This window comes from Biomphalaria glabrata, chromosome 8 (genome assembly GCF_947242115.1).
Source record: "Biomphalaria glabrata chromosome 8, xgBioGlab47.1, whole genome shotgun sequence".
Taxonomy (NCBI): domain Eukaryota; kingdom Metazoa; phylum Mollusca; class Gastropoda; family Planorbidae; genus Biomphalaria; species Biomphalaria glabrata.
This window is the reverse complement of record NC_074718.1, coordinates 36,844,571-36,957,747: the sequence shown is the minus strand read 5'-3', so window position 1 is coordinate 36,957,747 and position 113,177 is coordinate 36,844,571. Positions and strand designations below refer to the sequence as shown.

The 113,177-nt window shown below is 36.7% G+C and overlaps 1 protein-coding gene across 5 annotated transcripts; it reads right to left on the bottom strand.

The window, feature by feature from the left end:
- Positions 1-4,645: 4,645 nt before the first annotated feature.
- Positions 4,646-110,683, bottom strand: LOC106052271 (myotubularin-related protein 6-like). 5 transcript variants are annotated; one of them, XM_056037747.1, is made up of 15 exons: positions 103,480-103,671; positions 83,908-84,494; positions 55,097-55,210; positions 37,460-37,622; positions 36,617-36,771; positions 34,861-34,989; positions 33,932-34,066; positions 27,206-27,338; positions 25,525-25,634; positions 19,239-19,361; positions 18,150-18,403; positions 13,135-13,269; positions 12,878-13,004; positions 10,496-10,966; positions 4,646-9,222 (listed from the first exon to the last, which is right to left on the bottom strand). In XM_056037747.1, the coding sequence occupies exons 2-15, from the start codon at positions 84,142-84,144 to the stop codon at positions 9,067-9,069; spliced, it is 2,442 nt and encodes an 813-aa protein (XP_055893722.1). In that variant the 5' UTR covers positions 84,145-84,494; positions 103,480-103,671; the 3' UTR covers positions 4,646-9,066. The 5 variants fall into 5 exon arrangements, with proteins under 5 accessions (XP_055893722.1, XP_055893723.1, XP_055893726.1 ...); XM_056037748.1 differs by having other exon boundaries at positions 83,908-84,460; XM_056037751.1 differs by lacking the exons at positions 83,908-84,494; positions 103,480-103,671 and adding an exon at positions 110,464-110,683.
- Positions 110,684-113,177: the final 2,494 nt, after the last annotated feature.

Below are 113,177 nucleotides of genomic sequence, written 5' to 3'. Positions count from 1 at the left end.
GTCGAAATTTGAACCCAAATCCCCAGATTCAGAATCCAAGCGTTAACCACTCATGACCTTGTGAGATGGGCGGTTAAATAATGGAGGCTGAAGAGTTGTATTTGTAAATAGAAGTCCATATGCCTGACAAAATGGTGAGGAGTAAAACTGAATCATAAACAATATGTTCGTTGATGGAGGATCTTCATGTACATGTATATGTTAATTATAAGTTAATTATTGGTAATAAATTATTTCGTTTTGTATTGAACAAGGAAAATTAATTATTTATGACTGATATGAGGTATAAGTTGAATTAGTCCCCTTTATACTTTGTTGCTTAAAAGTTTGAAACTAACAATAAATATCTATGAAACCTTCTGTTTTCATAAGCACTTCGCTGGCACTGTGGTAGTGTATTGGTTTGAGGAGGCTTAAATTAAGCCTTCAAAATTCAATTCAAGCTGTACATTTTTTAAAATATAAAGTACACATACAAATTGTCATGGTAACCTTAACCAGGTATCCCCTCCTTTCTCCAAACTAAGGTGACCACCTTAACTCCTGCTATGCCGATGGTAGATGACACTTAATTTCATCTTTTTAAGACGCTGATACTCTGTAAACTCTACATCACGTACGCATGAATCTCTTAGTCAAGTTTCCGTTCTTGCAAGGTAGTGATCTTCACGCTAGTCCACATTGCATTCACTGCAGAAAATACTCATTCGGCGTAAGTTTATGGTTGACACAACACAAAAACAATTTTTTCAGTTACTCCGTAAGGCACAAAATTCTTCGGAAATGGAAAATTTTAGTTGGTTGTTTTTTGGGGAATTCCAATCCCAAATTTTGTCTGAAGAAGCGAACTTTGCAGTTAATCTCGTCAAATAGGCCTAACCCTTTGCATAGGACCAAGTTTTGACCCAAACAATTAGGCCTACAGACTTTTTTTTTTTAACCTTGTCAAATTAGCCTTTCTCTCGATCAGATACTCTGCACAGTATGAGTATATCTATACGATTGCCGCTTCATCGTTTTTCTTACCAACTCGGTGTCTTTCAAAGTAAAAATTTTGAAGTTGCTTGCTTATTTCATTAGGGTGGAAATGTGTCGTGCTTCGTTCAGTGCATTTCTGCATCAATTTGTCGATTGCATGAGATTGCGAGAGATTCTGTCTATCAACAAGCAGAACTATTGATAGAATATTGTAGCAACGTTGTGTAAAAATACAGAGACAATATAACATAGGGGTTTTCAATGAAGCTTTTGACCATAGTGCAGCACTTCTTTTGAGACAAGAAATAGGATTTCAAACAAGGAAATAACTACACCTCAGGTATCAGAGATCAGGTATTGAAGATAAGCATCCGGTCTTTCAAAAGTAAGAAAATACTGCTATATTAAACATTGTACATCGTCAAATTCTCAGAATTCGTTGAAAAATTCCCATGCCGACTGTATGCATGTTCACACACAGCCTAGTGTTTGTTCCTTAATTTTAAGTAAACAATCTGCAGTATTTTTTATGGCGTTATATTCTACATGGGCAGCTTTAAGATGAAGAAATGCCTAATGACGGAATCAGGGGATAAAGGAAGAGTGCAATATTTCCTGGGTAGTCAGACCACCAGGTCACTAGCGGATCCAGAACTTTGGAGTGGGGGGGGGGCGATTTTTTTCCAAACCCTAACCCTAACGCCCAGTAAACCCTAACCCTACGCATAAACGTGCACACACACACACACGCACACACATATATATATATATATATATATATATATATATATATATATATATATATATATATATATATATATATATATATATAAATATGAGAATAAAAAAAGCAGCATTTCTCAACCTTCGGCGAAAAACAAAACAACTGGGGCAGCGCTATAAGGTTCTCTGGTGAAGTTCGGGGCGAAGCCCCGACGCCATAAGCGTTTTCTTGCTTTTTTCACTGCAGAAACGCATTCTCCTGACAAGTATAGCTCATTATTCATCAATGGAGTTCGGGGCGAAGCCCCGACGCCAAAAGCGTTTTCTTGCTTTTTTCACTGCAGAAACGCATTCTCCTGACAAGTACAGCTCATTCTTCACAATGTGGTTCGGGGCGAAGCCCCGACGCCAAAAGCGTTTTCTTGCTTTTTTCACTGCAGAAACGCATTCTCCTGACAAGTACAGCTCATTATTCATCAATGGAGTACGGGGCGAAGCCCTGACGCCAAAAGCGTTTTCTTGCATTCTTCTCTGCAGAAACGCATTCTCCTGACATCTACAACTCATTACCCATAAATGAAGTTCGGGGCGAAGCCCCGACGCCAAAAGCGTTTTCTTGCATTCTTCACTGCAGAAACGCATTCTCCTGACCTGAAGCTCATTATTCATACTATTAAAAAACGACCTTTCGAATAATGTTGTACTTGAAAAATATTCTAATTTGAATTTATAGGCCCATAATACATTGCAAATAAAACCGATTTGTTCCTTGAAAAGATAGGATACCCCACGTATTTAGATTTTTGCTTTGAGGATCGCCGCCGAAAAAAAACTTATTCGATAAATATTATTCAAGAAAACTCTAGTATAAATTGTGAGTTATAGTCCCAAATTTATTTAGCTAAAAAAAATCAGATTGAAAAGGTTGGGAAAAGGTGACTATGAAAACGTTATTTGAGTTTAGAACTCATCTCAATCATGACTCTTATACTGAAAAATTTCGTTTGAATTCTAACTTTTCCAATGCAAAGTCTTTCTTAAAATACTTATGATAACTTCATGTGAAATTACAAAAACTCTGTCTGGAAATGGGAATGGCGGTAGAGTGAAAACGATTAATCCTCGCTCCTTTACTAATTTCTGCTAAAGATTGCATTTGGCATTAAAGAATAGGTATGGGGCGACTCGATATAAGAATTTTATTTATAGTATATATAAATTATACTAGTGACAGATTTTTTAAATTTTGTAATTTCTTAACTATAATACAAAAAGAAAAAGTATTGATTTGTCCGATGGGGGAAATGCGATTGCATGTATCGCCCCTCCCACCTGGTACAACCCTTTTTCATTTAAATTTACTAATGATACAATTTGAGATTAGAGTGTGGTACGACATATTTACAATGGGTCACATATCAATACGTAGTTTATATTATATAGATATTCAACTAATTTTACTCACAAACTATGATTCTCCACAAAAATAGGACCGCCCCCCCCCAGCACTCAGAGGGCTAGAGTGGGGAGGGCAGTACATGCAATCGCCCCCCCCCCTCACCCCACCGAATCGGCCAAAATACCAGAAAGGGAGAAACATAATATAAAATTTATATATTAATTCAACTAATTTTGTTCACAAACTATGATTTCTCCATAAAAACGGACCGCCCCCCCCCACTCAAATGGTTTAATTAGGTGGGAAGGGCAGAAGAGGTATTCGTCCCCCCCCCCCCCACCAATCGGCAAACAGGGAACGACATAATATAAAGATCGGTTAAAATATCAATAACAAGTTACAAGGATATAGATATTTAATTGATTTGTTAGCAGGCTGTGATTTCTACCAATAAATTGGACCGCCCCCCCCCACTCGAAAGTGTAGGGGGGGCGGGATTGATACCATCGCCCCCTCCCGACCCCACCAAATCGGCCAACATACTAGAGGGGGGGGGCGAAATAATCTAAAAATAGGTTGAAATATAAATAATTAGTATATATTTTTAACATAAGTAATAAATTCGTATACAAATTGTGTGAATCCTATACTAAAGTTCGTCCGCCCCCCCGGGGGGGGGGGGGGTCGCCCCTACCGCCCCCCCCTGGATCCGCCAGTGCACCAGGTAGACGTGACAATTAAATGACGCCAAAAAAAAAAAAAAAAAGCTGTCGTTATATAAACTTCATCTAGACAGGGCCTACTTAGTAACAAAAATGTTGGAGAAAGACTTCAAAAGTACTATTTTGCTTCAAAAAAAAAAAAATCTATAAAATAGTTATTTACAAAGGTGACTGCATCATCCATTGATGAAGATCTGTCCCCTGAGCGCAATATTTAGGTTATAAAAGGCACTACAAATTAAGGCTAGGTGAGGCCTACTATTTGGATTAGTTTGAGAGCATCATTGGGAGAAGTGTATACAACTAAAATAATAATAAAAGTAGAGAAATTAACATTGAAGGAAAAAAAAACTTCATTGTTAGATCGGAAGCTTGTTCTGCTTTTGCTACATGTTGATCAGCCTCGAAAGCATACACAGAATTCGTAGGACTAGACATGTTTCAAGAGTTTCTCCTTAGGTCCAGGGATGTCGTCAGTCAAGCGAGACTACTATTTATTGCTCCATCAACAGTCTTCAACTACACAAAAACAAAAATGGCATATTTCTTGAGAAAATAGGCGTAGCTTCCTGAATTCTGTTAATATTTGCTTGAGTACCTTTGATACCACATCTAAACAAGATTTTATATTTTCTGTAACAAGATGTTATATTTTCCTTAATTACTTAAGCTGATTCGATGTATCAATCTGGGTAAAATTAATAAAAGCAAATAGAATTACCAATAATTATTATTGTGATTTCACTTGGCTGTGAAACTTTGTGACATCAATAATTCTGACATTTAACTTATATAATCAAAAATAAAACAAACATCAGCAACAAAATGTTTCTATTAAGTTTTAATTGTCACCATATAAAAAATGTTATCCACCAGATGGAATAGTCTATGTATGCATATGTTTCTAATATAGAACATCTAGATCTATGGAACACCCTAAAGAAAAACCTAAAAACACATTCTAAAAGTTTTGCTTTTTTTTTTGTTTTGTTTAGGTTTCAGTTAATCATGATAATCTCTTGATAATGCAAACATAAAAAATTAATAACAAGTACCGGTATGACAAAACCCCTTTCTCCCACCTAAAAGCAACAACAAACACACACACACTAATTTCCTATAAATAAAAAAAATAAAAAATCCCCAAATTATCAGCCAAAATGGTTTCTTTTTCATAAACGTTTTTAAAACAAGCATAACAAACCTACTGATAAGTAGGGCTAGTTTAATCAAATAGTATTTACTTGTTTGGTCGAACAATGTGTTTTAATGTCAACTGTTTAAATAGTACTTGAAACATTCAATGTTAAATAAACAGTTTGAAAAGCTGCTGTATCAGCTTACAAGCATAGCTTAGAGAATAATACTTGCTGCTAATACAAACAACAGCCAAATTAAAAAAAAATACACTGCTGAAAAGACACAGTCAACATTCCAAAGAGTAAATTTTGACAATAATACTTTCAGAACATTGAGCATAAGTGAGAAGAATATATTTCTCAGAAAACAGAACAAGCTAGACTCCACAACAATAATATAATTGGTTATTCCAAACAATGTGCAGCCACCTTGAATATTTGCTGTAGTAAGTAAAGGACTACTACCGATTATTATTATTATCATTAGGCAGTTAACTGGCCCGAAGGAGACAATCTTTCAATACTATATACAATTAAGTTGTTCTTGGAATTTAGACTTGTTTTGTGACAATAACTTGAAGTCTTAAAATGGTTAATCAAAGATATATTTTTAAGTATTGAATTAAAAAAAAAAGAACTTTCATGATTTAAGCACTTTTTAGATACAGAACAATCCTTAATAACAAAAAATATTGAAAGTTCTAAGCTAAGTGAATTAAAAAAAAAAGGTTCGATTTAGACCATGCACACTTTAACATGTGGCCTGTGCTAAAAAAAAACAACCTCAATGCTGTGCTGAAATCAATAACATAAAAAAAAATGGAATTATTTTATTACTAAGAATATGTTGAGGAAAAAAAAAAAAAAAGAGCAAAAATTGGGAAGCAAACAAATGAAGACAGAATGTAATTAAATAGGTTAATGAGATGAACTACACACTAGTCTGGAAGATGAAATGGCCAACAATAGTTATAAACTGAATGAGAATGACATCAAACCTCATCTAAATTTTTACACATTTTAAACAAAGTGAGAAAAAAAAAGTTATTGGTCATTCCAAATCTCTTTTAAGTTAATAATGTAGTACAATAAATTGTCAGATGTTTGTCCCAAATGTCTTGTTTAATATATACAATTTGCTGGATTCCTTGAAAAATGTCAGATGCTTCGCATCAGAGGAAAAACAAACAAAAAATGCCAATAAGAATTTATATGTGCCCCAACTAAAGGGAGAAAATTAATATTGTAATACAAATTTTTGAAATGGTAATTATGCAAGACTCAAAACCTTTTCCAATCATGAAATCCATCTCAGTCATTGATCTTTCATTGTCCAATTAAGGGTATGTCTTTGATTTAAAAAATTAAGGATGAGTGCAGTGTTTCAAAAGACTATTGCAAATCCAATTGTGACCTGCATATTTTGTCAAACCTTATGAAGACAAAGCCATTGTCCCAGGAAGGTGGGAGGTTATCTAAGATTTTTTTCTTCACCCAATTATTTCAACTACAAAATGGAAAAGATAAACAAAAACAAATGAAAACATAATTAGCAACTGAAAAAAGTTTTTCAATAAATAAAAACAAAATAACAGGTAAATCACAAAATGATGAACATAAAATCTCCATCAGCAGATTTAATCAAATACATACAAATACAATGATAAACTGTGGTGTTTCTGTTGTACACTATTTTTCACAAGTCATAAACAAAAATGAAATTCTAGAATTCCCATCAGTCTCTATTTCCCTAATGCTTGTCCAGAGATTTCAATACATTTTTGGGCAATCTACTTGATGCCTCTTGTCAATGAAACAAAATGTGAACCTAAGTTAAATGCACATGTCCTCACAGAGAAGTTGAAAAGAAAAATAGCTCTTTTTTTTATATTTTTTATATATTTCTTACAATCCTTTCTATTTATTAACAAATTAATAAAGAAAACAATAGCAGGAAATTTTTAACATTTATTTTTTTTTTTAAATTATAAATTTTATAGCTATTAGTAATTTTAATAAAAAATATCTTTAAAGCGAAATCTTTTTGTTCAATTTTTTTTTTTAACAGAAACACCTAGATTTTTGAAACATATAAATTTTTACTTGACAAGGTCCGTGTTGTACGACATCTGCTAAGGATAATTATTTTATCGTTTGCCTTAATTGGCATGTAAATAAAAAGACAAACTTAATTGTTATAAGCCTTGTAATAAAACAAAGGTGGACAGAGTATATTGAAACAAAGACAATTGTTATCTAAACCTCCAACCAAAGTAATGTAGAATAGAACCAGGGTTGTAAATTGAATCCTGCTCAATCCTTTATTTTCTTTAGTAGTACTAGAGTACTAGTGTTGTCAGGGGCAGAAAGTGATAATTTTTATACCTATGATAATTTCTATCACATGGCTCATCACCAAATTTTTAAAAATATTTACTAGCTTTTTTTTTCTTCTACCCTTCTTTCTGCTGCTGAGCTGCAAGCTTTTACAAAAACTAGCTTTTTTGTTTCTACTCGTATTTTCATTTCAAAATAGTTTTTTTTTCTCACCCCACTAAAAAGTTCTGCATACATTTACTTAGTAACTTTATAAGAGAAAGAAAAAGTAAATCACAATTACAGATGAATTTGCAAACAAATTTAATTACAACGTAACTTACTGAAAGACTCATAATGTTGCCTTCTATCTCTTTACAAGTCTCAACATTCCAAGACAACTCCAGCCAAAACATATTTCCTAACTTAATTTTGTTAAATCTTTTTTTTTTTTAAAAGTAACTAGTAATTTTGTTAAAATTAAAAAAAAAAAAAAAAGTAACTAGTAAAAGACCAATCATCTACTGACATTTTTATACACATTCATAATTAGTTCTTCATCAACATTGCCATAAGTAGTCCGCTGACCAAAACATTTTTTAAATATTCGGTTCAAAATTAATACATAGACTTAAATTGAAATATGTAATCATAGACTTAAATTGAAATATGTAATGTTCTGAATTCACATGATTATTCATGCATATTAAGCAGGTGATACTATTTGAATTTTAATAAATTAAAAATAGTTCACAAACACATCCAAAAAATATTTTAAAAAATGTAAACTATTAGTTCAAGGTATTTACGGACTTTGATATGATACACAAATATATGAAGAGATATTCATAATTGTATCATATTTGTAAGAGATGCCATGGCTGAGTGGTAAAATAAAGTCAGCTTTCGAATTTTATAGTGAAAGACTTTTTAGGATGTTTATATATCCTCTCAACTTCAACGGGTCCCTGACATTTGTCTGAATGAGTGAAGATGATTAATCTTTGTGTTGGTCATAAAAGAAACTTCTTAACCATAGCGAGAAGAGAGATTTATGGTATCTGTCCAATCGGCAGCTAGTTTTACATTTATATTATAGAATAAGCCACATCATCTGGTAATTAAAAACTTTTTTTTTTCTGTTGATTTCCTTGCAATAATTAAGTTTAAATGCACACACCACAAACCAAACAACAAATATGTCTTTACAAAACTACTAGCATAAAACTAATAATATAGTATAAACAAAATGAACCACATTTGGTTTGGAGACCATTCAAAAATTGACATTGCTTTTGTTAATAGGCAGCCCTCACCCTTGAAAGAATGACATTGGTCTTAGATTATACATGGCTCAATGGAATGAGATGTTGATATGGCATGCAAGCCTAAAATAAGCTATTCATGTTTAAACATTCAATTAGTAAACAAAAACTTACAGCTGGATCATTGACTATTACAAAAAACATTTCCCTTAGAACTCATTCCCAGCCAATATTTACATGAATGATGTACATACATTATACAAATTGACTCTAGACAACTGTTAGCTCCATTCAGTTAAGTAATTCTATATACACCCTTAAAAAAACCAAGTGAAACAAAATTTGAAAAAAAAAAAAAAAACTTATTATGAATGGAAACGTGTGACCAAACTGAAAACATTCTTTAGAGCTAGTTCAAGCCAACATTTTCACTGGTTGGACTAGCTACTCTTGCTAGTAATCCAAACTTTTCTTTATACAGCAACATAGCAAACAAAGTCTATTTTTTTCTGCAGGTCCGTTGGTCAACTTACTGGGAACTCAGTACTAGGTGACCTCCTGACCTCTTTATAGCAGGGCTTGCAGACGGGGACAGGGCGACGGTGGTAGTGGCCAGGGAGAGGGATGTTGCGAGTTATACATCTTGTACAGAAGACATGACCACACTTCCAGCAATGAAACTGATTGGATGAAAAGAGAAATGAAATATTCATTAATTACAACGATCTCGCAAATCTAAAACTGAAACCTGATAATATTGTGAATTTCTTATTCTAATATGTTTATGCTATCAAACTAATGGACAATGGTAGCTATGTAGGAATTCGAGAAGTTGCAAGTCAATGTTTGAATCTAATTTAGGAGTTTCCTCCTGAAAGTACCTAAACTTGAATGAGTGGAAGAACATGGGGAGATGTAAGGATAAATAATTATGGCAGTGGTTAAATATATTAACTCGTTCAGTGTGGATTGAGAGTGGTTGTTCTTTGTTATGGTTGTAAATTGGATGCAAGACCAACGAGTTTTTGTTTCTAAAAGACACCATTCATTGTGTTAGAGGTTCCTCTTTTTTAGTTTATTTCATGGGACCCAAAATAATGTAAATACTACAATTTCTTAGTTCTCATCTTTTATGAAATTTGAAGTGATCAAATGTGTTTAGTTTTGTGATTTTTCAGAATTTATGGGCTAAATGTATAACTAAAACATTAAATCTTTCAGAATATCCATTTTTAATGAATTTTAAAAATATTTCCTTCTTCTGCACTCATTGCTGTTTAAAGTTAATAAAAAAAAATATTTTCTTCATAATATATTTTATTCATTAAACTTTTGGAGCCAATTCATTTTCCTTTAAAATAAAATTAAATAGGTTAGATTATTTAACAAAAAAAAGTTATGTTAGTTTTAGTAACTCTACCCCCCTTGCACATTTCTGTCCTTGAAAACTCTATTTTCCCATCAAAATAATACGCACTGAAAGAGTTAACATCCTTGTCACAGTCTTTCATATACTAGTACCAGTATTCAAGAGAAACATTATTTTACCAGTCTTACTGGTATCTAGACCTTAAAGCCCTAAAGGTAATATAAGATATAGTCTTAAATGTTGAAGTCTTTCATTTTCTCAATATAATTATCATATATAATTGTCAATATAATTGTCCACTTTTCTCTATTATATACAACAAAAAAAATCATTGATAAAAAAAAGATAGTTGACAATCCTGTTAATTTCTAAGGTAAAATTGATGACAGCATTGCAAACAAATATTTTAGGTTTCCAATCCATAACTACATCACATGACAGCTACAGCAGCTTTGCATAGCTGTCTCCAGAGGACAATAAAATAACTAAAAACAAAGTGAACCAATCTGTGATAGAGAAAGCTTAGGAAAAAATGGAATGCTTTAACAGTGTAAGACACAAACACCATTGTAGAGTTATCTTACCTTCTTTACATCATAATCAAAAGGGGTTGCGCAGGAGCAGTTCTGTACATTACGGAATGATTTCCAGCCAATGGCGACTGTCTTGAGCTCAGCCAGAAGCTGATCAACAGAGAGCTGCTCCGAGCTCGGCGAGCGAACTAGACTGGAAGCCTCTAGGCCATTGCTAATGCCAACTTCATCAATACCAGACCTTGACATCTGAGAGCTTGACTCATCAAAACCAGACTCTGTATCACTTTTTAAGTAGTTGACAGCGGCATTGTCCAACTGACGCCCATTAATGGTCAGGTCAGAGTCTGAACTATTTTTGTGGAAATTATTGTCCAGCATGGGTGCCTTAGTGTTGACAGGTCCATCTCCAATGTGGTTACTGAGAAAGCCATCTATAGAATCCATGGATAAATAACCCTGTAGTTTCCGTTGGATAATCTCATCTGACTTGCCCAACAGTTTGCAGATTTGTGTAACTCTCTGAAATAAAAAATCAACAAACTTGAACAACCTTTTCACAAAACAGGTAATTAGCTTAATATAAGCAGGGCTTGCAGCTTATCTATGTAATGAAGTGATCTCTCTATTTAAAACACAAATACTTAGAACATAAAAAAATAATTGAATGGTTTCAACCTGCCATGAATAAAACTTAAAAATAAAACTCTTCCAAAGTGCATGTTAAAATTGTAGAATAATGGTTTATTATTGTTGAAAAGTAAAGTAACCCTTTCAGATCTTACAATCTATAGGGCAGATTAGGTAAAGGTCTTCTGTTTCTGTGGCCCACGGTAAACAAGGTTGTAATGTGGCCAGCACAATAACCAACAGCTTTTACTTTTCCCCAACTAATCATGTGTGAGCGTGCGACCCCAGGTCTATTTATCTATTTTTATCTGTATTTCGATCTATTTACTTTATATAGGCCAGGCTAGAATAATTTAATTTAGTGTCTTTTCTTCTTGCATAGGTCAGTGCTGTGTGTTTGTAGTTTCCGCTATTTATAACTTCTGCTAGTTTTAGTCTTTTTCTGTTATTTGTGTTTTACTCGTAGAGGAAAAGTAGTTTTAAAAATAATTAACTAGCCTTAGAGTTGTTGGCACTGTTTCCATTTCTTTGTCCCTGATTAGTTCTACGTATTTTTGTCTTTAGCGCTTAGGTTAGGTTAGTAGTTATTTTCTAATTTCAGTCTAAGTGCAAGTCTAGAAGCTGTATAGGGTCCCTGTACGAGTTTAGAACATAAATATCTTTCTTCTTCCTTTTTGTATTTTTGTAAGATTTAAATTTTTAAGATTCTCTTTTTTATGCTGTTTAATTTGGTATATAATGTTGTGTAGTCCGTGTCGTTAGTAATTTTCTAGATTTTATTATAGCGTACGGCTAGGTACAAATTAGGGAAATCAGTAGTCCAGTTTAGTTTTAGGTAATTAGCGTGACGTCATGCTCTCCGATATGTTCGCGCTGACCAGTTATAGCTAGCTCCGGAACCACGTTGAGCTCTCTTTTGTCTTGACCAGTGGTCAGTGCTGACAGTAGTGCCGGTGTAGAGCTAATTGTGTGTAGTGTAATTTCAGCTGGGACCGCCTGCTATCCTTACTGCAGTACTGCTGTTGTTAGTCTACTGCCTGTAGGCTGTTGTTAGTCTACTGCCTGTAGGCTGTTGTTAGTCTACTGCCTGTAGGCTGTTGTTAGTCTACTGCCATTAGTCTGCCATTAGTCTGCCATCGCCTCCCTGTACCTTTTTTTGTTATATTTTATTAATTCTAAGCTTAGGTCTAGGGTAGTAATAGTTAGATAGTTGGTTTGGTTAGTCTGTTAGTGTTTGTAGATTTAGAGGGTTTTAGTTAGTTGCTGAGTTCAGTTGTAGTGTTAGTGTAGCTCTATATGTTATATTTTATTATTGATTTATTTGTGTATGTAAATAAAGTTTCTTTTTGTTTTATTTATCCTAAAGTAAAAGTTTCGTTATTGCTTTCTTTTAGTTAGCTAGATTAGTTTAAGTTTAGTTTAATTGTGCTGTCTGGTTGCTTAGGCGACTCTAGCCCCTTGGTCGCAGACCGAGGTGCACAGATTGGGCCCACCCAGTAGAGCTACCACCTGCCTACTGTTATGAATAAAATTTAATGTTGAGCAGCAGAAGAGAATAGGCCACCACAGCTTGCGCCTCCCTGACCTGCTCACACATGTACGGGGTATTCATTAGAGATGGGTGGACTCAAAGGCTGAATATTCCTAAATTAAAAATACCAGGATTTGAACCCATGCCCCCTCATTTCAGAAGCCAAGCACTTTACCAATCAGCCACCAACCTCTATTATGGATAACATGAAACAATTAATTAGACCACCATCAGTAAAAAAACAAAAACAACCTGTGATTAACATATAATACCTTTTCTAAAAGCAACACATGATCCTCCAGAGATGAGCTGTGATCTTTGGCAGCACTTACTATATCCATGACATGCTCTCTAGGGTGCAGTCCACTGTCAAATCTATTGTACATTCCTTTCCAATACCTGAACAATTATTCAGAAGATTTACTAGAGAAAAACTGTGTGCTCATGAAAAGGACCACTGTAATCAATTTCTAACCTAAGTAATATATTGACTTGAATGAAGACCTAGTCATTTTTAGATAATACCTACTTGAGACATTGTGGAGACGAGGCTGGTATAATGACTGGTCGACGAATCTCGTAGGTTTTTTTATACATTGGATTCAAATATTCACTGGTGTGATGACTTAGGTAGGCCCACAGAGAGTAGGTTCTCTCAGATAATCTGTTTATTAACAAGGTTTTAAAGTAATACTAAATACACAATGTCATGTAGGCATCAAAACAATTAACTAAGGGGACACACTGGAGGAATTATGTTCATGTTTTAAGTAAAAGGACAGGGGGAAGCTTTCTTGCACCCAACATAACAAGCAATGTATGGTCTTAATACCCAACTCCACATTTTATTAGGTACATTTTAAATGCGTTTAGAGCAGAGAGAAAAATAAGAAGTTGCAAGTCAAAGGGGGGGGGGACTTGCTGTACAAATGTATATCAAGAAAGGATATTGCATCTCAAACAATCAGTGGCATTTTATGTGTCTAGAGATAATCTTTCCCCTTTACAACTTCCTGTGTGACTAAGGAGGCCAATCCTTGATACACAGCTGCGGCCACAGGTTGGGCATCTATAATCACCAGGGGCTGTTGTACTTTCACCCTTCATTCTACTACTTTGTGTATGCCATTTGCAATCCAGGACCCTTCTCAAACAATAAAACAGTAAAAAATAAGGTTTGTGACCAAAACATTAAAATGTGTCACACTTAGTTATAACTATTTGTCAAGAGAATTCATAGAGCTGTGCATTGTTATTGTTTATACATACCACCCACGGCTGACTGAATGTTTTTGACAGATATTATAGACGCCATTCATGACAAAAAATTATAACACTCAGATTCTAAATGTGTCCTGAATGGAGACCTGTATATTGACAACACACAGCCAAACTATACCCAAAATGTCTCCTTCTCAACTAGTCAAGAGTCATATTCTTTTCTAATGGTACAGTAACATCAAACAGACATTTAAATTCTATTTCCACTGAGAGAATCTAAACATATACAAACCAATCTTAGACCCCATTACAAACCTACACTTAAAGCAACAAAGTCAACATGGTCTAAGGATGCTGTAAAATGATTGAAAATACAAACTGGAATAAATTTATTGAGAACTGTCCAGACATCATGCATGACTTTTAACTAATTTCTGCTATTCTGTAAAGAGCTAACAAAGACAATACAAAGTTTATGAAACAATCAACACGGATAATAAAAAAAAAATCAAACAACTCCATGGATCAGTCAAGATTGTTAAATTTGCTGATGATACTGTCATAGTTAGCCTAATTTCAGGGGATGAAACTCAATATCAAAGTTTGATAAAAAAGACTTTATAAACTGGTGCACTTGCTAAAGAACTTCTAATATACTTCAAAAAGAAAAAAAAAACTTCATGAGGTTGAGATAAATAATTTGCCAACACTTTAACTCAACTCATACAAGGTGTTATAATAAATGCAAACTTTCTGGGAAGAACATCTTAAAACTCTAGCAAAGAAAGTAAGACAAAGGCTCTATAAATATTATACAGTTTTTTAAATGTATGGATTACATAAAGCAAAAGTTTACAATGTGATAACAAGATCTGCTTAAATGTGCAATGACTCGGAAAGAAAATGTCATCAAAATGTTATGTCAGCTTGGACATAAAAAGCTCTTCATTTTTTCCTTACTCTTTCTCTCCTGATTAACGATATTATCATTGATTTGACCTCAATAAATTAAATTAATGTTTGGTTTTATAAACTTTAATTGGTGTTAGATTAAAAGAGCATGCATTCTTCAATAATTCTATATTAAAAGTAAAGTTTTCTGATTACAAACAAAAATGTTATTGAAGTTTAATCATAACATGGTAGAATGTACAAAATGTGAAAAAATAACAATTCTGTCAGATAAAGAAAAATAATTGCAGAGATAAAGAGCTTATTCTGTGTGACTTTATCAGCACTGCTTCTGGACTATGAGACTATGTTTAATGCATTTCTCTATACAGTTATTTCCCCTGTGGCAGAACTTGTTTTTGAGTGAAACACAATTACCAGGTATGTACACTTATTTTTTTCAAATGAATATACACCAGATGTTGTTTGGAAGATAAATTAACTAATTGGTAGCTGTACTGATCACAAAATAGTTGGCTGGTCATGTGGTATGAGCACCTAACCTGATGACTTAAAAGCTGCCATCCTCAGATTTGGGCTACAACTTAAAAAAATACTTAAAAGTTTGAGAAACTCTACATCATTTGTCCTACTACATAGTGTGAAACATTGCTTACCTACTGTGAAGAAACAAGTCCTTTTATGTTTACAGTGCCTTTTAATTGTGGAACATTTTAACAAAACATATATACACGGCAGACATTATATACAGATACCCAACTTCACTAGCTGACTTCCTCTCTTCTTGTTTACACACTCGTCACTTCCCCCAAGTCCCCTAACTCTTGATACCCAACACTTGACCGTGTGTCATGGTTGACCACACAGTAACCATGTCACAACATCTACCAATCCTTTAGAACAAAATTGACTTATATAGTTGAAAAGAAAATAAATTGCTATAAAAGGAAAAAAAATCACTGCATTTTTGTGCATATAACCTGCCTCCTCATGTGGCTGGTGAGACCTATGTGAACCAAGAATGTTCGGCTGCACACTGGGCAGGTTCTTCTTCTTCTAGCCAGCTTTATTGCTGCTGAGCTCTTTTGCAGCAGACTGTGCCAAGGAAAAATAGTGTGTTGTTTTCTTCAGTTGTTCAGTTGTTGGTTATGTTGGGCTGTAGTGGAAGTAGGGTCTGCCTAAGGTGGATTAGGAAGAGGCATTCAAAGAGGATATGGTTTAAGGTTTCATAAGGGTGGGCGCAGTGTCTACAAAGGGGAAGTTGTGTGGAATTTATTTTGTTCAGATGGTAATTTAACCGAGGTGGGTGTGCTGTTCTTAGTTGGAAAATTGTAGATTGTTCTTTGCCGGGGAGGAAGTTAATACTGTCCAGTTTTTTAGGCGTAGTCATTTCTTTGTACAAGGCTCTGCCTGTGTTTCCTGATGCCCATTGATTGAGCCACTCCTCTTTGTGATTTTTGACTAACATTGACCTAAGGGTGAGGTAGTTAACAGATCTATTTGGTTGTTCCATAGATGATCCTGCCTTTGATAGCTTATCTGCCTTTTCATTTCCCATGATGCCAATGTGTCCAGGGATCAACTATAGTGTGATATTGATATTTTATTTTGATATCATTTGATGGATTATCACAATTAGTGTTGTCAACTCTCTTGGGCTGTTTGAGGTGTTGCTGTTAAATGCTTAGAGAGTGGATTGGGAGTCTGTAAAGACAATAATATCTGATGGTGATTGCACTCCTTCATATAATTTGTTTTTCACTGTCTGTAATGCTATGGGCAGTTATTCCAGCTGGAGCTAGTGAACTTGGCCTTGCTTTTCTTCTCTGGCGCTTTTCTCTTTTCCTCAGCAACCTGTGCGCTAAATGATGCTCTGTCATGTACATCTGTCTCCCAAGTGGCTGAGTCTATGCTGAATGCCTTCAGAGAAGCTTTAAGGGTGTCCCTGAAGCGAGCGCTTTCTTTCACTTAATTGGCAATACAGGAGTCCTTTAGGGATGCAACGGTCTTCCACCAGACGTTTTCTGCCCATCTCAGCTGGGACTGCATCAGGATTGTGTGGATGCTTTGCAGACACGCTCTTCGAAGGACTTCAGTATCTGGTATTTTTTTTTGCCCTTCGACATTCAGTATTCTTCTTAGACATATCATGTGGAAGTGGCTCAGTTTCTTTGCATGTTTTCTGTCCACGTTTCTGAGGCATATAGCAATGTAGAGAGGATAGATCCCTAGCTTTGTATTTGTGGTGATACCTTGTCTGTTCCAGACATTTTTAGACAGTCTGCCATAGGATGCACTGGCCTTGGCGATACGCAGGTCGATTTCATTATTGATCTTTCCGTTTCTGGAGAGTGTGCTGCCAAGATATGTGAATCTGTCCACTGCAATTATATCATGTCCATTGTTCAGGCTCTTCCACGGTGTCGAATACAATCAATGCAATAAACAGGAGGTAACCTTCAAAGTAAATCAGTAACACCGGCGAAAGGCCGAAACAATCAAGATATGTAGTCGACACTGATGTTGGTCAACAAATATGTTTAATGATCAAGAAGGGAATTGTCCGATGTCAACTATGTCCGTAAACTACTTCTTATTCTTGATGTGATAGGAAAAAGTGTCTTGTCTCTATCAAATCCTAGAGATTGTTTTTTAATATATACCACATCATTCTGTCACTAAGTAAAACGTTTCCCTTTATTCCCAAAACAAACTAACTACATCCTAATCATGTCATAACACCATTTATCTTGATCCTTGGATCTGAGTAGACTTTCCCTGGAGCATGCAAATATAAGAATTCAGTCTTTTTTCTGTTAATGGTAAGGCCAAAGTCTGAGCATCCTCTTGAGAAGTCACTAACGATGCTCTGCAGATCAGTTTCAGAGCAGGTATTTAGGGCACATTTGTCAGCAAATAGCAAGTCCCTGATTACTGCTGAATTTGTTTTTCATTTTGCTTCGAGCTGCCTCGGGTTGAATAGGCCACCATCAAATCTATATGTTATATTTGTCCCGTTGTTTTCTCTATTTGTGAATGCATCTGTCAGCATAGCGGAGAACATGATACTGAACAGTGTAGGTGCTAGGACACAGATTTCCAATGTACATTTCACAACCACACAGCGAACTATAGAAGGTATAAAAGACCCAACGGTATGTTCATTGTTTCCATTATGCTATGTTTATCAGTAAAAATTTTTTTTAATATTTCGAACAGATGCCACTCAAGTGTAAAAACTAGTATAACCCGCAGGTTATATATGCGTGAAAATACGGCACCAGGTACTGATGTAAAAAAAAGCAACATACAAAGCATAACAATATGAATGTAATGCCAGCACTAACCTATATGAATGTAATGCCAGCACTAACCAAAGCATAACAATATGAATGTAATGCCAGCACTAACCTAAGGTCTAGCCTATCCTTTTCACAGTTGCCAATAAATGTACCAAACTGGCAGGAGTAAGCGTGGTCATGAATTTTGAGCAAAAACCTTTCATTAAACTGGAATGCACATGGGAACTGCTGCATCATCTGCCAGACGGTCTCCAGAAACTGAGTGAAGACAGGACTGACTTCTCGTGCATCCACACTCTCCAACAGTCCACACCGATCTGTAAATTTGTGTCCAAAGCCCAGCCATTCTTTCTCAATCAATGCCTATTTTAACAAAGGAAGAAAAACAAACTGGCTTTAACTGCTAGAGTCCTCAATGTATGCTGGGAATGTTTTACGGTTAGAGTAATAGAGATGCCTTAAACTAAAGAAAAAAACAAAAACAAATGAGAAGACGCAGCTAATAGAGAGAAGTCAAAGTGAATTGAGAGGGATACAACAAAAAAAAGGTGATGGGGTATATTCACTCGCTAAAAAATATATGACAATTGAACATAATTTTTGAAAAATTCTCAACACCAGTTTTGACTTGCGATACAGACAAATTGAAATAAATGCTGATGTCAACTGCTGCAGTTTTCCTCTAATGCAGGAAGCACAGGTAATGGAAGCTGTGTTACTGCACAAAAATCAATAGCTTTTCCTGTCAAGACTCCATTAGAGGAGCAACCCCAGGATACATCTGCATCATGCGAACACGTGTGTGTGTGTGTGTGCAGAGTTGATTAACTTTTCCTTATTTAGCCTACACACAAAACTCTTGTTACAGATAATTACAGAGATAATTAAGTGTATTATTTTTTTATAATATAATAAAAATTTTCTTTTAAAAATAAATATTTCCAGGGAAAAAAAGAAAGGCGAGTCAACTTAAAAATGAAAGCTAATACTAAAAGAGAAAATGTCTGTACAATAGTTCAACAGAATTCTATACTATTGTGGAACTAGAACTTAACCAGCTGATGCCAAAGCTATTTAGACCGATGTTAACTAAATACCACTAAATTTCAAGCCTCCAGGACCAAATTAAAAGTGAGCCAAAAATAAAAAGATTTTATTGCTAATCAGTTACAGTGAAAGCAAAAAACTAGCCATTTACCTGAAATCCATGTATAGTTCTGTAATATGGGTCTAACATAAGACCTGCTAAAGAACAAGTCTGGGCAGTGCGGTCCCATCCATCAGAGCAATGGACTAACACACTAATACCTTCTGATATTGCCTGTAATGAAAATGTAAAAATTAAAAAGAAACCTAAAATTTAAATGTATCTATAATAATATCAAATAACAAAACAAAATAATTATTTTCCTAATTTAAATTGTTTTGGCAGAGAACATTTTAAAGTAAAAATTACTTCTATCAATATTATACATTTACCAAATCATCAAAAGAGGTTGAGCAAAGTATGAGTTAAAAAAGCTTGAATGCATCAAACAATAAAGGTGCATTTGCGATATAAAAACAAAGGCGCCAGCTATATATAATGAATAGAACAACTTCTGATAAAAATAGCACTAGAATAAGGGGCACACACAATGCTGCAAGCCTGCGAGGCATACACACATTTATATGGCCTAAAGAAAGCCTCATAGTCCTTCCTATTTGCTTGTTTTATTTTTTACATGTTTGTGATGTTTCTTTTAATTTAAAGATTATTAAATGTATCCCAAACTCCCTGCAAGACAGTAGGGGAGGTCAGCATGCAGGCTTCAAACCAGGGACCATTGGGATCATAGAATGACAGTCCAGAGCATATACCACACAGCTAGCTGGTCCTATATATATATTAATGATGTTATAGAAAAGAAAAAAAATGGCTGTCAAATGAGTTGAGTTCAAAGTTCAGTTCAGATGTGGTTTCAACTTAAATGATTACTTCTATGCAGTTTTACTAATACAATTAATGCACTAAAAAAAAATAATTATTGCTTGAATTTCACATTGTATTCTGCAAAATAAAGTTTGTATCATTCTATTATTGAGTTCTTGCCTGTATCCTAGTGAGAAACAATAAGTTGCTTATTGCAAAATCCCATTGATTGTGATATCTAGCATGCTTATAATATGATGAAAAAAAGGGGGCAATATTTTTATATTAAATGCATATCTATATATAATATATTTTTGCTTATATATATTAAATGCACATCTATATATAATATATTTTCGCACATACATATGCGTATTATTTGCAAAAATGACAAAATAAGTAAAAACAAAATTGTACAACCCGCACCCTAATACACCCCGTATGTGCAAAGCGTGACTTGATGTAAACTACCGGTACATAATTTAGTTGCTCACCAGACATCTGTCACTCAAGACACAATTGTGCTCCAGTTGTTGTTCCAACAAGTGGTAATAATAATAATAAGGCTTGTATTTGAGTCTGAAGATTAATGAGGAATGCAGTATTTCTCGTGGCTACACAGTCCAAGCTGTGACCTACATATTTCGTCACATCTAGCACATATTGGTATGTTGTTTCATATTTGTAGTATTTTGTATAAAGATCCATCACTATGTCCATAATTTCTGTTGTGTTTTGTAAAATACATTATTTAAACCCTGCAACTTTGTATACCATGCACAGCTGTAAATCTTATCTTATCTTATATAATACAGACGTTACTTCAAAAAAGGAGATGATTACGTCATACGCGTCATGCATTTAGTCATGCATATTAACCAATGACTTAAACTCTGCCAAGTCACTGGTTTTCCTGGCTAGCTCAGGCAACCCATTCCATGCTCTAATAGCACTAGGGAAGAAGGAGTATTTGTACAAATTTGTCCTAGCATATGGGACGAGGAATGTGCCTTTATCTTAATGTCTTTCAGAGTATTTTATGAAATTTTGTTTTTGTATTTGAAGATTATGGTTCAGTGTTTTATGTATAATTGCTACTTTACTTTTGAGTCTTCTGTCCTGAAGGCTTTCTAAATTTAGTGATTTTACTAAAGGTGTTACTCTAGTCAAATGTGAATATTCGTTTGTTATGAATCTCACTGCTCTATTTTGTGTCTGTTCCAGTTTCTTAATGTTTTCTTGAGTTGAGGGGTCTAAACAAGGTTAAATAACATTTTAGTTTTAAGTTCTTATTTGATTTATAGAAATTTCTTTTAATAATGCTTTGTTTGATTTTTTTATAGTTTCATCAATGTGTGGTTTCCATGACAGTTTTTCATTTATTATAACACCTAGGTATTTTGCGTTTTTAGTCTGTGTTACTGGTTTGCCATGAATAAGATTGGTGGAATTAATTTGTTTTAGTTTTTTTATTACTCCTTAACAACTGACATTTTTCTGGGTGGAAAGACATGCTCCAATTTGATTCCCATTTCTGTAATTCATCTAATGCAGTGGTTCCCAAACTTTTTTGTCTCTTAGACCCTTTGCCATACTTTCCAGTTTTCGGTAGACCCCCTGAATTTTTTTGAAAATTCATTAATTTCAAATGTGTTTTTCTTGCAGATTCTAGGGTTAAGGTTAGGGTTAGGGGTTAGGTTAGTTACTTTCTAGGCCATATGGCATGATATGGGATATAGATCTATATACATTGAGGATTATTCAAATTAAAATGAAGCAAAAAAAAAGGTTAATATGCATTACATGAATTGACAAATTAAAAAAAACACCCATTGGTGGAAACGTTTGATACTAAAATTTCCATATTGAGCTTCAATTTAGGATTAACATTATATCTTCTCGATCAAATAATGTTTGACTAAGTTAAATTTGGAAAATAAAAAAATTCCTACAGTACAATGCATGCTACATTCATTTAATCCTCACAAGAAACACTGAGATTATGACTTTGTTTAGACAAAATTTAGGTTATCACTTTGTAGCTACAAATTAACCTCATGAAATTTATGAAACAAGTCTGTTAAATAGACATGTCCGATTCCCGCTTTTTTTTTTTGTTTGTTTTGTTTTAAAATTGGAACATTAGCAGCCAAGGACTCAAAATATTGTCACTTTGTTTAAGTCACACATAAGCATTTCGGCAACTATCATACTTCAGTGTGACGGAGCCATTGATCAAAAAGTTCTTTGTAGATTTCTTGATTCATAACATAACGAAAAATATGATAGTAATAACACTATATTATCGGGCAAGGTTAACTAGTCCAGCTTTTTTAAAATTTTAGAAGTAAGTCATTTGCAAGCAATTAGATAAGAACCTTCCAGTGTCCCAGTGTCCTTACTCAATTACTATTACATCTTGGAACTGTAGTGTTACTTAGAGGAATTTTGTTCATGACATCAGATATAGGAATGTGTAAAACAGGTTGTAAAACCTCTTCAATGGCTGGCAAACTATATTTTTGCCTATAGTGTGCAATTTTCTAGAGTTTGATAAAGTAAAGTGCTGTAAAATGTTCACAAACCTCTTCTCTTTTGTGATGTTTAATCAAAAAAAAAATTTCTACAGTGGCTCTTTTCTGAACTTAAATTGTTAAAACGTATTTTAAATCTCAATATATTTTATCATGCTGGCGTTGTCTCAAATGATGTTCCAGATATAATTGTATCATTCCGACATAACTTTAAACTTTATTGCATAAAAAGCACAAATGCATTTGCTTATTTCACAAGGACGAAATGAAGCCAAATTTCTATTAACCAACACTGGACCCTCTACAGTCCTTTTTAGACTCGGCCATGTACAATATTACTTTCATATAGACAAAATTAAGCAAATTAAAAGTAAATTTTAAAAATAAAATAGTTTAGACATGCTTAAATGATCTAATGGACCTCATTCACCAATCGTAAACAAACAACATTTAGTCACGTGATTTTATTGATAAAACAATGGAAAAAACTGTCACGTGACAACCATCATGAATTAAACATGAGATCGTAAATTATATAGACAATATAGAGTGCCACGTGGCTAAATGTTTGTTTACGATTGGTGAATGAGGTCCATTCTCTGTAAAATATCTGTGTCTTGTGTTGTTTTCATTGTTCTATATATTATGCATCATCTGCAAATAATCTGACTTTTGTTCCTGAACTAATGCAATTCGGTAAATCATTTATGTGAATTAAAAATAGTAGTGGACCTAAGACTGTTCCTTGAGGTACACCTGAGTTTACTGTTATCAGTGTTGATTTAGAGCCATTTATTATTACAGTTTGTTCTCTCCCTATCAGAAAATCTTTAATCCACTGATGCAATGGACCATTAATGACCATAGGTTTTTGTTGTTATCTTTAGATATTACATTGTTTATGTATTCACTCTGCAGCTGTCTGCTTACTTTTTGGGTTAGGTATTTAATTTTTATATTCTTTTTGTAAACTCTTTCTGCCTTAGTTTCTTTAAATTTTCTATATAGGTTTTCCTTCTGTTTACAAAGCTTCTTTAGTCTATTATTAAACCAGCATTTATTTATTTTGTTTGATGTGTATTTAGTTGGTATATGATTTTCTATAATGCTTTTAAGATGGTTTATAATGAAATTCCAGAGGTCTTCGACTGGTTGGTTAATGTCTTTTTCTAATAAGAATGTTTGTTGAAAGATAATGCAGCTTGGTGTAGTTGTGTTAGGTTACATTTATTCCAGAGTAAGATTTTTCTTTTGGGTTTTGTATTGGCTACTGCTTTTATCTGACTGTGTATTCTTATGATCTCATGGTCTGATAGACCAGGGATAATATCATAATCAACTACTAATCCAGGTCTGTTGGTTAAGAAGAGATCTAATGTGTTGTTTAATCTAGTTGGCTTTTTAATGATTTGATCTAAACTTTGGTTGTGTAAAGTTTCTATGAAAAGCTCATTTATGTCCTTAAAGTTTTGGTGTTTATCTATGGTTAGTGTTTTCCAATTTATATCAGGTAGGTTGAAATCACCTATAATCCAAAAAACTGCATTTTTATTTGTGTCTTTAAGTGTAGTAGACTGATTACATAGTTCTTGAATGTATTCTAAACTAGAATTTGGTGGTCTGTAAATACTGCCTATTATTAGGGATGTTGAAGTGGTATTAATTTTACAAAATGTTGATTCTATATTTTTGGTGTTGGGTAAGGTAATTTCTTCTGCAATAAGAGTGTTTTTTTATTGCTAAAAGAACTCCTCCATGATTATCAGCCCTATCTTTTCTAAAAATTTCATAATTACTATTGAAAATTTCTGCTTTATAAATTTCAGGATGTAGCCAAGTTTTTGTTCCTGCAATTATGTCTGGTTTCTCACATTCTAATAAAATTTCTAAGTCTGCTGTTTTGTTCCTAATGCTTTGAAAATTTAATACTAAGGTTTTTAGGTATTTTGGTATTACTTCTTTAGTAGGTTTGTTTAGTGAGGCTGTTGTATTAATTTTAGTAGAGTTAGGTTTCACAGGAGTGGATCTGGCTAGTGGTTGGTGAGTTTGGTTTGGGATGGTGTTTAGAATGTTGTATGGGTTAGAAGTGTCCGCATCCAAGGAATCAAACAGCCCTGATGTAAACTGAGGTAACCCACACGGTACACAGTGCCATGATGCATCTTTGTCGCCTAAGGCAGAATACACAGGTGTATTCATATGGTGACATGATGCATGATACCATTCATCGCAGGTGTCACATTGAATGGCTTTCTGTTTCATGGTGCATAATTGTTTTGCAGATGTTGCATCTATCTTTAGATCTAGGCCCTGGATTTGATTCTACATCTCCTGCTATTAATATTAACAGTGTTAGGTATTTATTTCTGCTGTGTCTAATTGAAACCTTCCAATTGTGATGGGTAATCTTCTTTAATGTTATGGATGTGTATGTTAGATTATTTTTGAAGTTGCATTGATCTAAAGTGTGATGATTGATTATGACTGTTGTTTCCTTTTTAAGTTTAGTGTTGACTGAGGTAGATCTAGTTCTGTGTTCAGTTAGTGTGTATTTAGTAATTATTAGGATAAATAGCCAGAGCAATTTCATGATGACTGTTGTTGATTTTAGTTTTTAAAGGTCTAGTCTAAATCTAGTTTAAGGTTTACAATGCCTAAGTTAAGTCTAAAGTGAAAGCTAATTTACAATGACAATCAAATCAAATCAAATGGTTTATTCTAAATAGCTTGTAAAACCCACTGGTTATATGTGCGAAAATACATTAGATTTATTTTTTTTCCAAATTAAGTTCCAGGTTCTTAGTTAACCAAATGAGCTTAATATGGCAGGTCATAAAACTACTGAAGCTCAGTAAAGTCAAATACATTCTTTTTAAGAAAAGTGTCCTTGTAATTTAAAAAAAAATTATATGAAAAATTGTTTTTTTAATAAAATTTTATAAATTACAGACACTCCTTCAAAAAAAAAAAAAAAAAAAAAAGGAGATTTTTACATTCAATGTGTTTCTATGAGATTTTGATAACAACTAAATGTTAACCTTGGCAATGAAAGCTGAAGTTTCTATGATGGCAGCTATATGCTTTAGCCATCCACAAGCCTCGAGTCTTGACAGGAAGTCATTCATAGATGGTTTCTTCAGCTCTGACACTGTGGAGACAAGGTGGATTCAAAATAAAACTAACTATTTAGGCTGTGAACTAGACAAGTATAAAGAGCCTACATAACATAAAGAGCCTACATAACATAATGATTTTGGCCTATTTACATTTGAAGAGGCTGCAATGCTAAAAAAAATCCCAATTATATTTATTATGATTGCATTAGACAAAACTACAACATTGACTTAATTATATATTAAATAAACCCTTTGTTAAAATGATCTATTGCTTGTATCAATACAAGAAAAATGATTCATTCTAAACATACAAAGAAAAGTTTAAAGTAAACAAAATTTCCTATAAGCTACAGAAAAATATAAAATTCAATTAACAACAATAAAAAAACAGCTTCTATTAATATTGACCTAAGTTGAAATTGGATGCATACATTTTTGTTTTTTTATAGACAAAAAAAAACAAACTTTTTCAAATAGAATTAAAATGAAATAAAAGTAAGATATGGAGAAATAAATCTAAGATCAAAACAAGAGAGAGAGAGTGAGGAAGAGAGAGAGAGAGTGAGGGAGAGTGAGGGAGAGAGTAAATCTGAGAGTAGAGACAAGCAAATGTATGAGAGCCAGATTTCATTTGCTGTCACAAAACAAAATAAACAAAGTTTTAATTTTGTACAATTAGCCACACAAGAACTTTTTAAAATTCTTGGCACACAACATTTCTATCTTTTTTTTAAGGCCTTGCAAAGCAACACTAAATAAGACTCAGACCTGATTCAGATTTTTCATTGGGAATGAGAAATCAATATAATTATATATATTTTACATTGCATAATTATAACTATTGGCTAAAAAAAAATCACAAAAAAAAAAAAAGAAAGATTTTCAATTATTTTTGTTTAAAGGGAAACTCCAATGGTTTTGACAATTTTGATATAATATGTGTTTTGATTTACAGAAAATGAATATATTATTCTTTTTATTTTATGTTCAATAATAACTTAGTAATTGATGCTTTTCAAATTTGTCTGCGAATCCAAAATGGTAAGATTTTCACTGGGTTTCTATGTGAGATCACACAAACCTATTAATTTAATCTACTGACTTACTGTATAACGGAAAACCCTACTGTAAAGTTTACAATCTTGTAAAAGAAATAGATGCAATTAGATCTTGTAAGCAAAGAAAAAAATATGCTTTAAGAGTGGATCTATATGCTTGACTAACCATGGCAGTGTTTATTTTCTCGCCTGACCACTCAACACACAACAAACATTATCACTTGGATGTCTTGAATTGTCATGTAGCCTAGGATAGCCTTACACTGACCAATTATTTAAATAGAAATGTAACATGTTTACTATTACAGCTTTTTACGCAGAATTTAAATTTGTCAATAACTCAATTTGAAAAACCATCAGAGTTTCCCTTTAAGGATAAGCTTCTCTTGCTAATGTTAACTTATCTATTTATTCATGGTTACATCTATTTACATACTGAACTTGTATGAATACCCAGAGTAACATAATTTCCAAACACTATAAACTACATACGCTACTTTCTACACTAAATGAAACAATCACTATCTAAATTATCACAAACTTACATTCTGTTAGTTTCTGAAGGCTTGCCCTCATGACGTGAATATTTTCTATCCCTAAAAACTGGAACTTCATGTTACTGTAGAAATTTTCATTTTCATAACCTTTGCCCTGAGCTTTGTTAACCATGGCATTAATCTGAGAAAATAAAAAAGAAGGGAAGAATTAAAAAAAAAAATTAGACTAGTTTGCAATATTCCAATAACAGAAGTATGTCAGCGATTAAAGCTGGAGTAGTTACCTCCCTGGAAACGACACAAAGGCAAGAGGGGAATTTTTTAAATAATTGTTTGTGGTAAAGGTACAATAAATGTTTGAAATCAATTTGAAATGGTGCAGATTTAAAATATGATGCAGGCGTGGCATTACAAAAATTTTTTTTTACTAAAAAACAATGTCCTGAAAGATTATTAACAAAATTTTGATATATTCTTATCTTATAATCTTATATATTATCTTATAAGTCACAGACATTACTTCAAAAGAGAAGATAATTACATCCCACACGTCCTTATGTCATTCTAGTCATGCATGTTAATCAGCGACTTAAACTTAACCAAGTCCTGGCTGATTCAGGCAACCCATTCCATGCTCTAATAGCACTAGGAAGGAAGGAGCATTTATTCCCCTTATTTAAATATGAAAAAAAAATTGGTTGATTTTTTTTTATTGATTTATGTCTTGTCTGGTATATATATATAATTCTCTTCATGTCTCAAGAGTTTGGACGAGAAGTAAAGGAAAAATCACTCTTTTATTTCTGCAAGTCGGACGGACTAGAGTTACCCTACGAAAAAAAAAAGGGGCGAGAACAAGTAGTATTCACCCGTCACAAAATAGCAGGGGGACGGACTTAACTGTTGTGACCAAGATGTCATGGAAAGATCACTCTTTTTTATTTCTACCTCACGTAGTTTTAGAGGCAAAAAAAAGAGAAGGGGGGGGGGGGGGAACAAGTAATCTACTTTGTATTCACCGGTCACTAAATAGCAGGGCTGGACTCAACCGTTGTGGGGCCCTATGCGAAACGGATTTCGAGGGGCCAAGTTTGGGTAGGGATACGGATAATAAGTGAAATTTAAGAATTTGTATTAGAAAATAAATTCGTCTTTGCATTTTACTTTACGAGTCTTGCGTGTAGCAAAGTCATGCAGTATATCATAAAAATTCTGTTTCCTACATAGATCACGCCCAATAGCAAGAATTACCAAATGTTTCAATCTATCTTCGAGAATTGCTGACCTCAAGTAATTGGGTCGACTAGTAATGAATAATTGTGCAAAGTTTCAACTTGATCCGAAAATGGGAAATGGGAGAAAAAACATGTTCAAACTTTTTACTAGACTGAGAGTGAGTTGATATAAGATTTGTAAATACTACAATAAAAAACAAAACATAAGACAAAAAAAGTAAATGAATGAATGATAAGACAATATGAACAAATATTTTTTTTTATTTAATTTATCTGTAATACAAAAAAAAGAGGTTTATATTATATATCTACTGGAAATCATTACTCCTAAAAAGTAATGTCCTTAATGCTTGATTTCATATAAAGAGTCACACCTATATACTAGCATACACCTTATCTAACCCGTATTCAGCTTTAACTCAGGACTTTCATAATCCACAGATCTCATTTAAATAGCGGAGTGACAGGTCACAGGGAAGGAGTGCTAAGGCTATGTAGCTCTTGTCTAAAGGATGCATCACGTTGAAGGAAAGAAGAAGTGGGGAGACATAGATGCAGGATTTATCCGCCATCCAGAGATGTAGGCAAGAACGCCATGTCCTGACACGAGCGGAGCCAAACAGATCAATTCTTCAGGCACGCCTTGTTTTTTTTTTTAAGATGTAGGGGTTTAACGTTGAGTGGACTGGGCGCAGGGGTGAACCCGGAGGGAAGGGAGTCGCTTGATGAGGAGGACACGTGAGCTACAGAGAGCAATCTTCAGGTTGGTAAGTGGAACGGTGTTAAAAGAAAAACAAAACTAGTCGAAAACACTTCTGCTCAGATAATGGCGCGTGACACGGTGTGACCAGATGCTTAGTTTTTGATGTTTTTTCCCCTCCTATTGACTTTTTGGTTCGAAACATTTATTTTGTCCACACTTTCATTATCGAGATATAAATCATACAAATAATAATAAAACCTACTTGAATATGTTGATTTTTAACTGCTAAAAAATGATTTATTATTTTATTTATAAAAGTGTCTCAAACATTTACTTGTAACCAGCTAGACTGCGGGGAGCGCTGTGACTACCAGCGGGATTACGCCGCGAAGGAGCCCGGTGCGTCAAGAGTTTTCAGCATTTCTGCGCCTTCAAATGTATTCTCCTGGCGTCCACACACTGCACTATTTTGTTTATAAGTTTGTAATTAGGCTTAGCGTCGTCAGATCATCCCCGTGTTCAGCAAAATGTCTCGCATGTCACTCGAGAGAAATTGAACCTATTGGTAGACACAAGAATCGCATTGGAGAAGACGTATTCAAATGTCTTCTTGAAAAAAACGTTTTGAATTGATCCTGTGGCGGACAAGTCTCACAAAAAACAGCAGGCCTATAAAATGTCCTACTCAGAAGATGAAACTTTCAAATTGAAGTGTTTAAACAATGTTAGTAACATTTATTTTTGCTTGATTAATCAAATTTGAAATAGTAACTACAATGCAAATACAACAGACTTGTATACCCATACAAATGACCACCTTCAATCGCCCCCGCTATCTTTGTCAAAGCGTCGCGTTTTCCCTAATGGGGTGCGTTCCAGAGTTTTAGAGTTACATGATTTAAAAAAAATGTATATAGTTTTAGGGCTTGTCAAACTGATCCAATTCTTCAGTAGAGTCGAAAGCGGCCTCACACATACACGTCACTTTCGCAGATAGTCGGTGTATTGATCACATCACTTTGAAGTATACGTAACTTCCTGTGTGCCTCCCAGTCTGTTGTTACAAGTACATTAGCGCAGATCGCGTGAGTGCCTTTGACCTTCTGTTTCCTTGTATGTCACAGAGTGAACTAAGGGAAGCAATGAGACGAGGGAAGAAGAGCGAGAAATGAATGTTGACATTCGTGTATCCGGGACTACCTGATTGACCTCCCTTCCACACCGCCAGCTTCTCAAACAGATTGACTTTATTCAGTTGACTTTGTTTAGTAGTAAGCATACCATTTAAAGAAAGAAGCCAATTGAACAATAATCTAGACAAGGAAATACAAACAAGAAGCGCACACTTGGTGTCATGTATATATATAACAGCACCAGGGACCAGAAGAGAGAAAGTAGTGAATTAAAATAAGGGCATGCGCCGACCGAGGCTCGAACCTGTGACTCTGGATTCGACACCACCGCCTAGCGATAACGCACCAAGCGAAACTAACCTCTAGACCATCGGAATGTCCTAATAAACATTCTTCGGATCCAAAGTCATTTCGCCCGTATGCAAATTACCACCCCAGTGGTCAAAGGTCACAATATATGTATGTATTAGGTGTAATGAAGAAGGAGATTTGATATGTAGATCAACAGCCACGAAGCAATAATGTTACAGTTAGAGCTTAATTCTTTTGTTAGTTAGTCGGCAGCACTCAAGTTCAATTGAGCGACCTTGATATTCTTTGGCTGATTGTGAAGATCGCATATAGTCCAAAGGCAGCAATGAATGCTATTATTTAGCAAAGCCTGTCCTGGTACTATCTGCTTTTCACATTTCTTAAATGACTTTTTCGTACAAGTTCGAGAAAGCATTAAAACAATACATTTATCCATCGACACTTCGACATTTGCGGCTTCACTCTAACGCAGGTTTCATCAGAAAAAGTAATTCGCGGATCTTAATTTTTTTTTCGCGGATTTTCTTAAGAAGTCAGGTCTTCATTCATCGTCATGTGCAGATATTCATCATCATCAATGAGCAGGCAACAATGTACACAGGCAACATGTACACAAGCTGGAGCTGTACAATGATGGGTACCCGTTACAAAGGTAAATTTTATAACTTTAGGTTTATACATTCTTATAAGTAAATACTTATATAAATATATAAATAAATAAAAATAAAAATTTGTTCAGACAGACGTGACTATTACAGGCAAACTTGTTACTGCTTAAAACAACCAGGTGAGCAATTTTTAAACTGGATCTTTATTTGATTTAAATAGTTAAATCAATTATATTTTTAAAATATCATTGTTTAATATGGCAGGTCAAAGCGTTGGTTACGCTCACATTTTATGTAGAGAAATAAAGCCACTTTCTGACGCGTAACAAAAGATAAACTTCATATATCCCATTGATTAGATACTAGATCCACGGGTTTCAGGTCAATTTCATTTCTTTTTGCATCTTTTTGTCGATGTGGCCCGCGACAGAGTGTCAGAAATCAAAATGGCCCGTAGTCCTAATTAGGTTGGGCATTAAAGGTCTAGAATCTAGATGTTTCGCCGGTCAGAACTACTTTCTATGATCACAAAGCGGTCTCCTTACTGCTTTAGATGTGTATGTGTTTGCCTATCGTCACACTGCGGCTTGATTTCTGTGGGTCTGAACTTGTTCTTTAAACCATACCTAGTCTTTCGTCAGTCAATCCCTGAGTGTGTGTGAGTGTGCGTGTAGGATGTGTATCTGAGCATCTGTTAACTCGTGTGAATGACTGGTTGTTTACTTGTTCCATTGTCTTGTGTCGCTCTCCTAACTGGAGGTAATCTTCCGACTTGACAGACTCGAAATAACTGATTGCTGAAATTTTGCAATCTGGAGATCTAGCGGGGGGGGGGGGGGATGCGAGAGGAAATGAGGCTGTCAGAATCTTTGTACGCATTTGAAGCTTAGATAAACATAAGGACTCACATCACACACACACAATATCACATTGTGTGGACATTGATGGAGACAGAATTGACCAGGGTATGTTCTGTACTGGAAAGTTATTTCAATAAAACCCTCAAAGCTACAACATGAGCATCAAGACTCCATGAATCCACGTGGTGTCAGCCGTTGTCACGCCGTGACAAGTTCTTAGACTATCACACCTTCAATAACTAAGGACAACTTTACACTTTTAATAACTAATAAGAACTAATTGATGAGACGTTGCTAAGCTGATTTCAAGTTGAATTCCTCCCATTAGAGACCCTAATAGCTGAATCGCAGGCCTAATGTTTGTGCCTCGAAATAAAACAGAATTTGACTTTATTTTTACGTGTCAGAAGTGATAAAATCTATAGGTCACAGCTGGGTCCATCTCGTCACGTGAAGTACTCCACTTTTCGGGGACTTAAAACAAATGTTTAATTATTATGTGTGATCATTTTGAAAAGACTCAATGTTTAAAAACGATCAATGAACTGTAATGTATAGTGGTCCATCGTTTATCGTTCCAGAACCACCCTTGAAAACCGAGAAATTGTCTCAATTTCTCGATGCGTAACCAACGCTTTGACTTACCATATTATACAATGTTATATAAAAAAGAATTGATTTAACTATTTATAATCGATAACTTCAAATAAAGAACCAGCTTAAAAATTGCTTTCCTGGTTGTTTTAAGGAATAACAAATGAGCTTGTGATAGTCACGTCTGTCTGAACAAATGTGCTTGTGATAGTCACGTCTGTCTGAACAAATGTGCTTGTGATAGTCACGTCTATCTGAACAAATGTGCTTGTGATAGTCACGTCTGTCTGAACAAATGTGCTTGTGATAGTCACGTCTGTCTGAACAAATGTGTTGTGATAGTCACGTCTGTCTGAACAAATGTGTTGTGATAGTAACGTCTGTCTGAACAAATGTGCTTGTGATAGCCACGTCTGTCTGAACAAATGTGTTGTGATAGCCACGTCTGTCTGAACAAATGTGCTTGTGTTAGCCACGTCTGTCTGAACAAATGTGCTTGTGATAGCCACGTCTGTCTGAACAAATGTGCTTGTGATAGCCACGTCTGTCTGAACAAATGTATAAAAACAAAGAGTCATTTTAATTTTCCTTCATTTTCAAAGTGAACACCCAGCGATTACCTTGAACAATAAGTGACATTTGAAGGACTGCTTGTAACTGTCAACAAGTGTTAAGTGCACGTGGTGGGGGTGGGGGTGGACAAGTTGGAACTATCGATATGGAAGTGTTTCACGTCATCTTGTTTGGTGGGCGAGGAAATTTTATACTGGAGAGATTTCAATCATTATGTGCCACTGGTCTAAGCTCAGACATAGTGTACTTTCAAAGAACACGAGGCACTATTCAGACAGACACAGACAGAGAGAAAGACAGACAGACAAAGAGAAAGATAGACAGAGAGATAAAGAGAGAGAGTGAGAGAGAAAGAAAAAGATAAAGAGCAAAATACAGATAGATTGAGCGACAGAGAGAGAAACAGGGAGGGCAAGTAAAAGAGACTAACACAAAAGGAAAATAATAAGAGAATTACAAAATGAGAAAGAGAGAGAGAGATACATATAGAGAAACAGTGAGAACAGAATAGATCAGAGAGAAACTATGAGAAAGAGAGAGAGATACAGAGAGAAACAGGGGGAACAGAATAGATCAGAGAGAAACAATGAGAAAGAGAGAGAGAGAAAGAGAGAGAGAGAGAGAAAGAGATACAGAGAGAAACAGGGGAACAGAATTGAATAGCTCAGAGAGAAACAATGAGGGAGAGAGAGTGTGAAAGAGAGTGAGAGAGAGAAAGAGAAAAAGAGATTGAAGACAAAAAATGTCTGCACGTACCTTTGGCCTAGTGTCCACTACGTACATATACTCAGACTTGGGGTTAGCCTTCAGTATGGCCTGCAACATCTGTTCATCCTCAACACATCTGGCAGAGAAGCCAGACAATGGCTGACTACATCTTGTCAGGGCAGCCTGCAACACAGACGACATACAGTTTGTAATGTTAAGACCTAATATACTGGAGTAACTAAACCTAGTCACTGAGGACACGTCAGGGAGAAAAACAAGAAAATAAAAAAAAATTCTTAAAAAACAAAAAAACAAAGCTTATATTAAGTGTAGTTGTAAATTAGTTTGGATCAGTCATGTAATTAAATTTGTAATAGATCTAGGCTAACAATAGTAAATCTGTGCGATTAGAAATATTTTTACCGATTGTTTTTGTTTAGCTCCATTTCATGCTTTTAGTCTGAGCCTTCTCACTACGCTATGATTCTATCACTGGACCAGTTGGGAAAGGGGTGGGGAGAGAAAGAAGGGAGTATCTGGGTGAAGGTTACCATGATCGCTGTTTTAAATGCTTTTATAATACTTTTTTTTTTTAAAAGCTGAACAACCTGGATTCAAACTCCAGGGCTCTAGCCTGCTCTATTCAACACATGAACTACTGTACTAGAGAGGTGCTTATGAAAATTGAAAGCAAAGTAAAAAGGGGACTAATTCAACTTATACCACCACACCAGTCCAGTAGAATTTCTTTCCATTGTTCGATACCAAACAAAATAATTAATTACCAATAGTCAATTAACGTTTTTTTTTTTAAATTGATACTTGTTTTGTCAGTTAATAAAAGTAAGTGTGCACAATTTCATCTTGATCCGAGATTGGGTGTGGGAGAAATAACGTTTACAAACATTTTACCAGACAGATTGAGTTGATATGTTGTTTTTTTAAAACAATAATTAAGCAAATAAAAAAAAGCTGACCTGATTTTCCGAATGGAGGTAAGACAACACGGGTAGCCTGCCCCTGCTTCTGAACTTTGAACTTCCAACAAGGACATGCGTGGTGGCTGCAGTCGGCACGTACAGAAGACTTGGATAGGTATCACACAACTAGAGGCGATTACAAGGAAAACAAAAAGTCCAACTAGAAACAAATAGATCAAAATCATCGATAGAGATGTATAGAATGATTGACAGAGATTGGTTTCATTTGGAGAAACACGAATGGATCTCATTCACCAATCGTAAACAAACAACATTTAGCCACGTGATAATATTGATAAAACAATGGAAAAAAAAACGTATCACGTGACAGCCTTTATGGATTATATAATTTGTATTGAAGAGATAGAGAATCACGTGCCAAATGTTGTTTGTTTTACGATTGGTGAATGAGGTCCATTTATAGGTATATAAAAACTATGATCTTCAATTTTGAAAATACATTGTTGCACTCAATCTAAATCTAATTTTGTTGATAGCTCTTCTGATCAATGGCTTCAAATTATGAGATAGTTTTTAAAGGATATTTGTTTTCATCAAAACGTCCAAACAATTATTGTGCTTATAATATAGATAAGCTATGGTTATTTTTATACTGCTGGTAATTGCTGTGTAATGCAACACTCTCTCAGCCAAAACATTGTGCTTGACAAAATCCACAAGTTGGTCCAGTCTCTATATAAAGGTCTATGATTAAAACTTATACTAAGTTCTATAATAAAGTATTTCTGGTTTATCGAGTGTTCAGGCCATAATAAACAATATAAAGGCATTAAAGCCTGGTTACAAATCTCTATAGACCTATGCCACTTTTTCTCTCCGATTAGCAATCTCTTTTATTCATATTCTTTTATCTAAACATTCTCATAAGCATTCCCTTTAAAAAAAGGGCAAGATATAGTACTGGTCCCCGAGCCAATTCCTACAAGTCTATTACCTTACCCTTCTAAAACTAAGTGGAAAATAAGTTGATTGATTTTCTTCCCTCCCATACTTCCGGGGGGCGGCCATCTGAATTATGTCAAAGCAAATGAAGATTTACCACCTGAAGACTTGGACTGGAACAATCAATTTGTTCATATTTAATTAAAAAGTCAGCCTCAATGAACTCTTTCCCTGCAATTATTTCGCCCCAGAAATCACAAGACAAAGCAAGCCCTCAGGGAGATCTCTTTGAGACTGTTGTTGAAACAATTCTATTTGGAGATGAATGTGAATGTTTTATCCATCATATAGAAGAAGGAGAAACACAGAGTTTCATTTACAATTTTATTTTCGTTTACATGAAAATCTATTACGTGCTCAAAAAGAAACTAAAAAAACCCGCACCTCTAAGAGAAAAGGCGTGAAATGTAATTGTTTTTAATGATCATCATCATTAATCTTCATTTTGGATGCTGACAATCACCAAGGGATTGGACTTGTTAATAAAGGCTTTAGGCTGAGAGATATAAGGGCAAACACATTGTACAGTTTAGTTTCTAGAATGGTGTTTATTACTGCGCCATCTTGGCTAAGGCTAACCCACTTAAAACAGTGGGCATTTCTAGTCTAAGCAAAGGGACATAACCAATCTACTCTCTCTTCCCCCCCTCTCCCCCTCTCTCTGTCTGTCTGTCTGTCTGTCTCTCTCTCTCTCTCTCTCTCTCTCTCTCTCTCTCTATATATATATATATATATATATATATATATATATATATATATATATATATATACATATGTCACTAGGGCTCACCTCGTATTTTTCATTCAAACTCGTGATCATCCAGTTGCCATTCGGGGCGCCCATTCTGAGAAACTCGGATTGCAAATCGAAAGCGTCCCAGCCATAGGAGCGCTCAATGTTCTCATTAGAGATGAACTCAAAGGCATACAGTTTGTTGATTTCAGCTGAGGGAACAAATGAAAACAAAAAATGTGCATACATTCTCTACTTCGCTATTCACTCTGGGTTTTTGTTGCGTATAGATTTGTTTTGATTAAAACCATAGAAAACGCCTGTGGCCAGTTGGATGGATTAAACATTGAACATCAACATTGTGCCATGAAAATAATTTCAAAACAATAATGGTATTTGACAGAATTTGCTAATCTTGCTTACCCAGCGCGTATAAATGAAAAGCCAGTCTATCATTAATTTACGTCCCAACCCCATATAGTAACAATGATTTATTTAGAAGATACATTTTCATTTCTAAGCTAAGAAAAAGAGAGTGCCACAATCCAAATCTATGGAATAATTGTAAAAGCTATATTTAAAACAAGGGGCGAGGTGGCTGAACGGTTAAGTGCTTGGTTTCCGAACCTGTGGTCCTGGGTTTGAATCTCTGCAAAGACTATGAATTTTGAATTTCGGATTTTTAGGGCTCCTCTGCTGTCCACCCAGCACAACGACCAACCGCCTTTACTTTTACCAACTAAAGCCAGGTACCCATTTTAGCACAAGGACACCCTGCTCGTTAATAGTTGGCAAAAAAAAAAACCCAACAACAACAGATGACCTTAACATCATCCGGCCAATAGATTGCAAGGTTTGAAAGGGGAACATTACTTTTACACAATCAACTATAGGACTCACCTGGCCTAGAAAACTGCAGGAGAGACTGATAAATATCTTGACAGTCTCTGTCTCTGGGGATTATAAAGGTAATACACATGAAGTTCTTGCAGCGGATCTGTAGTGGAGACCCCTCGGCTGTCATTGGGAACTTCTCGATCTGGCCAATGTGCATGTGTAGGACCTAGACAAAAGAGTGGAGAGAAAAAAGAAAACTCTAGTAAGGCCTACTGGGCTCGTTTCAACATTAAGACGACATGGGTTATGTGAGGGGTTATTTAATGGGTTATTATGTTAAAGCAATGGTTGATAGAGTTATAAAATATATTGATTGTTTTAGTGAATTGAATGTAGAATATTTTCAGGGTTGAATTTAGCATAGATGTTTGAATTGATTATAAAAAAGATATATAATGATTCATTTCGACGGCTAATTTAGTCTTTAACTTGCTGTTTTCTTTGATTCTTAGCTAGGTATCTTGTAGTGTCTTTAACTTGCTGTCTTCTTTGATTCTTAGCTAGGTATCTTGTAGTGTCTTTAACTTGCTGTCTTCTTTGATTCTTAGCTAGGTATCTTGTAGTGTCTTTAACTTGCTGTCTTCTTTGATTCTTAGCTAGGTATCTTGTAGTGTCTTTAATTTGCTGTCTTCTTTGATTCTTAGCTAGGTATCTTGTAGTGTCTTTAACTTGCTGTCTTCTTTGATTCTTAGCTAGGTATCTTGTAGTGTCTTTAACTTGCTGTCTTCTTTGATTCTTAGCTAGGTATCTTGTAGTGTCTTTAACTTATTGTCTTCTATTTTTAGCTAGGTATCTTGTAGTGTCTTTAACTAGAGTCTATGTATTTCCTATAGACATCACATTCTCACATTCTCTTGCACTAGTTTCATCTCCAGCTTTGCGTCTTGTTTTTTTGTTTTTTGTTTTGTTTAAACATTTGTATGAATCTCTTGAAATATTTCGGTATCCTAAATTCTAGTGAAACTAATTTGTTCAAAGCCTACCAAAATAATATGAAAGTCATTCAGTCTAAATTGTGAAGATTCACACTGTTCAATGAATTTCTCAATTAGCAGCCAACCCCCCCCCCCCAAAAAAAAAAAAAAACCAACAACAAACAAACAAACAACGACAACTAAAGAGTTATACAACTTTCAGATTGCTCAAAAAAATAAAATAACAAAAGCACAAAAAAAAACCCCTAAGAGTTTTGAAAAAAGACAGCAAAAACTATGGGGGTCCACAAAAATAAGCTAGGACTTTTAACTGATCAACGCCTCTGCCTCAGCCTGCCATGTGTTTCTGTTCCATATACGATTGTTCCCTGACCTGTAAAAAGCTACCAATGGTTGAACTCAAAGCCTAGGATGTACACTAATAAATGTCAAGTGACTAAGGGGATGAGAGTAGCAACGAGACTTGGCGTTCTAAAGAATATTCAACATTTTAGCTCCTCAAAGAGTTACATTCGTTTAGTAAAATAATAAAAATAAATAATTCAACCACTAAAAGAAGTAATTTTAGGGGGAAAAAAGGGGGTGGAGAAAGGTGAATGTTTCTGAACACAAACACGCACACACATTCATCTGGGAGTTTCAACTTGACCTTTCATACATCTCTCCAACTACCAGCCTTAACATCTGAGCCTCGAGTTTCGTGACACGAATAATCAGTTCTCTACGACTTGACCAGGAACACTAACCAATCAGGAGACTAAAGAAAGACGCCTCTGGGAACATTGATACTAATGGAATTTCTTTGAAGACCTCTTCCTTCTCCTACTGGCTCAACACACATCCTGGCCAACCAGCAAGTGATACTGATGGGAGGTTTTAATGTTGGTTTTACAGCCCAACAGACAAGGCAGAACGAACAGTAACAGCACGACAGTCGCCTCATTTTACTGCGCCATACATCTTCAGCTCGCGCTCGGGGGCCGCTTTCAGTTCCAGAGACAAACTGCTAGTTTTGTCAGGGAGAAGAAGAGAATGTTAATAACGCGATAGAAATGAAAGTAAATTAAAAAATTGATTCGATTCTATCAGTGGTGACCAACCTTTTTTTTTTCCAACATGGGGGCCATATATATTTCAAAAACTTGTCATGGGCATTATCGAAAAATAAATCGTCAAGCTCAAAGGTAATGAGCGGCAATTGAGCCCATGAGGCTTCATTGTGCACTGTAGGCATTAGGCGTCACAAGGGTTTGAAAAGTACTAAAGGGCCGGATAGGACCTCACTCCGTCGTTTAGGCATCCCTGGATTATGTAGTTTTATAAGAGCCCCCCCCCCCCCACCCCTCCCTTCAACCCAGCCTCGTCTTAAAACATTAAACCAAACTGTTGCATCCATAGACACTTCAGTGATGTCATAGACACTTCAGTGATGTCATAGACACTTCAGGGATGTCATAGACACTTCAGCGATGAGCTGACAACATTGAAAGGATTGAGACATACGTAAATTCAAACACATTATATAATGTCTAGACTAATAAATGAATAAACACAATATATATTGTCTAAACCATTTAAAGAATAAACACAATACATACTGTGTACACATGTCTAGAATACTCAAAGAATAAAGTTGATAACTATGATAGCTAGACCTACTTCAAGCTCCCTACATTATATACAAATCATGAAGTTAAAAACGAATAGAAATGGAGTATATGTTTTTGAGACAAATTAGGAATAAACAGGACATATAACATAATAGCAGCCCTAAGGTACCAAGGTTATCAAGAAGGGGAAGAATCTATAACGAAACATAGCGCCCAGAGGAGGACTCGAACCGGTCCTATTGATTAGCAGTGAACAGGCACCGGTCTACTTACACAAGTGGTCGCAAACTGCGGCTTTTTGGCTCCTTACGGATTATAATATTATTAACTTTCCTTGTAAGAGAAAAGAAACTTTTATTTTAACTACATGCCTACGAAAAAGAGAAACAGTTTTAGAAAGAAACATTAACATGGATAAAAAAACAACAACAAAAAAACAAACGTGTATATTATTATCTCCGACAGACAGCTGTGTCCCGAAATACTTTCAATACGTTGTTTTTTTTTTAAATTTATTTTCTTCCAAGTATTCGGTCGGTCGGGGGAAAGACGGTGCGAGAGGTGTATTCCATTCTTGTCTGAGTTATTAGATCCACTAAAGGCCTTATAAGGGAACTTCTGGGATTAGTTCCACTCAAACGCATGGAGTAGATACAGCAAATGTAACTGAGCGATTCGAAAAACATGAAATTAGAAAAATCATCTCGATTTCGACAGACAAGTATGATGTGTGTAAGAAATGGACTTCCCGCCATATTTCGAAAGATACTTATTATTGAATTGTGTTCGCTATGAATCCAAATATTTTATCTGATGTTGGATGTTCTTAGCTAAACTAGATACAAATACATTACAAAGAAAAAGAAACACATTTTCTTTCCATGATAGAATTAAAGTCTTTCGAAAACAAAAAAAGTGCCTTCTTCTACAAAGATTTTCCTTATCAATTGAAATATTGTGAAGAAACTGACATGATCTCAGACCAACACTGTCTAGTATGTCCAAAGACTTTATAAACAGTAAAGCGATGTTAGTGACCGGTTCGTCTCTGTTAAAACAACAACTCTGAATGCCTCAGTAACAGAAAATTATTGTCGCCCTTAAATACAGATACTGGCAGCTTTGATATATGCAGTTGCTGGATTTGAAACAAGAAAGAAAGAAATGTGGATCTCAAAATATGGGAGTCTCTGAAAATGTATGTGAATTAAGTTTACAACATCACTGGCAGATATGTTGATTTTTATCCCCTGGAATAGTATTCTTGAGTCACATGATTAATTGAACCAACTAGCGCTTGTTACCTTATTTGGGTCTACAGATTGATGCAATCAGTTTCAAGCATGAACTACTCTAGAATAAAATAAAAAAAAAGACAATCGGCTAATCCATCAGAACTTAAATGAAAACCAACACAATACAAACTTGACTTCCACTTACTTTCCAAGGAAATGCAAGGCGGTTGTTCATTTCATTGGAGCATTAGTACTTTTTTTTTTAAAGGATACCTTTATTATTTTTTGTACAAAAATGTGACCTTTTTATTTTCTAAAATATGATACAAAGTTTTATTTCATGTAGCATTAGTTGAACAAAGACATATTTAGCAAATGTCCTCTTAGGAGTTTACTTTTCATTCAAACTGCAACCAAGGTAAGTTTTAAATAATGTGGCTCTTTGAATAACCTTCAATTATGTAAATTTAAGAATTCGGCTCTTTTGGATGACCAGTTTGCCAACGACTGACCATTCTTCACCTTCTTCTCTCAATACCCTTGGCACCTTAGTTCTGCTAATATTATGTGTAATACATAAAACATATATAGCAGACACTTTACAAACTATACCCAAGACAAGATCTAGCTGGATCAAGAATACAAAAAGATAACACTGTGACCTTATATTTTTCTTTTATGATGATTACTTTTATTTTTAGTATCGCTCTGAATCTATACAACTAGATGTACTGTGCTCTGGCTAAAGCTCTTACACTTGGGATCCTGGAATGAGACCAATTCTCCGAGTCTTGGCCCAAAGTGTCAGTGATCGCTTACAGCCTGAGAGATATATCGACGCTTCTGAGCCCACCCCCTAAATTATACTCCTCAGCTTGACCAAATATTGAGTTGTCTATGTGGGCTTAGCGGCCAACTAATGCCCAAAATACAAGGGGACGCGACTCAAGGAGCTTAAATCTCATCAAGGCCTAATGCGAGTGATCAGGGGCAAAGCATTGAAGAGGGATTTGTGCCAGCAACAAATGACATGTTACAAAGGGCCTGCTAAACAGCTTCTCCCAGTTCTAGCAGTTGCGCGCGTCGGAGCACGTGACGTTTCGAAGTGAAGTTGATTGTGACAGATCTAGAGAAATATTTAGGCGAACTATTTGGCACTGGTAGAGTAATACAATTCAGTTTTCTTAAGAAAAGCCAGAGGTCCTTGCATATGACAACAAACATTAATTCAAAGCTTATATGCTGTTAAGTTCAAATGTACAAAAATCGCCTAGCAGAGGAGCAGTGTTTGTTCTCCCTGTGTAACATAAACTGATTGTCGTATCTCGTGAATGTCAAAGCATTACATCGTCTGCTACATTTGTGTTGCATTTCTCATTTTTATTTGGACACGCCTATCGCCCAGCAGACGTGAAGTACGTAAAAGTCAAGTTCAAGTATGTGTACACATTTCATGGCTGTCATCTGCGCACAAGCTAAAACAAATGAACTGAATATACTGGCGAATGAGAAGAATATGGAGGGGGGACACATAGTTAAATGTCGGATTGAAACACCGTGATAGAATGTCGTATTGAAACACCGTGATAGAATGTCGTATTGAAACACCGTGATAGAATGTCGGATTGAAACGCCGTGATAGAATGTCGGATTGAAACACCGTGATAGAATGTCGTATTGAAACACCGTGATAGAATGTCGTATTGAAACACCGTGATAGAATGTCGTATTGAAACACCGTGATAGAATGTCGTATTGAAACACCGTGATAGAATGTCGGATTGAAACGCCGTGATAGAATGTCATATTGAAACACCGTGATAGAATGTCGTATTGAAACACCGTGATAGAATGTCATATTGAAACACCGTGATAGAATGTCGTATTGAAACGCCGTGATAGAATGTCGGATTAAAACACCGTGATAGAATGTCGGATTAAAACACCGTGATAGAATGTCGTATTGAAACGCCGTGATAGAATGTCATATTGAAACACCGTGATAGAATGTCGTATTGAAACACCGTGATAGAATGTCGTATTAAAACACCGTGATAGAATGTCGTATTGAAACACCGTGATAGAATGTCGTATTGAAACACCGTGATAGAATGTCGTATTGAAACACCGTGATAGAATGTCGTATTGAAACACCGTGATAGAATGTCATATTGAAACACCGTGATAGAATGTCGTATTGAAACACCGTGATAGAATGTCGTATTAAAACACCGTGATAGAATGTCGTATTGAAACACCGTGATAGAATGTCGTATTGAAACACCGTGAAAGAGTAATGGCTTGAGATACATCGCTAAACAATGTAAGACTGATGTGTCAATGTAAGACTGGTGTGTCAATGTAAGACTGATGTGATGGAACATAATGAAGAAAGGGTAAGATGGAATAGGTCTAGAGGAAAAGAACCAAAAGTCAAATGCAAAAAGCGTATATTTATCATCTCATTAACTCAACACATCACAGAATAGTTTACAAAGAAAGGGATGTGACCTAGATGTAAAAGCAATTTCCGGAAACCAAAGTTAATCAAATGACAATGAAAATGCCTTGTCTGTTCAAAAAACAACAAAAAGCCAAACCCTCCAAACTGTTGACCAACAGAAAACTTAAAAAGAAACAGACTTAACCTGCCCAGTGTTGTGACACAGTGAGCGCAGTCATCAATCAATAGTGTACAATTTTTATTACGTGGTTGTCTTTCTTTATGAGCCAAGAACCAAACTATATAGGAAAAAACAAAACAACATGGCAATATTTTTTTTGACAATATTCCCAAAAAAATCTGGCAAGACCGCCACTATAATCGATCTTAACTTTAGCCCTAGTATCTTAAACTATGACAACCCTCCGAACACTTCCCTGCTCGTGTAGCCCAACAGAAGAGATAAAAATAAATATTTCCATCTCTCTCTCTCTCTCTGTCCATATTTCATTCCACACACTTCTGAGAACCTTTTCATAGCTGGAGGCCAGGTTTTGTTTCCTCTCTTCTAGAAGTTGAATGTTCGTATGCCAAGAAGGAACGATACAAGAGGAAAAAAAATTACAGGAAAGAGGAGGGGATGAAATGAAGAGTATAGGATCTATATTTAGATCAGATTACAACCTATGGCGTAATATATTTTTAAGGGGATGTAAAGGATCAAGAAACAAGTTTAAAATTTGTGCTGCCTCCCAAAGATTCTTTTTTGTTCTTGGAGAAATCCCATAGCATTCAGATCACTTGGAGACAGACATTATGTTCTAAGGCGCTGTTGTTTTTTGCGTTACAACGTGCTAAACACGGGGATCATATAAATTACCAACGAACGAATGTCACGGGCCATATCAACAAGAAGAATGTTGGGTTCAATGGAAGTGAACTTTGCGGCTTCATTGTGCCTTGTGAGCAGACATTTTGAGGACAGGATAGGATCCTAACCCTAACCCAGCAGTTAGAACATCACAGCTTTAGGGGACAGTCGAAGGCATTTCGTGCAACTGCGACAAAGAATGGAGAAAAAAAATACAATATTCATTTTTTTTAAAAGTCTGAAGCATTGGTTACAAAATAAAAATGTGAAAAGATTGCAAACATCTCGCTTCTTTAGTTTCAATGATGCAGACATTAAACGGAACCAGGTTTTTACTCTCTTCACAAACCTCAGCTGAGCAACAAGAGACTAAAACAGACATTCAATGGATCCAGGTTTTTACTCTCTTCACAAACCTCAGCTGAGCAACAAGAGACTAAAACAGACATTCAATGGATCCAGGTTTTTACTTTCACAAACCTCAGCTGAGCAACAAGAGACTAAAACAGACATTCAATGGATCCAGGTTTTTACTTTCACAAACCTCAGCTGAGCAACAAGAGACTAAAACAGACATTCAATGGATCCAGGTTTTTACTTTCACAAACCTCAGCTGAGCAACAAGAGACTAAAACAGACATTCAATGGATCCAGGTTTTTACTTTCACAAACCTCAGCTGAGCAACAAGAGACTAAAACAGACATTCAATGGATCCAGGTTTTTACTTTCACAAACCTCAGCTGAGCAACAAGAGACTAAAACAGACATTCAATGGATCCAGTTTTTTACTCTCTTCACAAACCTCAACTGAGCAACAAGAGACTAAAACAGACATTCAATGGATCCAGGTTTTTACTTTCACAAACCTCAGCTGAGCAACAAGAGACTAAAACAGACATTCAATGGATCCAGGTTTTTACTTTCACAAACCTCAGCTGAGCAACAAGAGACTAAAACAGACATGAAGAAATGAGCTGTAGCTCTCAATATTTGGCAAAGCTTTGTCTTTGTCTTCTTTGTCCAGAAAACAAATGTTTAGAAAGAAATAGATATGAATCGACATCTTTGCAAACATGTATTCAAATGGCAACCACATTGACCTAGATCTACAAGGATCTGACCATGATGTAAATACACCTGTGTTGAAGAGGGACACGCGACTGGATCCAGAAATATCCGAACAAAGCGGAGATGAAAAGTACACGTCATACAGGGGACTTGATTTGAATGTCTCGGATAAACGGACGTCATTACTCCAACTTCTCCAGACACTCGACAAAGTGAACACAATGGCAATCCAGCAAGAATAATTGGATAAGTGCTTTGTTTTTATAGCCACACTCTCGCGCTTACACACACACACTCAAATACTTTATGAAAAAATATATAAACTTTTTTTTAGCAAGTTCACATTTTACTTCCGTATTTCTAAGTATGAAATAAGATTTTTTATATAGATAGGTCATCAGGAATTCCTATTCATTTATAAATGAATATAAAGACGAATAATTAAATATTATTACAGGTACATAGTTTAGTACATACTTAATTTTGCAGTTGTTGAGAGCGACGCTGGATCATCAAGAGAATTGAAAATTATTTAATATTGAGGAATCTTCAGATTAAAAAGGTCAATGCGGTTGGTCATTGTGCTGGTCACATCATGACACCCTCGTTAATGTCTGCCATAGAAACAGTTCGGCTTTACATCGTCAGCCCTAGAGATCAGAAGGTGTGATAGGAAGTTGTTTTCTTTTTGCATAGACTATGTTTACATCTAGAGTCTTGATTCTATAGAGTTGATCAGTTTGAAGCATAGACTATGTTTACATCTAGAGTCTTGATTCTATAGAGTTGATCAGTTTGGAGCATAGACTATGTTTACATCTAGAGTCTTGATTCTATAGAGTTGATCAGTTTGGAGCATAGACTATGTTTACATCTAGAGTCTTGATTCTATAGAGTTGATCAGTTTGGAGCATAGACTATGTTTACATCTAGAGTCTTGATTCTATAGAGTTGATCAGTTTGAAGCAAAGACTATGTTTACATCTAGAGTCTTGATTCTATAGAGTTGATCAGTCAACGATTTACTGTACTCTCAGGGAAAATGCCAACTTGTAAAACACGAGAGACGAGGACTTCCACTCCAAAACAAAAAAAGTTTGCAATTTGTATTGCGTCATCATGAATCTCAATGATTTTAACTGTATACTTCAAAGCTGCGCAGCAACACTCACAAAAACAACCAAGGGGTAGAGAGATTGATACAACGGGATAGAGAGATTGATACAACGGGATTGTGACAAGTCAAAAACTCGCTGTCAGAGTCACTCTAAATTATCACAGCATTAATTATTATTTTTCATTATTTATTTATTTTATTTTAATTATTTGTCCATCCTACCCCTAAATCATTCACCCGCCACACCTTTTCTCCTCCAGGCTAGACTTAGTTGACCACATTGGAGATAGCGAAGGCGCGTCCTTTCATTTATCTGCCCTTGATCGGGGAAAGGTAAACACCCAATCTCTTTTGTCTTGCCCGCCGGAAGTCTGAAGGACGGTCGCGGTTGACACCGCCTTGGTTTGAATGCAAGCTAATCCTCCCCCCCCCTTTCTCCCACGTCTCTCTTTGATCTAAGAGATTACACGGGTCAACATACCGCGTGATACACCAAGGTGCGTCGCTTGTCGGACTTCACCCACGTGTAAGCTAATTCTTAGCCTAGGACGTTTCCTGTGTCCGCCCACATTTCCCAGGCATATATAAGTAGATTAATTAAAGTCAGACCCTCTCTTTCTCATTCGAGCTGAGCTATCGAGTCTGGACTATATCACTTATTCTTTCTCCTAGAGGAATACCTGGTGGTAAGCCGAACTTAATCACAAGTTCCATCTTAATTACTCTGTGCATATTTCAATTGGATTTTTATCATGTGTATTTTGCTTAGTTCATTTATATTTAATTAGTGCATTGTGTATTTCTCACTGGCGTAAGTAGAAAACATAAACTTGTGCTATGTATTTATTTATGTATTGCATTAATCTATTAATGCTACGTTGCTCAATTGATCGTTGATGCAACCATGTATATATTTGTACATCTTATTTTATTTCTTTTATCTCGGTTGACAGCCTTGATAATCTTACTAGCGCACTGATACTGCGTCTAGAAAAGAGATATGAATTATCTTCCCTGTAATGGATTATCTCCCCTTTACTCATTTTACTCTTATAAGAGTTACCCCGCTTGAACGGACACACTCTACATTCAAGCACGCTCCATTGTTCTCGACCCACGGTCATATGCAAACAAAGCGTCTCGGTCACTGACCACCGCCCAACTCACCCCCCCCCCCCTTTTCTTTCTCTATCCACCTGTGGTGTTTATTTGAGATTATTATTTCCCCTGCTATGTACATTTTTATATTATTACTTTCCCTTTTATGTACATTTTTATATTGCTACTATCAGCCATCTATTATTCCAAACCCCATTTGTCATCTTCTCCCAATTATGCTCTAAAGCAATTTTACCAATCTGACGAATGCACCTCAGTCGAGGGCATCGATAAGATGCTTGAGAGACATGTCCTAACTTGTCTTTGTTTATCCGCAGCCTCCCTCAGGTGTCTGCCTATTTATCGGATCACTTACCTGCCTATTTGCCTACTGGCCTATCTATGTGCTTAGTGCTAATCAGCGCTGCACTTGCCTAGTTGCTATCAAGAATCACCTATTGCCTAGTTACTGGATCAACGATCCATTTACCTGCAGTTGTGCTTAGTGCTATTCAGCGCTGCATTTGCCTACTGAGATCTACCCAACTCTACTACTTGGCGCTATCGGCATTGCCCGCCTATTCGACAGCCCACCTGTCAAGCTATTAGGCGCGACGTCCCTATAGAGTCAGATCTGTGCGAGACGTCATAGCTACGCCAACCCTCTGCAACTCACTGGACATATCCTGTTACTCACACTGCCCACGGCAGATCAGCTCTGCCCGCAGTAACCTTGTGCCCACGGTATCCGGCCACCCGCCATACTGTGCCCACTACAGATACTAGAACTTGGGACTGAGACTCCACAAGAACTATATCGCCGGCGTCCCTCTATCCGCTAGAGCGCCACCTCCAGCTGCAGAACCTCAAGCCAGGACCCAGCCAGCTGCGACATCAACAGGACAACCAGCTAAGTCAGAGGACAAAGTGACATACTCTCTTATTATGTGCAAGAGTGATGATTAAACATAGAATATACTAGAGATAGATGCCAACCCTCCCCCTTTTTATTATTATATGTATATTTATGTAAATAAATATCCTTTATTTTAACTTTTATATCTATCTTTCATTGCTTTGTCTCGTTGCGTGTCTGCTCCCGATTCATATGCTGATAAGTGGGGGTGTGATTGCTTTCAAAAATAATCATCCCCTAGACATAAAACGTGCCAAACACACGTCACATTTCCCCACCTGTCACATTTTGGCGAGCCCGTCCGTGGATTTAACCCATTAGCACAGCAGGCACGAACAGGCAGCAATAACTAAATTTCCTATCAATATTTTTTCTAAAAATATTTATAAGTATCATCACTTCGCATTATCAAGAGTGTCACTTCTGTCATATTTTATTTATCACTATTATTGCATTTCATGTATAATATTTTCTTGCAGGAACTTTGTGATTAACTTAGGCAGACACCGCATTCCTTCTGCACTTTTTCCTGTAACTCATGAGCAATTGCTCTCCAGTGGCCCTTTCCTCTATTCCATTTCATACTTTTTCTAATCCGTCCTCTATTATCATGGACTCAAAAGAATTAGATTCTGAAGTTGAGGAGATTATGATACTCCTTGGATTTAAAGACCCCGAGGTGGAAGACCTCGTACGCTGGTGGATTGACAAGGAAAGAAAATCCGAGCAAGAAATGGAAGAATTGGACAAAGTCCATGAACAGGAAACACCAGAAATCAGACAGAGCTATAGCCCGCAGAGTTTGGAGCTGAACACCACACTGGCAAGACAAGACCAGGAAACAGAGGAGAGTAAAACTACGACTCATATCCCAACCGGGCACACTGCCCAAACGGACACAGTAGTTACTACTAAGGATGAAACATTCATGACTGATATCCCTCCTCTCGACGATTCCACATTGTCTACCCAGCCCAACCCTCCTGCTCAGTCCAATAGTCCTGCAAACTGCGTTGCCCCAAACAAGCCCACTTCTCCTAGCAAACTTGCTCCTCCTCGCCCACCCACTCCTTCTGCTAAACCTCAGCACCACAAAGCACCAATCCAACAGCCAGCCGCGCACAAAGACTGCAACTACCCAGCACGTAAGCCTTGTCATAACCAGAACAACCAAGCCCACCGTGACTGCAACAACAGCACGCGTGGCAACAAAACTAACCGTGCCTACGGTGACTGCAACGACAGCATGCGTAGCCACAAACCCAACCGCCAAAAGCAGCAGGCCTCACAGCGCATTTCAGTAATGACCGCGGTCCCCAAACCCTCTGAGTCTAATCAGCAAACACGGACTGATAGAACAGCGGGCGACCCATGCGTCATATCAACACTGACTGTGGCCCCTGAACACACTGCCCTTGGCCCTACGAAAACGGAAGTCCTACCGGCACTTCCTCACCCTGTCTCTTCTTCCCCCGGGATAGAGACCATTCTGGTTAACGGGCGGTACGTCCGGTCCTTATTTGACACAGGCTGTGCGGTAAGTTCAGTTATCTGCAAAGCACTGGTTGATCCGGCTGATCTCACAGATAGAACCGTGACGATTCAGTCCCTTGACCGTGAGATTCCTCCAAAGGTTCTTCCTATCGCTAGGGTACACGTAGAGTGCAGGTACGTACATGGCACCATTGACGCCGCCGTCATGGACACGCCAGTGTATGATTTCATTCTAGGCTCCAAATATGTCCCTCTTGGAGTAGTCAATAAACCTTACTTCTCTCTGCCCGTCGGTAGATCGACGAAGCAGAAACGTGGCAGCAACCAGCAGGTTGGAAACCCTGGTCGCCACACTAACACACCTAGTCCCGACTCATCAGCGAAGCTCAAACCGCTTTGCCCTGGCATTGACTCTGCTAGGAAGTCACGAGTTAAGTCGTTTACCCGCGCTCGTGAGGGTCTACTTGACCCATGCTACTCAGCCAAAATCATGCAACATTCCTCTGACATTGACAGTGTCAGAATGCCCCGAGATAAGATGAACCCTTGCTCTCGTGGACTCACTCCTCTTCATGGCTCCTCAGCCACCATTCCGAATCAACCTCCCCCTGGCAGTGATAGTGTCAGAAAGTCACGAGGTAAGCCGAACCCTCGCGCTCGTGAAGACTCTTCTCACCCTGGCTCCTCAGCCACCATTCAATATCAACCTTCCCCTGGCATTGACCGTGTCAGGAAGCCACGATGTAAGCCAAGTTATCGCAATCGTGGGGACGTTCTCAGGCAGAACTCCACATTCTTTATCAGGCCACTCTTCCCTAACATTGATCGTGTCAGACGAAACCGAGGTAAGCTGACCACTTACTCTCATGAAGAAGCGCCTCACAGCGGCTTCGGAGGTAAGCCCCAACGAGCACACGTGCCTTGGGCACCCCGCCTAAGCCCTAACTACGCTCCCCAATCCGCCCCAGGAAGGAATTATTACTCACCCAGTCGCCCAATCTACTCCCCCAAGCAACCCCAAATGTTTCACCCAGGTGACTACATACTCAGGGACGGGAAGTAGACCACGGACAGACTTGGACAGACTACCCTCCTGGCATGGCAATCCTTTATTTTTCCAGATTTTTTTTTCTAATGCTGTGATAACAACTGATCTTAAAGTTAGAGTGACATCAGTCTGCTCGCACTTTATGGATCTTTCTGCGATAGATCCATCTTGGTGGCGGCGTATGTGACAAGTCAAAAACTCGCTGTCAGAGTCACTCTAAATTATCACAGCATTAATTATTATTTTTCATTATTTATTTATTTTATTTTAATTATTTGTCCATCCTACCCCTAAATCATTCACTCGCCACACCTTTTCTCCTCCAGGCTAGACTTAGTTGACCACATTGGAGATAGCGAAGGCGCGTCCTTTCATTTATCTGCCCTTGATCGGGGAAAGGTAAACACCCAATCTCTTTTGTCTTGCCCGCCGGAAGTCTGAAGGACGGTCGCGGTTGACACCGCCTTGGTTTGAATGCAAGCTAATCCTCCCCCCCCCTTTCTCCCACGTCTCTCTTTGATCTAAGAGATTACACGGGTCAACATACCGCGTGATACACCAAGGTGCGTCGCTTGTCGGACTTCACCCACGTGTAAGCTAATTCTTAGCCTAGGACGTTTCCTGTGTCCGCCCACATTTCCCAGGCATATATAAGTAGATTAATTAAAGTCAGACCCTCTCTTTCTCATTCGAGCTGAGCTATCGAGTCTGGACTATATCACTTATTCTTTCTCCTAGAGGAATACCTGGTGGTAAGCCGAACTTAATCACAAGTTCCATCTTAATTACTCTGTGCATATTTCAATTGGATTTTTATCATGTGTATTTTGCTTAGTTCATTTATATTTAATTAGTGCATTGTGTATTTCTCACTGGCGTAAGTAGAAAACATAAACTTGTGCTATGTATTTATTTATGTATTGCATTAATCTATTAATGCTACGTTGCTCAATTGATCGTTGATGCAACCATGTATATATTTGTACATCTTATTTTATTTCTTTTATCTCGGTTGACAGCCTTGATAATCTTACTAGCGCACTGATACTGCGTCTAGAAAAGAGATATGAATTATCTTCCCTGTAATGGATTATCTCCCCTTTACTCATTTTACTCTTATAAGAGTTACCCCGCTTGAACGGACACACTCTACATTCAAGCACGCTCCATTGTTCTCGACCCACGGTCATATGCAAACAAAGCGTCTCGGTCACTGACCACCGCCCAACTCACCCCCCCCCTTTTCTTTCTCTATCCACCTGTGGTGTTTATTTGAGATTATTATTTCCCCTGCTATGTACATTTTTATATTATTACTTTCCCTTTTATGTACATTTTTATATTGCTACTATCAGCCATCTATTATTCCAAACCCCATTTGTCATCTTCTCCCAATTATGCTCTAAAGCAATTTTACCAATCTGACGAATGCACCTCAGTCGAGGGCATCGATAAGATGCTTGAGAGACATGTCCTAACTTGTCTTTGTTTATCCGCAGCCTCCCTCAGGTGTCTGCCTATTTATCGGATCACTTACCTGCCTATTTGCCTACTGGCCTATCTATGTGCTTAGTGCTAATCAGCGCTGCACTTGCCTAGTTGCTATCAAGAATCACCTATTGCCTAGTTACTGGATCAACGATCCATTTACCTGCAGTTGTGCTTAGTGCTATTCAGCGCTGCATTTGCCTACTGAGATCTACCCAACTCTACTACTTGGCGCTATCGGCATTGCCCGCCTATTCGACAGCCCACCTGTCAAGCTATTAGGCGCGACGTCCCTATAGAGTCAGATCTGTGCGAGACGTCATAGCTACGCCAACCCTCTGCAACTCACTGGACATATCCTGTTACTCACACTGCCCACGGCAGATCAGCTCTGCCCGCAGTAACCTTGTGCCCACGGTATCCGGCCACCCGCCATACTGTGCCCACTACAGATACTAGAACTTGGGACTGAGACTCCACAAGAACTATATCGCCGGCGTCCCTCTATCCGCTAGAGCGCCACCTCCAGCTGCAGAACCTCAAGCCAGGACCCAGCCAGCTGCGACATCAACAGGACAACCAGCTAAGTCAGAGGACAAAGTGACATACTCTCTTATTATGTGCAAGAGTGATGATTAAACATAGAATATACTAGAGATAGATGCCAACCCTCCCCCTTTTTATTATTATATGTATATTTATGTAAATAAATATCCTTTATTTTAACTTTTATATCTATCTTTCATTGCTTTGTCTCGTTGCGTGTCTGCTCCCGATTCATATGCTGATAAGTGGGGGTGTGATTGCTTTCAAAAATAATCATCCCCTAGACATAAAACGTGCCAAACACACGTCACATTTCCCCACCTGTCACAGGGATAGAGAGATTGATACAACGGGATAGAGAGATTGATACAACGGGATAGAGAGATTGATACAACGGGATAGAGAGATTGATACAACAGGATAGAGAGATTGATACAACGGGATAGAGAGATTGATACAACGGGATAGAGAGATTGATACAACGGGATAGAGAGATTGATACAACGGGATAGAGAGATTGATACAACGGGATAGAGAGATTGATACAACGGGATAGAGAGATTGATACAACGGGATAGAGAGATTGATACAACGGGATAGAGAGATTGATACAACGGGATAGAGAGATTGATACAACGGGATAGAGAGATTGATACAACGGGATAGAGAGATTGATACAACGGGATAGAGAGATTGATACAACGGGATAGAGAGATTGATACAACGGGATAGAGAGATTGATACAACGGGATAGAGAGATTGATACAACGGGATAGAGAGATTGATACAACGGGATAGAGAGATTGATACAACGGGATAGAGAGATTGATACAACGGGATAGAGAGATTGATACAACGGGATAGAGAGATTGATACAACGCACACCAATGGCGTAGCTAGGGATTTGGGCGCCCGGTGGGCTTGAAAGTAAGTGGGAAAGAAAGAAAGAGAGAGAGAGAAAGAGAGAGAGAGAGAAAGAGAAAGAAAGAAAGTGGGAAACAAAAAAGAGAGAGAGATAAAGTGGGAAAAAGAGAGAGAGAGAGAGAAAGAGAAATAAAGAGAGAAAGAGAGAGAGAAAGAAAGAAAGTGGGAAACAAAAGAGAGAGAGAGACAGAAAGTGGGGAAAAAAGAGAGAGAGAGAGAGAGAAAGAGACAGAGAGAGAAAGAGAGAGTGTAAGAAAGAGAAAGGGAGAATGTACTTAGCAACATGGAACTAAAATCTCCAGAGGAGTGGTCCCGTCTTACTCCAGCCTGAACTCCAGTGCATTGGTCTCCTCTTACTCATCAAAGTCACGCGCCTAGCGGGAGATTAATGTCCTGGTGCCGTCCAATGAGGTCGATGATATTACACGCCGACTACAGCGCAGGCCGCTTTCAGCCCTTTTATGAAGATTTTATGCCAGCCATGTAGGAAGGGAACACGTCCCACAAGAGCACAAACTCGCTCCGAGAACAATGTTCTTGTCTTGAGAGTTCCATCCCAATATTACATTGCACTGTGACGACACACGACTCCTTAAAGCAAGCATCCCAAACGTAAACCAACGTAATATATACAGCACTTTGCGATTGAGGCAGTTAAGGCCCTTAGGACATTAACTATACTTCACTTTTTACTGATATTATACCTAATTTTTTATGTTTGTTTTCATTGAGAATTTTCTCATTACATTATCATATCATTGAAATCCCTAAAAATTAATGTGGCAAGGCAGCGTCATACACAACTAGATCTAGAGAAACGTTGCGCTGACGCTTGTCATCACTCACCCATGTCTCCTTCTTGCCCTCAGCGCCCACAAAGATCAGGTGTGTCTGGGTCAGGTAGAGCGTGCCTTGAGGCTTGCGACCACTGAATCTGTCAATTAGCTTGACATTGTCAACCTGAAATGATAAACATACATGTTCGTGTGAATATAACATGACAAGAATACAACTTCTTAACATGCTACCTTGATAAGCACAGTTAGGGTTAAAATTATTATTATAACTTGACCAAGTATAGACTCAATATTAAAACAATCAAAATAAGCCAAAAGTTCCCTGAGCGAAGCCTTAATGCCAAAGGAGTTTGTAAAGTAGAACTCGTCCATTTTGAGCTTTATTATAACGCTACAAGAAAAAAAAAACCCAGTAAAGTGAGACAGCCAAGCACTGTATGACCTTCAGTCAGCACTGTATGACCTTCAGTCAGCACTGTTAATAAAGAAAACAATTTTCTCTCAAAGTCCCGCAAGCCAACTCCAAAATGTCGAAGAAAAACCCAGACGCTAAAAACTGTTTCTTATCACACCATCATTTTTACGCTCGAGGCTATGAGTGGCCTTCTCGCTTTTAGTAGATAGAGAAAAAAAAGTGCTCTGACGAGTGGCCTCAAAGAATCATTAGCAGCAATGTCCCGATTGATCTAATTCCACTCTAACGGACTTACAAGCTTGAGCCTTCAGACATTATTTTCAAATGAATCGATGTTTATCACTACTCTACATGTTGTTCTTTTCTTCTACACCAAACAGACTTCATTAAACCTCTACACCAAGCAGACTTCATTAAACCTCTACACCAAACAGACTTCATTAAACCTCTACACTCTACACCAAATAGATAGAGCATTCATTAAGACTAAGTTCGACTGAGTAGACAGAACTTCATAACATTATCTCATGCTTTGAAATGTGTGACAGAATGATTTTATTCAGAGATGCTCTACACTTTTGGATGTTTTTTTTTCGAAATATTTCTATTGGTAAACATAAAAAGTCTCTTAAAACATTGACATTCAATAACCATCAAGTCGTGCGGCCATGGAACAGAATCTCCAGAAATTTCCAAGGTATTCCTACACGATAAAGCATCAGGAAAAAAAGAAGACATTCCTACAAAATATAGCCCCGGGAAGAAGAAAGACATTCCTACAAGATACAGCACCAGGGAAAAGGAAGACATTCCTACAAGATACAGCACCAGGAAGAAAAAAGACATTCCTACAAGATACAGCACCAGGGAAAAGGAAGACATTCCTACAAGATACAGCAACAGGAAGAAAAAAGACATTTCTACAAGATACAGCACCAGGGAAAAGGAAGACATTCCTACAAGATACAGCACCAGGAAAAAGGAAGACATTCCTACAAGATACAGCACCAAGAAGAAGAAAGACATTTCTACAAGATACAGCACCAGGGAAAAGGAAGACATTCCTACAAGACACAGCACCAGGAAGAAGAAAGATTTTCAGGCAAATGTTAGGAAGGTAACGTCAACATTTTTTTGTTTGTTTCACATTTCAATTTTGTTAATTTCTTCACTAAGAGCGTAAGTTGCTGAACCAGAGGTGCCAAGTTTGAATTGACGTTTGGCAGAATGGGATTAAAAACAAAAACACCTTAAGAGACTGTAGACATCGAAGCTTTAATGGTGCCAAGTATTAGACTCAATAAAGTTGCTGCCTTTGTTTTGTATATGTAATCATGTTCTTCAAAACAGTAACAGCACTAAATAGGAAATATTTTCGTCAAGTTCAAAACATTCAATAGCCTCAAGATCAGTGGCATTAGGTTTCCATTCATTGAAACAGACGTAAAGAGACAAGTGTCAAAAGTTGACTCAATTATTGCGTTTGGATTTGTCGTAAAGACGTTAGCTAGCAACAACTCACAGAAACAAAATAAAATTAACGACATCGAAGGAACAAGAGAGACAGATCAATATTTTGAAGAATCAAAACATTTAAGACACTAGATGAGTTCTATAGACTCGGTTGCAGCAACAATAACAACCACGCACGCGCAGAGACACACACTAAGGGTTGATGTGCTTTTACACATCTTTACCCATTGAAAAAAGGCAATACACACACACAATCTACTTAATTTGAACAAAAAAGAATTGAGTTTAAGATAAAAACGAAAATCGCTGTCATTTCTTCGACATCCCTTCTCTTCGAAGTTCGAAACTATTAATATATTTGAGATGCATTTTCCAGATTATCGAATCCCCCCAAAATTTTGTCATTGATAGGGGTGGCTTGAGGCCAGTGTCTCGACCAGACCTCTTGATCAGGTTTTCAGGCTTGAGGCCAGTGTCTCGACCAGACCTCTTGATCAGGTTTTCAGGCTTGGGGCCAGTGTCTCGCCCAGACCTCTTGATCAGGTTTTCAGGCTTGGGGCCAGTGTCTCGCCCAGACCTCTTGATCAGGTTTTCAGGCTTGGGGCCAGTGTCTCGCCCAGACCTCTTGATCAGGTTTTCAGGCTTGGGGCCAGTGTCTCGCCCAGACCTCTTGATCAGGTTTTCAGGCTTGGGGCCAGTGTCTCGCCCAGACCTCTTGATCAGGTTTTCAGGCTTGGGGCCAGTGTCTCGCCCAGACCTCTTGATCAGGTTTTCAGGCTTGGGGCCAGTGTCTCGCCCAGACCTCTTGATCAGGTTTTCAGGCTTGGGGCCAGTGTCTCGCCCAGACCTCTTGATCAGGTTTTCAGGCTTGGGGCCAGTGTCTCGCCCAGACCTCTTGATCAGGTTTTCAGGCTTGGGGCCAGTGTCTCGCCCAGACCTCTTGATCAGGTTTTCAGGCTTGGGGCCAGTGTCTCGCCCAGACCTCTTGATGAAGCATTGAAAGACGTAATCACCATTCTCTGATATTTCTCCTCAAAGGCATGTGTCGCTGTTTCGGATTCTCATTTCCCAGAACACCTGCTGTATTCTTCTACTTTGTCCTATCCGGAGGCGAACAATCCTGTTAGTCATGGCATGATAACAGATAGTTGGCATACTTTTTTTCCTGACGTATTCCACGAAATTGAACCATCTGTTTTTGTTTCCATGTTATTTGTTCATGCTTCAGAATAAAGTAAAAACGTTTCTTACTGCTTGACCCTTTCTTCCATTTTAGGGCAATACGTATCTGGTTTCGTTTCTCTGATTTATGTGTGGGCTGGCATGTGCGGGCTGGCATGTGTGGGCTGGCACATGTGTGGGCTGGCATGTGTGGGCTGGCATGTACTGAAGATCCGCTACTGTGCAGTCACTGTTCAGGTTTGAGATTACGGCTTTGAATAATTTGAAATATGCTTTCTGAGGAACCACCAATGTGTTAAAGAGAGCATTCCCTATTTCACACGGCTAGCTCTGATTGTTGTCAGGTTTCTTTATTGAGCTACCAACTTCATTTCAGCACGCCTCCAGCTGACGGATGGGAAAAGAATCCTTCTTCTCTCTCATCTCTTTTAGCTACCAGCGTTAGCTGTGATGTACAAATATTTCAGCCACGCAGTTTACAGGAGCGAAGAGGGGAACTTAGGATATTCAACAACAGTTGACTCTTCATAGTTCGACGGTTAATGAGACCTGGAGGCTGTCGGATTACCAAAGACTAACTGTACTTCAAAGGAATTTAACCGTTAATGTCAAGAAAATTCTAGATTTACTTATGATGTAATAAGATATTCTGTTGGACTTTTAAAACTATAACAAATAGAGAACAAAAGTTATTGATCTAAAATAAACAAAACATGATTTCAGCTTCCACATACTGTTCTAAATAATCATTTAAAGCTACCTACATTCTAAAATAGACCTACAGCAGTAAACATTAATTATATGAATGTAAGATCGTGCATTAAACATCTGTAATAGTCCCATGTATTGTTGTACACAAACAATCTGCCATGACCGTTTCCTGAATGCCTTTCGACATTAAAACATGCCTTTCAGTTCATGCATACATCGTAGCCGCGTTGGATTATTGATTGTGTCGGATTGAAAAGTGTCAGGTCATCAAGAGTCAACTGTAAAACTAATTCCAAGAAAATGATTGTGAAAAAGTAGAGAGAATAGAACGCTTTAAATATGAGGCCAGGGTAAAAAACAAAACAAAACAAAAAAACCTTTGAACTCAGAAGAGCGATTCATGTAGGAGAGATAACTCCGAAACAAAACAACTTATGCCTTATGCCTAAGAAAATTTGTCTTACAATTTGTACATTACACCAAAGAAAACATTCTAACCATTAAAAAAATGTACATTCACACCAGACTCAATCATAATTTACATGTGAAAACTTTATATCAGATTGTTTCTATTTAATGGTTTGATTGCCAGGGAAACAAAAGAGTGTTAGTGTTTATCTTTGCTTTCGGTGTCTTGTATCTCTTTTATGATGGTAAAATCACAAAATCCTGACACAACGGGTGATTTTTTATTTCTAGAATTTTTTTAGCTTTTTTAATGGATGTTTGTCTCAAACAGCTGCACAAATGGGGTTTATTTAAAATTAGTTTTAAAAAATCTCTCCTTCAAAATAAAACTCCCAAATACCAAAAACAAAAAATAAAAAGTGATTGGCCTATAGATGATGCCTTTTGTATTTTTTAAAAAACAAATCAGCACAAGGCATCTTTTTTTTTTTAGATCTAAAAATAGAATGAAAACCAACTGAACCAAAGTTTAATTCCAGTAAGCAAAGAAGATTTCGGTTAAGGAAAAACCCAATCAATAATCCTCCAAGAATACTAAGTGGCTTAGTTAACCCACAATGATAATATCTTGAATAATGCCTGCAGAGAAAATTTTCGGATCAAGCTAGCCACTTTCACTCTGACGTACCAGCCTCGTCAATAAAGCAGCCATGTCACTGGACTACAGGTTTGAACGTCTTGAAATAACTTGCAAGTATAACTACAAGAATCTTGAAATAATTTCTAAGTGTAACTACAAGAATCTTGAAATAACGTATAAGTATAACTACAAGAATCTTGAAATAACTTCTAAGTATAACTACAAGAATCTTGAAATAATTTCTAAGTGTAACTACAAGAATCTTGAAATAACTTATAAGTATAACTACAAGAATCTTGAAATAACTTCAGAGTATAACTACAAGAATCTTGAAATAACTTCTAAGTATAACTACAAGAATCTTGAAATAACTTCTAAGTATAACTACAAGAATCTTGAAATAACTTCTAAGTATAATTACAAGAATCTTGAAATAACTTCTAAGTATAACTACAAGAATCTTGAAATAACTTCAGAGTATAACTACAAGAATCTTGAAATAACTTCAGAGTATAACTACAAGAATCTTGAAATAACTTCTAAGTATAACTACAAGAATCTTGAAATAACTTCAGAGTATAACTACAAGAATCTTGAAATAACTTCAGAGTATAACTACAAGAATATTGAAATAACTTCTAAGTATAACTACAAGAATCTTGAAATAACTTGGTATAACTACAAGAATCTTGAAATAACTTCTAAGTATAACTACAAGAATCTTGAAATAACTTCTAAGTATAACTACAAGAATCTTGAAATAACTTCAGAGTATAACTACAAGAATCTTGAAATAACTTCTAAGTATAACTACAAGAATCTTGAAATAACTTCAGAGTATAACTACAAGAATCTTGAAATAACTTCAGAGTATAACTACAAGAATCTTGAAATAACTTCTAAGTATAACTACAAGAATCTTGAAATAACTTCTGAGTATAACTACAAGAATCTTGAAATAACTTCTAAGTATAACTACAAGAATCTTGAAATAACTTTAGAGTATAACTACAAGAATCTTGAAATAACTTCTAAGTATAACTACAAGAATTTTGAAATAACTTCAGAGTATAACTACAAGAATATTGAAATAACTTCTAAGTATAACTACAAGAATCTTGAAATAACTTGGTATAACTACAAGAATCTTGAAATAACTTCAGAGTATAACTACAAGGATCTTCTTATCTTATATAATCTTATATAATACAGACGTTACTTCAAAAAAGAAGATGATTACGTCCTACGCGTCATGCATTTAGTCATGCATATTAACCAATGACTTAAATTCTGCCAAGTCACTGGTTTTCCTGGCTAGCTCAGGCAACCCATTCCATGCTCTAATAGCACTAGGGAAGAAGGAGTATTTGTACAAATTTGTCCTAGCATATGGGACGAGGAATGTGCCTTTATCTTTGTGTCTTTCAGAGTATTTTATTAAATTTTGTTTTTGTATTTGAAGATTATGGTTCAGTGTTTTATGTATTATTGCTACTTTACTTTTGAGCCTTCTGTCCTGAAGGCTTTCTAAATTTAGTGATTTTACTAAAGGTGTTACTCTAGTCAAATGTGAATATTCGTTTGTTATGAATCGCACTGCTCTATTTTGTGTCTGTTCTAGTTTCTTAATGTTTTCTTGAGTTGAGGGGTCCCAAACAGAGGATGCATATTCTATTATTGGCCTAACCAAGGTTAAATAACATTTTAGTTTTATGTTCTTATTTGATTTATAGAAATTTCTTTTAATAAATCCTAATGCTTTGTTTGATTTTTTTGTAGTTTCATCAATATGTGGATTCCATGACAGTTTTTCATTTATTATAACACCTAGGTATTTTGCGTTTTTAGTCTGTGTTACTGGTTTGCCATGAATAAGATAAGTGGAATTAATTTGTTTTAGTTTTTTTGTTACTCTTAACAACTGACATTTTTCTGGGTGGAAAGACATGCTCCAATTTGATTCCCATTTCTGTAATTCATCTAATTCTCTTTGTAAAATATCTGTGTCTTGTGTTGTTTTTATTGTTCTATATATTATGCAATCGTCTGCAAATAATCTGACTTTTGTTCCTGAAGTAATGCAATTTGGTAAATCATTTATGTAAATTAAAAATAGTAGTGGACCCAAGACTGTTCCTTGAGGTACACCTGAGTTTACTGTTATCGGTGTTGATTTAGAGCCATTTATTATTACAGTTTGTTCTCTCCCTATCAGAAAGTCTTTAATCCACTGATGCAGTGGACCATTAATGCCGAAATATTTTAATTTTTTAAGCAAACTATCTTGAAATAATTTCCAAGTGTAACTACAAAAATCTTGAAATAACTTAAAAGCTTTTTTTTTGGAACATATCGGAAGAAATACTGCAAGTAACTTTTTGATGTGTAGATGACTTTAAGGTTAGAAATATAAGTATTTTAAAGTAAGAAATGTGAAAAAAAAACAAGAAATTGAAATGCCGTTGATATGAAAAAAACAAAAAGGTTTGGGAATCAAGTTCTTTATTTTGGTCGTTGTTTGCTGAGCGCCTCAATGCAGCAGGGAGACATTCAATAAGAAGCAAGGCTAGAGGGACAGTGTTGGCACGCCCAGATCATAATTTGTTTTTCACAAGAATAAATTTTCAAACATTACCACTTAGAAAGATTTTTTAAAAAATTAGAATGCTTTCAGATATAATTATTATAATTAGTTTATTTCCAGGAACAAATAATGACCCAATACGTCCCAGCCTGGTTTTATGTACATTATTATTATATAGGCCAACGAGCCGACACAAGCGCGCATCGAGCTCTTGAAGTCTAATTAGCATTTCATACAAAAGGCTTTAAAAGTCTGAGTAGGTGAATAGAAGAGTTTCACAATCCAAGTTCAATTGTCAATCACTAAAGAAAGAAACTTGATGTTTAGAACACTGATTCATCTTTGGGTTTTATTTTTCTGTTTTGCAGTCTTACGTTTTTTCGCCTGTCACAGATAGAGAGAGAGAAAGAGAGAGAGAGAGAGAGAGAGAGAAAGAGAGAGAGAGAGAGAGAGAGAGAGAGAAAGAAAGAGAGAGAGAGAGAAAGTAAGAGAAAGCTAAAGACAGAGAAATAGACAGAAGGAGAGAGACATGGAGATAGAGACTAATAGAGAGAGAGAGAGACAACGAGATACAGGGAGAGAGACAAACACTATTTCGCCAACAATTGATCAGCAGAAGCAGTTTGTGGCTAGACAACAAATCAGTAAGCTATCACAAGGCCTAAAAGGTCATTCCTTTGAGAAGCCTTGTTTTGCAGACATTCCACAACTAAAACACAAGCTCCATCAGCCTCACGATCCAATTCAATGCTGGCCGCTACATCTCCAGATCTGTCGTGACCACGGACCGGATATTACAATGGACAAAGATAACGATTACGCTGGCCAGTAAATACTTTAGAGCCATAATGCCGGCCCCGGCGTTCCTGGGTGGCCGATAAAGGATGGGTGGTGGAGAGAACCACCGAGAGTCTGAATGTGACCAGGCTTACGTTGCACGCTATTTAACCATGCCAGAGGCAGAGGTTCTCAGCAAGAGATAAACAGAAGTCATATTTCTACCTACAGTTATCTTGGACATGAAGCAGTTTAATATATATTTAGAAACTTTGAGCTCAACAGGAATGAGACTTTTTACAAAGCCTATATTAACTCACTACACCTGTCTGTCCGTCTGGTACGAATTTTGTAATGGTTTCTATTTTTCTCCCACTTCTTGGATCAAGTTGACATTTTAAACCCCCTCCCAAAAAATAAAAAAATTAGTAAATCAATTAGTGGTAACTTATAAATTTTGTTTTAAATAGAAAAAGGGAGATAAATCTTAGTGATTTTTTTCAGTTCTTTCCCTTAGATAAGCTTAATTTAATTTTTTTTTTCTTAATTTGAATTTTTCCCCCCTCATGATTCTTGAAAGCAGAGAGATGATAGAATAAAATAGAAAATTAAGTTAGAAATAATGAAAAGTCTAGAAGGACGCCACTGGTTAGTTGACAGCAAAAACGTAACAGAGAGATACTGAAGTGTAGTTCAAGGAATTAGCCACTTCACTGTACAAGATGTAGAAGATAGAAGGCCAGTTGAAAGTGCACGAAGCAATGTCGACGACAATGGGAAGCATACAACAACACTCAAAGAAATAAACTACCAAGATAACCCCAGAACTTAAGGGAAAAAAACATTTATGAAATCAACCGTTCTTGAGACTCTAAAGTTAAAATGTCTGACAAGAAGAAAAAAAAAGATCGGGAGAGAAGTTTACAAAAATGTAAAAACGAAATGGTTAACCTTTTGTATGTGTTTGTGTTAACATGACCTATACTATCCACTAATCGTAGAGCTGCGTTAAATAATAATAAGTCTATCCGAAAAAAAAATTTAATCTGATAAAATAAATAAATTTTAAATTTATTTTTTTTCGGAAAAAAACAGACGCTATTTTGGTCAGTCTGGTATCTTTATTGAAGCCTTTCAATGTTGAAACAATGCAATGAAGAAACAAATCTAATCTAGATGTAGAGATCAAAATTTCAAAGTGCAAACACAAGCGCCATCTTGCTCATCAAATAATATTGAACATTCCCGCAAGACAATCGAACAGCCCTTGGAGGGACGCCATCTACTCCAGGCAGCCAGGGCGCTTACAGCTCCTGCTCATCAGACCTGACGTTACATTCAGTAAATAACTTGAGACTGGTTTCGTATCTCCATCGGGGAAGAAGTCTACCCCCCCTTTTCTTTGTACTAAACACTAACAAAAGATAGAGAAGTCTTTTACTGTTGACATGCCCGCTTCTCATAAACCAAAAGACAAGCAACTATCTCAGCCAAACGATAACCATGGGTGTCGGTCAACCAGATCTGAGGGACCAACACTTACAGTGGACTTGCACATTTAAACAATTTAAAAAAGCACTGGCAGTATAATTAGAGCATATGAACAATTAGTACAACAGCCAAATAACTACGTCTACACATCCCAAAAACAAACAAAAAAAACTGTATTGATGATTTCACGAGCCTAGTAAAATACTTAGTCAAGTGAAAAAAACAACAACACTGATATAACTTAGGATAGCTACCCTTTCAGACCATTAATTTTATAAGATGTATAAGGCAGACGATAGAAAGGTCTTTCGTTTCTGTAGCCCACGGTTAACGAGGCATTCCTTTGGACGGGGAAGACATTAAGAACTAATTTATTCAATTATACAAAATATATGGACCGACTTCTAGTAGGGCCGGCCTTAGATAATTGGAGGCCCTAGGCGAAGTAAATTTGGTGGCCCCCAAATGAAATAGAAAAAAAAAATTACACTTAAAAAAACAACAACCTAGTGTACTCCAATTGTAACAATGAGAAGTTGCACTATTTCTTCTCTAACAAAAAAAATGTTTTTGAGACCTGTGCGACGCCCCCACCAATCGGAAGCTATACGCGGCTGCCTAGTTTGCCTATGCCTGAGACCGGCCCTGCTTCTAGACCTTATTTTTGTGTCAACCTTCCATTGACTAGAAAGTAACAAGAAGAACGTAAATTCAGTTTCGTTTTTTTTTTGTAGTGAGGTGGGGGTGGGTAGGATGATGTGTTTAGGGACACAAGGAATGTTGTTTTCACCCTGGCTCTAGAAACAGTTTCAGGTCTACAATGGCTAGAGACGAAAGAGAAATCAATTCTAACTTCTTAACTACAGACGCGCGAAATGAGATTTGACAATCTGGTGAGCCATGGCAGAAATGACTGAAAAAATCTCGTGAAGCATGTCAGGAGTTCTCTCAGATTGTTTTTTTCGCCAGAGACAATAGAACAGGTCAGGAGTTCTCAGACTGTTTCCCGCCACACACAATAGAACAGGTCAGGAGTTCTCAGACTGTTTCCCGCCACACACAATAAAATAGCTGACGAGCTCGCCCACGTTTAAAAAAAAAAAGAATCTTAAAAAACAAAAGAAACGTGGGAATTTCACGTCAGCTCACAAGTTTTATTAAAAATAAATCAAGACAATTTAGTCTTAGTTTACAAACGCTTTCATCCCAACAATAGCTTTAATTGATATCTTTTTTTTTTTTATCAATGAGAATTCAACGCTTGAAACGAAGCAAGATGAATGAAATCTTGTCTTGTCAACAGTTATACAACCTAACCATGTAAACATCTTGTACACCACAACCTTAGACTTTATTAGTGGATTGTTAAATAAGAAAAATAAAAGAAAAATCAATCCTAAAAAAAAAAACAACTTATCTAAGGGGAAGAACTCCGCACTTACATATATAACTCTCAAGAATGTAGAAGTTATTTCTCTCAAAATGTACCTTTTTTCCCCTTATTCGATAATAAACAACCACAAAAAAAATAGTTAATAGGCTAACTTTTTAATCATTTAAAGTTTTGTTTATCTAAACTTTTTTTTTAATTTTCAACTTGATCCGAGAATGGTTGTGGGAGAAAAAACGTGCACAATTATTTAATGGGACAAACCCCAAACCTATCAAAATGTTCATGTTCATGTCTTTTGAGATCCTCCTCTTCTCCCTCCCTCACTAATGTGAACATAAAAGGAAAGAAAGCACAAGTTGAGATATAGAAGAGAGGAAGGCCATGAACGTTGCACTAAATCTCCACACTGAAGACACAAGACAAGCAGGATGCACACTCCAGCTGCTGGATGCACACTCCAGCTGCTGGATACACACTCCAGCTGCTGGAAACACACTCCAGCTGCTGGATACACACTCCAGCTGCTGCATACACACTCCAGCTGCTGGATACACACTCCAGCTGCTGCATACACACTCCAGCTGCTGCATACACACTCCAGCTGATGCATACACACTCCAGCTGCTGCATACACACTCCAGCTTAGCTATAAAAATTTGGCTTCAAAATTATAACAGCACACGCCTATGATGGTGGGACTCCACAGCCACGACCTCATCTCATCTTTGCACGTGGTCCTGTGTGGGGCATAGGCGACCAACCAGCTTCCTCCAGGCGTCTCGGTTCTGGGCGAGTCTCTCCAACTGTCCCAATGTCTTGCCCATCAGCTTCCTAATCGCGGTTTAGCAAATCGAACGATATTCTTTTTTTTTTCAAAGCACAATCCTTATATTGTCTCTCAAGATTGAGACGCCAACCATGTAAGATGCTATTGCAGATCTTCAAATGTGAACTATTGAGTCGTATTAGAGATGAATTAAACTAATGCAAACAAACATCAATGTAATGAAGTAGCAGGGCTAGACAAACACTTTAATTCATTGCACTAAAAATGTCGGTTAATAGTCGCTATGGTAACGGCGCTAACTAAATAGTTCAAACCATTTTAGTACGATTAAAAAAAAACATTATTTCTAATGGATATCACATCGCAGATGCTGTCAAATAAACGTCTGGGATAATGTGCTATGAGTTATAAAATATTTGATGACTGCCTTAAGTCTAAGTGTTTAGGAATATATACGGTATTTTGTTTATGAATATATACGGTATTTTGAGTTGAGTTTAAAACTAATGGAAGACTTGGGCAGTTCGCTAGGAGACAATTGATAAACCGTTGCCAAGATCATGAAAAAAACAAAAACAACAAAAAAACTAAGCGATTTGCTTTGACCAAGTAAATTTTGTAAAGACCAGAAGAAGTTATTTCTATTTCTTTTCTAATCTCTAAAAGTTATTTGTCATTCTCAAAGAAATTTCTTTAAAAGCAATAGCATGATCGATCGCATTTTTTGTTGTTGTTAGTCTGTTAATCTTTGCATTCTTTATAAGTTCGTTGGACTTAGAAAATGACATTTCAAAGTTTAAGGGAGTTATCTTTTTTCTTTTTGAAATGATACGCTCAACAATTTCTCTTAGCTATTCTAAAGATTATCAATGAAACAAAGTCTGTCCAGTCGTTATAGTCGCAACCCCTGGGCTGCTTAGACCAATAGCTGTTGAATAGCTCTTTGCCTGGTCAAAGTTCTGACGTAACATTGGTCTCGGCCCGTTCCTGTTGGGACTAGAAACACATCCTCCCAGTTGAATGTTTGTTGGGACTAGAAACACATCCTCCCAGTTGAATGTTTGTTGGGACTAGAAACACACCCTCCCAGTTGAATGTTTGTTGGGACTAGAAACACACCCTCCCAGTTGAATGTTTGTTGGGACTAGAAACACACCCTCCCAGTTGAATGTTTGTTGGGACTAGAAACAGATCCTCCTAGTTGAATGTTTGTTAGGACTAGAAACACACCCTCCCAGTTGAATGTTTGTTGGGACTAGAAACAGATCCTCCTAGTTGAATGTTTTTTGGGACCAGAAACACACCCTCCCTGTTGAATGTTTGTGTATTGCGAAGTTGGACACAAAATGTCCACACGTTTTAGGGCCATTATTACATTTGCCAACAGTTGTTGGCTAGTTTACGTCCAGAGCTGACGTCATGTGTGCTAGTGTGTGTGTTTGAGAGAGAGAGAGAGAGAAAGAGAGAGAGAGAGAGAGGGAGGGAATGTGTGTGTGTTTGTGGTTGCGTGTGTGCCGGGGTGTGCTCATGTGTGTAAGGCAGTAAGAAGACAGAAATCGATTGAAACCAAAATGAAGCCAGAGAATATTGAACTCAATCAAACATGTTTCCAGAAAGCCCGAAGGAGTGACGGGGAAATGAAAAAGAAAGCGAAGAAATAGCGTGAAATGTTTCACCAGCAACTCAAATTTTCTGGATAAGTTTCTCAAAAAAACTAGGTCGAGATTGACGCAAAAAAAATATATTCTCCCCCAGTCCCCCTTTTGTGTGTGAATGATGTGAACACGGTGTGAAACATTTGTCACTGAGAGAGAGAGACTATGTAAGACAAATCTGGTCTCTCGTAGGATCTGAGTTCGTACAAATAGGATCAATCCATTGTTTACAATGCAAGTTCTAAGTCACCATCAACAAACTCTTTTAGTTGTACGTGTCGTATTGTAATTTATTAATATTTAATTCCTCGATCTTAACCCAACACTCTTTGAAACATTTTATTTCTAGTCCCCAGGGAACTTTCTGAAGTTTTTTTTTTTACAATTTGCCTTAGAATTTCTACACAAAAGAGCGGATATTCTAAGGGGGAATAATTGGTTTCTATTTATAACTAAATTTGGTAAACTATACATAGAGAAAATCTTATATCGGGGTCTAAAAAAATCTTTTCAGTTTATAAGTTTGAAGTTAAATCTACTAATGCGAATTTATTATTGCCTAATATATAGTGTTCGTTCAATCTTTTCATGAGTTCTATTTATAGATGACTTTTATTCGTAGAGAGTGTTTGGATTATTTCGTCACTTTAACAACAATCTTTGACATACATTTAATATTGTGCTATTGCCTGGAACTTTGGATGACATAACAGCCTATGTATCACTCAATTCCAGTGTAAAAGATAAAATCAAATGTGCAAGTACCTCTGCTGAGGGGTTAGGTTATTATACAGCATTACAAGTACGGGGAGTGTTAACGAGCTCTATAACTTGTGATTGTTCTAAAAGCACCCCCCCCACACACACACACTCTGTACATCAGACGTTTGATCAACGTACACACACACACACAAGTGTACATACTTAGTGCTACATCTTGACCACTTGTCTTCAGCTCGCGCTGAGTGCACACCCACGCACGTCACCACACTCCAAACGACACGACACAATAAATAATGCTTCCCGTGCACTTCCAGAGCGGCCCTTAATTAAGACGGGAGGGTCGCAGGAGTGCCAGCAGAAATCGATGAGCTACCCACATGTACCACATCAAATCGGTAGAATAATGACTTGGCATTGTGAGAAATGGCCGCAACATTAGACTTACAAAACAGCCAAGACTTGTTGGATTAAGTAAAGTGATTACTCTTTGTTCATTAATTTATCGTTATTGTTGGCATTAGCTGGAATTGGTTGAACTATGGTTTAGATAAGAGGACGTAGCCCTATAACCTCACCAGCTCTAGATATATCTTGGCACTAGCAATATCCTATCACTATCATGTCATTGGATCTGTCATATCACTAACTTTATCTTATCGCTAGTTCTATCATCACTAGATCTCAATTCGATTGTACGTTTTCAGAGCGGAAATAGTATTTACTAAAATCCTATTCAAACCGCAAAGTGTAAATTTATCTCTTAGTTACAAAGCTCTAATGATAAACACAGACATTGAGGGTAGGGTCAAATCGTAAACCTGTGTGGCTCAATAGCACAAGGGAGTTGCACATTTAAAACTTTTCAGTTAGAACTTATTTTAACATTGTACTTTGAGATCACTTGCAGGGAAGAATAATGTTGTGTCAGCGGAATCATTCCCTAAAGTCTACACCACAATCATTACATTAAAAATTGTCAGCTCCTGAAACTATTAACCACACTCTGTACCCTCAGGAGATACAAATCAGCGATTCCCAAGTGACGAAAACACAAAATGTCCAGAAGGAGAAATAATTAGAAAGCAGTGAGTCATACGTTTAGATGGGGAGAGAAATACTAATGGAATTAGTAAACTAATTGTTTTCCAAAAACGTCATGTTCCCCAAAAGATATAAGATTTTGTGTTCCCATAAAGTCATCATCTAAGTACGATCTTGTGTTTCCATAGACACTAGTGTTTCCATAACGTTATTATGAAGATCTTGAATTCCCCCAAAGTTATTATAAAAAATCTTGTATTTCCCTGGAGGCACAGTGGTACGGTAAAGCGCTTGCCTTTCGAATCGAGGTTCCGGGTTCGAATTCTGCGATTTTTAAATTTCGGAATCTTTTGGGCGCCTCTGAGTCCACCCAGCTCTAATGGTATTTGACATTAGTTTGGGAAAGTAAAAGCGGTTGGTCTTGTGCTGGCCCCATCACCTGCCCTATACATTGCAAGGTCTGAAAGGGGAACTTTACTTATATTGCCATACAGTTATTGTCAAACATCCTGTGTTCTCATTAAGTCATCATCATCCATTTAGTATTCCAATGATCTCATCAAATGTACTGCATTCCCAAACATATCCATGGCTACACCATTAACCATCTTGTCATAAGTTCTTGTGTATTCTCCTTAAGTCAGCATGAACCATCTCGTGTCCCCTTGAAGTCATAATAAACCAATTTGTATTACTGCAGAGCCACAGCGCCCCATCTGGTATTCCCACGAAGTCATTATCTCCCAGTACCTTTCCTGGAACACAGCTGACACCTGTCTAAAATTGACACCTCAGCTGTGAGGGCATTGCCCAGTCATCGCTGGACTAACGTGTTTGAGGAGGGGGGGGGGGTAAATACTTTTAAGAAGTGTCGATTATTCGAGTTTTCTTTGGTTCATAAATAAGAACAGGTAGGTATAACAAAATATGAACAAACAATAAATACTATTTTTATTTGATAGAATTACATTTAGCTGAAAACTAAAAATGTCCAGGCATCAGGTCGCATTAGATTATCGGTAGCACCAGCTATATATAGTGTTGCACTACAGTATGTGAGTACGATCAACTTCTGCTATCATCCTCCGACTACTGGTGAACGCATATTACAAGAAAAACTAAACGAAATAATCAATTCAGTTTGTTTTTAAACAGTTTTCATTCTACGCCTCACACTGGTGGCTCTAAATTAGACCGAGGACGTGTCTCTCTAAATGCTTGACGTCCTGTACAATTGAAAGAAACGATCTTCGATTCATTCTAACTTCAAGTGCTAAGAAAACCTTAACCTTAAAAAATCAATATTTTCATGAAAATGAGAATTCTGGCCACCGAGTTGCTAAACTTATAAACTTCAGATGCTAAATCATGTGCACCCGATTCTCCAGTAATAGAAAACTTGATCTGATCGCTACACAATTAGAATGCAATCATTTCGGACGCTAGGGACTATCGATCGTTCGGTTGAGTTCAAATGTTGGCGAGACATCAACATACAAAAAAAAAAAAAAAAAGAATTAAACCTAAACACACAGACAATAAACTATGTGATACTATCAAATTATTATGTTATCATTGTCCTAACAAAAACATATCTAGGTTTTAAAACAAGTCATAGGAGTTCAGAGAATGTTGTGAAAGAATTTCTTGAAAAAAAAACAAACGACAATTTAGAAATTGCAAACTGCAATTGTGACTCAACTTTCTATTCTTCTGGTTAAAAGGGAGAGCATTGTTAACTTTAACTCTGATCGTTGGACACTTTGAATGAATGAATGTATAGAAACGCACACATCTTGGTAGTTCTAAGAAACCAGTTTCCGTGACAGCCACTTCTTGTGCAGTGACATATTTTATAGCAAGACGTGTTGGTCTAATGGCATTTCAAATTCACATGTACTAGTTGCCTCCCTTCTCTCAAAAATTCGACATATAAAAAATATTGGATACTACAAGATCATACTATATATTTCAAGCGCGCGACTTTTACATAGAAATTACGAAACAAGAATTGAAATAGATCTTTTCTTTTAAAGCTAAACAAATTATTTATAATGGAGTGAAAATAATTTTAAGAAATAAAGAAAGAAATAAAAATGAAGCGAAAATAATAAAATATACATTTGAATTGACAAACTCTATCAATTTATAAAAATATTTTTAAAAAGATGAAAATTTGTATCCAACGCAAAGTAGATAGGATTGTTGCGGTAAATTACAATAAAAAGAAAGAAACTAGTTTTCTTTTCAAACAGATAATAATAATAATCAAAATTGTATAATTGAAATATACCGGAAGTTGTCTGCATAAAAAGTAAACCAGTGTTCACGTCTGCTTGGCCAAACCAAATTAGGAATCCATTTTGATTTTCTCTTTTCATGTGACTCAAATAACATTTACCATGCCAGATTGTTTTGAACGAAAATAGCCCGTAATGTAGAAATACCCACACGTAATCAGAGAGATGGAATTATGGGATAGGCATAACATGAATAGCCAAAAAAAAGTTTAAAATTCCCGGGCATTGAATAGATATTGCAATTTCAATGGAGATAGAAGATAAATAAGAAGACAAATAATATGATTATAACCTTGTATATTATATAACAAGATACTTATGCTAGAAATGAAATATTTCTATTAGTATTTCTATTATGTAAAGAACTTATAATGAACTTGTTTCATAAAATTAGTCGGCATGATTACACTTTTATGCAAGATGATTAAAAGTTACGGTCTCATTTGGTGTCTTGTCTTTGTGTAAAGGGAAATCACTCGTCTACGTGGACAATGTTTTACTTAGAGAACCAACAGGGGCCATTTCTTTGTGGGTCGGGGACGATGAATGTAATGTTGATTCTGTCCTAAATCTCATTATTTTCTTAATGTACATGAAGAGTAGATTCTTTCCTGTGACCAATAGTGTTTCCCAAAGTGGGGTACGCGTATCTCCGGGGGTACGGAAGAGTTTGAAGGGGGTACGCTGATTTTTTAAAAAAATTCCTTGAAGTTTGTAAGTTACAATAAAATATCATAAGTTTTAAATCCTTTTTAGGTTTTTACAAACTCAAAATACGGTGCTGTTTGTACATTTTAAGACTAATTTCTACAAAGATCAGGAAATGGATAGGGATGTTACAGCTTCCGTCGACACGCCCACAATGTAAAAAACTATGTTTCCATTTTTTTAGAATGTCTTTGATGTGTCTTAGAAGCATGCGAAAAATTAACTCACTAATTGAATACCTAATTGTAATAGAGTAATTATTATTTTGTGTGTATGTAGAACTACACAAAAAAATAAAGATTGTTTTTAAAATAAATAATTTTTTTTGGAGAGGGGAGGGGGGCGAGGGGTACACAGTGTTACGAAAATTCTAGAAAGGGTAGGTATAGATCAAAAGTTTGGGAAACACTGGGATAAATGATGCTTCCGGTATCAATGACTTGAAACGCACCGTGTTTTTTTATATTTTTTTTGTGACTTCCAATTTTCTTTTTGGTTTTATTTTGAAAACTGGAACCAATGTAGCAAGCAAACGTGGCAGATTAGAAAATAAAACCAAAATTTAACCATTTTTTGTGTGTGTGTAGATCTTTCAAACTGTTCACTCCTGGTCTATGTGTGTAGATCTTTCAAACTGTTCACTCCTGGTCTATGTTGTACCATCAGACAAAGTGCACGTAAGGAGAGCAATGGGTTGGATTACAAAGCAAGATAAAGAATGAATCGATTCCCGACAGAAAATAATGGGGAAAGAATTGATTCCAGAATAAAAAGTGTCCATCATCAATCGTGATGATTCCTGGAGGTTTTGGGTTTCTTGCACGGGACTAAAACATTGATAACAAGGCAAAACCGAAGCATACACCAGTCGAATGTGTCTTTCTGTAATGGTATAGATTCGCTACTAAGTCCGATTCAAAGTTAAGTTAGGGTTTGAGGCAGACGATTGATAGAGGCCCTAATTGTGATATTTGAAAAGTCCCGACTTTTTTGTTTCCTTCAGGAAAAGTAACTCTGAAGTGAATCTTCATTTGGAAATGACTTTCTTAGTCAGACGAAGCAAGTACCATTCATGTATAACACTGCTTCCCTCAACTAATCTTGAGTTCAAATAGAAATAATGAAGTGCTTTGGAGGAGCAATAGTTTGTTGAACATAGAACGTACAAATAAGTAATTATATAAATAAGGGTTATTATATTTTTTAAAAAGTAATTATATAAATATGTACTTATATACGTACGTAATTATATAAATATGTACTTCTATAAATAAGTAAATAAGTAATCATATAATATATAAATACGTAATTATATAAATATATATAAATATACATATGTAATGATATAGATACATATAAATATATAAATATGTTATTTTAAAACGTAATTATATAAATATATAATTATATAAATAAGTAATTATTTAAATAAGTAATTATTTAATAATCTAAATATATAAAGTGCTCTACGTTCAAATCTGTATTTTATTGACCTCATATTTGTTTCTCTAGTTTTATATTTATGACTTTTGTAAAAAAAATCTAGCTACTGTAAATGTGATGTGACCGACACACCGCCTTTACTGGCCCTACTGAATGTCTGGTTAGCCCTGGAACGTCTTAATGGCAAAGAGAAAAAAAACACAAAACTGGTCGCTCAAGTCTCAGGCCCAACTAGACAAGAACTACGTCCTATTGAATGTAAAGATCAACGTTAGCACCTGGGAAGTCCGCGCACTACAGACACGAAGAAAGATCAATAGAGTTTCTATGGAAAACTTCGGACACTGCTAGCACTGATCGTAGACTGGCGATGATAATAAAGTGGACAGAAAAACAAATTTATCTAGCTGCACGCATCGCTGGTCAGCCAGTGATGACAGATTACTCACACACACACACACAGATGCCCTTGCGCTAGGTGTGAGTCGCCATTGTTGCAAGACAGAACGTGTGGGAGGAATCAATAGATCACGGAGTCCAAGCTTGAGTGCTCACCTGGCACGGCTCGTTCAATGAGATCCTATAATAGAACACATTACTAGCGCCAGACGGCAGTGTCCCCACGGGGTGGCCTTCAATGGTGGAGCAAAGGGGGCTTTAAAAAAGTGAAGTAAAAATAAAGTTCCCCTTTCAGGCCTGGCGATCTCTGGGTAAAGATGGTGTAAAAGTACTCTGTTTTCGTGGCCAACGGTTAACGAAGGTGTCAAGTGGCCAGCACAACAACGCTTATTACTGTCGTTTATCTGAATATTGCAGGATTTAGTTCCCTTTCTGATATATAAAACAAAATTAATTAACTAGTACTGATTGATAAACTTATTGGTAAATTTTAGATTGTTTAGTGTATTGCCATTGACTTTGAATAATTACGCAAAATTTCAACTTGATTCGAGAATAGGAAGTGGGTTGAAAAAACGTATCAAAACGTAATAAGGGGATTAAATCCACATATACTCAACATCTCGTATTAAGTAGCATTTATTCCCTTGATTTCGATATCAAACAAAATAATTAATCACCAAAAATTAATTAACTAATTGGTTAATTTTATTTTTACAGATTCATGTCTTGTCAGGTACAACGAATAAGTGTGCACATTTTCAGCTTGATCCGAGAATGGGAAATGGGAGAAAAAAACAACATGTTCAAACCAGACAGAGACAGTTGATATAAGCTTTGTAAAATAAAGAAGGAAGGAAATAGACTACAGCATCTTTGAAAGTTTTACATACCATATTAGTGAACTGAATTCAGGGGCGTCTTCCCAGGCTACAGGGCCTACTAGGGACATTTCAAATCAACTACGTTCTAATCTTCACCTCATGCTAGGGCGTCGCTAATGATTCCAGCACGCTAATTACACAACCGTTAAGTTTGTTCCCATCGTCAGCAGAGACAATGATCGGATCAATTCCCATTACAAGTGTTTGTTAATGAGACATGCAACACAATAGGGAGCAGAGAGAAATCGAAGTCTAAGAATTTTAAGTTCATAGATTCCCAGGTAGCGTTCTTCACCACACGGTCAACACCGAGCACAGACGCTGTACGATGTCATTACAATTTAATGAAGCACATCAATACAAGAAATCCGCTCCCAAACTAGCACACAACTCAAACATTCTTTTTTCTTTCCCACTAAACTAGTTTAGTAAGTAGACAGGAATTACAGGAGACTTTAAAAAAAATATGTTCCACCCTTAGCACAGTAGGAAAACAAGGTGTTGTGGACGGCCGTTGACTTGTAGCACCAAACTGCTGGTAGACAACTAAACCGCTGTAAGCGTAGTTAATTTAACTTGTAAAACTTGAACTAACTTGAACAACTTCGATGTCAATAAAAACTAAATAGAAATTTTATTACAATAGAAACAAATTCAACTTGAGATCAAATGCAATAAATATGAAAGACTTTAGTAATAATATATATTTTTTTATTTTGAGCAAAATCAAACTCACTACAAAAACACGTCTTTTCACTCTGGCATTCTGGAGTCGTCTCTCGTACCTAAGACCGCTGACGACAATGCCACTTATCTTGCATCATTCACGGCCAATCGCTAGCTTCTCACCGTCACCATAGAAACACACACACACACACACGCTCGATAACACAATGTAAGCTGAAAGTATATTCCTATCATACGAAGAGCATCAGATAATGTAAGTATTAGCCCTTAATACTACGTAACGGGGTCATCTCTATTTTTGGCACATAAATTCTAAAACTTCAACAGACGATTTGACGATTTAACGCAACAAATGAGTAGAGCACACAATGAATGGAGTTCTTCATTTCGAGCCATCGGAACTAGTTACAATCCCTCCTGACGCAGCCCTTCCCAGTCTAATAAAATGTTTCCAACTAAACAGATCAGTTAACGACCAGGCTTGCTTGAAGCTTAATGTGTATTTAGACTGCAAACAATAAAAAAAAGTGTTGTTTTTGTTTTGTTTTGTTTATAACATAAGAGAGAGAAAAAAAAATGGACATCAAAAGGCATAGAAACTGTTGAACCTTTGTAACGCATTTCCGTTGTGAGGTATCCCCAATTATTCGATCCTATGCGCATAGTATTACTATATTTGTTTCACTCTACTAACAGCTCAACAATTTGGCAGGAAACAAAAAAAAATGTATGAACTTGTTTAGAAAATGTAAAAGGTAGATATTTAGAACCACAAGGTTACATAGACAATAAAACTCATGCTTATCCTCGGAAGTGGTCCGCTTCAATATATTTAGAACCACAAGGTTACATAGACAGTAAAACTCATGCTTATCCTCGGAAGTGGTCCGCTTCAATATATTTAGAACCACAAGGTTACATAGACAGTAAAACTCATGCTTATCCTCGGAAGTGGTCCGCTTCAATATATTTAGAACCACAAGGTTACATAGACAGTAAAACTCATGCTTATCCTCCAAAGTGGTCCGCTTCAATATATTTAGAACGACAAGGTTACATAGACAATAAAACTCATGCTTATCCTCGGAAGTGGTCCGCTTCAATATATTTAGAACCACAAGGTTACATAGACAGTAAAACTCATGCTTATCCTCCAAAGTGGTCCGCTTCAATATATTTAGAACCACAAGGTTACATAGACAATAAAACTCATGCTTATCCTCGGAAGTGGTCCGCTTCAATATATTTAGAACCACAAGGTTACATAGACAATAAAACTCATGCTTATCCTCGAAAGTGGTCCGCTTCAATATATTTAGAACCACAAGGTTACATAGACAGTAAAACTCATGCTTATCCTCCAAAGTGGTCCGCTTCAATATATTTAGAACCACAAGGTTACATAGACAATAAAACTCATGCTTATCCTCGGAAGTGGTCCGCTTCAATATATTTAGAACCACAAGGTTACATAGACAGTAAAACTCATGCTTATCCTCGGAAGTGGTCCGCTTCAATATATTTAGAACGACAAGGTTACATAGACAATAAAACTCATGCTTATCCTCGGAAGTGGTCCGCTTCAATATATTTAGAACCACAAGGTTACATAGACAGTAAAACTCATGCTTATCCTCCAAAGTGGTCCGCTTCAATATATTTAGAACGACAAGGTTACATAGACAGTAAAACTCATGCTTATCCTCGGAAGTGGTCCGCTTCAATATATTTAGAACCACAAGGTTACATAGACAGTAAAACTCATGCTTATCCTCCAAAGTGGTCCGCTTCAATATATTTAGAACCACAAGGTTACATAGACAGTAAAACTCATGCTTATCCTCGGAAGTGGTCCGCTTCAATATATTTAGAACCACAAGGTTACATAGACAGTAAAACTCATGCTTATCCTTCAAAGTGGTCCGCTTCAATATATTTAGAACCACAAGGTTACATAGACAATAAAACTCATGCTTATCCTCGGAAGTGGTCCGCTTCAATATATTTAGAACCACAAGGTTACATAGACAATAAAACTCATGCTTATCCTCGAAAGTGGTCCGCTTCAATATATTTAGAACCACAAGGTTACATAGACAGTAAAACTCATGCTTATCCTCCAAAGTGGTCCGCTTCAATATATTTAGAACCACAAGGTTACATAGACAATAAAACTCATGCTTATCCTCGGAAGTGGTCCGCTTCAATATATTTAGAACCACAAGGTTACATAGACAGTAAAACTCATGCTTATCCTCCAAAGTGGTCCGCTTCAATATATTTAGAACGACAAGGTTACATAGACAGTAAAACTCATGCTTATCCTCCAAAGTGGTCCGCTTCAATATATTTAGAACCACAAGGTTACATAGACAGTAAAACTCATGCTTATCCTCCAAAGTGGTCCGCTTCAATATATTTAGAACCACAAGGTTACATAGACAGTAAAACTCATGCTTATCCTCCAAAGTGGTCCGCTTCAATATATTTAGAACGACAAGGTTACATAGACAGTAAAACTCATGCTTATCCTCCAAAGTGGTCCGCTTCAATATATTTAGAACGACAAGGTTACATAGACAGTAAAACTCATGCTTATCCTCCAAAGTGGTCCGCTTCAATATATTTAGAACGACAAGGTTACATAGACAGTAAAACTCATGCTTATCCTCGGAAGTGGTCCGCTTCAATATATTTAGAACGACAAGGTTACATAGACAGTAAAACTCATGCTTATCCTCGGAAGTGGTCCGCTTCAATATATTTAGAACCACAAGGTTACATAGACAGTAAAACTCATGCTTATCCTCCAAAGTGGTCCGCTTCAATATATTCAGACAAAAATATCAGAAACTATGAAGTACAAACTACAACCCTATCTTCGTCGATACAACAAGAAGAGACCTGCTCGTGACAAAAGTGTTGCTGATACTGTTGTTTTGTTAGTTCGACTAACGACTTGATACTACAGGATACGGAGATTTATTAATGTTATTATTACATAATTAATATTCGTATGTATTCAATGAAGTTATATTTTATGAAGATATAGTTAAATGTGAACTTGGCCTTACTAATGATCTATCTAGCTAAATGATTATTTAAATGTTTTAATTGTTTTGTAAAGGGCCAATATCATTTAAAGCCTCATCGCTCTTGCGAAGTGTAAATGCATGAAAAGTGTTTAATATGAAACACTACTTTATTAATTATTGCTTTAAATAAAATTTGACTTATATACAGAATAAATAGATGTCTTCTCTTTAAATAAAATAAGCTAGCACTTTGTTTAAACTATAAGTAGCTTGTCGGACAGAAAGTACTTCATTTATGAATACAAATCTTTTAAAAACATTCTGTTGTCAAACATTATAAAACCGTTTGCAAAAATGTGTTAAAAATATGCTAAATAATTTTCCCAATTACTAGATAGTCCCCCCCCCCCTTTTTTTTTACAATTAATAGTGAATAGTTTTAAAAATGGTGTATTTTTTTTTAATGAAAATACTGCTTGTATAGTTGATTTTAAAAAGTATTTTTTTCGCTTTCAGAAAAGAAAAAAAAGTAGCCGTTGCATCAGAATTTTAAAAGGTCTAAAATATCAAGATATCGGATTTTCAATATCTCTTCTAGTTTGTGAGATCTAAACGGGACAGACGGTTGGACAGACCACACTAAACTAATAGCGGCTATTCTCCTTTCGGGGGCTGCTAAAAAAATGAATTTAATTTTCCTCTAAAATACAAACTCATAACAAATATACAATATAATTAAAATTAACATTACTCTCTCGGCTTAATACGTTATGGTTACGTCCCCTGGCGGTCTTATAGATATTAGCTTGTAGCGCCGAGTCAAAACTAACTGATTGGCTACATAAATACTTTTCAATTTTAATTCAAAAAGTTGATAACTCTAGCAATTGCTCAAATCAATCAGTGAAATAAAAACCAGTGATGTAGTTAGTTCAAACCGATAATGCAATAATAAATATGAAAGCGACTCACAGCGCTAGCCCTGAAGACATCGGTACCCATGGATGATACACAGTAACAGCAAAGCTAGGTTTTCACAGTAAAGAAAGGAAATAATCCCAGCATGAGGATAAAACAGACAAAAAAAAATGTCCTAGGTTTTTAAAACTTTAATTAGCTTGTGGGAACATTATTGTAACAATCAAGACATGATTTTACGTTTAGTTTGTTCGTCCCCTTTCTGTATGTATCGGAGCACACGTAATCTAAAGTGGACGCTTTCAATGAAATAACTTGAAACACTTAACAGCGCATAGACCTCTAGGATTTAATCTATTTCCTTGGGAAGCGGAGCTGAAGTCAAGACCTCGTCAAAAGGAAGGGAATTGAAGAGAACCCAAGTTGAGCTTGTTCCTGTGTAGCTCTAGTGCTCGTCTTCTCACCAAAACAAATAGGTCAAGTTAAAAATAGAACAGGGATCTAGTTAAAACATGGTTACATTAGTTTAGAGCACATTGCAATCAGTCTCTAGATATAAGTGCGTGATAACTTATCAAGATATAAGCGTTTGGTATCTTACCTTATATAATACAGACGTTACTTCAAAAAAGAAGATGATTACGTCCTACGCGTCATGCATTCAGTCATGCATATTAACCAATGACTTAAATTCTGCCAAGTCACTGGTTTTCCTGGCTAACTCAGGCAACCCATTCCATGTTCTAATAGCACTAGGGAAGAAGGAGCACTTGTACAAATTTGTCCTAGCATATGGAATGAGGAATGTGGTAACTTATCTATATATTAAGTGTGATAACTTATCAAGATATAAGCGTGTAATAACTTATCTAGATATAAGATTTTGATAACTTATCTAGATATAAGTGAGTGATAACTTATTACACTTATCTTTTAATTTATTTCTCATCTTTTTTCCTTAAATTATCCCCCCCCCGTCTGTCCCCACCATAATCTTTTCTTTCCCTACTTAGGACGCACACAAAACTGCTAAGGGCTGGCAGTGTAAATGCTATCACACGGTTACATACACCTGAATGGGCGAAATGAATGGGCTTAGTTTTTCATTAAAATGTTTGGCTCATTAAAACCACGTGAGCCTGATTAATACAATGCTGAGTCTACTAATCAAGTAAAAGATGCTGAGTCTACTAATCAAGTAAAAGATGCTGAGTCTACTAATCAAGCAAAAGATCAAACAGACCTGAATCGGACACACAAATGATCCACAGTTCAAGCGTGAATAAACAAAGCATCTATTCCAAACAGGCAGGGGCTTTATCTCTGACCAGAGATCCAGGCATGCAAAGCTCTGGACTTCGATATTATATTTTAAATCAAACCAAACCAATGTTATGTAAGGCAAGTGTTTAGTAACTACCTACTTTACCCCGCCCATCAATCACCCCATTCTCGTATTTTAAAAAAGTCAACTAACATTAACAGGATACTATATACAGTATTGTAACATTGATATTTTTTTAGTTTGATAATTTTGTTTCAAGAACATGTAGCACATCAAGACTAATGTAGTGGCAGCCTGTGTTGACATCTCTACTGGCCGCATTGTTTGCTTGTACACATCTCTTTACCGCATCAAATTGCTCAAGCTATTTTAATCCGCTTCATTTTGACTTTAAAATTTTATAACATTTCATAAATAAGTACCTATACAGCATTAGTGCAGCTTTACTGTTACATTTTACAGATACAAATGATCAGCCAAAGAGATCAGAATATGGCGAGGCCAGTACAATGACTAGCCATTCTGTGCTGGACTGGTCATTAACAACCTGAAGCAAAGAACTGACGTAACAATGCTGGAGAATATTTGCACTGAATACAAACGATTTTAATACTCGTCCACTAACTATCCCTCGACCACCCGATCTCCCAGAGTTTAACAAATACAATCAAAATAACAAATCGTTCAATTCACATTCATCACGTTATAATCAAATTCTGGAATTGACTCCACCCCCCTCCCATTGCCCCTCTCAGTCACAAAACTACTAGACACACATACATCTACCCCCCTCCAACATTTCAACACCAATAGAAAGCTGAAGGGATGTCACAGCCTCCAGCGCGACCAATTTTTGTCGGATCGATGTGCCGAGAGATTTTTGATGACTTAACTCTATTAAGAATTCACGAGAGCTCTTTGCCCGCTCCATAGTTCGTTGCCTCCTCTTTCTAGAGTAGACTGTCCCCAGGAGGCTGGCACTTTGAGCCGAAATGATTACAACAGCACAAACAAAAAACAGAGAAAAATGTGTATTGAAAAACAGTTTGGTGGCGACGTACACGCCTAGAAGAATGAACGAGTGTGAACAACTTTTAGAGTCACAAACACAATTTTGTTTTAAATTTCTCACTTTGATTTTGTATCATTGAAAGTGTTTTATTAACGAAACATTTTTTTTACAGCCTAAAGTTTTAGTAGGTACAAAAATACAAGACAAAGACACAACTGTGAACTTTGACCCCTAATGAATACGAAATATTTGTACACCTCCCGTTGAAACAATCTGAAATGTGAAGTCAATGAAATACCAAAGACGTCGTGAGATTACGCATTGGACTAGACTGTGATTGAAGACATTGGTTTATTAGCTATTTGAAACATTTACAACCAAATATCTCGGTCGTTCTCTGAGATTTTTCTATCCACAGGCGAGTGGAGTCATTTCTTTTCAAATTCATTACATACTTCTCCCCCCTCCTCAGTTTTGGCACGGAAATGAAATGTCATTCAGAAGTAATGGAAAGCAAGTTAAACACTAATTTAAGCCGCATACCATTCGTCCTCTCTAGAACTCTCGTCTCATGCGTTTTGTGTCCCTCCTTCTGTCCCCCACTGTTTTATTTAGTTCACATTTATTTGTTAACCTTATCACAAGCCACTAACACCATTTCCCCCTCATTATTCCAGTTTTCTTTTTTAATCTTTTTTTCCCCCTAGTTCTATTCAATTCAATTTTTGTCTCTCTGGCGACAGATCTTCCGACTTTTTCTTTCTCTCAATCACACACACACTCTGCGAATCACAGAGTGAATCACTCTCCCATATATACATTGACACACACACAAACATTGTGAATCACTCTCCCATGCATACATTGACACACACACACAACTAGGACTACGACTAACTGCACTCCTACCTTCTTCAATATGCCAGACTCCTGACTCTGCTGCTGACCACCGTCCAGAAAGTTGCCCACCTCCCTGGACAGGGTGGTGTGCAGCGACACCAGAAAGCGGCGTAGCTCCTCCGTCGTGGTGGTCGGGGCGGTGAGCACGGGGCCACTCAGGGCGATGATGTGCGGCCCAGGCGGTCCGTTGAACGTTTCCAGTCTGTCGGCCTCGCCAGTAGGACTCTCCACGTTAGCGCTCGTCATGTGTCACCATGCTTAGACTATCCACACAGAATGTCCACCTCGACAGTCATCCACAAAAGAGACACCGATTCAGTCCATAAAACAGGGCCCTTCAGTGACCATCGACAAAACTCAAAAGTCAGGTCGAAATCATGACTAAATTGATTAAATTCCAAGTGTGACCGAAATTATGGTCCACTGTGATGAGTACAGATATCCAACGTTTAAACTAAATCCCTATCATAGATCATTACTCCATTCCTTTTGTTACTGCTGTCTTCAAAAGGAAATATTTGGACAGAACAATATTTTCTTGTTCCTCAGAACAGTTTATTTTCTGTTCAAAATGTGATGACAACAAAATAAGAGAACTACACAATACAAGAGATATAAAAAGATCATTTAAAAATATATTGAACTGATCTCATGATAAATATTTTCAAGACCCAAAGAAAAGCCGGTTTTACAAAGTCACGTTAGAGGGAAGATAAATATTTTCAAGAGCCAAAGAAAAGCCAGTTTTACAAAGTCACGTTAGAGGGAAGATAAATAGTTTCAAGACCCAAAGAAAATCCAGTTTTACAAAGTCACGTTAGAGGGAAGATAAATAGTTTCAAGAGCCAAAGAAAAGCCAGTTTTACAAAGTCACGTTAGCGGAAAGATAAATATTTTCAAGACCAAAAGAAAAGCCGGTTTTACAAAGTCACGTTAGCGGAAAGATAAATATTTTCAAGACCAAAAGAAAAGCCGGTTTTACAAAGTCACGTTAGCGGGAAGATAAATATTTTCAAGACCAAAAGAAAAAGCCGGTTTTACAAAGTCACGTTAGCGGGAAGATAAGACGTTCAACTTACTTCAAACTGATTAAGTCAAGTAGACAAACACATAGAATGGAAACAGTAAAGACAGTAGAGACAGCTCTAGAGTCTGAAAAGTGTGGGGGGGGGGGAGAAGTCAACGATGATTTCTATTTTATATAGACACAAAAAGCCTGTTTATTCTTCCTAAGAATACCAACCTAGCACTGAAAAAAGTGATCACCAAAGGGAGGCTAGATTCCAGACCTTATGACATTCTCTCTGCCAAGTGTACATCAAACACAGAGTTGTATATATATTGTAAACGTCAATAAATAACTCACTAGTGCACAGTCGTTATATTTGTCTTGTTTAAGGACTCGGCGTAGCGATACGATTCTTTGTCTTGGTTGTTTAAGAATTCAGTCTATCGATACAATTATTTGTCTTGGTTGTTTAAGAACTAAGTCTATCGATACGATTCTTCGTCTTGGTTGTTTAAGAATTCAGTCTATCGTTACGATTCTTCGTCTTGGTTGTTTAAGAACTCAGTCTATCGATACGATTCTTTGTCTTGGTTGTTTAAGAATTCAGTCTATCGATACGATTCTTCGTCTTGGTTGTTTAAGAACTCAGTCTATCGATACGATTCTTTGTCTTGGTTGTTTAAGAATTCAGTCTATCGATACGATTCTTCGTCTTGGTTGTTTAAGAACTCAGTCTATCGATACGATTCTTCGTCTCGGAAGTCTACATCGATTATCAGGAAAACATTAAAAGTACTTGCCACAAAAACAACATGGCACGCCATCCTATATTGAATTTGTGTTCTTGCTAAAGATGTTCCAGTCATTATGTCATTTGAATGTAATGAGAGATGGCACTCAAGTGAAGCAATTGATAGAACCTTTTGACATTTGTATATTAGTGGGAGTTACCTGGATGTGAAACGGGTATGTGTGTGCCTGTGCGTGAGACTGCACGCCAGTCGATACTGACAAAGTGAGCGTGTAGGAGTCACGCGAATCAATGGTTAATTCTAACCTCACGTTTCAAAACACACACGCACCCACCCACACAAGGCTTACGTCTTCTTCTACACGTATCACAACTGAATTCAGACCGAAGGTTCAGAATATACAAAAGACAATAGACCGATTCATCCAACCGTGACCGCAGACTTGGATTCTATATGTGCCGTCCACTGGAATCAATACTACTGCCACAAACGCTCACCCCGTGGGTCCGTGAATACATGTAGGGCCAGCGTGTATTGATAAATGGCTCTTTGTCAACATCACTCAAGCTTGCGCTATCTAAGTTGAACAGTAACTGTAATGTATCAACAAATAGGATCTATTGAAAGTGTAGAATCTATCTAAGCGTTGCAATAAGCGCATATCAAATATTACTCCATGTAAAACTAAATGACAGTCTGACAGATGACACACAAGAATGAAGAGAACACACCAGGATCAAGTTATATTCATGTTCTTTTGAAGCAACACACCAGGATCAAGATAGATTCATGTGCCTTTGAAGTAACACACCAGGATCAAGATAGATTCATGTGCCTTTGAAGTAACACACCAGGATCAAGATAGATTCATGTGCCTTTGAAGCAACACACCAGGATCAAGATAGATTCATGTGCCTTTGAAGTAACACACCAGGATCAAGATAGATTCATGTGCCTTTGAAGTAACACACCAGGATCAAGATAGATTCATGTGCCTTTGAAGCAACACACCAGGATCAAGATAGATTCATGTGCCTTTGAAGCAACACACCAGGATCAAGATAGATTCATGTGCCTTTGAAGCAACACACCAGGATCAAGATAGATTCATGTGCCTTTGAAGCAACACACCAGGATCAAGATAGATTCATGTACCTTTGAAGTAACACACCAGGATCAAGATAGATTCATGTATCTTTGAAGTAACACACCAGGATCAAGATAGATTCATGTGCCTTTGAAGTAACACACCAGGATCAAGATAGATTCATGTACCTTTGAAGTAACACACCAGGATCAAGATAGATTCATGTGCCTTTGAAGTAACACACCAGGATCAAGATGGATTCATGTGCCTTTGAAGCAACACACCAGGATCAAGATAGATTCATGTGCCTTTGAAGCAACACACCAGGATCAAGATAGATTCATGTGCCTTTGAAGTAACACACCAGGATCAAGATAGATTCATGTGCCTTTGAAGTAACACACCAGGATCAAGAAAGATTCATGTGCCTTTGAAGCAACACACCAGGATCAAGACAGATTCATGTGCCTTTGAAGTAACACACCAGGATCAAGATAGATTCATGTGCCTTTGAAGTAACACACCAGGATCAAGATAGATTCATGTGCCTTTGAAGTAACACACCAGGATCAAGATAGATTCATGTGCATTTGAAGCAACACACCAGGATCAAGATAGATTCGTGTGCCTTTGAAGCAACACACCAGGATCAAGAAAGATTCATGTACCTTTGAAGCAACACACCAGGATCAAGATAGATTCATGTGCCTTTGAAGCAACACACCAGGATCAAGATAGATTCATGTGCCTTTGAAGTAACACACCAGGATCAAGATAGATTCATGTGCCTTTGAAGCAACACACCAGGATCAAGATAGATTCATGTGCCTTTGAAGCAACACACCAGGATCAAGATAGATTCATGTACCTTTGAAGTAACACACCAGGATCAAGATAGATTCATGTACCTTTGAAGTAACACACCAGGATCAAGATAGATTCATGTGCCTTTGAAGCAACACACCAGGATCAAGATAGATTCATGTGCCTTTGAAGCAACACACCAGGATCAAGATAGATTCATGTGCCTTTGAAGTAACACACCAGGATCAAGATAGATTCATGTACCTTTGAAGTAACACACCAGGATCAAGATAGATTCATGTGCCTTTGAAGCAACACACCAGGATCAAGATAGATTCATGTGCCTTTGAAGCAACACACCAGGATCAAGAAAGATTCATGTACCTTTGAAGTAACACACCAGGATCAAGATAGATTCATGTGCCTTTGAAGTAACACACCAGGATCAAGATAGATTCATGTGCCTTTGAAGCAACACACCAGGATCAAGATAGATTCATGTGCCTTTGAAGTAACACACCAGGATCAAGATAGATTCATGTGCCTTTGGAGCAACACAACAGGATCAAGATAGATTCATGTGCCTTTGGAGCAACACACCAGGATCAAGATAGATTCATGTGCCTTTGAAGCAACACACCAGGATCAAGATAGATTCACGTGCCTTTGAAGCAACACACCAGAATCAAGATAGATTCACGTGCCTTTGAAGCAACACACCAGGATCAAGATAGATTCACGTGCCTTTGAAGTAACACACCAGGATCAAGATAGATTCACGTGCCTTTGGACAGAGAAAAACGCTGAAGCTTTTGTTTATCAGCTCATATCCTTGGTGTCAAAGAGTATATATCGTGCTTCCAATACAACACAGACACAAAGGCTTATACACACGGATTGAACGACATTTTTGAGGCACTAATGAAATACACATATTTGAAGGTTGATAATACTTCTTTACTCATTGTTAGATAAGAGTTTAATTAGACTATCTAAATGCGCTAGCACATTAAGGCATTGTCTGAGAGTCCAAAGATTGAGAATGAGCTCATAATTAATGGGATGATAACTTCACGTTTGTCACCCAAAAAAACTCTAGGACATTTTTTTTTTCTAGAATGAATCATTAACCCAAACGATGTGGGTTTTTTATGCTTATACAAATATGTGTTTTAAAATGGAGCGGGATGCTATTATGCGAATTACAGTCGATAGAAAAAAAAACAACCCACTCACAATTACTTCCATAAAATGTCCCATAATTACATGGCAAGACCGCGCTCATAGACAAGAAAAAACCATAAAACAAGGGAAACATAAAAGATTACTTTTTAAAAAAACAAGACAATACCTCTTTCATACAACTTATAGAATATTTTTTTTTTTGCTCTTCATAATGAATGTTAGATTTAAAAAAAAAAAGAACATTTTTCAATCCCTCCCCATCCCCCCCCCCGAGAAAAAAAAATCCCGGTTAAGTGAGTGCCTATATCTACTAGACCAGTGTTTCACAAACTTAGCGGAACACTTTGCTTATTTTTTCTTAGAGATTAATTCACGTGGTGGACTACTAGTTCATTATTCCCGTAGTCCGTGGAACACTTCAGGCCTCGTCGCGAGCACTAGGGTTCCGCGGAACACAGTTTTGGGAACCACTGTCCTAGACTTAAGAACCTGAGTTAGACCACGGCGAGCAAACTGTTCCTGGACATTCATGGAGTAAGACTCGTTGACTAATAGAATGTCTACAGGAGGAAATACCAGAAGGCGTAGAATTCCTTCAAGATAAAGAGTTTCTAGTTCTATAGCCTAATTCTAATTATTTTTGTTTTTATAACTGTCAAACTCGAGTTTTCCAGCGTGGCCAAAGAGCTAGTCATACTTTTCTCAGCAATATACATCAACTGTTAAATTTGTTGAATAATCGTAGGAGCCGTTTTTTTTTTTTTTTTTGTTGATATTCCGCCCTCCATGAAGTTATGACGTGAATAGAGGTATTGTAAAAAGAAAAAAAAAACACACTGATCAACATGTCAAACATTGTCTTGAATTAAAAGCTACAATCAAAACATGTCAAATATTGTCTAGAATTAAAAGCTACAATCAAAACATGTCAAATATTGTCTAGAATTAAAAGCTACAATCAAAACATGTCAAATATCGTCTAAAATTAACAGCTACAATCAAAACATGTCAAATATTGTCTAAAATTAAAAGTTACAATCAAAACATGTCAAATATTGTCTAAAATTAAAAGCTACAATCAAAACATGTCAAATATTGTCTAGAATTAAAAGCTACAATCAAAACATGTCAAATATTGTCTAGAATTAAAAGCTACAATTGGTTCACTGAATTCATGACAAGAATTCACTATAATATCAATGCGTTAAAATAAAAATCGTAAGCAAGGCAGTCTATAGGAAGTGATAGATCTAATTAGGAGTGACATGCCCAATTCTCATATGTGTCAGAAGTACATGACTGAAAGACTAGATGAAAACTAGGAACAACCAAGTCGAATCTTACAATCCAGATTTCTCGCTAAAAAAAAACTTCGACAAAAAAAAACCCTGCTTTGGACAACTCCGGGATGGTTGTATAGCCACAGGCTTTAGATCTAATGAGATTGGCATCCCACATAAACTACAGAGACATGTCCTGGCACCAGACGAACACTCAGCTTAATCAGAGACTTTATCCGAGCTGATGTCACAATGGTTTGATAATAAAGTTATATTAACCGAATTGTACGCGCTCACACAATTGCCACATGCGCCTAAGTCCAACTTTCCATAATCTATTCCAATTCTACATATAATTTCATGGGCAGACGCGCAATTACAATTACAACTACTAGCAAAAAACCTTCACCTCTGGGTCATAAGGAAAAAAAAGGTTACAAGTATGAGTGTATAGACGAATACTGAATTAAAGAAATGACATGACTGTCAGCGAGGCCTCATTTCTTTGCTCATTTTGAATAAAAACAAAACATTTGAGTCAAGAGCGGGGAAACCCGATGACGTGTTCGAACTAGCCTTCGTTGAATTTGAAGATGATTCGATTGCGAAACATTATTACGGCCAAACCAGTTTCACTTTGTGACCAATTTGTTTTTTCCCCGTATATTTAAATATGTCGCTGAACAGAACATTGAAATAGTGAACACTTTTCAATACCTTGGTACTATCTTAGAGAATATATTACATTAGACTGCTAATACTGATTCTATCAGCAAAAATGGGCAATTAAGATTACTAAGAAAAATGTCCTCTTTTATTGTTAGCGAAAGGACGTTAGCAATGTTTTATCACGCTCACATCTGGAGCATTTTAAGTTTTAATATCATAGCCTGGCATGGCAATCTGAACTTAAAAATGAACTTCATAAAACCCTAAATGCTGCTGATAAGGTCATTGGTAAAAACCTCGTTTGGACTGTACGGATGCTGGTCTTTTGTCTACAATAAATCGATCGAAATCGACCAACGATTTGTCTTTGTCCTTCATTCTTCTCTGTGCCTAACCCACCATATATATATATATATATATATATATATATATATATATATATATATATACACACAATTAAAATCTTTATTACCTATAAGGAAATTTATCTTACAACTTTTGCATGGCACAAAGTGACAAAACATAACTCTAGAAAACAAAATCAACTTTCTCACCAGATTCACTCAAAAGTTCCATGTGAAATGTTTATACCAGATAGTTGAATTGGATTTAAAGATTTATTGCCAGGGGAATAAAGATAACCAGACACAAAAACTCCTTTGGCAGTAATATATATATATATATATATATATATATATATATATATATATATATATATATATATATATATATATAAAGAGAGAGAGAGAGATAAATAGATAGAGATAAATAAATAAATATAAATATATATATAAACTGCCAAATTTCTATATAAAAAAAACTGTTCAAAATCCGCTTCCACCACGCCAGGGTCCTGAACCCATGCAAATTTTGCAAGCAAACAAGAGAAATAGTAAAAAAAAATATAAAAAAAATTAAAAAAAATTGTACATTTAAAAAAACAACAACAGCAATAAAGGAATCTAATAGTTTCTATATTACAGTTTTGTCAACACGGTGTGTCTGTCAACATGGGGTGTCTGTCAATATGGTGTGTTATGTTTGATAAAAGAGCGTCAATGTAAATTCAATGCAGCACCAGCTACTGTCACTGTGAGATAGCGTTGTGACACAAGTACAACTGAGGGAATAAACGTTTTGTTAAGATAATGTCGTTTTTTTACACTAGGGCTAAGCAAAAATGGTTATTCTAGGTGTCACAGATGCCATTATAGATTTATTTGTATATTTCACATTTAAAAGCTTATGTGTAAATAGAAATATAAACCCTTGACTGAGCCTCATGAATTACCCCACAAATCTAGACCCTTGACAGCACCTCAGGTTTTACCCGAGACGTAATTATGATGTTGCAAATCTATTGGTTGATTTAAAAATAAATAAAGACATTTTTTTAAAAGAGTTAGCGCCAGAGAATTGACGAGGGAAAAAGAAGGCCAGTCGATGAAAGAATTCCATAGTAGATAGTCACGTTTCTAAGAGCTCTGATTTAAAGCCTTTGTAATGTGGTTTTTTGAGCTTGTTGATCTGTAACTTGTACATAAGCTGTACTTACGTTTTATATTTAAATAAAGTTCCAGAGTTGTGTTTTTACAAAGAATCTTTTATTGTGAATCCTAGATCTAGATCGTCATTTATTCAACTATTTTAATTCAAGTAAAATCCCCGGCACCACAACACACGTTGTGACATCTTGTGTGTTGTGACACTAGGTTAAGCCGGGTAGAACAAGCTAAGCCTTAAATTAAGGTAACATAGTTTCCCTAATATGACGTCGTCAACCTTTGTTGTCAGGGGAAACCCCTCTTTCGAATGGCCTAAAACGCACATTAAAGTGCTAATATCTAAATAATTACAACAAATTTACGCAAAATATTTTGTATGCTTGTTTTTATAAGCATTACGATTCTGAAAAGAAATGCAGTACAGTGGTTTTTGCGTTTGACCCCAAAACCTCTTCAGTTGGTCTTTAAGGCTCTCCAAGTGTTGCTTTTAGCGCCAAAAGTAGATTTCCCCGGTCTTAAAATAGAAAGGCCAATGCTGACACAAAAACTACAGAACTTCTAAAGGTATTGGTTGTTTTTTTATCTTTTGCTTGAGACAATATAAACCTTTTTTTTTCTGCAATCTACCTTAGTGCGGACTAACTTTAAAAAGACTATACATAAAAACAAGTAGAATCAAAGCTCTATTAACAGCCTAATTGATTTCTTGACATGCATAAAAGAGAAATCGCTCTAACCTTAAAAAAAAGTGAAAAAAAAATAAGGGGGTGGGGATAAAAGGGGAAAAAGAAACAAGGAGAAAGTGGGGGCCGAAATGAGAGCCAAAGAAAAGTCGATTACAGCAGGATTGAATGCGTGCTTCAATCTAGGTAATGACCTCCCCCAATCGATCGACATGCGCACTGGCATCGATAAGCATCATTAAACAGACAGGGGCAGGTCACTGCACACTCGACACACAACATCCGCCCGACTGACAGACGTTTTGAACACACATCCCATTAACAATGCATACAGTTGGACAGCCCCTGAGCCGATGACAATTGGGGCAGCAAGAGAAACTGCAATTCTGAAGATTAAATGACAACCGAAGAGAAATTGCAAGCCTAGGGATTAACTAACAACCGACAAGAAAATGCAAGACAAAAAACTTGAACGAAAACCAAATAGAAAATGAAATACTAGAGATTATTTGAGATTATTTGGTTGTATTTAAAGAATAGTTATAAATAAATATAACCCATTTTTTTTCTAGTATTGAATTTTTAAACTATGAAATCTGCTTCCGCCTCTCTCCTGATTCTATATTACCTTTGGATTATCTTCTAAAAGAAATGATACAAAATAAACTTAGAAATTTAACAACGAGGGCATTTGAGCATTATTTATATAAACACGCCGCTATCAATTTATGCACATCGCTAACAACACAGACTCATCACTTACAACGGATGGATACCTGGTCGTGCGGTATGAGCGCTGCACTGTCGTTTGGTAGTCTCGATGATCCAGAGTTCGCACCCGGACCCGCTGCCATCCCCCGTCGTATTGCGGATGGTTTCGACTGGAAAGTACATTACCTTCAACTCTGAAGGAACATCCAAAACAAGGTCAAACAGTTTTACAAACACTTTCATACATGCGATAAAAAAACCGGGGACTGTACAATGTACCACTAATGAACATTTTCTAGCTAAAACAATGTTCAGCAAAAAGACACAATTTAAACCCAACTCCACGACTTCTGAAGACTTCATCACAAAAACATCAACACCTTCTGAAGACTATCACAAAAGATCAACGATTATTGAAGTTGAACATGTTACAGTCTGACTTTTGATTTACGGGACAAGTGTTGCGGAAGAAGAGACGCGACACACATATTCCCACGAGAGGTTTTCCAAGTTCCTGGCTAGTGAAATGAAATCAAGCGGCCGAAGCCCCGATGTCCTGTCGCAGGCCAGTGCTTGACTTGTTATGTCAGTCAACTGCCAGACTTCTCAAGCGAACTCAGTCGTCTTCAACACTGATGATATTGAAAACAAAAGAAAGACACAAGTTTTAAGGTCCTATTGATTCCACGTATTAACAATTGGTCTGAAAAGATAGAATCAATCATGCAACATTTTTTTTTAGGATTTCCAATGCATAGATTGCTAAAGATCTAGAATCTGTCCTTCTTGGGTTTTAGTCTCAGAATATTTTTTTTTTGCGTGTTCCTCAGTGTTTATAATAAAGAATCTTCCAGAAGTCCTCTTCCGGATATGCGTGTCACTGTTTGTGTGTGTTTCAAAGATTGCTGATCTCTTTTGTTAACTGAAAAAAGCACCAATATGAACAAAATTTACGAATTTGTACCGCTAAATAACGCGCTTGAGGTACAGCTAAGTGAGAGGCTTAGTCCATACGTGGAAAGAATCAAAAGGAAACAAAGAACAGCTGAAAATTAAACTAAAACAACAAGAAATAAACAAGGCATATTTCCAGTGAACATTGCGAGCTGGTTTGTGGGCGTCTGCCTCTAAAAACTTAACAAGATTCCACGAATAAATAATTATTGATTACAAATAGAGCATTTCATTATTTCTTTATTGTCACTATTAGAATGAAAGTGTTGCCCGCTCAACGCACACACCAACATCACGATCAGAGCGGAAACACTGCAATGATACATCTTCTTCAAGACATGAACTACAATAACCGTTATTAAAACAAAAGTTGTGCTCTGCGCAAACGCTGAACTCTTGCAGACGCCTACATGTAATCACCAGCCTCTAGACCAACGTTTCGTCCTGATCAATAGACATTACGACAAACTCGATGAACCAAAAGTTTCCCAAACACTGATGGCATCTCCAGCCTCACGAACAGATATTCAAATGTAGTGGCGTCAATGGGTAATGCTAGTAAACAGTTGATGGTCATGGCGTCCAAGCACGGACATGTTCCTGTAAATGTTAGCAGCAGACTGGAGGCAATCTGTAGGCCATGCTATATTATTGGTCAACTGAGCTAGGTCCAAACGCGATAACAAAAACATGCGTGTTCTCGTTAATGATAAACTTTCCACAGAATCTGTTATGAAGTGAATGTCCACCTGCTCTAAGCCTTCGTGTCTGTTTGTCTAATGAATAACAGTAAAGGTCGTTTTTAAGTGTGGACTGGGGAGTCAGTCTAAGTCAACTCGCACACAGCTACGAAAAAATGTCACAAGACAATGTCATTCATGTTGACTTCAATGGAACAAGATACCAAGACGGACATCTTAAAAGTCTGACTCCAATGGAACAATATACCAAAACGGACATCTTAAAAGTCTGACTCCAATGGAACAATATACCAAGACGGACATCTTAAAAGTCTCACTCCAATGGAACAAGATACCAAGACGGACATCTTAAAAGTCTGACTCCAATGGAACAATATACCAAGACGGACATCTTAAAAGTCTGACTCCAATGGAACAAGATACCAAGACGGACATCTTAAAAGTCTCACTCCAATGGAACAATATACCAAGACGGACATCTTAAAAGTCTGACTCCAATGGAACAAGATACCAAGACGGACATCTTAAAAGTCTGACTCCAATGGATCAAGATACCAAGACGGACATCTTAAATGTCTGACTACAATGGAACAATATACCAAGACGGACATCTTAAAAGTCTGACTCCAATGGAACAAGATGTCAAGACGGACATCTTAAATGTCTGACTACAATGGAACAATATACCAAGACGGACATCTTTAAAAAGTCTGACTGCAATGGAACAAGATGTCAAGACGGCCATCTTAAATGTCTGACTCCAATGGAACAATATACCAAGACGGACATCTTTAAAAAGTCTGACAACAATGGAACAATATACCAAGACGAACATCTTAAAAGTCTGACTGCAATGGAACAATATGTCAAGACGGACATCTTAAAAGTCTGACTCCAATGGAACAATATACCAAGACGGACATCTTTAAAAAGTCTGATTACAATAGAACAATATACCAAGACGGACATCTTTAAAAAGTCTGACTACAATGGAACAATATACCAAGACGGACATCTTAAAAGTCTGACTCCAATGGAACAATATACCAAGACGGACATCTTAAAAGTCTGACTGCAATGGAACAATATGTCAAGACGGACATCTTAAATGTCTGACTCCAATGGAACAAGATTTCAAGACGGACATCTTAAAAGTCTGACTCCAATGGAACAAGATGTCAAGACGGACATCTTAAAAGTCTGACTCCAATGGAACAAGATGTCAAGACGGACATCTTAAAAGTCTGACTCCAATGGAACAATATACCAAGACGGACATCTTTAAAAAGTCTGATTACAATAGAACAATATACCAAGACGGACATCTTTAAAAAGTCTGACTACAATGGAACAATATACCAAGACGGACATCTTAAAAGTCTGACTCCAATGGAACAATATACCAAGACGGACATCTTAAAAGTCTGACTGCAATGGAACAATATGTCAAGACGGACATCTTAAATGTCTGACTCCAATGGAACAAGATTTCAAGACGGACATCTTAAAAGTCTGACTCCAATGGAACAAGATGTCAAGACGGACATCTTAAAAGTCTGACTCCAATGGAACAAGATGTCAAGACGGACATCTTAAAAGTCTGACTCCAATGGAACAAGATATCAAGACGGTCGTCTTTGCCGTTTGACTCAAACGAGCCGAAACAGTTGTTAACTTCTATCGATCTCCAGTGTGGAACAACTCGAGCAGCGTTGTTCAAATGTCATGTATTGCTGAAGGGTTAAAGCAAATCTTTGAGCAGGAGATGATAAATGGGCAATCAAGCATGACGGCATCAATCAATCTAATGGAAACAAAATTGTAACGGTGGAAGAATCTGGACCAAGATCCAGAGAAGTTCCACCTGAATGGACACCGAGTTCAATCTTCTACTCACAGAACCAATGCAACGTTAACGTAAGAGACCACAAAAGCAATACATGAAAGGGTCATCTCACAAACACTGACATTTGAGACATTCTCACTGGAAACAAAAGCCAGAGCCAAACCATCCAGTTTCACTTTCTCCTTTACATCAGTTACAAGAGCAGAAGTGGACAGTGTGCACCAATACATTACAGGGACGGGACATCGCATTAAACTATGCTGCTATTGGGGGGGGGCAGATAGTGACAGACATGCAAGTGAAGAGGTCATGAGATAACTTACACTATTAAAAATCGGATTTTAAAAACTCCATTTGTAGACAAATGGGAAACAAATTACTGATTTCCTATCTTCAAGATTTTTTATAACGAATAATTTAACTATACAAGCTTTTGTGTTCGGATTTTACCTGGTCGATATAAACTGTTTTGTAATAAAATAAGTTTCATCGTGTTATACTTCTTTGTAATCTGTACCACAAGTAGTTAATCAAAAAGTTTGACCATGTTATACGTTCAGAAATCTGTATCACAACTAGCTTCTACTTGTCGTTATTGTTGTGATATATAATTGGTAAGGAAAAGTCAGAACTCGGATATAGCCCGCGAGTCGTAGTTTGGGCACCCATGGTTTCTGAAATGTAAGTAAACCAAAGTTTAGAATCTGAAACTAGCATAATAGTGGGGCCATCTTTTTCGTTGTTTTTACACTGAACACTTCACGTTTGGTTCCTAATCTTTTAATTCATGTCTCAAGCACCGCTGTAAATACAAGTCAGATGCTCTCCTGAGTCAAACCTCAGTGAAAATGGACGTATGAAATTCGTCACTTTGATGACTCCACCAAGTTGTCTTCCACAGCGTGACACGCACAAAGGGATCACGGACGTTCATTTTGTCAGCTCGGTGTCCAACAGCTCACGAGGCACGTGAGAGCGTGCATAGCCACCACTCACAGAGACTGGCTCGTGTCAGTCGCTGAAGAGATTAGAGGCCACGAGAGAGGACCACACCCTGTGTACTACGTCCTGTGTGGGCCGGAACAAAGCTCTCGCCGCATCGAACACAGTTTTAAATAGAGGCAAAGAGATGCGTTTGTCTTCGGGTCCTAACAAAAAGTTGGCTGGCAGATTTGGAAGTGATTACAGCCACCAAATAGTCTACTATTGGATCCTTTTAGGTTGATACTTAAAAAGCTAAGATAGTGTTAAGTGGTTCCACATTGTGTCTTATGTAGATAATTCATACGGAGGTAACACTCTAATCACGAAATCAAATAACGAAAGGCCAACAATAGAAGTTAGTCGACGCTGATAGTGAATGTCGAACAAGAAGTTTAATGAAGGGAACCGTCGAATGTCGTCAAGCTAAACCTCTACGTCCATAAAACTGCCTCTCTCAAAAGCCGTCAAAAGCATTCTGTTATCATGCCGCTAATCTTCCTAAAATCCTAGCATTGTTTTATTGTCTCTATGTCAAAACTTTCGCTTTCTATGAAACGTAATCCTAATCGTGCCATAACAAAATTAACAATAGTGAAATGGTGTGCCGTGGTGTCCGTGAGAGAAGACTACCAAATAATAATGAAGCTACCATAAGTAAACCATTAAGAACAGGCTAAAAGTCTCAACCATGTTATTGTTCTTTTGATAGTTCCTATTGAAAAACAACAACAACAAAACTCTATAATCCAAACTTCCTAAGCCTAAGTGTACTTTTTCTACAATTATTTAAAAACAACAACATCAACAAAACTCTACAGATATTTTTTTATAATAATACTATTTGGAAACATGATCACATGGCGACTGGATCTCACGATGACCATCTCACCACTGTCAAAAAAAATGCAAGTTAAGACTGAACGGCCATATAAAACTATTCTCAGAGCTCGCAGGGAACAGCACCAGGGAAAAGAAGCAGAGGCAGTCAGAAGAATGGAGGACAACATTGTAGAATGGAAGAGACTTTAATACCCTGGCAAAGACGGAGAGCAATGGAAAGTGACGGTTGACAGATGATGTACGGTGCCCCGTCAGACAATGAGACAGGTGAACGTCTGGAAGGAGCTGGGTAAATAGATAAAGATCCAGGGGGCACTCCATAGACTTTCTGACACAGAGAAAACTAAAAAGTCAACATATACAGCGTGATTGAAAAAGAATGTGCCAAAACCATTGCGTTATATTTTTAAATTAAAAACAAATATAACAATGAATACCTAGCTGGACACAAGTGCTTTATATAATTTCAAGTTTGTATTTCATGTGTTCAATGTGACAACCACGGAGGACATCAAGCCAAGATGAACATTCCTCTTAGCTGGGCTTCAGAATGTCAACTGTGTAGATTGCAGCTGTTATTCAAACATTTCTCGTAGCTGGGCTTCAGAATGTCAACCGTGTAGATTGCAGCTGTTATTCAAACATTTCTCGTAGCTGGGCTTCAGAATGTCAACCGTGTAGATTGCAGCTGTTATTCAAACATTTCTCGTAGCTGGGCTTCAGAATGCCAACTGTGTAGAAACTTATTAAAACTTTCGTGTCGTTTGATATTTACTTGTAACGGTAGAACCAAACTTTTCGTCTTTAACGTACCCTCACAGGAAAACAAGGTCTGGGGACCTGGCAGGCCAAACCCAGAGAGAAAATTTTTTTAGAACGTCTTCTACCAAGCCAAACCTTAAGGGAGCGCCCACATCTTGTGGAAATTGACTGCTAGTTAAAAAAAAAGTTATAACTCATGTATCAAATGACCGCTACTTCAGTCCATTACAATGCATTTGAAATGAATAAATGCCTGATAATTTTGACGCATTCTTTTTTGAATCATTCTGAATATTTTTGAGCTTCCGTCTCGCACAGCCAGAAACATGCAAGTAATTATCACCACATTTAGAGAAACCAATAAGCAAGACTTTGTTAACTGAGTGATAGCTTTGGCTACAGGGGATCGTCTCCTCTACAGCAATACTTTCTATTTGGTAGAACCGGTAACAGTACACCAAGAACCCAAGAACTAATTTTCCAATCCTTGCTTTCTTTCTTCTTCTTTACTTCTGAAATCTAATAGAATGACGAAAAAGAGAGTTAACAAAGGGAGATAATTTGGTCAGCAGACTTGAGTGAAAAAGAGCGGTAAATACGAAGGTGGTGGTCCTGGAAGAAAAAAAAATTCCATCATCTTAATTAGCTTCACAGATTTTTTGTTCCCTCAGTCGATATGTCGAGTGCCTTAGAGAATGGGGGAAAAAAAAGTGTATTGATGAAAATGTAAGAGAAAAGAAATAGACACCCACAATGCATCAGTCCAAACTTCTATTTGTGAGAGTGAAAACTTAGAAGCTCAATGGCAGATATTTAACGTAATAGTAGAGAGAGAAAAAATAGAAATGAACAACGATATTTTTTCTTCAGCGAAAACCTATGAATAGCCACAACCCGTTTAGTGTATCTTTAGTGTATCTGGTGTACAGAATACAAGAAATGTTGATAGGCTTTGCTTTTTAAAACGTTTAGGATAATTCTAGTGTTCCTTTAAGCACTGCATCAAATTTTCTTCCGTTTGTACCTCAACTTTGTGTAAACTTTAGTTGGCAACATTGAAGCTCAGTTTAGCAAGCTTCACGTCGTTTAGTCAATCGCGAGAATCCCCCAATGGGGAGAAAATGGTGGAATTTAGCTGACGTCAATACAAGTTTCGTGAAGTCTCTAAGAAGAGAACAAACAAAATATAAACAAATCTTTAAAAAAAAACAACAACAACAAAATTTGTCTAAAGGGGAAGAACTCAGTCCTTAAAACTATATCTACCAATAATGTACAAGTTTTTTTTCCCTATTTCGATATCAAACAAAAGAATTAATGACCAATAATTAATTGACTAGTACAAGAGATAAGTGTTTAAAGTATCCACTTGAACGGACAATGAGAGGGGAGATATAGCGTTAACAACTATTGAAGGAGACTAAACCCAACAAAATTAGCCATATGTGTGAATACCGAAGTATTAGTTTCCCTTGTTGCAATTAATCCAAATTATGAATTAACAGTAATTAATTGTTTAATTGGTTAATTTTTTTTTTATTGATTCATGTCTTGTCTATGTCAATGAATAATTGTGCGAAGTTTCAGCTTGATCCAAGAATGAATGTGGGAGAAATAACGTGTACACACTTTCTACCAGACAGAGACAGATTGAGTTGAGCTCAGCTTTGTAAAAATACGTAAAGAAACAAATAAAAGAAATCCATTTAAAAGAATTTCTCCAAGAAGGCGCAAGCTAAAGCATGAAACGGACGTCAATTTTTTTTTTTTAAATTAATGTCTCCTAGTCTGTAATCTCATTGTCCCTTAATTCTAAGCTCACACTAATCGTGTTTGTAACTAGTGCCAGGTGGGTGTTAGGAAATAAAAGGCCGATACTCAGTGACCTCATACCGCAGACTGCACAACGACATGTATTCAAGTTATTTCAAGTTCTATACGTTAGAATAGTATACTCCTACAGCGGTGTAGTTGTCTACCAGCAGTTTGGTGCTACAAGTCAACCGGCCGTCTACAACAACCTAGCGCGAAGCAATATTTTAAAATTGAACAAGACAGTTCAATGGCTGATGCTGCTCTTTTCCCAAATGAATAATGTCTTTAAAATTATTATTATTATTAAATTTGTATATCATTTTTAACAAACATCATGTAGGATCAAGGCACTTTGAATAAAAACAGACATAAACAGAAAGTTCAAATTTCACACTAAGATTAACTCTTTCTCTCCTAACTGACGATACCAGCGTTGATTCCACCAGAATGTGGTAAATAATTAAGGAGAGAAAGAGTTAACACGTTTAAAACAGGTCTTAAGGTTCTTCAGGTGGTTCAATGAAGAGCGATTTCTAAACCATTGGTCCACGCACTAAAAATACCCAAACTACAACAGTGCTACTCAAAGTACGGCCCACGTGCCATATCTGGCCTCTTGAAACAACAAGAACAGAGGACGGGCCCAACCGAGTTGACTTTCTTTGTTTTTGGTTGGCCGCAAGGCGACACACGTGTGTCGGAAATACGCACGGCCACCACGACTAGAGGTTGGCCAGCACTGAATTAGAGGAAACTTGCAAGACAAAACAGTCAAACAATTAGAGACAGTTATCGATCGTGACACACAACTTGTCAGCAAGACCAATACGGTTACACCATTGACTAGTGTGGACACATTGTCTCCAACAACCTACTTGCTCTTTTAGGGAGTCAACACTTCTGCTACTCTTTACTACTGTCTCAATTTGAACAAGATTGACCCCCCCCCCCAAACTCTAGCAATGGATGGTCTTAATCAATATGACCGTTGCTAGTCTTGGGGAATCAAAGGAAAGTCAAACGTAAGACAATCAGTGTCTCTTTCAATGTTGACAGTGATGGGAACATGTCACGGAAGGCCACGTCAGTGGGGCACTAGCTAGCGGAGGCGGCGAGGCAGCATTTGCAATCCTTTATCCTCATCAATGAACAAGAAATAGTCAATATACTAAACATACAACATAACTTCACATAGCAATGTTACTGAATTAATAATATATAGTTTTCTATTACTAATCAATTCCCTATCTCTTTGAGCTATACAACTACTTAAGGTATTGTTTTAAAAATGGTGCATTTTTATGAAACAAAAAAAAAAAAAAAAGGTTCATATATTTAATCTAAAAAAAAAATAGGGAAAGGGGGGAGGGTTGCTTTCAAAACACTCAAAGTGGCCGATGCACTTCAACTTCGCTACAAAATATCATGAAATCGGATTGTCATTCGCTTTTCTAGTTCTCGAGATCTAAACGTGACGGATGGACAACTAATAACGGCTTTACCCCTTTCCGAGGGCCGCTTGAAAATAAAACAAAAAAAGCGCCCTACTAACTAAATGACTCCTTACTATATAAAAAAAATTCGAAATATATTAATGTCACCTCAACCTATTTTTTTTAAAACGCCTCGGTATGTAAATAGCCTATGACTATATTAAAAAGAAAACATAACGCCTGGGTTCATAAATGACATATCACTATATTAAAAAAAGCTTGTGTATATAAATAACACACGGCTATATAAAATAAAAACGCCCTGGCAATATAAACAACACATGACTATATAATAAAAAACCCGCGCCTGGCTTTATAAATAACACATGACTATATAAAAAACGCCTGGCTATATAAATAACACATGACTATATAAAACACCCAATAACACCGGTGTATATAGAAGTACTTTTAAAGCGTCAATAAAACGAAGCGCTCTCCACAACTCAATGCACCAAGTAAACAACTATCCAGTATCAGAACATGAGGAACAGACGGTACCGTGCTGTGACGACCAGGGGGTGCTATTACCGCCCACGGCCGAAGATGGAAGGTCCGGTAATGACAGTTTATCCCTTCTCGGTGTACGGCCGAGTCTCAGACCCTCAACACAAGAAGTGACCACTGGAGCGGCTGGAAATAAGAGACGTGGGTGAGTTCCTCCCACCGGTGACTCCTTAGCGTCTCCTGGGTGTGTGAGCTGGGGCGGAGGGAATCAATCGTCTGTGACCAAGATGGGAGTCGTGAGACGGATGGGAGAGAGGGGGGGGGGGCGTTTATAGTGTCAGGAGATGGGGGGGGGGGAACTCCTAGAAACATTGGCCAAGTCTCCGCGCGGATGCCAGACTCGAGATAACGGCCCCTCTCGCAACGTTTCTCCCCTAGCCGCTCCCCCCTCCCCCTCTAATGGTATCAGAGAAGCAGCGCGGCTCCCAGACTCAATCAATTCTTTGCTCTATCTCTCCTCACAGTCCTCGGTGGGCGCGTGTGTGCCAGTGAGCAGTCGACGAGAGAATGTGTGTGTTTCAAGAGGAGTAACGTCCCAACTATGTGTGCGTCGTGACTGACAGAAGAGACATGATAGATTAGAGACAACAGTGTCCTCCAAGATACACCCAAGGCTTTGAAACAGATCCCTTCCCAACCTAATACAAACTAGGTCTACGTCTAGAAGACTCTAGATCTATATATCCAGCTAGAGCACTGGGTACTACGTCCGTCCTTAAGTAAGAACGACAACTCTTATCCCCATCCGGAAGAGACTTAAGTCTAATTACATTTCTTGCTATGGGTTACAGAAGTAATGCCCAAACTACGGCCCGGGGGCTCATTTCCGGCATAGACGCAGTTTTAACTGGCGCCTCTATATGCCTGCCCAACGTGCTGAGATTCAGTTCCAACATTTGTTGTAGCAATGAGACCTGTGACAGGCATATTGGCAGGCGTATTGGAAATTTAGTTGGCCTACAAGTGGAAAAAAGTTGGTCAGCACAGGGTTACAGCTGAACATTCAGGATTGGCCTCTTAAGTAGCATGAGAAGCTGCAAAAGGAAACGATCATCTCCCGAGATGTGATATAGAATCTACCACATTGTGAATGTAGAAGCACAGCCAGACACAAGTAATAGGTCTGTAAATAGTGCTCATGGAAGGAAGTACAAAGCTCCTATCACTTTCTGTGAATCTGTTATATTTTTACTGCTAGTCTTAACATCTCCAGCACACATGCGACCTTACACTTCTGGCGTCCACTGCCCTGAGGTACTCCATGAAGGTGCGACGCCAAAGTTATTCGAGGACGTCCCTGTTTGCGTTCTCCTTGTTTCGGCCTGATGCGAGTACCGGTATGCGATTCTTTCTGTAGGAGGACACGTCCCTCGTACCCCATTAAGAGTCACAGAGATCGGGTCAAAAAAATAAAGAAATCCTTTAATAAACAAGCAGTCGATCACCTAATTATACACCACAAAACTCAAGTACGAAATTGAATATTTCTGACGTTAAAAAAAAAAGCAAGCAATATTAACAAAAAGAGCAAAATTTGGACCAATGAAACTTTGATCTAGATCTACTCTTCAGCACTGTTATATCGAAGGGTTCTTGTGACCAATAAAATGAGCCAAATTTATTTCCAGCCAGAGAAAATGCTGGCTAACATTTTCATTTTGGCACGTCCGAGTGATCAACTTTTTTTTTGAATGACCGCACGTCTGCGTGTCTGGGCTGTCACGTGACCATAGCCTCGGTTAATACTATTAGCACAATCAATGAAAGCAGGGTAGGAATTCGTCTTCAGAGGGCTCATGGGAGAGATGTGGACAAGGGCTCGTTAATACAGGATGGTCAAGTTGTAGTCAATTATATGTACAAGATTAATGAAATCATCATAGGTAGAAATATCATCATTAGTAGGGCTTTAATGTCCTTATAACTTTTAGTACAGTTTTACGTTGTACGGAGAAATTATTGGGGGGGGGGGGGGGAGAGGAGAGACAACTACCTTCCATTCCATTTTACCAGATGTTTTTTTTAAAAGCATGTTGTTTTGGAGTCCCCTAGATCCGCCCCTGAATGCTAGCGACTAAAAAAAAAATTATCAAAATTAAAGCTGCCCGGGGTTAGGGTAGTGAAGACTGGGATTTTTAATTTCAGGATATTCGGGCGCCTCTGAGTCCACCCAGCTGTAATGGGTACCTGACATTAGTTGGGGAAAAGTAAAGGCGGTTGGCCGTTGTGCTGGCCACACAACACCCTCGTTAACCATAGGCCACATAACCAGATGGCCTTTACATCATCTGCCCTACAGACCGCAAGGTCTGAAAGTGGAACTATACTTTTATTAAAGCTGTAGAACCACTATCATTTTCGGTATATCCATGTCCTCCATTTTCGATAGACACTGGCCTCAATCCGACAATCTTTAATATCGTCATATTTAAACACACAGACTCACTCATACTAAAAAGTAAAAAGTTTTTTTTTTTAGCAACCTCCCTCAACTGTTGTGTTCAGAAAGTTGTTTCGTTAATCTTAGAACTCATCGAGTTCTGGGTATTTTTACTTGCACATGCATTCACGGCTATACTGCTAATACTGAAATATCGTTTTCCCTGATCAGCGCATATGGTGGTCTACTATCCATAGAAAATGTGCATGGAGTTCAACGAGAGGTCACTATTTTTATTTATGACTTACTTCGGGTACTGGTAAAAGTATTACTTTTTCTTTTTTGGTCAGAAATGTCAATTATAATACGGTAGCTTTACAGCCTTTATTTCAATGAAGTTTCTTCAAATCAATTGCAAGCCGTCTGTAAAGTTTCCTTTGTCAATTATTGTTCTCCTTTCTAAGAGTCTGTCCTGCTTTATTGCCCTTCTCTGCAAGTGTAGGCGTCTGGCAACCTTAGTTATAGTCACACAACATATTTGTTGAAATCTTCAGCTATTCTTGTACTAGTGCAGAACCTTCGATTCAAGCTTAGCAAACAAACAAACACTAGTGTAGTCATTCACACAGAGCAGACGGTACACGGGGAAACACACTGATAACTATAGCGACCAACTTCTTGGCTAAGTGGTCCTAGAGAAGATTTGTCAGTCGAGGGGAAGTAAGTGGTGCGATAAAATATACACACGAAAACAGGATTAGATACCCTTGATGAGAAATCTGTCTTATAGATGTAGAATATTCAACACCGCCACCTAGATTTGGATAACATGAAATTTTACTCATTTAGGGTATAGGCAATTTTTTGATTGAAAATACACTTTCAAATTTATGACAAACATGCCAAACAGACCCCCCCCCCCCAAAAAAAAAAAAAAAAAAGTTGTGTTTTGTTTTAGTTAGTACTAAATTTCTGTAGCCAAATGCTCAATTATAAATGTACAGGTTTGGTTGCATTTCGTAAAACATGTAGTAAATACTTTTAAATATACATTTACACTAGTGTAACTATGTAAAATCATTGTAATAATTTTTTTTTTGTTTTAAAAAAATAAATTACTATTTAGTTTGTGCACGTTTTAGATAGCACTCCCGCTACCTCGAACTATCAGGAACTTAATTTTGTAAAAAAAAAAAAAAGTATAGACCAATATTTTAAAATATGCTTATATTAGCTGTAAATATGATGTTATCAGTATAGCAATATACATTTTATAGTCATTGTTAGACAAAATAACTCTTAGTTCAAGTAACACAATTCTTCGGTTATCTTTCCTTGACAGTTTGAACTAACACAATTCTTTGGGTATCTTTCCTTGAGAGTTAAGTGTCGCATTAAAATTATCTTGACTATTACCAAGCTATCTTTTTATATATCTATATACAGCTAGGAATTCTCACCATGTGAAACAATAGCAAAGCCATAAATGACCATTTGTCTTTACATTAAAAAAAGGGAAATGATTTACGAAAATCTCCTTTAGATCTAAATAGATTTTTTTTTTTCAATTTAGGAAGCCCGTTCAAACAGCTAAATCTAGATCTACTTTAGATCTCTAGATCTACGTTCAGTTTCTATGAGTCACTGAAGACAAAAGCAATTCTAATGTAAAACTAAACTAATGTTTCAGACATACTTGTATGGTGAAAAAAATGGGGGCTGAAGTCTTCAATAATGGGGGTTGCATGGGGACATGCTTTTAGAATCTCCAAAGTTCAATGACAAATATAAACATATTTCTTAAATAAACAATACCATTGCTAAGTAAGGTTAGAACCTATTACATTCATTTAGCATTTTCTAATTTTTTTTATAAATCTTGTAGTTTCAGGATGGGATCAAACCACAGTAAAAAAAAAAAAAAAAACGCACTGATATAGAGCTTTGTTGACAAATAAATAAACTTGTAAATCACCTTCATGTTTGTCTCTAGTCATCCTTAAATAAAAGACAAATCGCTCCACTACTTTTCTCTACAATTACAAGAAATTGTGTGTGTCTATCTGTGTGTGTAACACCATACTAAGTAACTATACATTTTCATTGCCCTTGTATTCCAACAACTGATCTTAGCCTTCAGTTGTTCAGTATTGATTAGAAGTTGACAAGAGACAAGGCTGAAGGACCAATGACAAAAAACTGACAAGATCTACTGTAGTAAGCCCATCATTAGAAACTAAATATCTCTTCTAAATTCAATGCTGACATGCATAGTACCAGTTCAAGAAAGAAAAAAAGATGAATGGACAAGAGAATGCTTGAAATAAAAAATAAAAAGGAATGAATAAAAAGGGAAGGAACAAATACATCAGAAGGAGCAAAAACACAAACATAATTCATGTTTTTGTGGGTTTTTTTTTTTGTCATCCTTGATTTCCCAGAAGCCCATCTCTATAATAAAAGTGAACAATTTGTTTTTCAAAGTAAAAAAAAAAAAGTTTATTTTTTTTGTAATAGCAAAATGAAGTAGAAGTGTGGCAGATGTTATAATCATAATTATATTCTAATAGCTCTCTAATGTACAGAGAAAAAAATAAATAGTTAGATTATATAAAAAACAATATGGCATATGAAAATATGTAATAATCAAATAACAACAACAAAACACTTTAGTTTCAACTAATCTTTAAAATTCACTTTTTTTTTTTTATAAGAACCATTAATTTATGAAGTTCATGCACAATGAACTTTTCTACATTTATTTAGACATTTTAAACTTGACTTTTGTTTACACTATTTGTTGAGAATTGTATATATCTGTTAGTAACATTTGTATTAGTTCAAGAAAGCTAGAGGTTGCAAATACTTAAAGAGGTTGATCTAGTTAAACAATTAACAAATAGGTCAATTCTAAAGATTTTTTCTTTTTTTTTTGTTTACTTTCTCACAAAGTGCCAAAACTTCATGTAGGCTGACAGGCACAAAATGGGAAAAACCTGAACCACTCAGACACTCATTGCATACACTATAATGACTTAATTAGCAAAATGAGTTAATTAAAAAAAAAGTAACTTAAAAACACCAGACAAATAAATTGCTCTAGCTTTAAAAGCCAAAATAAATGCTTGCTTTATATTTGAGTGGATACTGTAGTAAATAGAGCACTTTGAGAAAAAGCTATTTTAATCACATAATCACACCACAGCATAATAAGCACAGAGGATTATATGGACCGAATTCTTAAGTACAAAAACCACATCAATGATTCCAAAACGATGTAAATACAACATTAATTAATTTAATTTTAAAGTATCTAAAATATTTAGAATATGTTTAGTTTTAATGAATCACTCCAGGCAGTCTGTAGTCATCAAGTCATGTTTGGAAATAATATTATTCTAACGATATACCAAATGCTTCAAGCTTAAAGGTATTTAGCCTACAAATTAAGGTCTTTTCTAAGGAAATTAATAACTTGCTTAAGAAATTCTGATGTAAAATTTCATATACACTGAAAAGTCAAAGGTCGATGAATTCTCATTCACATCCCCCTTTTTTTAAAATGAGGATTAATTCAATTAATCCAGATCTAGATTCTATGTCCTATGTAACATGTATGAAAATAAATAGGTGAAACAATACAAGTAGGAGTAGATAATTCTAGAATCTATGTTATAATTGTTATAACAACCAATGGTATGTATGTAGAGTCTTCTTTAGATTGGATTCATTCAATTCCTATGATTCTGTCATCTGTTGAACTGACTAGATCAAGTCTATTATATAGGCTAGGTAGATCCTAGATCTCTAGTCTAGTAGTTTGCCAATCTAGTCTCTAAATCTAAATCTACTCATCTAGAATCTAGTTCTAAAATAAAATTAATTCTTATGAATGGGAAATACAAATAGAGAAATGCCTAGGCCTGGACTGGATTACTGGATCTACACTAGACTTAGACTCTACTCAAGAAATAAGATATAAATAATATTGTGATATTGTGTCTAGATTCTACATTCTACCAATTCATCTAGATCTAGCTGCAATCTAGCATCTGATCTACTATAAAGTCTTAAGTACTAGATCTAGACTCTAACATCTAGATCTAGAGTAGTCTTAATTAGATTATATATAGTAATATATTTATAATATAGATCTAGATCTATAGTTCTACTAGATATCTAACCTTCATTTCCACGAGCATGGCGACAAATGGGACGACCATGGCATGTCAGTGGTCACTCACTAAATCTAGATTTCTAAGATCTATCTTCCAGATATCTTGATAGTCTTTTATTTGATAAAATTAGCATAACCGACGTCTCATATTTTAACATATAATTATTATTGCGAGAATTCTACAACTCTCTCAACTTTCGGTTTTAAATGGAATATCTAGAAAGTTTAGCTAGATTTATCCCTATTAAATTATTAAGACACTCATGTCACTCACAGTACTGGGCTGCGATTAACATATATTTTATCTAGATCAGTATTTAATATGTTAATAACCATTCTGTTTAATTTAAAACGATCAACATAAAGGTGTTCTATAACAGAATAAAGATTAGAGCTAATAGAAGGAGGGGGGAAAACTCACCTGCTGGGTCTTGATACCCTCCATAATGAGCTTTGATTGTTTACATTCAATGTCTATAATCAGCCATGACACCTCCCCCTTTAAAAAAAAGTCGGAGCTAAATTATGGAAGAAATTTAGATCTAAATAAATTGAATTCAATTATTAAGAATATGTTTATTTCTACTCGTAAAAGTAGAGTGAAATAAAGATAGATCTTTTTATTTATCGATTAAAATACATTTCCTCCGAGACTAAAATTATCTCAAGTAACCGTATATCACCGAATTACATATAGAATGCAGACTAGGGTCTAAAAGGAAGATAATCGGTGTTAACCGACACGAAGTCCAGTTAAACATTTTGGTCTCCCTTCCTTTTACTTGAATAATCTTTTTGTTATAACTCTAGTCGTTACTGAAAGATTTTGTTTATATATAATAATAATAATAATAATATAAAGTATTATAGCCTAATCTCGTCTTTGCGAAGCTTTTGATTTTTAAACCTTGGGAAAGTGAAATGGTGAAAGGTTTGGATATAAAGAGAAACGTAAAAAAAATGAAAAGTGGAAGATAAGGGCAGATTTTGAGACAAATAGACAAAACAAGCAAACAAACCAAAAATGCAAAGGATACCATGTTTTAAGATCCCTGGAGTCAACTAAATACTAATAATTGTGTTAATATGTTTATATCTCATTGTTATCTGATGTTGATCTTATATGAACACTTCTGAAAGATATGGCGTAATAATGAGAGCTTATAATGCCCACTGTCATTGAAAGAGACAGACTCTGGTGTATGATTATTGGTCTACATTATTTCACTCATTTGTAGTAACAGAATATGATTACCCAGAATATGGTATCAGATTGTGGTTTCGGAATTGCTGAAATTGCATTTGGATAATATTTCGTATCAGGTGGTGTCATTTCAGGTTTGCTTTAGAGCTAGACATAGAGAATCGACACGAATAATGGACTTAATCGATCCTCCTTAACCGTTGTTAGCCTACTAGACCGTAATGTCTACGAGATGGTAGGCCTACGTGAAAAAAAAGTACTTTAAAAAAAATCTTATACGAAGTGTAATTGTATCAATTAGTTTGGATCAGTCATGTCATTAAATTTATAATAGATCTAGGCCAACAACAACAACAACAACACTAAATTTCTCTGCCATTGCATGCATTTAGCAGTCTCACTACGTTCTGGTCTTGTCACTTATGTGCACCAGTTGGTGTGTGTGTGTGGGGGAGGGAGGGTAGAAAGGGAGATCTGGGTGAATTTCACCCGTAATCGACTAACCCCTCTGTTAGTGAGGTGCCCATGACTATAAGAGATCGTATAGTTATGTATTGTACTTAAAAAGAGAAACTAATTCAATTTATACCACCACTTCAATCAAGCAAAAATTCTTTCCTTTGTTCGAGATACCAAACGCAATAATTAATTACCAATAGTTAATTAACTAATTGGTTGATTTTTTAAAATTAATTTTTGTGTTGACAGGTGAAAAAAAAAATTGTGCAAAATTTCAGCTTGATCTGAGATTTAGTGTCGGAAAAATAACATGTAGGACTACAAACTTTTAACAGACAGACAGACAGTGTTAGTTGATATAAGCTTATTTTTAAAAATGAAGACATTAGTTTTGAACTGTTTATAAATGCTACTTTAAAAAAAAAACACGAAGTCAAAACCATTGAATAGTGCTCTATTGTTAAACCTGATTTTTAAACCTGAACAAGACATCAACAATTCTTATGTAGGCCTATGTAAATATGATACTGTAGACAAAATAATTTAAAAGGTAGCCTATGAAAGAAAAAAATGTTCTGCCTAAGTCAAACACTGTTTATCATAGTTTATGACATTTTACATTTTTTTACAAGAAATCAGAAAAAAAAAAAAGTCGAACATTCGAAAAGTTCAAAATGAATTTAAAAGTTTGGCAAAAGAATGTAAGTTTGACAACCTTCGTGATAAACTTATCAGAGATCGATTAGTATGTGGCATACAGTCAGATCCCGAAAATTTGGAATGAGTGCAATGCATTATGTGACTACGCAAGCCCAGTTGAGACATATATGAATTGCACATCTGATGCAGACAAAGCCGCTGTCCTCTGGGGTCTATTTAATTCTTTTTATCGTCTTGTGCGAAATTTCTTCTACAAGAAGCCTACTTTATTTGGGCCTCAACTGTGTGTCCCGCGATCTTCAAGAGACCTCTTCAATTGTCTCTTAAGGACGCCATTTTCTGAAAGTTATTTTCCACTGTGCCAGTTGCGTTGCAATTTATAGCACTTATGGGGACACTTCTTTTACGCCGTCTTCCTTTAAGCTCGCCAAAGAAAGATCGCCTTTGGCATGCGGTCATCCCCCATGTGGGATAAGTGTCCGACCCAGCAATTCTGTTGAATGTTTCTGTACTGTTCCCAACGCCTCCTGCAAAACAGAGTTATTTGTAAGATCCAACGACGCGACATTGTTTATAAAGCAGTGGTTCTCACCACACTTCTGTATGGGTCTGAGACATAAATACTCTATAGAAGGCATCTAAGGCTCCATGAACGATTCCATCAAAGCTACCTTCGCACCATAATTAGCATACGCCGGCAACCAACAAAATACAGTCTAAGTTACCAACGAAAAGCGTTCCAGAAGTACTAGTAGAAAGCATGTAGTTTACATGTAACTGAAAAAACAGTTATAATTTACAAGGAAAAATTC

What these genes read in the sequence shown, in the direction of transcription:
- LOC106052271 (XM_056037747.1), bottom strand. Translation starts at nt 84,144, where the DNA reads ATGACGAGCGCTAACGTGGAGAGTCCTACTGGCGAGGCCGACAGACTG. An exon ending in AGTCTGGCATATTGAAGAAG is followed by an intron (nt 55,211 to 83,907) that starts GTAGGAGTGCAG and finishes TTATCATTTCAG; the next exon opens with GTTGACAATGTCAAGCTAAT. An exon ending in AGGGCAAGAAGGAGACATGG is followed by an intron (nt 37,623 to 55,096) that starts GTGAGTGATGAC and finishes TCTTTTGTCTAG; the next exon opens with GTCCTACACATGCACATTGG.